A 144,179-nucleotide genomic window follows, 5' to 3' on the forward strand; every position below is an offset into this window, starting at 1 on the left:
AAAGAAAGACACTGTAAATAGAAACTCCAAGACCAAAATACACATGACACACATGTGCCTTGATGCATTCAGTAGTATGTGTATTGGTAACATCTTAACTAACTGGACTTACAGTAACCCTGTATCTATAAACATGACATTGAAATCTTTGTTTCATGCTATTCTTTATTATTTACCTATATGTGTTATTTTTCCTCCACATTTCCTACCATGTGTATGTATAGAAAGATGTCTATTTTGTACTGTTATTTTTGTCTTTTCCTCTTGATTAAAAAAAAATAATTTCCCTTTTTGTCTCGCCTTTTTGTCCAACCATTGTAATATAAAAGCTGGTGTTCGCATACAAGGTGTGTTAATCAAGATAGCTTGTCAGCGATTAGTCTGCTGTGTTTTGTCATACAGTGTCTGTTCACTTAATTGATTAGGAGATGTCAAATAACTTTGTCCGACTCATCTGAGATAAAACTGAGCTTTGACAGAGGTTTACTGGCAAAGAGGCAGAAAAAGCTTCATTGTACTTAAACAATATTTTATTAGGATGTTGGGGAAGGAATGTTTTCATTGACACTTTGGGCCATACAACAACACCTCAGCACAGATCATTTTTAATCACCCTTCCTATTAAAGTAGCAGAGCTACTGAGCCGATACAAACCTGGTGTGGTCGACGGTGATTTTTAGAGCACAGTTTAAGATTCTGTGACTTTTTAAAATAAATTCAAACAGAGCTGTGGTTCATTGTGATTGTGCTTGGTTCGAGCTCTCCTGAGGACTCTTTCACCTCACTATGCTGTTAGCTTTGTGGCACCTGTTAATTGAATCAACTTTCTAATTTGTACAGCTTGGTAACATCATGACATCACGTCATTACCATTCCAACTCTGTGCAGCTTCACCTGAGCAGAGGTCTAATCAGAACAGCTGGAAACACCTGTGTGTGTGTGTGTGTGTGTGTGTGTGTGTGTGTGTGTGTGTGTGTGTGTGTGTGTGTGTGTGTGTGTGTGGGTGGGTGTGTGGGGGTGTGTGTGTGTGTGTGTGTGGGGGGGGGGGGGGGGGGTGCAGGCAAAGCTTTTAACTACCATAGTTTTCAGTGTTTTGCATGTTTTTGCTGATTTACTGAAAACTGAAAAATTTCTCTAAACCATGTTTCCAAACATGCTGCTGTGTTTTAGAGGAAGCGAAGAAGAGAGCGCAAGTTAAAATCAATGTAAAGTTACAGCTAAGCATATTTTTCTGTAAATCCACAGCAAATCTGAATCTGTCAGATACATCTTATCTAATTTGTCTAATTTGCCTTGATAAAAAAAAATACCACAGAGCTTTGTCCGCAGACTATTATTGCATTTCTTCTCATCCTCTGACATCATGAAATAGGGCCAACAGATATACCAAAACTGATCAATGTAGCTATACCAAACTGTATCTGTATTCCTGTTTCAGTGTAACTCGTACTTCATGTGAAAGCTTTAACAATTAAACTGTTGCTAAAGTCTCAGGATACGCAACAGTAAACCTGCAAGCCATGTAGCATAATTGGAAAGATCAAGCTACAACTTAGAATTTAGGTCCAAACAGGCTATAAATACTCCCAGAGCCCTTAATTGCACATTAACGTGTTCTTTCTGGAGGAATTAACTGTTCCTGACTGACCAGGGAAAGGCACAGAGACCTCATTAAAAAAAAAAAAAAAAAGACAGAGGGAAGGAGGAAGTAAAGGAAAACAAGAGAGACAGTTTAACAAGAGAGACAGGAGACAAAGAGGGTGTGGTGCCAGTATAAATCTCTGCACCGTTCATCATCCAGTTCTACCAAAACAACAAGAATCTCATGAATAGTTTGAGGATTGAGGAGTTTTACTTTTCAGACAAATAATGATGCATGTGTTACATGTATCACTACATCTAATTCTAAGTTATTATTTTTCTGCTGCTTGTTGTTGTTTAAATCTCAAAACATGCTGTATCAGTCATTTTTTGTAAAGCACCACATATACTTCAAGTAAATGGTCAAACCAGAGCATCACTCTGTTGGTAGACTGGTGTAAAGCAGACAAATGCAATAATCACTCCCCAAGACTGAAATCTTGCTTTAACTGCAGGAAAAATAGTTTGAAACATAAAAACTGAACACAAGTACTGGTCCAGCCGGACCTGTTTTGTCAGTTTCGTCTTGATAAATGACAGCTCTTTGTTGGTTTAGTTGGTTCAGAGGAAAGTCTTCTTCCCCCATGTCAGACTGTTTCCTGATAAAGATGCCTTTTAATGTTCTCCAGTAGTCCTTTTCTCCCAAAGCGAGGTACCTAAAGAGTTCCATTTGCATCAAGGTCCATGTGAATAGAATCGCAGAAATGTAGCATGGAGCAGAGAAGTACAAGGAACATCACAGTCACTTTATTCAGCAGCTGGAAAGACAAAAAGGCAGACATGTTACTATGGTAACCATCTATATTCATTTTTTGGAGGGGTCACATTTTAACGTATTTGTCTTTGGATGTGGGACAAACTGCTTCCAAATAGCAAGGACAACATGGGGCACTGGCCATCAACAAGATGTCATTTCATATCCAGGGTGCCACAAGAGGAAGATAGAACACATTCTTTTGATTCATTTCATCAGTGGAAAAATAACGTAGAAATAAATATCACATTTTCAATTCAAGACATCCTTACATCAATATATCAAGTCAGAAAACAACCTGATTTAAAGGTAATAATGCAAGGGGATGCATCTGCACTCAATTAAGATTAGTGCTGACAAATATTGGGGTTATCAAATGCAGTTTGGGTCTTTTTTTGTCATTGTTCATTGCCAAATTTCAATTGGTGAAAAGCAGATTGATACCAGTAAGCAGTCATCAAACTGTCTCAGTAATTAGACGAATGCTGTATGAAACAAATGTGCAGTCAAAAGTCATCTCCCTGATTCTCATGTCCAACCGCTCTCATTTTATACACAAAATACACAGGGGCTGCTTTTCTCTTCTGGCCCCAAACTGAATTCTTTTTAAATGTCAAGTGTCTTCTAGCATGTCAGCGAAGGTTAGCCTTCAGAGACCACACTGTGCTGACTGTGAGGCTCAGTAAAAGACTAAAGAAGTCCTCACAGGAGCTGGAAACATTAGCTACCTCCCTGGGACACCCTAATGATAGGCTGCTGGGCTTCATGCATATTGGCAATGAGGGAAGAAGTTGTTTGTCATGGATAAATATCAAATAGAAACAGTGTGTCAAGCCCCATCTATTTGGAGTTTGGTTGTTTAGATGAAATGAAAGCTAAACGTTGCAGGTGATATTCATTTTTCTTCACTTTAGTTCTCATGTAAGACAAAACTCAGTGGTGTAATAACACAAACATGGCTCTTTGTTGCTTCATTGCATGCATATAATTTGGTAATTATGGATGTTGACTGTTAAAGAAAATGGCACTCAGGATCTTTTTAAAGCCCAAGACGTGGGGGAGGTGTGTGTTTCTGTGCATGGATGTGTGTGCACAGCTACTCCTATACATGTGTGTACATCTGTGTATGTATAAATCAGCTCTCACCTCCTCCATCACTTCCAGTGGTTTATGGGAGCCCAGCAGGGAGCCACATCAGCCTCCCCTTTGATGGTGACACAAATGATTCATGGCTTTTAGAGACCGTTTGTTTTCATTACGCCTCCTCGTCAGTTTGCTGTAGCTGCATCACGGTTTCGTGCAGCGCAAGCAAATTTCAGCCAGAATGAGAGGAAAGAATTTCAAGAGGAGAGTTTTTTTGGCACTCGAAGAAACAAAGGGGCTTGGTTTGGGTAGAAAGAGGAGAAACTTAAGTCAGGATGACGGCTGCCCACGGCTACTTTTTCCACCATTGCTTGGGTTCAGAGGTGGTCAGGGATTCATAATATGTCAGAGTCTTGGAAAAGTACGAATTGAAAGGGTACGGAAAAGTCAAAGGGCCAATCTCTCTTGAAACATCCATTTTTGTCTTTCCAGCTCTGACTTTCTTCTAATCCCTCCTCTGCATTCTCTAGTTGTAGCTCTTTATACATTATACAAAAACTGTACACTTGCTTAGCTGAGGCAGAAATAAAGTTAAAATACGAAATGTTCAAATGTGTTCAAGTGTGGCTCAAAGTTTGCATACCTATGATGATGACGATATGAATAATGATGATAGTACTGATGGCAGTTACGGTGACAAAATCAAGGCTGATGAAGAGGATCAAACCAGAGGTCAAGCTTCAGAGCCAATGCGTCAGAGGGCTTCAGCAGAATGAGCCTTGCTGTCACGTGGAGGCAACATTTAGCAAGGGGCGTCCTTCACCATCAAGTTGTTGAATTAAATGAAAATTGAATGATGTCTGGCTGTTTTTGTCTCTCACCTGTCCCAGATCCTTACACAGAGCACAATGTCCCTGTTGTGATATCCTTCACTACTGTTGGCACTCATGAGCAATAATAGCTGCTTTTGGCAAGCAAAGCAAGTGAATCCATAGTTACTTCTGATATGTTTCTTGACAACAATGACAACTACAATATTCAGGAAGGGGTAGTGGCTTAAAAATCAGCTCCGTCCAAATGCTCACATAAAACCCTCTCATCGCAGTCTTTCCCTCATCACTGAGGCAAACAGTTTATCTAAGTTGAGGTCTTAAATAGTGTGAGCACACACAGTTCATCTCCTCAGGCCTCTGAGCCAAGTAACAATATTCCTGTCATGAGGAGTTCATCATACGTTGTTTCAGCGCGACAGTCAAAACACAAACCTTGCAGTCAGGTGGGGCTAGTGTCCGGCAGACATGGTCGACCAGGCCCCCTCCATCCTCCAGACAGAAAAGGCATAACTCAGTCTCTCATGGGCCAGGTAATTACATCCAGCCAGCTTAGTGTCTATGTCATCGCTCTGCAGAACCTGGTACAGAAAGTCAATGTAGCGCGACGCCAGTTTAAGTGTCTGAATCTTGCTCAGTTTGTCAGAGGGGAGCGTTGGGATTATCTTACGCAATGAGGCGAAAGCTTCGTTCAGAGATTGTGTCCTTTGGCGCTCCCGGATGTTGGCGATCACCCGCTGGCCATGTGTATCCTCAAGGGCTGAGAGACCTCCCGGACTAGGACGGGGGACAGGAGACAAGGATGGGCCTGAGGAAGGTGGCGGATGTTGAGGACTTCTCTTGAGTCTTTTGGGTCCAGTCAGGGTGTTGATCTGGATGCCGTCCCCTGACTTGACCTTGCCATCGTCTGCTGATGTGGTTGGAGTAACTACGGTGACCTGATCCTCCGTATGTGAGTTTGTCTGTCGTTTATTCCCGGTGCCCCGCGGTGTTGCTACGACGACGGGACAGGCCTTAGAAGGTGGTCGTCCCGTGTTCTCCTCGCTGGAAAGCACCCCTCCCTCAGGATGGTCATCATTAGACTGCTCCTCCTCTCTCATGCTTGGCCACGTTTTTCTACAGTCTTCACTCTCCTTTACGTGACTCTCTATCATTCACTCCTCTGAATATTTCCTGTGTTTCTCCCTTTCCTTCAGTCTGCCTCTCTCCACTCCCCCTCTGCTTTTTTCGTACAGTTTTCCTCTCTTCTGTTCGTCTTCAGGAACTCCCTCTGTTACGTTGTGCGTTTCTCCGGCCTTCTGCTGTGTTGTTCCTCTTCTCCAACAGTTATCAGCTTTGCACTTTGTCACATCCAAACATGTCCGGCCAAAATGTGTGAGTAATCAGTACTCAGTTTTAGGTTGCCACAGTGCTTCTTCATCCACATATGTGGAGACCTGCCAATGATCTCTTCCCACTCTCTGTGAGTGTGCACTGCATTGGCAAACCAGACTGCTCTCATGTCCCCCTCCTGTAGCTGCATGTGAAACAACAGCAACCAGAATCTGACTTTTTAAAGGGAGGGAACCATGAAACTTTCAGCTGCCCACCCATCCAGCTCACTTATTGGTCCGCAGGACTTTTTCTGGACAGCTGAGCTCAAAACAACAGGAAGAATGAGTCTTAAGCGATTGGTCCGATCAAAGGTACTAGGCGGAGACAAAGGTGTGTCGTAGAGCCAACCAAATCAAACCGTTGTGACGTTTGGTTCTTGTCATAGAAGTTGCCCAAGTTTATAGGTTCCAGATTTTCTCTACAGCAAGTCGCTACCATCCCCCCTCTTGCTGCCTGGTTCTTCTCCCCTCTCCCCCCGCCTCCCCTCTCCACAACTCAGCACCATCATCGGTTGCTTTCAATATAGCTCAGAGAAAAAGAAAAAAAAACAAAACAAAAAGAAGCTTCACAAATGTATTTATTTCTGGTGTGAAAGTTGGATAAAGTTCATCAACATTTTTCTGTGTCTGCTTTATAAACGTGATGATTTTTAAACACATAACATTCCAGGAAGATGCAGTAATGTTTAGAAACTTAGGTTCTCATTCTTTCATTGTTCATTTTTTTTGTTGGGTAAAAAAAATATATATCGTCACAACTAGAGGTTGAACACAAATATGAAAATTTAATAGTGTATCCTTTTACCAGTTAAACTAGACTTCTTCATTTCACAAATACCCAAAACAAAAATCTTTTTGGTGTTCTATGACTGTACAAAATCAAGATCTCTTGAGTAGTTGTTCTTCTGGTTCTTCTTGTTTGTGAAACAACAGAGATGGTGTGTTTTGTTTTACTGCCAGTGACTTGGCTGTAGTTTCTAAGCACAAACCTGGAGGGAGGAAAGAGCTGGCATTCAGTCAGCTCTGCAGCACCAAGGTTCAATCACAGCATTACGGAAACAGTGAGTTCAGTGAATCAACGGCAGTCCTGTGGGACATCTTGTTGCTTTCGAGCAGAGCTATATCTAGAACAAGCCTCCGTCCAGGTCCAACATGGACTTTGCTCTCCAAACTTGTGGATGAGCCTCCAGCATGGCCCACACCCCCACCAGAGAATAGTCTATTGTTAGCGTTTAAGTTTCAGAGATGGGATGCTTCCCACTGACACTAGAGTGAAAATGGATTTGTACAGGCACGGTTAGAACACACAACTGGAAAAGTCTCTTCACTGAGTCAACTCAAAGATGGCTCAGATCCACAACAAATAGAGAAACCTCTATCGTCTGACCACAGATGATACTTTTGCTGTGATGGTGCATGTTTTTGTGGTCACAGCAATGTTTACATTATTATGTGTGTAATGCAAACCCCATGTCTAAAAAGTTGCTGGAGCTTTCTGAGGCTCCTGTAATCCAGAGTTATCTTCTTCTTCTTGGTCATCTTGGTCTTCCTCTTCATCTATAGTCTATATGAATCCAATGGGACAAGCTTCTAACCAGTGCCCAGGTGTGCCCAAAATACAGTGAAGCTGACCTATCCCAATGGCAGGTCAGGCCAATGAACATAACATATGGCTTGCACAGAATAGATGAGCTAATTACTTTAAAACTTTGCTTCAAAGTTTATGTCTGCTCATTGTGGGTAGACTGCACCCATCTATGAAACCACAAGCACACCAATACGAACAGGTAACAAATTAGACAGACATTAACCCATTGCATATCAAACTAGCTTTTTGATTTGAATATGATGCTGATTTTTGGTTGTTTTTGTTAGTTGGAGTTTGCATGCATGGAAGTGTTTTGCGTAAGTATGTGTAATGTATATTTATATATGCCTAACTGGCTAGAGGAGAGTGCAGCTATGTGCATGGAGGAGAGATAAAAAAAAAAAAAAATCTAAATAAATAAAAATGATAATGTTGAGAATTATGTTAATGAAATAAATGTTAAAGAAAATTAAATGAAAATACACAAGTGCACATACACACATATTGATACTAATAATGTCGGCAAGCTGGGCTTGTGGGGGTTCAGTGCAGCCTGGGAAGGAGGTGGCTGGAGACAGTGTGAGTGAGTGAGTGCACACTCTTCTTGTTTTGATATGTTGTTTTTTCCTTTTCTTTAATTAAATTTAGATTTCTTATTGTTCTCTCATGCGTGCAATTGCTTTGAGTCAACAACAGACTTTCAGGAGGGAGCCGGTCTGTTGCAAGTCATTCCCAGCTTGGCATATTGGGCTGACCTCAGACCCTCTGGGAGCCAGCCAGTTCATGGTGAGGGAGTTATTATATTGTTATTTTATTTTCTTTCTAATTCTAGACCACTATAGTAAGGTATGGAGTGTTGAGATGAAATGGTGATTTCCTCCTAAGACCACAGCATTGGTTGTAAGTGCAGATGGTGCCTGGGTTTTACGCTGGGGCTGACCATTGCTTCTTTACAGTTAGGATGTGTAAAATGCACAGTATGAAAATTTCCCCACAGGGAGTCATGTATAAACTTAAAAGCATCCTGTGGAGTTTTTGAGCACTTGTAGCACAATGGAGCAATGCTTGTGAAAGTGTTTCCATGTTTTGGTTGTTCTGCATGCAACACGAGTATTTCAAGATTTGGCTAGCAGATGTGTTATGGGGACAGAAATGCATTAAACAGCTTGACGGACCTTAAGGATACACACAACGAGTCTTGTCTCATTCACTGATGCTTCAGCCACAGAGAATTACACAAAAATTAATGCATCTGCCCGATTGTCGTCTTGCAAAGGTTGTTTATGGTGAACATGTCAGCAAGCAATGGAGTAAACACAGAGCAAAATTAACATTGATGTGGATTCATATCTCTGGCCTGATGGATGTAGTCCAGTTTCCACTTTCCTTTTAGCTCTGTTGTAGTTTCCACAAACTCAAGTGGATAAAGATGAGACCAAAAACAGGACGGAGCAATGTCTTTCACGTTTCACATCATTATTTGTAATGAATATCAATAAGATCAATAATTAATATAAATGATATTATGGAGTGCAGCTGAAAAAAATTTGGAAAATATCAGGTTTGAAGAGAATGTGTGACTTTCATTTTCTCAAGCTTTGTATGACAAGCAAGGCATGAGGTCACACAATGATCACGCCACTATTAACGCAAGCAGTCTGGTGTTGAATGACGAGAAATATTAACATTAGAAAGTAATATTCCTGCTCTCGTACAGTCCATCAAGTCATTGTCAAAATTAGTCTCCATGAATACTCCTGTGCACAGACCTCTGCCAACCTGGCTGACTCCTTTTCATCTTCTTCTCTTTAAACATCATCATCCTCTCTGTGGGCGATGGGACACCTGTGGTGGATCACAAGTATTTACATATCACAGTTCCCTTGAAACTACTCCTTGCAAGCTAAAAATAAATACCTCCAAGCTACAGGAGTGAGTGATGGAAAATGGATATCAGGTCCTGGTATAAACACACGTATACTGGGGCGGGGGAGAGGGGAGCGGCACGCCACGATCACAATGCTTCGTCTTGTATGGGAAGGCCCCCCGGAGGCTTACTGTGTGTGGAAAAAGAGGAAAGAACACCCGACCCTGTCTGTTTGAACTGCATGCTTAAATGAGGACTTAGCATAAATATTTCCACCGAGAGAAATGGGAGAATGTTATCACATGTGGAGCTTATATATAAACACACATGGCACACACGCTTACTTGAAAATTCATGGGTTTACAATGTGGCGTGCCCTTATACAGACACACACAAAAAAGAGGATCCATTATATAAACAAGTCGATTGAAGGATGTTAGGTACATTACCTGGTAAAATGTTTGTTTGTTATTATATAAGAGTGTAGCTCATTTTGTGTATAACAGCTATGATTGTGATGCATTTGAACAATGGTAGATCTAAAATCCAAAATGTAGCCACAGTTCACAGAGTTAGTATTTGTTGCAAGGTTTGGTTTGGATTTGACAGAGCTGGTCGTCAGTATACACAACTCTTTTCTAATGTGGAAAATATATTGCACATTTTGAACATATTCTCATCCCAGGTCAGTAAATACCAGAGCTGTTTTGTCGTGCTCCTCAGCGTTTCATACAGATGCACGATACACTTCAGTATCACTGTTTTCATTGACTCCTTTACCAGGTGCAGCTGTTTTTCAGAGACAAAGCTCTGACAAACAGCACTAAACAGCAGATAAAGTTAGTCACAACGTGTTGAACTTCAGCATTTTCAATATAGAGGCAGAATGTTGCTTAGGAGTTGGAGGAAACCAAATCAGAGCTAAAAGGAGAATTAATATTTATTCATCAGGTGAACAGGAACATGACTCCATGTGAATGCTAATGTTGCTTCATGTTTCCGTCAATCTCAGCGATGAGCATTTGAAATGATAAACCATGTTTATTTGGAAAGCTTGCCCTGATGTACATTGTTTTGTGTGAGCCCTCTTCTTTCCCTGTCTGGGCAACATTAGCTCAACCCATAGAGCCGATGTGGCCACATTTATGGAATGAGCAAAACTGAAATAAACTGGAATTTTCCTTTAGTGAAGACCCAAATCTCAGCAGCATGTTAAGATGTAAAGAAGCTCAGCTGTGTCACATCTGCACATTGTTTGCAACGCAGCTCACAGATGACAGCAAAAGTTAGTATTCAACTGCTTTTCCTCTTGGATCTTCCCACTTTTCATTCAAATTCTGTGATGTTATTCAAATGTGGTCAATGCACATCCTTCCCTTCATACTGTTTTTACTCCTCAGATACGGTATGAAAGCTCAATACTGCAGAAAGATTTTGTATGTGAACCCAAAATAAAACTGGATCTTCATTCTGTAACGGGAACATTCATAAGCTACTGTATGATCAATAAAGGCAACTGTCAGTCATCACTGAACCCTTCATGCTGCACTTTCACCAATTGGTCAATTTCAATTTTGCATAAAGAAAATTTCAAGTTAAAAAGACTTAGTGAACTAAACTAAAAAGCTCAGTGAGTGTCATTTGATAAGTTTTACAGCTGTTAAAAACTGTTATCAAAATCAACATGGGCACATTGCCAGAACATAAATGTGTAGCATTCGAACATCAGTTCTACTTTACAATACGAACAGAAAATGCTTTACAGAACATAACAGGGAGCGCTTACTGAGCTGAAGAGGGCATTTTGTGATTGAAAGTGTGAGAAAGTCTGAGGGGAAAATCCCTTCCAGAGCTATCCTAATGATGAATAACCGAGGGGAGTTTTACAGCATATGTGGAAAAAGTTGTATGAAGCTTTTTGTGTCTCCAGATGGAGCTATGTGATGTCTGATAACTGTCCCAAATACAAGTTGCGATGTGGATAATGCTGTGTTATGGCTATGTGTGTGTTCCCTGTGCTGTTTGTCCCTCTTCCTCTCCTGTCCTCTCTAACTCTGCCCAGGTGTGCTACATCTGATTGCTGAATGACCTGTGACTAAAGTGCTTAAAAGCTGCTGCGTCTGCATCAGAATAGGCTTCTGGTGTGGGGACTGCTGGTCTGCCGACCTCTCAGCCTTGGACTTTGTGTTGGGTTTTGACCTTGTGTCTTTAGTTAGCTTTGATTTATTGTCTTGGTTGTTTGTATTTCTTTGTGTTAATAAATTCCATGGTTTTGGATTAAAAGTGTTGAGTTGGGGCAGTGGTGGGGTGTTGTTTGCCACATAGGGTCGCCTAAGGGTAGGGGGTAAAAGTAACTACCAGGATTTGACAAAGAATAACCTTGCAGGGAATTAAAAAGACAGTATCTCTGGTTCTGCTGCGTTGATGTGAATCATTTTTCCATTGTAAGTCCAGCAGTGCCAAAACTGGTGCAATACTCTATTAAAGGGAAAATAGACAACTTTTCAACCTCCCCAGTGTTTCCACCACTATTATTGTTGGCACCACTGTTGTACACCAGCCCAGAGCCCAGCAACTACCAAAAACACAGGATCCACTTCATTTGTTTCCAAGTTTCCGTGAAGAAACGGTCAACACCACTTAAGAAATGAGAGAGGAGAAAGACGCATGTTCACGAAGACGTAAAGTGAAACTGTCATAATTTTATATGGAGTAAGAACATAGTTTGAGCATTCCTTTGTACAAACAAGTAACTAGAGCAGGGGTTGGCATCAGGATGGAGAGGGGAATGGGAGAAAAAGCACGAGTTCATTCATCATTTAGTTCATAATGGAGACATGAAAGCAGAAAGACACTGTGCCAGGAGGACTGGATCACCATCACCGGGAGACGAAATTGCGAAGCGAAAGCAAAGCTTATAGAGAACCAATCTAAATGCAGATGCTGTCATTATTTTATAGCCATTACACTGAGCAATATTTAGTTCATACCTTGAAGTTGCCACTTAAAATAGTTGCTAGTTGTTCTGCAGAGAACACATAGCACTGCTGGAGTGCTCACTTTTGGCAGAGAGTAAAAAAGAGCTTTGAAATGTTCCTGTTAAAATGAAGCATGGTGAAATAACAAGAGACAGAAATGTCCTTTGGGGTTCTTTATTCTGAACAAGAACATTTTGTTTTCAGTTGAAATAAAGTAAAAGTTCTAAAATCAAAAGTTGCACAAAGTTGTGCTCTGTGAACGATACTTAATTTCTGTGTACACATGTTCGTGTAGACCATGGGGCTCTTGCTCTGTCATTACCTGAGCTGCAGTTTAAGGTTCAGGATGGGTTTCAATCTGTGACATCAGAAAAAAAATCACATGGTCTCTTAAACTCCACTGTGTCCTCACAGGACAAGGTAAAACTATACCTGTACCTGTACTCTTAACTCTAATCCCAGTTGCTGTGTCTTGCAGAAATAACTTAAACGCAACTCAGGACATCGTATCTGAAGTCTAACTTTAGCACATTGCAGATATGCTTTTCTTATATTACCCCTATAGCCAGAGGGTGCTGTGGATGGCCGCCTCAGAGCTGCATTCTCGAGCTACTCTACAGAAAATCATTGGTACCATCCTGTCTGCTGGTCTGGACTTAGACATGTTCAACTCAGAAAACAGGCAGGAAACATCATTAGAGATCCATCACATCCTGGATGCTCCCTGTTCCAACTTCTCCCCTCTGGGAGGCACTACAGAGCTCTGTATGCCAAAACACCCGGACACAAGAGCAGTTTTTTCCTCAGGCCATCACTCTGGTGAACAGTTAAATCAGTCACACAGAGTCAATAACCCTCTCACAACAAAACGTCACTTCTACTACAGATTATATTCTTACAGACGCTTGATTGGTAAGCTTTATTTGTCCTTGGTCTCAGCTGTCATGTCTATTGTTGTGGAAGTACATCAAGAGCAATGAAAAAAACAGGGTCAAATTTCTGCAGTCAAACAGTAAGGTTGATTATGGAAAGGTCTGTATTAATCTGATCTTTAGAGCTGAACCTGTGCTCATTTTGGCAGAGCAATCAGGTCCAGCTAAACCCCTGCAGGGTCTGGTTTAAGCAAACCCTGGTTGACCCAGACTTAAATGCGTGCCTATGTTTTTGTTTTTTTTTTTTTTTTGTACTATAAGGAAAAGTGACACATGAAATGTTTGTCTGTCTATCCATCAGAACAAAAAGCAGAGATAAAACACCACATATATATTAGCTAGACAAAACATGTATAGAACATGAAACAACCAAACAGTGTGGGTAAATGTTATAAGGCCTATAACCATACACATGCACATCCACAAACAGCCAAACAACCTCGATGATGTGGAACATAAAAACAGTTTAAGAAAGGCGGCTGCAGGAATTGTAGCTGCACACAGACCCATGAACACCCCTGACAGCCCGCTGTGGGCACATGAGGATATAAAAGCTCCAGCAGCTGCACCCACTGTCACCCCCAACCTTCCAACAAATCCAGAGCAGTCTACCCCTTGACCATACTGGTCTGTTGCAGCCTCTGCTGCAGAAAGAGATACTCCTATTGCCCCCGCCACCCCTGTCAGAGCTCCTATAGTGGGACCTGGACCCAGCACAGGGAGAGCCAACTTTATGGCACCTAAAACTGCTGTACCAGAACCTGCAGCAGTAACACAGATCTCACGTGCTTCACTCCTTTGCCAAGACACAAATAATGACATTCCTACAGTAATTGTCAACAGCAGAGAAATTAAAACTGCAGGAAAAATGGCCTCCAGTACAACACTGCATGCGTTTGTAGATGTTGGTGACTGTAAGGAAACAATCAGCTGTCCTGAAGAGTTATATACATCATATATGTTCAACATCAATGGCACGGTTACAGTGGTTAGTTTGAGGGAACGTGATTTTTCAAGTTCTCTAGCAGCTATAATCAGAGGGATCAAAACAACTACAAGAATTAACCTAATATTAAACATAAAACCTATCAAAAACATGGCAAATAAAGACTGTGCCCAGTAAAAAACTGAATGAAAAAAATAAAAATGATAAGAATGTGGGTCAAACCAGAAGTGAGAGAGGACTGTAAACGTACAAACTACTACTACTGAAATAAAAAAACGCTGCAACATATTAACATTTAAAGTGATGGATAGAAAACTCTCGAAAGCTACACCCACGATGTATCCGGTTACAGTGACAGCCATGAGACACACTGGCCCAGCGACAGCCAGGGCCTTCCCCATCGCTTCACCAGATTTTTTAATCCCCAGTGAATATGTTGCTAATCCAATATAGATACCTACAGCTAATGACAGGGTTGAGGAAAAAACACCAAACATCTCTGCAAAGATGGACATTTGAATTCCATGCATTTGATTATTATTTCCAACATAATAATAATTGTACCTAATGTGTTTTTCTAACTGGTCCATGAGCAGGCTGTTGTCAGCCAGAAGCTCCAGGGACTGAAGCACGACGACTGCTGTTGCTCCCAGCAGAAGACCAGCTACACCTCCTGACAGCAGTCCAACACAAAAGATGGAGATGACTGATGCCAAACCTGAAGAGAAATTGATTCCTATTAGTAGTATAGAGGACAGGTCACAGTGTGACACAAGTCATGTGAGTTTCAGCTTTGACTGAATCAAAAAACACAACTCCACTTTGACTTTGACTACGAGTGGATGCTGTGAGTCAGGGGTGAGGTTTACATGAATCAAATGAAATACACAGGGAACATCTGAAAGCCTTAACTGTTGCATTCGTTGTCAACTTTTCATGCCAAATGATTGTCTCCTCATTATGTTGATAAATAACATAAGCCATGCAAATCTTAAAAACCACTGTGCTGTTACTGTGTTTGATAAAGTCAATGCTTTAAATTCTGAGAAGAGTGTATATTGGCCAGTTTAGGACTCAGCACACCATGTTTGGGACATGGGCTTGAATTGGGACCTGAATTGGGATTTCATTCACAAAATTTGTGTCTTACTTGTGACCTACAAACAATGACTTTGTCCCAACTTTGAGCACCATTATTTTAATTAAGAATACACACAAAGCTTACCAGAGGTAACACAGGTAGGCAGTGTGATATGTCTGTAATAAACAATGAAATAATAGTATCAAGGTTGAAGCAATGAGGAAGAAAACATGACTTCTTTACATTCAAAGAAATGTCAGACTGTGACCACCATCGATATTGTGTTAACTGTTACTGAAAGATAAAGACCAGTACTGAAGGACTGACTTTCATATAGTAACAATTTAAACTGAGCATCAGGTGTCTTAGGTTCACCTGTTGACCATGGTGTCGTCCTCTGTAACAGGAGCCATCTGAAGGTCCCGCTGATCTGATTCTGAAAAATGAGACATACAGATGAAGAGACATTTACATTTATTTATGTTATGCCATAATCCACATTGTTAATCTCCACAAAATACTTTTAAAATACTGATCAGATGATTTCCAGTTCACTAATGATGGCAGCAGGGAAAATGAAAGTACACTGTGTTATAGCTACATTTCTATCAAACCAGCAGCACTACACACAGTGTCATCAAGTGATCTGCATTGGTATAAAATAGGCTCACAATGTTTCATTTCCATCTTAAAACAATTCTCACATACTCATATGAACATTGCAACACTTTTTGCCAGCTGTAACCATTCCTACTGTTCATATTGGCCAGTTAGAGATCCCTTCCAAATGTGCTGGGGGACAAAATCCACAGGTCACAAGGAGAGGGTCTCTAAAGGATCAGCATGAAAAGGATGAATGTTTACAGCAAGCAAAAACTGCACCTGACTAATCTCAGCAGTGTGTTGAGACTTGAATTCAGCTCACCGCTGTCAGATGGGTCCATTGTTTGTGAAGCAGCTCACAATGACAGCAAAAGTTATTCTTTAGCTCCTTTTCTTCTCAGATCTTCCAGCTGTAGTTCCTTGAAAATCTGTGATATCATTCAGGTGTGATCAATCACAAAGAAATCCCCTCACTTGATATTGTTGCTGACTCCTCAGATACGATATGAAGGAGGCTTGATACTGTAGGAGGATTTGTGATGAGCCTGATGCAAAACTGGAACTTCAGCTTTCTGTAACAGGAACATTCCTCAGCTCTGATCAGCAAAGGTAACAGTCAGTCAAAATCATGAAACACCTCATGCTGCATTTCACAGTTTCATAAGATTCAACTGTCCACAAAGAAGAAGAAAGAGCTAAATTACTGAACTGAAACAGCTCACTGAGGAAAGTTAAGTGTCACTAAATATGTTATTTTAAACTATTCAAAAAGACTGCCTAATAAGGATTTTAATTAGGAATAAAATTCCTAAACTGGGACTTGAAAGAGGCAGAAACATCAAACACGTTGGGGTTCACAATGCAAGGCAGCTTTACACTTATCATATTGACAGTAAATGTTTGTCCGCTGGCCCAGTGAGGAATGTTGATGGTCAGGTTCTGAGTTTGTTGATCTGGGATGTCACAGAAGATATAACTTCCATTGAGCAACACCCAGAGGCTGAACTTCACAGTAAAGACAAAAGAGGGATTTGGGATCACTGTAGAAGAAAAAAAATGAACAAGATCATACCATGAATTATGATGTCATGGTTTTGGGTGTTATTTTTGTTATTTCTTATTTTATGTTGAAAGTTTTCCTCCTGTATCATCTTTGCTTTACTTCCTGTGTTTTCCAGCCTTCAGTGCTCCTCCCTCCTCAGAGTGTTTAAGCCAGTCTTTTCTTTCAGTCTGTGCCAGTTCATCCTTTTACCTTGTTTGTCAAGAGTCCTAGCCCTTCCTAATGTTTCCCAATGTTTCCCCATTATTTTTTAATGTTTCCCAATGTTTTCCTGTGTTTTCTATTGATTTGGCGCTATTGCTTTGTCTTTTCTCTCTTCTTTTTAGATTTTTAGATTTCTGCTGTCTTTTTTCTGCTGCCTGTTTGTTTGGACTCATTTCTTTGGATTCGACCTTTGCCCACCTGACTATTCTGAAAGCCTTTTGTTAATTGCTTTGTTTTGTGTAAACAGTAAAAACTATAGCTCAAACAGAGATCAAGATGTTAGTGAGTGTGACTCTTTCATTGGGAACACCAAAGCAAGGGGTAGGACCCAGTCCTGAAGGCACCTTCTGGGAAGCCCCCCCAGAAAGAAGCATGGCTCCCGCCGACGTCGTGCCTCTTTTAGCTGCAGAGCTCCTCGTCCTCACTGCTGCACAGTACCCTGGCCAACGTCTCTCCAGTTTCTGGGTCAATCACCACCAAGTCTGCTCCTTGTTCTTCTGATAGTTCGTCTGTTCCTGAGTGGCTGACACCCCCAAGTGTGACATATGGAGAACATCACACTTCAAATGTTTTCTAGAAAAACAATATCTTTTTTAGGAATTAACAGCACATTAACTTGACCTCACACAGCTGTCCTATGCTGAAGTGAATGGACGGTCAAAATCAACACAATGTAGAAATATCCTACTAGACAAAGACACTGTATATAGAGACATAGCTGAACACATGAAAGCAAGGACTGGTGTTCCCAATGAATGAGTCACACTCATCAACATCTTGATCTCTGTTCGAACTGCAGTCTATTCAAACACACCGGGGTGCAGTGAGTCACCCTTTGACCAGGAACAAATGAGCATATCCCTCTATCACACTACCAGAATACAAATCACTTTCAAACACTATTCACAGCCTGTGATGAAAAAAGTTTTTTGCAAATGGTTGTGAACTTCACCTGCAAACTGCACAGTATTTTGCTGAAAAACTGACAACAAAAAGTGATGCAGTGGTGGGCCAGTGAGCGTAGTCACTGCTGTGCTTTCTGGGATCCCCCTTTCCTCTGTTTCCAGCAGAAATAATGTTACATAATGCTCGCTCTCTCTCTGTTCCTCTGTCACAGACTCACACCAGTGTTGCGTCCTCACTCTCTCTCTCAGTTTCTTACTCTTCCTCTGCCTCACATGTGATGTCTCCACATCTCTAGTGTCTGTGCAAGTTTGGTCCTCTCCTGTCATCACTCTGTGCAGCTGTCCATCAGACACACTCTCAGCCTCACTACAGTTGACATCTTTAAAAGCCATCTCTTTCTTATTCCAACTATAAGGTGATTTTAACGTCCAGACTCATGCAACTATCAAACACATTTGAGGTTAAATCAATACCGGACAAGTGTCATTGGAGCACTTTTCACTGGGACCTCACTTGGAGGCCCCAGGAGGACATTTTCTGGGATTGTTGCAAGTAGCTGAATGGATTACAGCTTGTTATTTTAAAAGACTGTTGATGATTGTACTGACTGGATAATATGGCAACTTGATAGTCTTAGTGTCATCGGCTGTTTGGATCATTATTTGTCACTTGCCTTATTATTTATCTGAGTCATTACAATTGTCATCTCATATTATTATTCCCCTTGACACAACAAAAAATTGGAGTAACCAGATCTAGCATGCTTCATGCTTCATGACCTGGATGAATGAGAATATTCACAGGCAGATCTAGCATCTATCCATCTGACACACAATGACTTCACTGAAAGGTCCATCCTCTGTGTCTGTGCCTTTAAGTTTCCACATCACACTTGTATAAGTTGCATATTCTTGCTTCCAGACCGTTCTCCTTCCATCCCAGATCCTGCCACACCCATCTGCCCTGCAATTACCTCATCAGACACTCTCTATATGTTCACAGGCGCACATCCTTTGCTCCTCTGTCAGTTCATCCCTTTTGCTTTAGAGCCTGCACCTGGACCTGGATCTGGATCTGGACCTGGACCTGGACCTAGACCTGGACCTGGACCTGGACCTGGACCTGGACCTGGACCTGGACCTGGACCTGGACCTGGACCTGGACCTGGACCTGCCTGTCTGCCTGTCTGCCTACCTGCATCTGCCTACGAGCCTTTTGAATCAATTAATCATTGAAATCACTTAAATCTGCCCTTTCTGTGTTTCGTTCCCATCCTTGAAACTATGAGCAGAACACGTTGTTGAGTGGAGGAGGACTGTGATTAAAAAAATGTAGCAACACCTTTGGTTGACCAAAGAATTTGGTCGGATGCTGTGTTATTCCAGATGATTGAAGAGAAGCTATGAACTGGTACATATCACACCAGCTGTGCATGTAAAACACCTTCACTGTCAACAGTAAGTGTCCTGCTGATGTTTAGACTGGCCAGAAGCTCTGGAAATGTCCCCCATGCTGTATTTGTCACACCATAGTTTAGCACTGCAGTCAAAGTGTGGAGTTGGTGCCATCAGGAGAAGCTCAACCACACAGATTTTTGTCCATTAGGCTCATTTTGAACATGTTTCTAACTGCACAGACACTGTTGTCTCTTTGGTTTCATTAGCTCCACGATGGTGCTCTCATGAACATGCCCTCCACCCACAGATTACACCGACGCATTCCTCTATCAGGTGTGGCCAAGGCTGGCGTGCTGTGGTAAGATCTCCTGGCCTTCGTGTGATGTTATAAAGTTACTGCAAGCGTAAATCAGAAACTTGGACTGATATGACAGCACGCTTTGCTTTGGCTCACCCTTGCCATATTACCATTATGCTGATCATTTGGGTCATATGGAGTATTTAAAGCTTCTGTGTTTATTATACATTTTGGCAGATGGTTGACGTGTGTGAATTTGTTCCTGTCAAATGGGCAATATTATTCTGTGTACAGTCAGTGACAGTTTTATAGCAACCTTCTGGAGGCTGCATAATTGCATTTTCCTCTGTAGTATCTTCTTATCATGTATTTTGTTGCATATCTTATTTCTTCTGTCTTTGTTGTAATATATCTTTAATATTAAATAGATGTACTTTTTGGTATCAGTTTTCTTTTTATTTCTAGAAATGAAGTTCTCTTGGACATTTATCTTGAGGATATAAGTATATTTTTTTAATTAAAAATTGTAATATTAAAAAAAAAGCTCTTTCAAGTGCTGTAACAGCAGAGCAGCATCCTGAGCTAAAGGACAAGCATACCTGAACAGCCAAACAGCATATGAGGCACACATAGTGATTGAGGCTTCGACCATAATGCAGTGGAACATTTAAGCGCCACCTGGTGGTCAATGAGTAAACAACCGAAAGGTTAAAAAACTGAACTATTGTGGAGGAGAGTTTTTTTCTTCTCTTTTTTTTTTTTTTTTTTGGATGAAGAGTGTAAAATGATAAAACCTTATAAAAGTATAATCCAGAAATGTAGCAAACAGTAGACACAGAATAACAATGCAAAACAAAAATCTCATTGTTAGAGTTCAATTTATACATTGTGAGAACTACTAAATATTCCAAACAAAATGTCTTTGACTATGTTTGGTCTGAAATAGATGTTGCTGTCGCTCACGTGTTTGGCCACACAGACCACATGACGCTCAGTCAGAAAATATGAAAATGTTGAGTTGTCCATGGGTGAGAAAAGAATATTGGCTTCTTCAGACAGGAGGGGCGATTTAATTAAACAATATATTGAATAAACAACCTGTCCAATTAAAGAGCAATGGCCTGAATACAGATTTAGAAAAATGTTGATCCTGCACCATCGAGTCAAACTCGAGAGTCCAATAAATGATGAGTGACCCTGTTCTCCTCCTGCTCTCTATGCATCATGTACTCCTTTGTAAGAATACTGTGTTCAGGTTTGATGTTTCCATATATATATACACACACACACACACACACACACACACACACACACAATGATGAGTGCCACAAATACTGTCACTCATATGATTTAATGATGCGCAAAATGTTCTGGGTATTTTTTGAAGTGTTCATAAAGCAAACATAAAGCATAAATTATGACCAGGTGATTTGTGACACCCTTGACCAACTTCATTCCTCCTCATTATTTCAAGATCTGCGCTCATTCTTGGACTTTATGACATGTAGAACCTGATTATCTGAATTGACATGATTTCTGTACACTTACGAAGTACACAGTAGTTAAGATGTATCTAAAAACCACAATCTCTTAAAAGATGAAATTGATCATGAAGTTAAAATTATTTAAACACACAGAGCAGAATGCAGACTCATAGACAACTCGTTTTTCTGTATTTACGTGTTTTTACAGTAACCTTTGTTTTTGATCTGACCACATTAAACAACCCAACATTCATGTTCATCCTCTTGTTTACAGTTGTCCAAACCTGGTTATTATTATTCAACACCTGAAAAACTAATGACATTCCCATCAGCCTCAAATGTAATAATGAGCTCATGTTAGCATGCTAACACACTTAACTGAGATGACCAGCCTGGTGAACATATTAGCTGAGCATCAGCTCACTAAGCTTATCTTTGTGAGCATGCTGACAGTAACGTGCTTCAAAGTACAGCGGTGCCATGTACAGAGCCACTAGCAGAGCCACTAGCTCCAGACTTTTGTTGTCTTTTATTTCTCATTGGTGAATAAATTGTATGTCCCTCTTAGCCAGGATAAGCCTCAGACCTTCCTCCTCAGTAACCAGTTACCAAACATCAGGTTGACTAAAACTGTTGTTTACAGGGATGTCTCCCTTGGACGAAACATGCTGTCAGTCACAAATAACATGTTTTTAAAAGTGTTGAAGAGAACAAGTGGCAGTGACTTGATCTGAAGACGAGAATCACTACAAATCACACACTGTGTGATTTTGAACACTGTCTGACCCAAGCTGGAACAGACCCGGTCCACCTTGGTCCGATCAGTCGTCAGGCCCGAAGTCATATTTGTAATCGGCTCAGCAGTCATGTGTCCCCTCACCATAAAAGAGACATGGTTTACATTTTACAGCCAGCTCTTAAAAGACTGACTACGACTAAAAAGTGTAAAATACAACTATAAATGCAGAAATTACATTTTTTTTCTTCAAATTTATTTTGTGCATTGTATTGAAACTGATGTTTCAGAATCCTTCTTTTCTGATTTGAAGTGGTATTCTTGAATACCAAAAATTGGTCTGTGCGTCTTCACATAGAAGTATCAGTGGATTCTGCCTCCTCCGTGGACTCAAGGGGGACTTGAGCCTCTTTCAGGGGTGTGATGACGGGTGTATTCGAGGGAGGGAATAGGAGCGACCCTTGCATCTTCCATGGCTCACCCTCACACGTTGCTTCATGCCTGGCCTTCTTCCGGGGAGGTCGACCGTCCTCTCTCTCAGCCTCAAGCTCGGTGGAAAGCTGAAGGTTGAGTGAGATCTGATCGTTGAGCTGAGTTTTCAGCTCCTCCAGTTCTCTCCCGGCATATTGCTGCAAGCCACTCATCTCCTCCGCCATCTTTTGACGAAGGGTGTCCTGCTCAGCCCTCAAGGTGTTGATCACGTGCCAGCCTTCTGACACCGTGTCCGCGTGAGACTTTTTTTCCTTGTCAAGCTCACGCTGAAGTGTGTCAGCCTGCTGTCTTGCAGTGATCAGATCAGTCTCATATTTTTGGCTGATCTCCTGGTAGGAATCTCTGGTCCTTTCCAGTTCTTTTTGGAGAAGCTTGTTATTCACTCTCTCCTGTCGGAGAGCAGTTGTCAGCTTCTCCCAGCTGAGGGCAGATGCCTCTTGCAGCTCCTTACTGTGTTTTTGAAGGCGTGTCTTGTGCTGGAGTTCGTTCTCGAGCTCACGCTGAATGGTGTCGACCTGCTGTCTCGCAGTCATGACATCAGCTTCATACCTTTGGCTGACCTCATGGTGTGAAACAGTGATCTTCTCCAGTTCTCCTTGGAGAATCTTGTTCTTCTCCCTTTCCTGCTGGAGCTCAGTCGTGAGCTTCTGCTGGATCGCCACATATGCCTCCTGGATCTCTTGGAAACATTTCAGGAGATTCTTTTGCTCGACTTGTTTGCCAAGCTCACACTGAAGGGTCTCAACCTGCTGTCTGACACTGATGATGTCAGTGTCACAGGTTGGGCTGACCTCTTGGTGTGAAACCATTCTCTCTACTTCTTCTTGGAGAGTCTTGTTCTTCTCCTTCTCCGTCTGAAGCTCAGCAGCGAACTCTTCCTCGCTGATGATCTGAGTCACCTGCTGCTCCTCTTTAACAACTTGAAGATCCCTCTTCTTCTTTCTCATGGCGGTATTTCTCGCCTGAGTGGCCATCTTAGCGGTGTGGAGAGTTTCTGGATTGCTGAATTTTACCAGCCTCTCCTGATCTATCTTTGTTTCTTTCCCCCTGTTTCTATCCAGCTGTTTGGTAACAACGAGTCTTACACGCTGCTTGCTGAAGGACTGGGCCATCTCTGTGCCCAACTGTTCGTTGAGTTCACGAACATCTTTGCGCAGATCGTGGCACTCCTTTAAGATGTCCTTCGGAGACTCGCATGCGACAGGCACTCTCTCGATACCATTAGCTGTCCTGATGAACGTTTTTTTCTTTGGTTCCGCGCCCAGCTGTTTGGGTGAGTGAGTGAGTGAGCGTTTGAGTTTGCGACCATCTTTAAGACGATCGTGACGCTTCTTCAGGATGTTCTTCTGAGACCTGCCAGTCACGGGCACTCTCTCGATACCTCTTGCTGTCTTAGTGAACCTCATTTTCTTTGGCTGGTGGAATCAGTCCCAAAAAAAAAAAAAAATGCTACTGTGTGCAGCTGAAGTTTTCCTCTGATGAACAGATCTGTGTCAGTGGTTTACCTCAGATTTTTTCTTTCCTTTCGATCACAGTGTTACCACGTGCTGAAAGATTAGAAATGATCTATCTGATCAGCTGCAGCCCTATGTATAGGCCTGACAATGTCATAGAACGCATCACAAGGTTCCATTCTATTTGGTCTTTGCTTTGATCAATTTTTTTTTTTTTTTCAAAATTGCAATCTTTTTTTCAAAAGTAAACAAAAGGACTGCCCCACTGACAACATTCTAAACAGGTTTTAAAACCTGTTTTACCTGTTTGATTAGCAGCGTTACAAACACGAGTGTACAAACACATTTTGGAATATATGTGGAACATCGCTGTACCTCCAGCTTTCAGCAACCTTTATGCAAAAGAGGTAACAATGATTAAATGAACACAATAAATACAGCAATGACAATAAATGACTGAATGAGGACCAGTGGATACCAGATAAAGCAGTGAATGATGGTGATGTGCTGAGAAATACAGGAGACTAACAGGAGGAAACTTTAACCCATGAAAAGCTCCATTCAGCATTTGAGAGGTGTGGGAAGCAGAAAGGAAAAATATCTACAGTCATCAGATATCACAAGGGAAATCCTATTTTTGATCCACCTCTTCCTAAAGTAGTCTCAAGCCCTAATTTCACACAGATGACATATCTGCCTCACTGTGACAAAAGCAAGATTGCCAGTAAACGAGACAGTTTTCTCTGTTCCTGTGTAGTTAATGTGTAACGTTTAATTAAATAACCATCAGTTATGAGAGGAGCTGAGGAAAGAGGCCCTGCACTCAGCTTCAGGTTGATTGGAGTTTAGAAAGGAAAGGTGCACAGGACCTGTTGTGTGACTCAGACAGGGCGCCCGCAAAGGACCAGGCTGGGGCAGAAGTCTGTCAGTTCAGCTGGAAAATAAAAGTGTTGATCTCCAACCTAAAAAAAAATGACTGTGCCAAAAATCACAATGTTTTTGTTTTTGTGTATGCGTGCGTGAGAGCTCCTACATTTTAAATGCTGTATAAACATTATACATCATTGTTTGTGAGGCCTCATTTGCTCATAGTGGAAATACAGTAAGGTTCTGATATGATAAGTTTTTGAGCTGAAACAGTGTTTTCACTGTTTAGTTCCACAAATACTGTCACATATGATTTAATGATGCACAAAATGTTCTGGGTATTTTTTGAAGTGTTCATAAAGCAAACATAAAGCATAAATTATCACCAGGTGATTTGTGACACCTTTGACCAACTTCATTCCTCCTCATTATTTCAAGATCTGCGCTCTTTCTTGGAATTCATGACGTGTGGAATTCATCTGAAATAATACGATGAGAAATTTTCTAGTTTGTTTTTTCATCATTTTATTTTTTAAATAAACTTAAGGGTTTCAACTTAAAACTAAAAAACTCAACAGTATTATCAAAGATGGATGAATGCAGAGGAGAAAAGCTGTTGGATCCATCATCATAACTCTCTCTTGTAGCAGCGAGCATGTCTGTTTCTTCAGGACCTTCAGAAGATGTTTGACTGTTGAGGGTTGGTGATGCCAAATTGAACCACTAATAACCATATAACAAGTTAAAATAATACATTTTTCTTGAGTAAAACAGTGATGATTTGTTTGGGGTGGCACAGTGCAGCAGCAGGTACAGTAGTGCGCGTGCCTCACAGCAAGAAGGTCACCAGTTCGATCCCCAGTTCCTGACATATCTGCATGCTGGTGGGCAAAACATAGAAAAAAATCATATAAAATAAGATGGAACTTTATTTACCCTGAGGGAAACTGTTATGCAGCAGTAGCAGAACAAAGTAGGAGCAAGTATTATTATAAGTAGTAGTAAGAAAAATTACAACCACAGAGTAGTATCACACGATACTGCACACGATGAGACATCATGTTCCCCCTGATTGAACAGAGGGATGGATGTGACCACAGCTCCAATCACAGCTGTCATCCAGCATAAAATATCAATAAACCGATTCCCAAATACACACACACACACACACACACACACACACACACACACACACAGATAGATGGATAGCTGGATACATAGACAGATATGAGAAGTGGCAAAGTTATGTAATATATTTCTAATGCCTTTTGATGGAACACGTGAATTGGAGAGTGTCTTCAAAAACATGGATTCATAGAAAATGTATGTAATAAAATTCAAAGGACATCCAGAGCTAAGTGCAGTTGCAATTACTTGTTGTCCAATTATACTTCGAATTTGGTTTTTGGAGAATGAGCTGGAGCAGGACACCGGCAGTCAGCCCTCCATGAGTGAGTGGCTATTTTTCCAATTCTTTTCACTGAGGAAAAAAGATCAGCGAATGATTCTGTGTTCATTTTGATGATCAGATAACTGGTAAACATCAGATACAGTGTACTATTACTGGGTGAAAATACAATTTTAGAAATGCTGTTTTCAGTATAGACTAGAGATTGACCGATATGGATTTTTCAGGGCCGATATATAGATGGACAAGTAGGTCGGTGAAATTTCAACTCTGGGCTTGCATGTTATCACTGAAATTAATCATAAGGTTGTGGTATTTTTAAAACTTCATCACAGAGGGTTTTTATTGCAACTTCGACTGACTCTGTCGCCTTATCTCTGCTAGATCACCGGAGCAGTCACCTGCTTCTCCTTGTCTGTGGCGCTGCATGTAGAGGCTTCAGAGTCGATTGGCTGTCACTGACTCACTTGTATGTAGCCAATCAGTGAAGGCTGTGGGCGGGACACTGTTACACAGCTAAGAGCGGTGACTTCAGGTGGAGAGACGGCTGCATCAGAGCCAAAGGTGCGTGTTTTAAAATACATTAATTAATTTCATCGGTTATCGGTGGAAAAAACGGCCGATGCCGATTATCGAAAAAATGCCGAATATCGGCTGATATTATTGGCCAGGCCGATAATTGGTCGATCCCTATTGTGGACAATGCCCTGGTCTACATTTCAGGGTTTGTTGTCAGAAAAATTCTGAAAAAGCTGTCATGTGAGGTGTGCCGTGCAAGCCTTGTCACAGCTGCTGTACCCTCATCCTTTGACCAGAGCTACCACCTGCTTCAACTTAAAAACAATGGTGGGCTGATGATCCCCTCAGAGGGAACAGTGAAGGTGGTCAGAGCAGCAGAGCGTGTGATTCGCCAAAAGTGTCAGTGAGTCCTTTGTCGACCATTTCGTTCGGGCTGAGATTGGTTCAGAAGATGTGTTTTTACTTGGGGAGCACATTGCAGAAACCCAATTCGGAATTGAGAAGCATCATTTCATGCTTGTGTCATTTGTTGTCTCATTTGCCTGTATTTCACAAAGTAAGGCAAGAAGCTGTGCAAAAGAGTTCTTTTTCAAGGGTTTTAGCTCCCCAGCCCCAGTTGCAAGCTTAACAGGGTAGACATCAGCAGTTTCAGTCCAGGCTATTGTGGAATCTTTGTCATCCTAAAGCTGTGAACAGTTGTTTTAGACATGTCAGGCCAGAAGGTGTGTGTGTTTGTGTATGTGTGTGTGTTTGAAAGCAGCAGTGGACTGTGGGCCGACACACATGATGAGTTGGCCAAAAAGAAAAAAACCTTCCTCGTTTCGACAGTTTGTTTTGGTGAAGTTTTATTCGCATGTCAACAGGTTATATGAGATGTCTGGTTTTTGTGTGTGTGTTGTGTGTGCGCGCACGGTGCATGTGCCTGTGCTTGAAATAGTTAAATATACTCAGCACACAAAAATGATTTTGTGTGTGTGTGTGTGTGAGAGAGAGAGAGAGAGAGAGAGAGAGAGAGAGAGAGAGAGAGAGAAATGAATTCAAATGAACAAACTGTTTCTTTATTAAAATATAATTCATTCATTTATACATTTATTAATATGCCGTACTATATGTCTGTATTGTGCTCTTTAACAAAGACAAATTATTTCAGCATGAAAGCATTTGTTTTTAATGTGTGACAGTGTCCTGTATCATAACTACGTCTCTGCTGTTTGTAACAAACCAAACCGTGTGAAAATCAGGTAAAAATTATGATTATTGTAGCTGGGCATACACCTTCCTCCGTAGAAATAAATGCACTGGGGGCGCATAGGAGACACATCCAAGATGGCAGCCGCGCTGAACGTCTGTTCCAATAGGCAGCGTCAGTCAATGAGGTGTCTACGTATATTATGTCTATGGTTGTATGCATGCAGGTCAAATTGACCCGAACATCCTATGAAGAACATAAATGTGTAGGGGGTATTGTATCATGTCAAGTAAATTTTTTTTTCCTTTCACATGTTCTTCACATAAAATAAGCCAAGGCCATGGAGTTTCAGGTCGAAATGTCATATCTTTGTATCATTTTTCTTTTTGTAAAAATTTGAAACGGGTCAATTTGACCTGACACCACATAAGAGCTAATGATGTTACATTAATCTGATCTCAACAGCTCTGTTTTATCAAATAATTACTGTAAAAAAGAAAAAAAGGACATCAAAGATTTACTGTACAGTAATGTAATAATTCAACAATGGTGGACTGTGGAGACCCTCAAGTTGCATTCGTTCCACATGGTTTGCAAGGTGTGTGGATTATCATGACTAACAGGGACATTCTTTTCCAAATGTAAATTTTCAGTGCTTTGACTAACTTTAATGATAACTTTTTTTTGTTTGTTTTTTGTCCCATTTCTAAAAACTCAGTTGAGGCAGTTACTGTTGCATCTAATATATTCCTGCTAAGGGTGAATGAAAGAAACTAAATCACCATGAAAGACAAGATAAAGACTATTCAGCCATGCCAGCTGCTCCGTGAGGGACTTATTATGAATCCAGCTGCTTTTCTCCTCCTCCTATATTTGTTTTGGGAACTGAATTCTCTGCTTTAATGTTGTCATGAGGTCCTATGTTTTATGTTTTAGTCAAACAGGCACTTAGGACACGGAACCTGCTGCTGACAGTTATTTTGGAAACAAATGCACTACTTGGTATCTTATTTTAGAGAACACTTTTCACAAGAATGTTTGTTTTATTTTTCCCTTGACTTTTGGTAGTACCTTGTTGTTCTTCAAATGAAAAGTTCCTTGAATGCACTGTCCTGATTCTTTATTAAAACACTGAAACAGTGGAGGAGATGGAAGCAATGACCATTTCCCCCTGCGGTGTGTACAGTCAACAGGAGACTTCAGCACATGTGATTTTACTGTATGTATGATATCAGGTTCCTCCATTTACTGTTTGTCCAAGCACATGCAGAAACACACACCTGAAGACTTAGTTGACCTACACCTAAAGAACCAAACAATGTTTCTGTTGGATAAAGCCTGACTCTCTTTTCAGACACATTTCTTATGGTCGGTAAAAACTTTTTTATAACATCTTTTGGGTTAGGTTAATGACAACAAAAGCTGAAACAAGGAAATGAGAAAACTTGGAATAAGATGTGCATGTACAGCTTCAACTTCAACTTCAACTTTATTTATATAGCACAAACAACCACAGTTGAAACAAAGTGCTGTACATATATAGACAAAACAATATAAAAAGAATATATAAACAAAATAAAACAGAAATAAACACTAAAATAATTGCTCTTGCCTAGAGTTAGATCTGTGCTGTGTGGTTTCCAGTAAAGAAGGGTACTGACACTTCCTTTCTAATCTCCAGAATGTGTTCTGAGGGCATGTGTGTAATCAGGTCAGGTGCAGCATATTTTTACTGTCAACAGCAACCCCTACTGCAGTGTAAACTCCAGGTGGCACAGACAACAGAGTCTCCTGGAAAGGAATGCCACCCTGCACACGTTTATGGACACACCTACTGTTAAATACTAAACAGCTGACTTCCTTGTTTGCTCTGTATACCTGCTGTGATTGTAGATTCACCTGTAGTGCGAGGAAGAGACAGAACAAGAGGAGAGGAAGCAAGACATAGTTTTAGGACAAAAGGTCGCGATGAAGTAAGATGGGGTTCTGACAACAAGACTGACGAGAAGAGATTAACCAACAAGTGACAAAAGAACCTACCGACCTCACCTCCTCTCATCATGTCTCTGTCCAAACCAGTGGAGCAGCTTGCCCATGAGCTGAGCTGCCCCATCTGCCTTCAGTTGTATTTTGATCCGGTGGTTCTCCCGTGTGGCCACAACTACTGTCGAGCCTGTATCTGGAAGACTGTCGATACTGCCAGCAAGAATGACAAAACACTTCCACGTTGCCCAGAGTGCCGCGAGGAGTATCGGGGTATGGATTCCCTGCAGAGGAACTTCAAACTCTGCAGCATTGTGGAGGGTTTCCAAGCCACGGCACTGCAGCTGGACAGGCAGCCTGAGACTGAGCCCGAGAGGATGGAGGTTTTCTGTGACCACTGTATAGATGAGCAGTCGCTCGCTGTGAAGACATGCGTGAAGTGTGAGGTGTCGCTGTGTTCCAGGCACTTTCAGAGACACCAAGAGAAGGAGTCATTCAGGGCACACACTATGGTGGAGCCCCTGAATGAGCTGGGGATGAAGGGCTGTGCCACTCACCGCCGTCCCCTTGAGTACTTTTGTTCCAACGACATGGCATTGCTGTGTGCCACATGCTTCATAGAAGGCCATCACCACAAACACGATGTTCTTACCTTCAGCGTAGCTGAAGAAGAGATGAGGCGAGCACTGGAGAGCCGCAGCAAGGTAGTTTTGTTGCAGTTTGATTGAGCACACTTCCACAAATAGTTGTCTAACAGTTATATTGTAGCAAGACAGCTACAGCTAACTGCTACAAAATGGGAAATTGGTGCTTTTTTAAAGCATCGGGTAATGAAGCCAGATTTTTGAATAATTTCGAAGATGTTTCATTGAAAATTTGAAATGTATTATGGGACTAGGGACAATGAACATTCCATTAGGATGCTAGGGAACTAGTAACTCATATGTTAGTCTCCTTGTAGTAACATTTGCAGTAATAGTTAAATAATGAAAGAATGGTTACTTCTGTTTTATCAAACTGTTCTTTTGAGAAAATTCCTTTTTCCCTTTAATTAGCACTAAATTAATTATTGTTCTCAGGAAATATATTCAGAAATGTGAAAAATATTGTTGCCACATAGAGCATTTTAGAGCATGCAGATGGTTGAGCTATAATAATACGGCATTAATGCTCGTGGGAAACAGCAGTGAAAACATTCCCGGTTTGAATAAGAAGCTTGCAGATATTTGGCACACTGCTCTTGTGCTTTGGAACTGCTGAATGATAATGCAAAAATTATCTGACTGATGAGACAAGTGTAATGACTTTGACAGGGTCAAAGAGAGTTCTCTGTTCCAGGTGTATGATTGAAGTACTTGAATTAGCCCACATTTAGTGCCTTTTAAACGGCTTGTTACAAGAAAAGTACATCAAGTCAGATTTTCTGAAACGCATTAAAATCTGTTTGCAGGTGGTTTCCTGTCGGCTGCAGATGACAGAGAGTCTCCTACAGAAGACAGCAGAAGAACAAGGAGCCTCTGAGGCTATAGGAGACAAACTGGTCAACAAGGCAGTCACTCTCATGGACAGTATGGCTGCACTAGTGGACAGGTAATACACTGCATGTGTAGTGATAATGCCTTTAAAAGTAACATGTGGTGCCCTAAAGCAGATACAGGGATGTCTTAAAAGATGCAAAATATTCACTCAATCATGTGTCACAATAAGCAAAGTCACAGGTGGGGGAGAAGGCAGGGCTTAGTTGGACATACTTGCATGCACCAATCAGGATTTAGCTACATGTTAATCAGAACTGTTGTTGTCTGATGAATCCACACCCACAGTCCTGATGAAGCAGATTTTCTGAGTTTGTGACTGTTAAAAATATCTAAGGATGTTTTTTTCTCATCTTGAATTAAATATTTAATGTTTCAAGTTTTTAAGCCATGTTTTCAGTGGTTTTAACAAGACAGTAAATGTATAACTTGACAGCATTCCTAAGAAAAACACAATCTCAGCAATTAGGAAGAAAATGTACTGTGCAAGTTTTAAAAGAAGATGGGTCACCTCTTGTTTATGTGATGGTTTGACTGGCCTTTGGTGGGTACCCTCCCTGTGTTGTAAATCACAGGTTATCTATTAAGTCAGTGATGGTACAATTTATAGTTTGTGCATCAGATTAACAGCAGCACTTCCTCCTCAGGCTTGAAGAGCAGGATCAGGCAGTGACTTCTTCAGATAAAAATGGATGCCAAAAGTGTTCTGATCATTTGATATGATGTCATGTGATAAGCATTTAGACTGCCTGCAAAACCTTCTGGTCAAGGGATTAGTGTTCAGATGTCACAGACTGTTCAGGAATAGCTCTAAAATACTTCTTCTTTTTTTATTTATTTATCTCATTTATTGGATAAATCCATATCCATAAAACTCACAAAAGTTCCACAATGAGCTGTGATGGTACGCCTACAACCAGCCTATGTCTTATAGGAAATGGTGTACGATAAAGCTAAAGTGATATATCTGGATAAATGTATAAGTATGTGAAGCAGATATTAGTCCACATGTTAGTCTATCTCTAATAAGTAGTATAGAAGTAATTCTAGTAATAATAGGGGAAGTAAAATTCTATTTACTGCCTCAGTGGAAGATCATTATGATGATGTTTATTGACTCCTTTTGATGCACTGCTGTTGTGTTACGTTCAGGCACAGGGAGCGCCTGCATCTGCTGTTGGAGGAGGAGAGAGGCCAGCGCAGAAAAAGCTGGCAGCTTGGACTGAATGCACTGGAAGAGCAACAGCACCAGTTACTGGAGGCCCAGCACAGTGCCACACAGGCCCTACAGGAGACCGACACGTGCATGTTTATACACAGGTACCACAGAAATCTATATTGCTTCTACAACTAAAAACATCAAATAACCTGAAACGTCTGACTTAAGTCCAGTGAAAACACCCTTTACAGACTAATGGTAACAGACATATCCTCCTGAGAACCAAGGAGAAAAAAAACATCTTTCAGTTGAATTTTTTTGTGACATCCTGCCTCTTTGGAGCTAAAACAACAACTCACAGTTATTATTATTATTATTATTATTATTATTATTATTATTATTATTATTATTATTATTATTATTATTATTATATTTTTACAGCATGTACACTGTAGTGGACAACAGAATGATTTTTACCATAACACAACAAAATCATAATAGACTGACAAGAAAACAAGAACGTCAATCCAGTTTTTAAATGAAACTGAACATTTGGCCTGTATCTTTTGTTGAACTGCTGAACAAAATTGAGGTTATTAAACATTCATAACATTGCTATTATTTTTCCTAACAAAAGGTTTAACTGAACTCTGACTCCAATTTATGATTCCTGACATGTTCATAAACAAGAAAATAAATGATTACCATAGTTAAAAAAAACAATATCTTAACAATATTTGACTTATCTTTTCTCTTTTCCCGGCATTTGCGTTTTGCTGCAGTCTACATTTTGTCTCAGCATGAAAACAAAGTTCCCCTCATCCCACCCAAACACATGAGATATCAATGGAAAGGCCAGGATGTCCTCTACTGAGCACACCAGGACTTAGTAGGGTAGTTCAAATGAGTCAAAAGATATAGACCAAAGCCAAATGTCCACTACAGAGGACACAAATGAATAGGCTGGGTCTCAGGGGGATATGGTGGTGTATAAAAATTAACACATGTGCTTATTAGCAATTTGCACTTGTACAATATAGAAGGGTTTTTCATATACAGTATGTGCACATTAGCCACATGCACTGATGCCAAAAGCATCATGGTAAAACAATTGAGATCAACTGAGGAAATTCTTCTCTCTCCAGGTTTGTGTTGATTGAACAGAAGCTGAGAGAGGCTGTCACAGGCGCCATTCCCTCCAAGATCCCCTCAAAGGCTCCATTCAACACCAAACGTCTCCAGGAAGGCCTCAAAACGCAAGACTTCCGCTCAGAAATGACCCGCCTCCTGGATTCCCTCCATATCCTCCTCAACCCTCTGGACCTCACCTTCAATGTGTGTACTGCCCACCCCAACCTGATAGTCTCCAATGATCTGCACACTGTCAAGTATACCCCCTCCAAGCAGGCGTATGTGGAGCACCCAGAGCGTTTTACAAGCGCACCCCAAGTTCTGTGCAGCCAGGGGTTCTCTGGTGGTGAGCACGTTTGGGTGGTAGAAGTGGGCCCCAACACCATGTGGTCGCTGGGTGTGTGTTACAAGAGCATCCCTCGTCGTGGTGACCACAGTCGTCTTGGACACAACTCTGTGTCCTGGCGCCTGCAGTGGAAAAACGGCAAGCTGACAGTGTGCCAGTCCTCCTGTAATGTGGCCCTGGGGGAAATTACTTATCAGCCACTGAGGATTGAGATAGCACTGGACTATGAGGGGGGGACATTAATGTTCCACAACACCAGAGGGCGTAGGGAGCACCTCCACACGTTCAGGGCTGTGTTTAGGGAGCCGGTTTACCCAGCGTTCAGTATCCATTCAAACACACCAGAGTCCTGGATCACACTGCAGAGTGGAATGTGAACACAACTTCTATTTCCCATGTATGTACTTATTTAGGTGTTCAAGTAGTATGCTAAGCTAACAGATTTTTCTTTGTATTCTTTGCATTTTCTGCTTTCTTTCAACAGTCAACATGGAAATACAGTAAAAAATGGCACAATTCTGCCATAGTGATTCATCTGTGATTCCACTGTGGTGGAAAATTGACTTCCTCAATGAAAAATTAGCTTTGTTTTGCAGTTGTCAAGTCCCGCAATTCAGAACTTTGGCTACCACAAATAGTCTCGGGACACTGGGAAACGCTAAAAAACTTTATATTATATACAAAGGTGTTTATTTGCTATCTGGTATGACTACATAATGAACTGGAGCATTTTAATCACGAGATAATTTGTTTACAAAAACTTAATTTTTATTCATGATTAGGATGATTTTTGTGGAGTATGTAGATCAATACAGGTGTATCAATGCATATGAAATTTGGGGGATTTTTTAATTCTTTTTTTATATTTAGCATTGCCTGTTTATTGAGAGTTAATTGAATCTTTGTTCAATGTTTTGTGTTTGTCTTTTATTTTCTTTATGTACAGTAAACATTAATGTACGTGAACACTGATATGGGACATGCTTGTGTTTATGATTCAAATAAACCATGATGATAAGGAGTGTGTGTCTCTGCTGGTAAAATGTCTCTGTGTCTGTCTAGTTGTATACACAGTGTGTATGGTTCCTGACAGTTCATTCAAGCATGGTTTTATTTATGATGGTTGCCAAGTTGTGCTCTAAAAACGGAACTAACGGCGATTCAACCGTTTTGTTTACCCTAAATCAACAGATGATGACACACAAAAATGGTTTAGGTTATTCGCTCCATTTCATCATTACATTTATAGGAAACTATGCTCCGGTTTTACACAGATCTGGGAGAGAGGGATGGTGTAAGAAGAGTCTGGCAACCCAGATCCCATCTGTCACTTACTCTGTCATTGGGCAGGACATTACCAACATTATTTCATGTTCGTAACGTTATTCTATGTCAGGCCATTAGCAAAACTGTCACTGAACACCAGAAGCCATGGGTTCGGGAGGGAGTACGACCAGAAAAGTGTCTTTCGGGGTCGATGATGAAGACAGAGTCAGGATTCTCCGTGGAGTCAAGGTAATGCTAATCTAGCTAGCGTTTCATAAGCCATGCGAACCTTACTTCAATGTTACGCCCGGCGCTAACTAGCCGTTAGCATGCTGCTGCACCGCAAAATCGCGTATCAGTTTATTCTGAGTTGAGCTAACGTGAAGTCTTCAACCTGTGAAGCGACTGCTGAGGTGAGGAGGATGTAAAGGGAGGCAAGGGTTGGGTCATGTTGTACGACCTGGAGCATGCCCATGTTTGTTACGCCAAACTTCAGTCTTAATAATTGACAGGCAGAATTATGTCTTGCTTATCGGCACAGGAATTAAATGTGGCAGATAACCAACGTAGATTATAAACTCTCAGGATCGTCTTGTAAATTCGGCATACACATTATCCACATAGCATCACTGAATTCATTAAAAATCCCACAGTTTTCACAAGTCACCAGCTACTGTCAGCGTTTGCTAACATCGTTAAAGATAACTCGCTAGCATATAACGGAGACACGAACCGGTCGTGAACATTCGCAGTTTTTTTTTTTTTTTTTTTTTTTTAACATGTCAGTTGCACGGTGGATGCATGCTAAATGAAGGAGAGATTCCCACTGATATTTTAATGGTCTCAAATATTGTTGTAGCTATTGTATATAGATATTTTTACACAATCATGGCAAAATTGGCGTATTTCGAATGAAGTTTGGCTTGCTGTCCTCTGCCTCTTGACTGTTGCCTTCTAGGGCCATTCTAAATGTCAGGATTTTGCGTTTTGCAGGTCATAACCAATGAATTGGTAACACAACTGTACATGTAGCCAAAAACACGAAAATACTATGTGTCAAAACATTTTACATGCAGTTAGGGGCGATGCCTGAAATCATGGCTTGTATGCACCGGCATGCACAGTGTATGCACGGTTCATCATAATTCAATTCAATTCAATTCAATTCAATACAATTCAATTCAATTCAATTCAGTTCAGTGATTCTGTTGCTTGTGCATTAGCAGAGAATTGTTGCATAAAAGCAAGTGCTCCTAATCTTAAACTGCATTAACAAAAGGCAAGACTTCATGTCAGCGCGTGAAGACCTTTGCACAGGCAGGTACAGTCAAAACAAGGAGACTGTGTGTAACACTGAAAGAAAAAGATTAGCAGGAGCAACGAAAATGATACAGTAAACTGTTTTGAACAGTGTATATGAATATGCCTACTTCCCAGAATGCACATGCACAGCCTTTGAGCCTTTGTCAGCTTTGCATCATCAGCCCCATCAGATGGCCCTCACAACATGATTAGATAATGGAATGGAATTTCAACGATTTCCCGTGCACGCTGTCAAGACATGATATGTTTCATAGCCAAAATCCTCAACAGTTTAGTAATACAGGTTTGTTTCGAGTGTTGCTTTCTTTTCTTTTTGCTGGCCTCTAGTGGTTTAGGGTCTCACCTTGTGGTTCAGATGTAGAAGTGTACTCTGACTTTCACAGCCCATTGAGCGTGGTTACATTTAGATGTAGTTTAAGTCAGATGCAAGCACACAGAAAAAATGTATGAATGCCTGTAGCGTGCCTGCAGCTGGAACACATCTCTACTTTGTGACATGCATTGGAACTTGTTGGATATAGAATATCTAAATTTCCCAGAGGATTTGAATGCACCTTCTGGTGGAGCTATCCTCAAGTTAAGTCATGTACAACAGCCAGTGGAATATAAGATCTCAGAGAAAGTATCCAGTTCAAGCAAGTGAGGAGTTCATAGTTCTGGTACGTCCATGCATCATAATGATAATAATGTTTCTAAAAATGTCTATGAAAATGGAAAATGACCAGTCTTACAGATAATCCTATTTACCAGCCCTGCCTGTACATTCAAATGGTGTGAGTCATAGAAACAGTGAGTCAGCGAGTCTTGCCTAACTGTGGTTTTTGGTGCGACTACGTTTAACCATTTCCTTGGACACACACACATACACACACACACCCACTGTTTTCTGGCACTCTTTGCAGGTTCATGTGTTTTGCCTTCGGCCAGTGTTAGTCTGTCCCTCCCAAAGCATTAAAAAAGATAAAAGGATATTTGAATAAAGATGATACCACATGGTGTGCAAGGTGTGCTTTACACTCCAGTGAAGTGTTGTTAAGTTTGTATTAACTTGCAGAGAGGCTTCTCATTGTTTCTGCTGTAAAGAAGGCCAACATGAAAAACATTAAAGCAATCCTAGATTCTCAGCTCTGTGTTGATCCTGTGTCTCTAGCATACCGGTCTTTGTTTTTTTGTGTCTGGCCAGCTGTCAGAAGATGTTCTCCAGAGGATGAGAGGCGTAGCCAACATCGCTCCAGAACGCGCATCATCAACCTCAGTCCCTCAGAAAGTCTCAGGTATCATGCACCTTGCAGTATTTCCATCACAACAGGATTCCCTCAGAAACCTTAAACACCAAAAGTTGCTGGCAGATCAGGTTCATGTGCTGTTTTCATAGTGTACTGCCAAGAGCACATACAGGTACTGCACATGTGTACGCAGTGTGTGACCTGAAAATAGATTATTTAGACTTGTAGTGTCTCTTGAATGAAGTGTGTTGACGGTTGTTTTTAATGTTTTAAAAAACAGATCTTACTCTTTAACAAAGTGTATATCTATAAGGATGCTTTCCATTATGTTGTCAGACACTTAGCATGACAACCTGAGCCTGTCAGTGGCACAAACAAACCCTTTAAGCAGACGCACACTGATGGCGTGGAAACACCAGGAGGGATTCAATTGCACTGCATTCATGGCTGCTGTCCTCTCGCTAGATACTGAAAGAACTTCACAAGTTGTCCATAATCAGATATTATGTGACCAGAATTCCTCCTGTCTCTCCTTGACATTGAAATTTTTCAGGTCTCAGGTGGACCAGTGGAAATTTTTCTTGTCTTCTGATAAATCAAACATTCAACAGTGGCTCACTGTCTATAATTCTTGCTTTAACAGTTAAGGCACTCGGATACACACATATTGTCCATAAGAAAACATGAATGTCACTGAGGCTTAGTGCTAAGACTCTGACCTGTAGATTATTCCTGACCAGCTGCAGCTCCTGCTCGTTTGTTCAGGCAGCACAATGGCGGACTGAAATGCAAATGTGAGGGGACATTGTAGTGGGGATCAAGCACTTTGACCATGTGCTTAAATCCTGAATTCTCTCTGACTGAGTATGGTCCACAAAGACAAACAGTATTGCAATAGCTCTTTGCTTGTTTTCTCCCGACCTCAGTTGAACAATGTCAGCACACAGTCTGACTCTGAGTCGTCCACTTTGGTTGTAACTAACCAGGAAACCATATTGCTCGCATACAGAGGGTCTAAATATCATGCGCGGATCCTCTAACCCTGGAGTCTCATTTGTGTTTGCTGTTAGGATGACAGTGACACTGCATGAGCTGGACTGACCTGGCTAACCAGTCTAAGCCAATACAGCTGACAGACAGCAACTCATGCACTGCCAAAACATTCCGGTAAAACTGCTGCTCAAGAATTTTTATGCGTGTGAGTATTCCTCCGATTCCAAAAAAGTTGGGGCGCTGCGTAAAAAACATAAATATAAACAGAATGCAATGAGGCGTTCTGAGCTAATGTAGTAATCTCCTTTGCACAATCATGTGTTCACAAAGAGGTGAACCTCTCTCCATCCTTGCTTGTGAACACTGAGCCTTTCCAGGATGCCCCTCTCATCCCCAATCATGATACTATCACCTGTTAAAATGAACCTGTTTACCTGTGGAAGGTTCCAAACAGGTGTTTTTGGAGCATTCCACAACTTTCCCAGTCTTTAGTTGCTCCTGTCCAAGATTGTTTGAAACGAAACACATGACCTGCAGATATCAGGGAAGCCAGCTCACTTAATGCTTTTAAAAGAAAACTAAAAACTTCTCTCTTCACTTTAGCCTCTAACTAACCGTGACTTCCTGATACAGACCTGAATCTTAAACTTAAGCCTTGCTGTGCTTCTTTTGAACTGGTCATCTCATGTTATGCATTGTCTTTATTTTTATTTTCATCCTAATTCGATCTTACTTTTACTCTCATTGTCAACTGGGTTTTATTCTCCATCTTATTTTGTAGGAACTTTTTATCCCTGTTTTTATGAAGCGCTCACTTGGTGCGTGGGATTTCTTTTTGTAAAGGACTTCGAGCGGCAATTCCTGTATGAAAGGTGCTACACAAGTAAAGTTGATAAAAATCTTGTTATTTATTATAATGAATTCACAATAAGCATATGTTTTCAAAAATCAATAAAGTTGATGAGGTAAAAAGCTGAAGGTATTGTCTTTGTATTGTTTTCAGTTGAGTATTAGTCAGAAAGGATCAGAAAGTTATCACATTCTGTTATTTATCCCGTACACAGCATCCCAACTCTGGGAATCGGGGTTGTATTCAACACGAATGCCTTTTGACAGTAAGTGTTTGGGTGACGGCGCATCGACCCAAGGAAGTGTGATACCGAGCTGAATGTTCAGCACTGAGCGGCGTGGAGCAGATACACCTTATACAAGTTAAACTGGGCTAACTAAACACTTCTAGGGCTGACAAACTTAAACAGACACACAATATACAGATGTGAGACACTCACCTGTCTCACAACATCAATGCTACAATCAGCTGATAGAGTGAGATTCTCTGCAGGAGCCAGTATTACACTCTCATCCTAAAGAGTGCCTGCTGTTGTGAATATGCTGGTCCTATTGCCTGGTCCTCAAACATACATCAACCCACATTTTTTTTTCAGAAAACAGCAAAGAAAAACGGCGTCAGGTGAAATAATCAGGTGCCAGTTTTTGGACAGCAGTTATTTGATTACACTTTTTCTGATTAGATCTATATTAAGGCTTATTTTACTGTAAGTCACCAACGTGCCAGAATCATAACAGCTTGCCTTCTGCCGGAGTATCGCTCTTTGATATCCACTCTGTCTTCGTCCAGGTCCCTCTGGCAGCAGCAGATCCCAGCAGAGTCCTCAGCACCAGGCCAACAGGAGCAAACCAGCCTCCTACGCTAAGGAAGAACAGAGAAGGTGGGTTAGAGAAAACGTGGTATGGAAGTACAGATTATGACTGGTCGATGAACGTTAAATAGCGACATGATGCGATAAGTGTTGAGAATTCACTTTTTTTTATAGTAACTTACAGGGCCTCTTTTCTGCTCTAGAACATCATTGTCACCATTTATATATATGTACACACAGAATCTAGACCAGTTTATTAGCTAAATCCCAGGAAATGCCAGTTTACCAGCAGCATGTGCTGCAGAACAGGTGTTGTAACATTCTGGAGTTCCCTACTGGTTTACAGCTTAAGAACCAACGTTTGCCGATACATTTTGAGAGTCAGGTATTTTGGGTCAAACACTGGGGGAGCACAGGTTGACATTTGAGAGATGGAGGTGAAACTGGGAAGCAGTATGGAGGGAATGTGTATGTTGTCTTCACTCAGATATGTCTCCTTTCACTAAGGTCTAGATCAGACTGATCAGTGATCAGTGCAGCCATCAGCACAAAAGACCTTCTTGACTTGAAAATGTAGAACTTTGGTCAAACTGACCAAGAAAACGTGTTTTTTTGAAAGTTTTTCAAACACTACAAGAGCTCAACTTCAAGTACTTCATATCATGGATGTGTCTGATGAAATTTGATATATGCTGCCCCCTTGTGGACATATATGTTGAAAGCATTTTGACTGTCATCAGAGGACTTTGAGAAAACAGACACTGAGTGTGTGTGTATATGTGCTTCAGGTATGAACACCAGCAGAAAATACTGAAGGAGGAATTGGCCAAGATGGCACAGAGAGAGCGCGATGCAGCGAGGGAGGAGATGACCAAAGCCATGAGCCGGGAACGACTACACACGCGGCAGGAAGCCGAGAAGACCAAGCAACTGGTACACACACACACACACACACGCACGCACACACAGAGACCCATGTACGCATGGTTAGTCAGTTAGTCAGTTTGAACTCTTGACTGTATTTTCTGCCATATTCATATGATGTGAAATTGCATGTTGACATCGCACAGTTATGTCTACAAACCAGCAGCAAATTCAAAATGCAGCACCTGTTCAAAGGTTTTTTTATTTGCATTACTATCTTCAGTTTGTGATGTTTGAGGCTGTTGTGTTCCTGTAGCAGCTATAAGATGGTCGTTCACAGGTCAAAGAAGGTGAATCTTACCAGAATTCAGGGTCTGCACATTTATTCTCCTCAAAAGACTAGTTGTAATTGTTGTATTCAATAATGAAAATGAAATCTGTAGTCCCGTCATTTGTCCTTCTGCTCTGCCAGGAGACAGAATTGTATGAATTGTGTTCCCACTGTAACACCACTCGTGACCTGTCGGCGGCGCTGTTGTCGTCTGTGTGTAATGACACTGTACCTTTTTGAAGACCTTTTTGTTTTTACATGCAGTGAGTTCAGTGAAAAAGCTGGAAAAGTGGATTAATTTGAGTGTCTCTCAGTAGCTGGAGATAAGTTCGCGTAGGGTCAAGTCATGATTCAGTCCGATGAGGTTCCCTCTGGTTCAATCACACGTTGGAACATTTCACGCTGACACAAAGTGGGTCTTGGGATTGCATTTGTAATTTCCATGGCGATACTCCCTCTTCCTCCTCCCACTCTGTCTCCCCCTCTCTTTGCCATTTTCCCTCTCCCTCTTTGCTGTCTGTCTGTCTGTCTGTCTGTCTGTCTGTCTGTCTGTCTGTCTGTCTGTCTGTCTGTCTGTCTGTCTGTCTGTCTGTCTGTCTGTCCTCTCCCCCACCCCCACCCTCTGTCTTCCTCTCTTTTCTATCCCAGCCCATCACTCTCTCCTTTCTGCCCTGGAGACAGTATTATCAGTGCAGTGCAAGCGGTAAATTGCACCCTGAGAGTTTCCTGGAGCTGGAGATAGGAGAGGTACAGGGTTTGAGGTTTAGTCGTTGGAAGGGGAGAGCTTGTTTTACACACCAGCCGGCGCCTGTTTCACGTGACTTTTCCTCTCCGTCCCCCCCCCCCCCCATGTTGAGACTTGCTTTCTTATCTCCACTCCAACACACTCCCACACCGCTAATAGAAAGCTGCTGGATGGACGTCGTGAGCAGAATGGCTGGTCGAGCGGGACCGGACCTCCTGATGCTGAGGGCTCCTTGTAATTACAGCTTCTTGTGCTATGAATACATATACGCACATACACATGGAAAGTGGGCAGATTTGCTCACATTCTTAAGTTTCCCTGTTGTGGAATCACAGGGCATTATCAGCCATCAGCTACACCTCTTTGTCCAATGCAAAATCACCATGTAGTCAAACAAGTAGAACGGTTCTACACCCTTAGTGCCTCAGCGGACAGTGTGCCGCTCCTTAGTGTCGTTTAGTCTATTCATACTGTAGCTTGCAGATAAAGGTCCATGAAATGACCAAAGTATGTTGTGGAGTGTTGTGCTGGCCTCTCATCATCTTCAGCTTCTCATCGTTAAAGTTGGGATGCTGCTGAGTTAGTAATTTTTTTGAAACTCATTTCACCCGAAAATTAATTATTAGTGTATTATCTAGAAATAAAAGCGTTTGAATTTCAGTGTCGACAATAGTTCTGTTAAACAAAAGAGGAAATTCAAGATGGAGATTTATTGTTACCCTCTTACCTTCTAAAGCAGCGGTCCCCAACCACACTTGGTGCCGGGCCGCACAGAGACTGAACAAAAAATATTTTATTGATCATCAGAGTCTGAAAGAAGTTTTATTTTGAAAACCAGGTGCATCCGCCTGTTCCTCTGTACACATGTCAAACTGCTCATCTCGGTCACGTGATGCGGTCGTAAAAAAGTAAGCCCACAAGCAAAAATGAGTAAAAAACAAACGTGTTTGGAGAGCTTCTTTGGAAGCGGAAAGGGCCAAATGATGAGACAGAAGAAGAAGAGCCTACAACTGCCAAGAGAAAGAAAGCTGCATTTAAGAGACAATATCAGCAGTCCTACTTAAAATACGGGTTTATCGCTTCAGGTGATCCTCACACACCGAGCCTCGCAAATGAGGCAGTGAAGCCTTCTCGTTGAAGAGAAACAAGTGCAGGGCTCCCACTAATTCCAACTACATTCAGGGTAATACTGAGTTGTATTTTTGATAATTAGTTTTTATTCGTTCCTATGTTAGTCCGGCAAATTATTGCTTTATGTGAAACCGGTCCGTGGCGTAAAAAAGGTTGGGGACCGCTGCTCTAAAGTATTACCCCATCTTAAAAGGATTATTATTCATGCATTATTCACGTTATTATTGAGTTCATCTGTGTTATTTCCTTGCTGTTCAGCCCATTATTACCTTAATACAGCAATTAAACCCTAATATTACTAAGATGTTATTACCTCTGTCATTGTCATGGTATTTCCAGTATCTTATTGCCAAGATATTACAGATCATGTTACATGTTGTTCTTTATGAGCTGTAATATCAGGTGCTACTAAAATGCTATAAGTGCTGTAAAAAGCCCATGCGATTTGTACTGAAGCTGACAGTTAACGACTAGCCAAAGTGGGGAAATGCTAAATGCAACATGCTCACTCATCAGGTCTATAAGGGAAAAAAACTGTTTAAAACATAGTGTAACAATACACAAGTAGAGAAGAGTTACAAGTGTGCAAATTGACTCAGTAATGTCAGCGATAAAGCAATATTTATCGAACGTTTGCTAACATTGTTGAACTGTACACCAAACAATGCTGTATCAGCAAAAACTGAATTGAGCAGCAGTGCATTTAATTGCTAATTCAACTTTACATTTATCAGAAGAGGAATTTCTTTCTTTCTTCAATTACTTTGCTTTAAAGCAGCGCTTATCGTTTTTGGCGCACTGACAAATGCAAAAATCAGAACATGGTGCGGTTTTGGTATGACTCACCTTTTTAGTTGACGTTGGTGAACAGTCGTCCATTTAAACATCCAGCAGACATGGAACAACGTTAACATTCATTTAGAGAAATGTTTTGGACCACCTGTCGAATGTAGATCGAATATCAAGTCTCCATTTTACTCTGTTTTGGTGTAAATAACTGTTGGGTGATAGCTCTCTGTGGGTCCATCACTACAAGCCAGTCATTCCACATTCAACATAGTAATGTGCATTTGGATTTTCAGAATAGAGCCCTCAAAATAGAGCGTGTGTCAGCATGGCTGGTGGTATCACCACAAAATTAGTGGGGTGCCATGGTCAGAACTAACTCACATTTGGCAGATGGCCCATGTTAATTTAACTCCCTTTGAAGTTTGAAGTTATGCAATATTGCCTGGAGAAAATAGATGAGAACGGCTCAACGTATGAGAAGATGAGAAGTAAGAGGTGACAGCTGATTAAGCATTGACTAAGTAATTGGGAGGAGGATGTGAGGATGGAAAAGAAGTGACTGAACATTTTGTGAAGGGGTTGGGATGAAGAATGACGAGGAGATGAGAATGAATGGGAGTGAAAGAGCAGATGACACGCGTTTCCTGTAGAATTAAGCCGAAGAGGAGGGAATGAAGTAGAGGGTGAAAAGGAAGCCTTCACATGAGATTTAACATTTCCTGGAGGATCATGAGGAGGTGGAAGAGTCGAGCAACAGTGGGAGAACGAGAAGGAGTGACTATTACTAACATTTCTTTGATGCTTTTCGGAGGATGAATTAGAGACGAAGGAGGGAAATCTGATTTAAAAGAAGTTTACAAAATGACTAGACATTTTGCACAATTAAGAGGACTAAGGAAAGGGGGAGAGGTGGGATGGGGGTGAAAAAGTGTGGTTGGTAGAAACGATCAATTATGGTGGTTAAGACGGAAAGGAAAGAAGGAAAGGATAGAAGGAAAGAGAAAAATGAAGGCAGATACTTCTGCATTCCTATAGATAGGAGACAAAAGAGTGATGTACGTGTCTCAGCTTTACCTTGAAATAAGAGCAAAAGGATGAGAGGGAGAGCGAGATGATTGACAGAGTTCCTGTGGTGGCAAACAGGGAAAGTGACTTATGATGATAAACAGGTGGCACAGGATGACCTGCAGAATTATGATAAAGGGGAAGAGAAGCGGGAGATGCAGGAGAGCGTTTGCAGCCCATCACTTTGTAAAGAATGAGTGTTGGGTGAGGAGCAGACAGGGACATGGTGCAGAGTTTAGCCCTGAGTGTGGAACAAAGGCATGAGGAGAAGGCAGACAGGTGACTAAGTGCCTCCTGACCTGTGTGCGCGTGGGCGCAGCACTGAGTCACAAGTCAGAGAGCGTCAGACAATGATGTCCGGCATCTGCTTTTTAGTTGCGTCTTTCTTTTCTCTGCCTTTCACTCCCTCACTCATTTCCTCCTGTCTATTGTCCTCTTCCCAGTGAACTGCCTGATCCCGCTGGCTCTTTCTTCATCTTTCAGCCGAGGCCCTCACCCACTGTGCCACGCTCGCTGAATGGTCTTTGTTAATAGCAAATCTTCCACAGATTAATTTCAGAATGAGAGAGGGGAACGGGAGAATGGGAAGAAAAGAAGTCCAACTAAAGAGCTAAAAGGGATTTTCTCTTTTTAAAATGTATTAATGGCCTTTTGGTTCCTGTTGAAAGCAAAAAAAAAAAAAAGATTATAAGTCACATTAGCATATGGTACATTTCTCTCTCTCTGTCTGTTCTTGCAGAACAATTAGGAATCCTATTTTATTAGCTGCCCTTTAACTTCCTCTGATGGAGCTTCGGCTAATACGAAATACCATCCGTGCTTTCTTGATTCTTTGAACACACCAGTTGTTTTTTAGAGTCTTTTGCTGAAATCAGCTGCGCACTGCAGCTGAAAACGACGCGATGAGACCACTTAGAGTGAGCTAAAACAGTAAAGTCGCAAGCTGAATACCGAGACAACAAGCTGAATGTTGCTATAATGCTCCTCAATGCCGAGGCAGACTGCAGATTTGGGTGGTAGTTCTTTGTCGGTCCAACACTTACTCATCCTGAGGTGTAGGATTCAGCCTACGAAAACAATTGTAGAATGTCTTCTGTGACTCTGCAGGAGCTTAAGGTAGTTGCATTTTAAGTGTTGAATCTCTGCCGGGTGCACAATTTACAAGCTTCTAAGCGAGTGATATTCTCCTGGGTACTGAAATTAGAGTTGTCATGTCAACCACAGGGGCATTGTGTTGATTTACAAGAACAAAGGTTCAGTTCAGTGTCAGTAAAAATGATTTGTTTCTGCATGTGTTCATGTTTACTCACTGACACATCAGTTGAAAATGACAGATTAGCAGTTCCTCCAAGTGACACCAGATGGCAACAAAAGCCTATTCAGTGTTTCAGTGATGTTGCATGAAGGTGGAAGCATGTCTTTTTTAATTTCTCTCTCATTCTATCTGTTGCTTTGTCTCTGCCCATCATGCAGAATATTAAGTTAAAATTCGAGTATGAACTTCTCTCATTGGAAAGCAGAGGTTCCCTGTATTAATCTAATCTGCCTGATCTTTGTCTGTACAAAGACCTTTCGTCTCTTCTGTTGTTTTTATTACTTCAGAATTGAATGTAGAGTGGCACAGTGATAGGGGACATTTTATTATGATGTTAAAATTATTTTAATTTTGAGGGAAGTTGCCATCATGGTATTGCTCCTCAGGAAGTAGTCAGCTTCAGACTGAGTTTTTCAGTCACTGCGGTCCCTACCTGTGACTGTCCTCACCTTTGTGCGTAATAACTCTTTCTGTAGCTGCTGGAAAGACCCGAAAGGCCACAAACATAAATCTGTTTGTTCATTCAGGTACTGCAGTGAGTGTAGGTGACCTGAGTTTTGGCAGCGGTTGTAGCCTGAGTTTAAGGTGAGCCGTTAAGCAGCTTGTGTAGACAGATGAATTTATTAAAATAGAAGTGTAGCTCTTCCGTTACACGCACATGAGACAGAAGCTGAAAAACGCCAAAACCATTTCTAAAAACCCACTCAAATGCAGCCCGTCCTACAGTGTGTCTAGAGTTAAACCTTAGTCTCACAGTGAACCCATCTCTTGCAATCAATCAGTGAAGGAAATACTGCACACCTACACTTTTTCAGGTCAGTAGCTGAATATCATTTTACAACTCTGATTCTAAATCCCAACAGAATGCAGTTATTTGCAGACAAGTCGTGTTTACAGACAACAGTTTTATGAAGTGTTCCTGAGCCCATGTAGTAATATCCTTTATATTTTATACAGCCATGTGCTCACAATGTGGTGAACCTCGCTCCATCCTTACTTGAGAACGACTGAGCCTTTCGCAGGTGAAACAAGTCCAGTTCAAAATGAACTGTAGACTAACTTCATCTCTATTGGGCCCCTGATTGTGTGTGACTGGCTTGTTCAGCTCTACATTTCCCATCTTGTAAAATCCTTTGCCACATGTTGCTCTGATTCATGACCTTGATCAATCACCTTCTGAGCTGGATCAGGCAGATCCTGACACGTCTTCACTTGTTGAATATAAAGTAACTAGAAGATGGTTTGAACAATTGTAAGTTGAAGTCAAGATATCTCTGATGAGCACTGTGAGTTATCAGGGCTATTTTATCATGTTCATTTCATTTTCTTCCTGTCCAATTGAGGTTACTTGAGATTACCGCTGTAATTTAGAATTCACTCATGCTGATGAGCAGGGCTCAGCGGGCAGACATGCCACCACCAGATACATCTAAATGCACAGCGGAGTCTCCATTCTAGAGATTATTTTTGAACAGTGCAGGAAAAACCAGTCATTGATCATCCCATCAATCATCAATACATGGTCCGAGTGACACAAGTCCGGTCCAGTGACTTAACATATAATATTTCCCCCCAATGGATCTTTCAGGGTTTAAGAGGTTAAAAAATGAACATTTTCACATAACCTGATCATATTGTTAAAAATGTGTTATGGGAGTGTACACAGTCTTGTTTTCTCTGATAACTGCCGTATTGATGTAATTGTCACTGAAGTACTACATAACAACACCGCCACTATTTTACAGCAAGGGCCAAACGTCATGTGAAATTCCACGCGTTTCATTCCCAGGTGCTTTTGTTAGGCGGCAGCACCACTCCAGAGCAAGAGAGTGCTGGGATCCCTCTAGTCTGTCGTTCCGTTTGTCAAGCAGCCCTGCTGGAATGAGCCAGATGTTGCCACTGATTTGACAAACCTGCCTCTCTTGTTTATACCTAAACCCATGTAATCAGCTGGAGATTCTCTGCTGATGGAGCGACAGTGTTGTCTCTCTCCTGCACACTCAGGAAACTCATTCAGACTTTAGACTTTTTATGGGTGTGAGAGAAGCAGCTGTGTTCATGCACACTCAGACAGAGGCAGATGGGGACATGCTTCATTATAGCAGTACATATGAGCTGGTGAGTAGCTTGATGTTTTATCATGTACTCCTCTGACTGCTTATTTAGTCAGACATATGGTAATATGCAGCTATTATGCTATTTAGATGAGTGAAAAACAGGTTAAATGAGTTGCTTTGTTCTGCACAGGTTTTGTCTTGAATCTCAGTATATTTACATGCTTCAAGATATTTGCTTTAGTTTTGTGTGGATACATGTGCCGCACAAGCGCTTTTATTCACGTAGACATATGAAGTCGCACACAGTTAATCACAGAGCTTGTCCCAGCGTTTGGGAAGGAAACAGTGAGAAGGAAGAAAGCCTAAGAACAGTAAATGGGAAGGAAGTAAGAGTGAAGGGGAAAAGAGAAGATGTGATGCAGGAGAGGGGTGAAAAGGAAAGGAAGACCGGAAAGGAGAAAGAAGGAGAGAGAATACGGGGAAATGAGAGTGCAGACGAGATGGGGAGATGGCAGGAGTGGCATTGAGGGAAATGGAAGGAAAGAGGTGAGTGAAGGTGGGGTACAGATAAGCCCATAGTTGTATCAGTAATTGTAATCTGCAGGAACTGACATGGTTCTGCATGTAAAGCTATTAGGCTGACTGTGGGCTCAGAGGCCAGCCTCCCTCACTGCACTGTTAGATAGTCAGGTAAGATGAGCCGAGTGAGCGGGCAGACAGACCCGTCCAGGTAATCTCTGTACTCTGAAAAGCAGGGCACGCTGAGAGAAGAACGGGCATCAGAGTAGATGGCTTTTTATCTACATTTATTGGTGACAGTGTTGCTGCAAAATGGGCTAGTCTCTGGCAGACTGACAGTGGGCTGTAATTGACAAAAAGTCACTTTTTCATTTAACAGATGAGTACGCTGTAGTTCACTGAAGCAGTTAATGGGTAATACTGTGTCATCATGCTAAATATAGCTCTTAAACTGTAATAATGTAGTATAGCTTTGAGAATTTAAAGGTGTCACAGTGTTCCCCACTGGACCAGTACGCACGTTATCATTGCAAAATCAATGTTCTTAACACTTCCTGGCTAACTTGAACTTGATGCATTCCCCAAGTCTCTAATTCTCACTGACAAAGATGATTATCTGATTGCGCCTTGAAACTCTCCCCCAAAACTAACAGCGACTTGGCCTGATCTTGAACATCAGTCATAAGCAGACAAGAAGAAGAGGAGGAAGGGCAGATTTACAGCTCGGTGTAGCGATAATTCACCTCTATGTATGGTTCTTTACCCGCAGTGTTCCTCATAAAACTGCAGGTCAGTGCCTGACCACAAAAAAATAAAAAAACGCACACTTTCACTTTTAAAAAGTTTGTTTTCATTGAGATCAAAGACCTGTCCAACACAGGGTCTTAACAATACATCTGCTGGCAGAGAGCGATGTAGCTACACATGGCGTAACATCTTATTTTGAGAGTGAACATCATGAATCAGGAGGAGGTAAAAATCTCAAATCCTGTCAGATTGATTATGTTAAATAGCATTGTATTAAACTGCAGCTGAATATAGAAGACATTATTGGCGTCACAGTCGGAAAAACAGGTATGAATAATCAAATGAATGATGGCTGAATTCCAGTCCACTTTCAGGATCCTGGTATTGTGCATGCTGACTCACTGTCACACTGTCATGGCCTACTGTGGCACTTGAAAAGAACAGAGTGATCCTTAATGATATTAGAAACACCTGTGTTTTTGCTACTATGACAAGTCAAGATGTCAAATCCTGTCATCATCACGGCTGGATTTCCAAACATTGTTCATGCAGTACAATTTTAGATCACATCTCTTATTTGGTGAGTCACAAAAATGTGTTTTTAGTGCGTTTCACAGTTCAGTCAATCGTGGGTTTGGATTAGCAATTCAAATTAAGCCACACAAAATCTTAACTAGGACAAGTTAAATCATTCTCGCAACTTCCGGTGCAGACACAGTGTCCTTACGCACTGCGTAAAATGCTGGAATCTGACAAAGTTACCAAGCATATGCGATGCAAACAGGCCAAATGTGAAGATGAGGTGGGGGGTCATGATTCCAGAACGTTATACCAGTATCACAGAAACATTAAGACACCTCAAACCAAAGAGGAGTGGTCTGATCGCTCTGGAGATCGACCTGTATCTCTTCCAAAACCAGCAGCTGTAATGGTTAAGAACTCTTCCTGGCATAGTTAAAAAAAAAAAAAAAAAAAGCATAAACACAAATTACATGTTGTGCATTCTTTTGGCAGATACTCGCTTTGGTAGAACATTTAAAATACAGAACGTTTCCACTCAGAATAACCTCCATCTTTTTAATATTACTGATTTGCTTGACTCCACTTAACTACAGTTGACCAAATCTCATAATTATGTAACAAATACTGTTTAGCATCAAATTAAAACATTAAAGTGACGTGAAAGGGAGCAGCCAGGCTAAAAGGAATAACGCTGTTGATGGAGGAGAGGAGGATGAGCAGGAAAGAGGAGGAGAAGGGCCAGTGGCCCATATTGTCCCACTCCTTCCTCTGCATAGCTGCCTGCCCGTAATTATCAGTCGGATTATTATTGAGTGCTAATTTATTACCTCGCTGGGAGCTATGTGTTAAATAAACGCAGCGGAGTAAATAAAGAGAGGAGGAGAAAGGGGGAGAACAGACTGCTGCTGCTATCAGATGGCAACACAGCACACACGCTGCCCACAGGGAAAGAGTGAGATGCATGAGTGTATATTTATACGTGTCTGTCCCAGGCACGCTTGCAAGCCCAAACACTCATGTTCCATGCCCATGTGTTGTGTTGATGATCCATTGGACTGTTAACATTGGTGCGCTGCCCTCAGATGCTCTCTTCATGTGTTCCTTCTGTACTGGATCAGTGAGTTGGCCCTCCATAACTGATATCACTGTGATGTCTACCCAGCAGACACACTGACTAACAGCTCAGCCAGCCGCCATCTGTTGTCCCTACAGCTTAGCCTCAAACCTACAGTACAGTATGGCTGTTGCAGAGCAGAGCAGAAGCACTGTAAAAAAATGAATAAATAAATAAAAAACATGGTCTTCTGTAATTGAGTTTGACGAGGATTTGAGTTTGGAGGATTTTGATGTGTGATATTTGTATTTTTGGTTTGGCTCTGTTTATGAGGGTTTCAGAAGTTTGTCAGCACTAGCACGGATACAATACAAAAGAAGCTTCTCAAATGTCACATGTTGAGCAGCCATGCAAGAGCTTTGCCTGAATAAAATGTCTTAAGATGATCAAATTTCTAATTGAAATGAGATTTGATCAAAGAAGAAGTATGCAAAATTATGAAACTGACCAGACATTTGACATTTGCCACCAGTGCCCCGCAGGCCAAAATGCATGATCCCCATAGACCACCATTACAAACAAAAGGTCTTTAAAACTTTTGACGAGACACCTCCAACCGAGAACAAGGTGTGCAATTTTAATTCAGGTGAATGGGCGCATTTCTGGTGTCCAGTTCTTTTCATACATTCATACTTAGACCAGACCATTTGACCTGTGGCATCAGTGCTACACAGACAAATCAGGGAAAGTCGAAACAAGGTTTATTCATCGGGCTGCAGGACAGCAGGTTATGCTGCACTCAACTATTATCAAAGGCTCTATGTTTTGTCTCTGGTGGTCAGATCAGCAGAGTTTACGAAGAAATAGTTTGGATATGAACAGGAGTGTTGACTCCAACTAGACTCCCTCTAGTTATAAATGATGACAGGCCTCTAGAAACAGGAGCCAGGCGGCATGTCCTACCAGAACATGATGGAGGACATCGGCAAATTTGATTAGCTTTTGAGTTCCCACAAGTGCAACATGGCTTTTTCACATAATCCTGTGGACAGTGTGGGGTGTCTTCTTACCACTAGTGAACCACATCAGAGTTCTCTTGGAGGCGGACCGACTGAAGCAGAAGTATGGCTGCTTGGTCCATGCCAAGATACGATTGGCAGTGGGACAGATGCAACAAGTAATGGCCAAGGCAGCATTGAAACATTATGACACTTCTCACTGACTTCTCTCACATCATTTTAATAACATATTTCAATGCAGAGTGAGTCATCAGTGTCTTAAAATAGCCGTGCCTTACTTTAGGCGGAAGCTTGGGATCTATTTTTACGATGGAACGAGAATTTACATGTGCTGTAATACAGTACAGCTGGAACATTTGAATCAGCAGAGAGATGGTGTGCTGACAGTGTTGAGAATTGATCCTGATGCTGCTCCACTGACAGTGTTACGGTCCCTCGGCATTCACGACGCATAGGCTGGAGCTCAACTGATGCATAACCTTTTATTTTACCTTTAGCACCGTGAAACTAAAACACACAAAAAAATTTGATTACATGATTGCAAATATTAAACCATACTAAACAATAAATTCAATACACACTCCCGCCCCTCGTCCATATTCGTACAGTTTAACAACATTTCATTCATAAAACCAATTCATCATAGCCATCAACCCATAGAAACAAATAAACAAACATTACCTCACTTCGCCTACCAAGGGCGTAAACTCTTTCATCCCAACCATATCTTCTTCTGGCAGTGGCATGTCCTTTATTTCTTTGATCTTCCCAACCCCGGCAGCTACTCTGATAAAACTTTGCGCACGTGTGACAAAGAAGCGTGTGACGACAAAAAAAAGCATTAAATCAAACCAAATGCTGGCCGCTTACAGACAGAGAAAGACCATGAAAAAATGATTTCACTGTGAATTGGGAACATTTCCTGATGCATGAATGCGTGATGGCAAATAAGGCAAATGAGCTCAAACACATCATAGTCATACACACACGTCATACCAGACGCTGCATGTGTCTGGTGAAATTTCCGATATTTTTTCATATTCGGCAGCGACAGCAGGGTCTGCTGGTCAGTGTTTTGCCAGCGTTTCTCAGACCCATTTGATCCATTTGGTGTGCATGTTAAACTCCATGGCTGTGCTAATGGAGAACAAAAAAATTTCACTCCAGTTAACAAGCAAAACTTCCTTGCACACAATAGGAACTCTCCAAACCTCTCTGCAGTGTCTCCACAACAGTGCCTGTCATCTCTTGTTCTTGCTCGCTCAGTCATTCTCGCTGTCGTTTGGTTTTGTCTGACTTGGTCGTGTTTTGTTTCATAGATGCTAACTCTTCATCCTGTCTCTCCTTTTTTCTTCTCCTTTTCAGCTCATCTTTCCTTCTCTTGCTTCCACTTGTTTTCTCTCTCTCACACACATTTACACATTTTGCTCTCTGTCTGGAGCTTCTAAATAGATGCTTCACACCTCTAGCTGTGTATGGAATTGATTCATATGCAGAGGGTGCCTGGAGCAGGAAGAGCGTACGATAATGCGTTTGTAAGCTAATCTCCTGTTTAGCTCGTGGCTAGCAGCTGCCTTATTCAATTATGCACCCTCTTAATAACTGAAGTTATTTTTGTTTACATTTGTTATGTATTTGGTCTTCCTCTTGCCTCTCTCGTTTCTTCTCTTTTCGCCTTCTCAACCAGATCATTTTTAGAAGTGCCAGAGAAGAATTAATTTGATAACCTGTACGGCAAACAGCAGTTGTAAAGTAAATAAAATAAATGTTATGAGTCTTCTTAAATGCAAGCAGCCTATTACAGAAGGTTGTGCAAAGTATGGACGTGAGCCCCGAACCCTTTTATATTCTAGTATGTCTGTTGTGATCTTAATGCTGCTTTTAAAGCTGCGTTATACCCATCTAAACTCAAGTGCGGAGTAAAACCTTTTTTAGTGACAGCAAGGCTATTTTTTATGGTGTGTCTAAAAGTGCTTAATATCTCTGAAATTTCACACTGCTTTGTGATTGAGCATCACATCAAATTGAATTTCTTTTGTGTGCAGGCTCATTTGGTAATAATAATAAGCCGATGGTGACTGATACCGTGCAGGATTTAACAAAAAAAAAAAAAAAAGGCATTACAAAATGAACAAATGCACAGCTCTCACACTCAGTGTAGGTGTTAGATTGATAATGACCTAATGATGATAGTCCTGAGAGGAATACGGTGTGTTTGCGAGGCTTGTTCATCATTCTTCAGTCTGACCCCACTGAAACTGTGCTTCTGCTGCACCATTAGTAGATGGAAATTTTTTAACATAATTCTTGAGAGTGTGCTCTTGGCTACAAGTCACCTTAGGTATTGAACATTAGTGCTATTCTGGTACCAACCTGCTGCGAATTTGATTATCAAAAACAGGCAAGAACCAAAAGCTGGCAATGAATGCTTGCTGAGATTTGTTCTGTTCTTTCCTTATTCTTTAATCAGTTTAGATTTTCTGATTCATGCCATAATCTATTGTAGACTGAATGTTTTTACTTCGTATGTTTAGACATTTAAAATGTGAGAATTTTGGCTTCTGTTCTGCAGCCATGCCGTGAGGCTGCACTTTGGCAGGCACTTATTTGAGCTACATGCGAACATCAGCATGCATACATACTAACAATGACAAAGCTGATGTGCTGATGCTAAGCACATAACATCTTAGTTTAGCATGTTTGCATGCTAACATTAGCTAAGTAGTACTAAACACAATGCATGGGTGAGGCTGAAGGATCACTGAAGTTAGAAGGCTTCATGTCTGGACAAAATCCTGTGGCAGTCCATCCAGTAAATGTTGAGATGTTTCCGTGTGGACCAAAGAGGTGGACTGACCGACATTGCCATCCCTGGGGACATGTCTGTAGAATGGCTAAAAAGAGTTTTGTAGAAAATCTTTATATTCCTTAAAATACAGTTTTAATCAATGCAGCATTGGTCGTGTAAGGGAGGTCAACATGCATATGCCATTACCTTACTTGTGCTTGTGATTCAGCTGCAGGCATTGTTGAGGTTACCCAATGGCAAGTTTTGATATGTCAGAGCAGTTTTCAAGAAGTTAAGCCTTATTAAAGACTGATATTAAGAAGAATTACTTTACAGCTCTGTAAGGTTACGAAGACATTGGTTCTGTCTTAACAAGGTGAGTGTTAAGACAGAAGGACCATATATTCATGCGACAAAGTGATCTACTGAGTTTCCTGGCATGTGTTTGAGTGGCCAGCACAGCGTGCAGGATGCTGTTGCTGTTGCTAATGTCGATCTAAAGATGGTTTAAATCAGCAAAGCAGAATTACAGATGGACTCACCGGAGAGACAAAATAGGACTAAACGAAACAATTAAAGACGTACACAAGCAGACAATGCCAGGTGTCCCGACAGAGACGCAGACTAAACAAACATTAGCATGTAAGCCTCAGCCATCCACTGTGCGTGCGTGCGTGCGTGCGTGCGTGAGTGTGTCTGGTGTGGTATGTCGTGCGTAAAGTCACGCCTGGCTGGCTGTTATCTACCATAGACTCACAGGTCCCTGGAGGGACACCAGAGGAGTCATCTGATTCACTCGCAGTTTCTTCTCTGACTGCAAATTAAAACAGGACCAACACAGAGGGAGACACAGATAGGAAGGAGAGCTGTGTTTTTTAATTAAATCCATTCTGTTTCCGCTTAATCCCCGCCAAACAGTTTCTGGTCTAACATATAAAATTAGGACATGAACAGTTTCATCCCCTCTTTTCACCTGCAGTAACGTGCACAGCTGCACCTTTCAGCCGACAGTGGAACCATCTCTCTCATCAGAAGCCCTCTCGCTTTTGTCTCTGCTCAGTAAAGGTCTGTTTATGAAACACAGATGATCTGCTCTGATTTGATTTGGCGTTCAGCAGCCCTGATAACTATGATGAATCTTCCGCCCTCTGTGTGTGCGTGCATGTGTGCGTGTAGACTCTCTTCACCTTCCTGCACTGATGCTGCTTTTTAGTGCCACGGTGTTATTCACGCCTGGGACAATAGTGCTTTAAAAATGCTGATTGGCATTAATTTGCTGGGTGTAGCAGATGTGTAAAATGTTGCATGGTGGAGTCAAAAGGTCTGACTGGCTGCCAGTCTCAGAGATACTTACAGTTATTATTTCAGCTTTCTACACGGTGACTTTTCCAATGAAACATCAGATGTTGTCATTATAACGATACATTTTGATGCCATGAGTTTTGGCATAGTTTAAGATCCTAATCTGTGGAATCATCTCTTGATGTGACAGTGCCAAAATGCTCATCTTTGTATTTACTGGCAAGCAACAAGAGGAGCCTTGTTTATACAGGCCGAATGCTGCTCTGTTAGCACGCACAACTGCTGCACTTTGATTGTTTAACTCTTTCCAAATGAGCTGTTTCTGAGAGTCTTTCAACAGCCGTGTCTGACCAATGAGGATTGAGTCAAAAAAATCTATTAACCCGTCGCTTTGATTGCATCTGGACGGCGCAAACGTAAGAGAAGTGTGGGTACATTTGAGAAGAAGAAAATGAAAGCGATCGATGCGGTTGTTTGTGTCATCATGGTTTTTTTTTTTAGTGTCGGCCAAAGTTGAATGCATTTTTTCTTTGTGCTGGCAAATTCATATTTCACTTCTGTGAAATATGAAGTCTTTAGCTTACCAAGATTTTATATTGAGTGGAAAAATGAGAATAGAACTTGTTATAAGTGTTCGTCTGTTCAGGTCCATTCTGCGGTGGTGTGGTTGTTGCTCCGTGAGTTCGCTTTGGGTTTGGAACCTGAGGTGGGCTCATGGAGTCACTCATTAGACACTCTGGTAATGTTGAAGTGCGTTTTGCTTATTGCTTCATTCGTATGTCTGAGCTTCACTGTGCAGACAGAAGCATGTGCAGATCTTGACACCGGAAGGCTGTTTTCGCATTCATCTCCTGAAGGGGGGAACGTTCCTCTGTACTCACTCTAAACCTGAATATAAGACATACATGTATGAGCCAGGATGTGGGATATCACAACCAGTGTGGAAGCCAACCTTGGTCTAGTATATGCAATTTACACCAGTGTGATGCAGAAACATTGAAATCTCCAGGGCACATGCACGGAGAATGGACTGTTCAGTGGAGAAGGAGTCATCTTATTCAGCAGTTCAACTTCTGAAATGAAAAATATTTGCATATTCATAGATTCTGAATTTTTCAACAAGGTAGCAGAGGAAGATGTAATTCTGAGAATTTCTAACAAGGTAATTTAACTTTTTGGGTGGAAAGAAATTGTCAGATGCTTATTATTATTCAAAGCAGAGTATTTTGCCGTCTGGAGGGAATCTTTAACATTCTACACAATACTGTCCAACACTTCCAACGTACTTTACACTATTTCACACTATAACATATTATTTGCTCTGTCACACACCTTTATTGAAGCTCTGTGATGCTGACAATAAGTGGAATATCCAAACCAAACATTCCGTGTATATAAATATCATGCACCACTTTATACACGCTCCCTGAAGATGCTGCATATTTGGCTTCTTTGCAAACTTGTGGATCGCTGCTGGAATTGAAACGCCATTTCTCTAAGTTTCACAAACTTCATGAATATGGAGATGTGTTCTGCCACTGGGTGTGTGGTTGAAGAAGTTCATCTGAAATAAGTTTTCAATGCAACATCATTTCCATATAATCTGTTTGGACATAGACCTCTCAATGGTCTTGTAGATAAAATACATACATATGTTCTCTAATTGTTAGTGTGAGCTGAAGCAGGTTCATCTGATCAATAAGGTGATTAATTGGAATTGATGGCTGTAAAGTTAAGTAAATTATGAATCATTTAACAGCCCTAAGCCAAGCACTGTGTCTGGTGTTGAGCTGTATTTCCTCACCGTTTATGCTTCTCTCCCTCCTCCTCCTCTCTTTCTTGTCTTTGTCTGTCTATTCTTTTCTTTTTCTTTCTACTTTCTATTTCCTGACTTCTCTAGTCAGCAGATGAGATGCAAGTAATGGTAAGCTTCATCATAACCCTCAAACCCTCCCTCCCTCCCTCCCTCCCTCCCTCCATCCATCCATCCATCCATCCATCCATCCATCCATCCATCCATCCATCCATCCATCCATCCATCCCACTCCTCACAGTGTTTTATTTCATCGCTGTCCTCTTGTTGAATGTCACCTAAAAAGGGTGAAACTACAATCACCGCGCTGATTACTCCCAATAATTTCTGTTTAAATGAAATCCTTTACAAGGGAAACAAGGAAATGTGTGCGGAGGAAAAAAATCCTCTTTGATTTGATTGAATTGAAAGCAAAGTAAACCCGTCCCTGCTCCCTTCCTCTTCACATTTATTTCCACTCTCAGTCCTCAGCGTCTCCTGCTTCCATGCTCTTTTCTCCCCATCCGTCCAAATAGCTGCATCCCTTTCTCCCACTTGTTTACCCATTCCTCATCCTTCCATCAGTCCATCTTACTCTCTCTCTTCATCTCTCTCTATCCTACATATTTCCATACATCTGTCTGAATTGTCTGTGGAGCCAGTATTTATAAATCACTAAAAATAAAACTTTCCTTTTTTGCAAGAAGAAGAAGGAGAAGAAGGTTGCAAGAAAATGGTGTGAATAGTGCAGCATAAGACAGGAAGGATTGACACAAAGGCAGTACAAAATACACATTTTATAATAAAAAAATGTGTAGAAGCTTTGTGCATTACTTGCAGGACTAGAGGGCTAACTGCTAACGCGCTAGCTGGCTGGGAACGTATTGCACCAGCCATAGTCACTCACAGTAACTCTCCAAGCTTTTTCTATTCTTCTTTGCACTGTGCCATTAACTCTGCCCGGGCATTATGTTGTAGAGGCTGTAGATCATTTCATTCAATAAAAAGTCAGTGAAAAGGGGAAAAAAGCTCTCCAAGCTGGGGAGCTCGCTAACTGGTTGTTAGCAAGCTCGATAGCTCAGTCACTTATGGGACATTAAGTTCACATTGTTTATTCAGAAGTATTTGTACCATCAACTCCTCTTGTGTGGAGCAGTTTGTACTTCAACAGAGGAGGCTACATCAAAGTGGGTGGTGCAGCACAGCCAATAAGCTGTCATCGCCTCCTCCGTTTTCGACTTTCTGACTCTTTGTTCCCCCAGAGTTCAGCGCTGTAGAGATGGCTTGCGATTAGTCATTTTTGTGCGAATTGCCACTGATCACACTTTTTTAATTGAAATTTTATTTTGCCACAAGCAGTCTCCAGCTGTGGACTGTGTTTAACAAAGAACTGATGACCTTTTTGAGTGAGCTTACTGAATGAAAATGCTAACTAAAAAAAAAAAAATTAGAGCTGATGACAAAGTTTAAATGTTCAATTTCTGCATCTATGATTCCCCTTTGTCTCTTTCTCTTCATTTCTTTCTGCTTTCTTCTGTTTTGTTTCCTCTCCTCTTTTTAATTTCTTTCTTCTGTGTAGTTCCCTCAGTTTTCAGTTTTTTCTCCTGTCAGTCAGTGTGAAGATGTGCTTGCATGTTTGTGTACGAGTCTGTCAGTCTGCTCTCTCACGCCTGTGACTTCGCTTGTTTTTGTGAACATGTGTATGCTCGTCACCTTCAGTGCTTCATAACTACTTGAAAATCACATGATCTGTGGTGACACGGTGTGTGTGGCATGATTCTCTGCACCAGCACAAACTCTGGCACAATGGGTGGATGGAGAGGGACGGGTAGATGGGTGGGTGCGTAGTGAGAGGCAGATGGAAAGGGAAGATTTTCAAAGAGGTGTAATTTGAGGGTTGTGGCTCGCTGTTTGGGGACTTTTTTTTTTTTACACTGTAAGGTGTCTTCCTGCTGGAGTTAACACAGCACAGTCATAAAAGGGTTTGTGTGTTCTGGCCCACTTGTTTGGATGTCTTTGGGTATCATGGTGGTATGTGTATGTATATAAATGTGCAGGAGCCTCCAGGCCCTAAAAACAGTCTGACCACTGACATCTTTCACTTTGCTGTACTACTCTAGCACATATCTGTACAGGGTGCATTTCCCAATGGTGTGTGTGTGTGTGTGTGTGTGTGTGTGTGTGTGTGTGTGTGTGTGTGTGTGTGTGTGTGTGTGTGTGTGTGTGTGTGTGTGTGTGTGTGTGTGTGTGTGTGTGTGTGTGTGTGTGTGTGTGTGTGTCTGTCTGTCTGTCTGTCTGTATCTTTTCTATGCAGTCTGCCAGAAATCAATTAGCTTTTCTCCTGATCCACACCGGCTTCATTCATTTCCACCTACTGTATACCATGTTAATGTCAAGGTAATGTAGATGGCAGGAAGTCAAATTAATCATAACACATGTTCACACGTGTGTTATGATTACAGGGATTAAAAGGGACTACGACGCAGATCAGCCCCTTCACTTTTTCCATGGTATGAAACCACACGTTTTGAAGGTCAAAGGCAGCTTATTTTACATTTCCTTGGACAGAAACAAGTATCAGAATTACTCTGTGTGTGTGTGTGTGTGTGTGTGTGTGTGTGTGTGTGTGTGTGTAAGAATAATGTGTCTGATATGGAGTCATCTCTCATTTGTTCAGTTCCTGCCATCCGAAATTACTCCTGCGGGAGATAAACCTTTCTGTCAGAGCTGTTCTCCTTAGTTAAAATTAAACAAAAAGAGCCAAAAAGGATATGTTTTGCCATTAGGCCAGCCAGCTCCGACAAATGACACGAAAATATATTTGTTCAAATTACCAGGGTTGCTGACATCCTTCGGCTGGATTAAATCAAAGCAGTAGAGGAGTGATGGTGTGTATGGTACTGCAGCGGTTCCTGATTATTTCCTGGCTCTCTTTTTTTAAAATACATACTGATCCAGTAAGAAAAAAAGTAAAGATTAGCAGAGAGGCTGAACACATTTTTTATTTGAAGACATTATTTTGTGTAGCAGAAACAGAGTTTTGAGGAACCCCTGGTTCTGGAAGTAAAAATGAAATTAATTATTTCCCAACTGACAGTGTTACGTGACTCACAGTCAGAGTGTTTCTACAGCGTGGATGGGCGTGAAACAGCCGTATTAGACAACATGTTTTTTGATTTAAAAAGTTGAAGGTACGTCCCTGCCCCTGAGAACACTGATATAACGATCGATCGGAGGTTAAATCAATTCACTTGTGGATTCTGGGTTGATTTTAGATTCATGTGGCAACCATGGCGCCACATTTTGTTCAACGAGGATCTGGCTTCTTCTCAGCAGCAACGGTGGTCAAGGCTCATGGATGCTGCAGTATTTAGAGTTGTCTGCCATGCCAAGCTTGGCAAAACATGCTTTCTCAGAAAGTTGAAATAACTAAAACTTGGTAAAAACATCATAACATAAAATATCACTAGAACATAAACTGAGAATAGAATTATTACGTGATGTGGGGGAGAATCTCGTGTTTCTGTTTTTCAGTAACTTTGAGGCTATCGATGAAAGAAAAAATTGAAATTGAAATGGAAATGCAGAAGGATAAACGCTTCCAGAACCAGTCACCTGTCACAATTTGTGACCACTTACAAGGGTCTTGAGCAGATAGGAACCACCGTCATACTACATCATCCTGTAGAACCAAAGCAGAATACTGTCATCGAAATTTAAAGGAATCTAATTACAAATCACTGAAGAAAACAACTGCAATCGGCTGGCGACCGGTCCAGGGTATACCCCGCCTCTCGCCCGTTGACGGCTGGGATAGGCTCCAGCACCCCCCGAAAGGGATATGCGGTATAGAAAATGGATGGATGGATGGATGGATGGATGGATGGATGGATGGATGGATGGATGGATGGATGAAGAAAACAAAACTGAACCAAAAGTTGGCTTTACAACTTCACAACACAGCTTTACTCTGTGTTTAATCCCTTCTGTGTGTGTGTGTGTGTGTGTGTGTGTGTGTGTGTGTGTGTGTGTGTGTGTGCGTGTGTGTGTGTGTGTGTGCCCTCTTGCAGGCACAGCAGCTACAGAAGAAAGATTCACAGCTGAAAGCATTGGATGCCTTCTACAAGGAGCAGCTGGCACAACTGGAGGAGAGGGTACAACATTTACACAAACACTCACGTACACAGGCGTTTAGAGAGACTTCATTAGAGGCTTTCACAGGCTCAAAGTTACACACACTGCACGCATAAAACTATAGAGCACCCACACACATGCACTTACTTTGTGGCACACATACCCAATAACATTCAAAAGTTTAGAATTGCCAGTAACTGTATATTGATGCTTTTCTTCTTTCCTTCACTGAAGGTTATCATATTGATAAAAACTACGATTCCGACACCAAATGTATCATTTACATTTGAAATAAATAAATAATTCAATCTTAGAATTTAGTCTATGTTCCCACAGTGTTGCATGATGGGAGAATAATGTTTTTTACTCTCAAATCCTCTTTGATTTAGAATTTGTCACTCAGTCACTCAGCTGCTGTGCAATGGCAGAAAGTGAATGGACATAAATGGTCTGTGTTGTAACTCTCATAATGGAAATTTTGCAACAAGAATGGCACAAGCTGACTCTGTGTGGTCCAATACACCTGCCGTAAAAACAAAGCTCTGACACTCATAGGTGGTATGACAGAGACAATCACACTTCACACTGAAACCGTTTCAAATGGGACACTGTTTTGGTCTTAATACCCTTGCATTACAACAATACTACCCTTGAGGATTTTTTTTTAATGTTGTGTACAGTGCCAATGCAGTGGGGACAATGTACCACCATATTCTTTTACATTTGAATTTGAATTTGTAAGTCCAGCACCAGGCCTGGAATTAAGTGGTCACCAACACCACAGTCAGTAACAATGAGTGAAAATTAAGTATTATGAAGACAAAACGCTCAGTATATTGCATAACTGTTCTTAGTTTATTAAGACTGTACCCTGAATGTTTTACTTTTCCACAAAATGCTGTGAACAGCTCATGTTAATTGTAATATTTCAGTTATGGAATATGTCTTTAAATGGGCTAACTACCCTGGTGATCAAGATTAATCTGAACAGCTTCAACACATGTGCATTTCAGCATTTGAGTCAGAGATCATAAATTACAGAAAACTGACTTGAAACACTTTTTTACTCGTTAAACATTAAACACACTAATGAGAAACTTCTCAAGGTGAGACTACTAGATTCTTCTCGTTTCTAGAAACACTGCAGAAGCAGCAGTTTACACAGAGAAGGTCATGTCATACAGAGAAATATCAGCTGTTTTTAGGTAAAAATAATAGTAACTTATAAAACGGAAGCTAAAAAAAGGGCAATAGCAATGCTCAGCTTTTAAGTTTCATCAAGCAGCAGCATAATAACCCCGTCACGCACACAATGTTTTGGAAAATACTTGTACACAAAGGGCATTCTGCCGTTACAAACTGAGTACAATTAGCTGACAATTCGCCTGATCAGCCACCATCAGTAATCAAAAACTCACATTATTAGACAGTAAAACATTAAACAAACCAACAACTAACCACAGTCAATGAATGTCAGACAACCTTACTGTACTTTAGCAGTTACCTCGTGTTTCTGTGGCAGTGATAAAACGTTGAAAATATACATACTAGTGCTGTCAAAAATATCGCGTTAACGTGTTAACACAAATCAGTTTTAATAGCGTCATTTTTTAAATCGCAAGATTAATGCTCTTTTTGACCTAGTGACCTTGTAGTTTTTTATAAGCTGTGGCCACTGCTGTAGTTAGAAAAACTACAGGATCCAGTTGTAAACTGGAAACAAAACAATAGGCACGTCCCACACACGTTTGGTCTTGTCTGCTCTTTAGCTGTAAAAGAGTAGGCTACCAGTTTGTGTGGTTGTCAAGCGCGAAACGCCGAAATTGATGCGGACAAGATTCTGAATTGAAAGTTTAGTTTCAAAAAGTTGCCAGATGGGTCGACTGACAAGACCAAAGTTATCTGTGTGTATTGTCGGTGTGAACTGAAATATCACCGCAGCATATCCAGTCTGAAATGTCACTTGATAGCCAAACACACGGCTAATGCGAATTCTCCGCTGCCTCCTTGTCAAAACCAGGCAACAATGGATGGCTTTCGACAGAGGCGTATGGATGCTATTATGTTCAAAGGAAACTTAAGAAAGGAAAGTTTAAGCTATGGTTTAACTGCACTATAGCCTGAGTCCTAGTTTACGATGATGTGCACTTTGTAACTTTATCTTGTATCACTCTGTTTTGATCCCTTAGAAAGGGTTGTTGAAGGGGCTTTTTTGTAAGTTTTTTTTTTGTCATCTGTTTATTGACAGTGTTAAATTGTGTGAGATTTGATTCATTCAAATGTGAATGACTGCTCAAAGTGAGAATGTTAGTGTGAAATAAAACACCACACGTTGTTTTCAATAAAAAACATTTGCACAAAGCAAGCCTATCCACTTTTCCATGTTGATAACAGCATTCAAATGATAATTCAAGGGACATTTAGAATAGATAAAAATGTGTGATTAATTTGCGATTAATCGCGAGTTAACTATGACATTCATGAGATTAATCGCGATTAAATATTTTAATCGATTGACAGCACTAATATATACATGTTTTTGAATTAAGCGGAAGCTCCCTGCGCTCGCAGCAGAACATATCATGCCAAACTCCCTTAAAGAATTATGACATAAAAATTCTTTACGTGCCCGCAGAAACACATTGTTGTTGTATGTTAGCTAACACCATCCAGCAATATGCTTACAAACTGTAAAACACGCCTGTATTAATGCTTATACTGTGTAGTGTTTAGCTGCTTTTGCTTATCACATAATGTTGATTGTTAGCTAGCAAGTTAGCTGTTAATGCTTATGGAGTGGGAGAAATCTTGCACTGCTGTTAATGTCCAGCCTGATGACAGAGACAGTGGGACACATGAGTTTGTTGATGTGCTACGTATTTGCTGCATGTAGTTTTAAATGAGGAAATCCTTGACTTGCACTGCAGTACACATAAAATCTGAGGTATTAGCAGTGCTCAAGGCTTGTCTGTAAATGTGATTCAAGGGGATTTTAGCCAGCCTGAGCATCTCCAGAGAGCCCTTACAAGCTTTTTCCTTCCCTTTCATCTGTCTGACATTTACCAGGCAGAAAAGGTAGGGAAGCTGTTGGTCTTGAGTTAAGTCTCAGTCTCAGCAAACGCCACACAGAAGGACCTTTACACAGGCTCTCTGGGGGGAGCAGTTATCTAGCTCTTAGATGGGGAAGACCTTTACAGGAAATTATGTGTGAAATCTAAGCATTATATTCTGTTTACTGTGGATAATTCAAGCCTGTTCAGCAATAAGAGAGCGGTGGGAGCAGTTGGAGTCTCATGGGGAAACGGTAACTTTGGAGTGCCACCACTACAGTGTTCCAGTTGTTTACACTCAGTTGGACTTAAATATATTCGCTTTTGTATTCATTTACATGTTGTCAGTCTTTTGCTTATTTGTGACTGCTGTTGGAAAACATAAAGGAGGAAAAAAGCTCAATCCAAGTTTGGAATAAATCTCTGATGGGTGACACAGTGGGTGAAAGAAATGTGTGTATGAGTGAGTGTGTGCATGTGAGTAGAGGTTATGTTTAGTGTCTGCCATAAGCTACCATAAGCGGATAGAGTTCTTGGTGGCCACTGACTCGAGCAATAGGCTTTTTTTCTGTTTGGTTAAATCTGAAGTTTGGGCTTTTTAGGCATGGTGTGTCCAATCCTGTCTGCTGAAGAGAAGAGAAGCAAGAAGTCTTTCTTTACACTCTCCCTTCCCTCCTCCCTTCCTTCCTTCCTTCCTTCCATCCATGATTCTTAGCTGTCCAGTTTAAATGACAGACAGACGAGCACAAACGGGCTGACATCGCTATAACACAAAATCTGTATTCTAATTACCATGCAGTCAGCCTAAATAAACATTTATTACCTCGATGAGCAGTCTCTCCACTCATTGGAAACACAACACACACACACACACACACACACACACACACACACACACACACACACACACACACACACACACACACACACACACACACACACACAGGTCTTGGTGTCAGATGCCTGGCTATTTGTGTTAGTCTCATTAGGAACAGGTTGGGTTTGCAGAGGGAGTCGAAGACTGGCAGGCTGACATACGGGTGGCACAAGCTGTGTTTGCTGCTGGGCTTAGGATGTTTGTAGACAGACCTCTGTGTGGGTATGTGTGTGTGTGTGCAAAGAGAGACAGACAGACACAGAGAGAAAGATGAGTTTTGCATGCATACAGTATACTCAGGTGCATGTGTACTGTATGTGTAGACGCAGGAATTTATATGCGTGTTTGCACCAGAAGCCACATAATGCCTTGGTTTTGGTCTGTTTGACTGCTCAAAATGTTCTCAGTGCTTGAGGTTTAGTTTTGTCTAATGGCTCTGCTGAACTGAACCAAGATGAGTCCAGTAGAAGTGAGCTAGGCTGATGTTCATGTTCTCTCACTCTTTGCATTGACATGAGTGGGATGGCACAAAAACTTCTGACATTAGGTATTTGACAAACAAATTAAAAGAAAGGTTTGCAATTAACCAGATTTAAGAGGGTGAGATGCTGAGTTTTGTGATATAAATAAATATGTATGGAAATGCATTTGATAAGTGCAGCATGAGGATATTCCTGAGTGTTTTTGTATCAAGAAAACATGAAATATGTGGTTCGGCTGATGCAGAGGACCTGAAACACTATCCGGCTCTATTCAGTTACCATTTTCTATTGTTTTGACCATCCAGAAGTCTACATGTTGGATAATCTCCGTCTTTCCACTACTTGCAAAATGTCAACATAAGGAAAGCAGTAGTAATATTTATTTTATGTGGGTAAATAGCTTTTGTTCATTTCCCATGCACCTTTTACCCAATTCTTCCTTTGTCTTTTTCTGCTCTCCCTCTCAAACACTCTTGTCATAGTATAGTTTGAAGCTGGTGGAAATAAAGCGTACAGAAGGAGATAATAATCCTCTTCCAAGTCTGACAGGTTGCTTGACATGCTGTCAGCAGGGGCCTTGACGTTGTGCACCTGAAATATCTGCACACTGAACACACACATGCCCACAGAGGCACACACACACACACACACACACACACACACACACACTGCTTTACTCCAAATAATGCCAATGGCACTACCTTTTTTCCTTGGTCAAACAGAGACACAGAGGACTTATTTAAGACAGCATGCAAGCAAACTCACAGACACACACACACACACACACACACACACACACACACACACACACACACACACACACACACACACACAGACAGACACTACACTCGAGTGTGAGGTTTTTATTTTTTTTTTAAATGCTGTATTAAAAACTTCACTTTTCTGCTGTGTTGCACTTTCTTATGGAAATGCATGCACTCTGGGCCCTATGTAGACCGAGTCAAAGTTTAACGCTTTCATCCTGTGGAAAGTTATGTGCTCAATATGCTGCAGCGAGGGCTTCGAATCTGCTTATTAGTTTAGCTTGTTAGCAATATTTCCACTGAGGCTGCACCCATCTGGAGATGAAGATATGAATTTCATAATAAGTTAACATTACCAAACATTGCAGAGTTGTGGCTTACATTCCAGTTGCCTCATTATTTTGTCTGAGCAAAAAAAAGTGCTTGTCTATATTCTTCAACAGTGGTAAACACTCAGCAAGATCCAAACCAGCTACATTTATTGTAATTTAAGTACAAAGTGTCCATCGGAAAGCACTGTGAAACAGAAAAATGTGATGATTAGCTGTGACACAAAATTTCTAAAGGTGTCGGCATACATGTTGCTGAATTGCTTTTATTTTGACTCAAACACGTATCACAATGCATGTTTTATACTGAATTTTACATGTCCTGTAAGTTTTAAGCTTTGAGACGTTTCAGGTCATTGTGCTTAATCACATTTGAGCAGTTGAGAAACCAGTCAGCTCCCACATGTTAAAGGAACATTTTCTCTTTCAAATTCTTGAAACTGAACTAAAACCAAAAAAAGTCATCCCTTTTCGCAGTCAGAAATCATTGTTACAAAAACAACATGAGTACAAAATAATCTATAGCTTAGCATTAGTCTTGATGTCAGCATGATATTGTCTTATGTAGCCATCAAGTACTCCTGTCAAAACAAGTTTCTAAAATTACTCAGCTGGAAACAGGGTTTTCGTCCAACTCATAAAATTAATTTTATCAATCTGCAGTGATTTTGAAATTTATCATTAACATTTTAAAAAAGGGGCAGAAAGGGGCAAAAATGTCATCAGAAATGCTTCTTAAGCCCTCAAAGCTTCTGAGTGGGTGGGCTGGTGTATGCGGTTGAGTATGTGTAGTGAGCCAGTAGTAGAGAGTGTGTAGTGAGCTGGCAGGGCCACCAAGACCCAATAACAAAGTGATAATGCTAACTTTAGCTTACAAGCTAAGCACTGAAAGTGTTTTGTTAGCTGTGATGTCGACTAATGACTACTGTTCCATGTTCTTTTGTTAAGTTTTACATTTTGGAAAACATACTTAATTGCTTTCTTACCCTGTCATATATAAAAACATCAGAAATGTCAAACCTTGGAACAGTAACTGAAGTCCTGTTGTCACTGTGCAGAGATTCCAGAACATCACTAGACCCAGACAAGAGATATTCTACGATATAATGCCCAGGAACACTACAAGTGTCATTTTTAGGTTTTTGTACAAGTGAAAGCTAACATATTAGTGAGCTTTCAAGGCAGGCAGATGCTAACCAGGCTAGCTGGTTAGCTTATGCTAAATGTATGCTAGTTTTTGCTTATGCTAGCATATGCTAAGTAACCAGCTGCTAGCCGCAGCTTCATATTTAACAGATACATACGAGAGTGGTTTCATTCTCACCTAACTCAGCAAGAAAGTAAATAAACTAGTGCTGTCAATCGATTAAAATATTTAATTGCGATTAATCTCATGAATGTCATAGTTAATATATAATAATATAATATATAGAATTCGCATTAGCCATGTGTTTGGCCATCAAGTGGTATTTCAGACTGGATGTGCTACAGTGATAACTCAGTTCACACTGACAATACACACAGATAACTTTGGCCTTGTCAGTCGACCCATCTGGCAACTTTTTGAAACTTTCCATTCAGAATCTTGTTCGCATCCATTCCAACGTTTCGCGCTTGACATCCACACAAACCAGTAGCCTACTCTTTTACAACTAGCGAGTAGACAAAACCAAACGTGCGTGGGGTGTGCCTATTGTTTTGTTTCCAGTTTACAACCGAATCCTGTAGCCTTTCTGACGTTACTAGTAGTTGCCACAACTTATAAAAAAACTACAAGTTCACTCGGTCACAAAGAATGTTAATCTTGCGATAAAAAACATGACACCATTAAAATTGATTTGCCTTAACGCGTTAGTAACACAATATTTTTGACAGCACTAAAATAAACATATTTCCATAAAAAAAATTCAATTTATTGTCTCAGAATGTAGTTTTACATTGTAATTCCTCTGTCATTCCTCTGTCTGCTGAAAAAAACAACAACATTCTGTCCAATCCTTCCTCTTTCACATCTAAACAAGCTAAGTTCTGCTGGAATTTGATGCAGGTCTGTGCTAGCATAAAATTGTGGATTTCAGCATGGATAAGGCTGTCGTCTATGTGCGCTGTAGGGTCCCAGCTAATGTTAACACTTATTAGTTAGAACGATTAGCTGACTAGGCGTTCCATTAGTGACTTCTGTGACCCCTCAGTGGCGACAGTGCAGCAGAATATAAGATATTCAGACAAAAGAATGATGCATAAGTTGATGGAAGTCCGTACATACATACATGCACACAGCATATGGGACATAGAATATGACACACAGACAGATCTCTCTCAGCTCACACAGAGTGTATACACACACAAGTCTACACAGTCCAGGGTCAATAGTGTTACCCCATCTTTTGTGTTGTTCAGTGAATGCCACTGCCACCATCAGGTCAGACCAAAACGTTAGATGAAGTGGGAGTGTGTGTGGGTTAAAAGACTTCTCCTTTTACAGTTGGATCAAAGAGCTCCGTGTGTGTGTGTGTGTGTGTGTGTGTGTGTGTGTGTGTGTGTGTGTGTGTGTGTGTGTGTGTGTGTGTGTGTGTGTGTGTGTGTGTTTTCTGCCACCCACATGTGGACCAATGTTTGTGATGTCTGTAAAAATTAGGCCTTTTGCTGCTTTGACAAGTGTGTATATCCTTCCAGTGAATAACTTTTAGCCACAAGAGGTCAACCTTATCAATGCTCCTCTCTGACCAATTGTAGCCTGGCTGAGAGGCTGTTTAACCTGATATGATAGCTTGCAAATTATGTTTTTTTCCAGTTCAGCAGTCCCTTTGCATTGCAAAGTTGCATTGCTGTAATGAGCCAACAGCAGCGGAAATAAACAGTCAAAATAAATCTACCTAATTACTTTTGAGCTTGACATCAGGTCTAACTTTCTCCAAGCACTGAGTTTAAGAACTATATTCCCATTGTTGCAGGGTAGCTGTAAACGTGTAGATAGGTGGGGAGAATGGCTGCAGTCATCTACAGGGAAGCAGAAATCTGTTTGACTATTGATGGCTGTGATGACTGTAAAGTACAGGTGTTGCCACCTTTTCACAGCTAAGCTTGATGACACTCTGAAGATTGGCTATTTTTTTCTGGTCTGTGTAATTCCGTTGATGTTTTGCAAGGTCTAATGGCTGTCTTTAAAAGTAATGAACAATTGTTTTCCGTCTTAGACATCATTATTTATTTTTAGTTTTCTCCTCGCTTTTATTTCTAGCCCTGGTCCAGTATTCATTGCCCACGTATTTAGATGGAAAGCATGAGGAAATACAGAGCCAGGCATGTTGGGAACACCTAGTCTGGCTCAAGGCTAGAGAGACCAAGCAGGAGGTTGACAAAAAGGGCTGAAACTCCAACTCCACCCTCTCTATTTGTGGACCCACCATCAAACTGCTGACCATTCCCTGGAGCTGACAGCAGGGCACTGGCCAGACGCGTGAGGTAAATCCAGAGCCATCAGAGAATCACAAAGCTTGTCTATTCGAAACAAAAGGCGTCACTTGGGTTAATTTTTGTTGGCAAACTTTTGTATTGAGCCTCAAACCGAGAAGTTTGTTTGTTCCTGGGATCCTGAAGAGGAGATTTTGTTGAGATAAGGACTCATTCATTGGTAGTTGGTCCTCTTTCCTTCTCCTGCCATGAGTTGGTAGTTTTTGATGTCCAGATTAATGCAAATATGGTTCTTACTGCACAGCTGTTGATTTAATGTAATGGAACCTGTATCCTTTTAAACAGCATTACCATTTGATGTATTATACCAAACTTAGTCACATAGTCAAAGGTAGGTTTTACATCCAGTCCCATGACACTTTAGTCCATCACACACAACACACACCATGACAGCAACAAATGCAGGTTAGATAAATTAAAATGCAGTCAGTGGTGAGGTAGTTGAGTTGCTTTTAGCAGACTTTTTAATTTGGTTTGAAAGCTAGTGATAGACCTTTCAACTCGACGTCATCTGGTTGGGTGTTCCACTGAGTTGTGGCTTTCACAGAGAATGCTGACTCTCCACATGCACTGAAATGAAAGGATGCAGTGCAGCCTCTTATAGTCGATATTCTTAATGATTTTATAGAGTTTTCCAAACAAAAGAAAACAAAGTCACATCATGGAGAAAGGGCCAAGCCATTTAGAATGTGATAGGCAAGACACACAATGTCACATAAAATGCTTAAAGTTCAGAAGATGGTGTTTCTTTAGTGATGTTACTTAACTGGCTTTTTATTCAGAATATTTAAGGTTTGTGTCCAAGGACTGTTTCTGTAGCCTGTCCCAAACATTTAAGGAAATTGGATACATGGAAAAGGATCAGAGAGTGCATAAAAATCTTGACTGCACTCATACAGACAATTTCTAATTTGTCTAAAATTTTCAAGAATTCAAAAAATTTTGAGCCATTATTATGACAGGATATTGAAATTCAGTAATTAAGTCAGTCTTTTCACCCTCGATGAGAATGTCATTTGGGGGCTGGACACTGATTTTAGATAAGAACATGCGTTTTATCTGCCAACTGCTTTCTTTGCTCTGTTACGTGTAAGGTAGCTGTTTTGGTGGAATGATTTGTTGTAAAGCTAAACTTCATGTGATGTAAGCCAAAATTGCTTGTGTTGAGTCAGCTGTTCAGTGACAGCTTTCTCAGCAACCGTTGACAGTACTGGCAGGATGATGGGTCTAGAGTTACTGACTTTTTAGTGGTTTGTGGGAGTGACAATGCCATGTTTCCTGTCTTTAGGTCCTACTGTAGTATATATATGTCATTGGCCGTAACCAGATCAGAAACCTGACCTTCTGCATCTATAAGAACAACATCCAGTTCCCATTTTAAAGTTTTAATTAACTCAAGAACAAAATCAAGAAAACAAAAGTATTGTCTTCAATTCATTTTTCTATGCCTTGAGCTGAAGATGTATTGAAAATGTGGGTCCCTCGTTGTCAGATTATTAATATTTATCCAGATTAATTTACTATTACCTTTTGCCTCTTACATTACCTGTAGATAAAAAGGAGCTGTAGAGACTTTATCTCACTTCTTGTTCCTCAGGCCTTTACAAATCAGCATATCTTTGTCTCTTCTACATCTCCTTAATGCTGAATCTCTAATCTTCATCAGTTTCTACAGGTTTTCATTAAACCCGTGTAGATTCCTTTTATTCTCCCATTTTTTCAGAACCTCACAGTAAATCTTTCCGCTTATAGATTTAGTTCTGCAGGTAAATGTGTTACAGCCACACTCCATATCATCAGAAGATGTACTGAGTATGCATTAAAAAACCTCTTTATTTTTGATTCTGGTTTTAATCAGTTTACTTGCAATCAGAGAAAATTTAAGACCTGATGAGCCAGTAATCAATTAGTAAATATTAGGTCTAATTATGTATAATTTTTTTGTGTGAAAAGCACACCATGAATCCAGCACAATCTTCTTAGAATTGTGCAGTTGTGCAGAATGGTTCAAATGTTGTTGATTTATGGTCTCCTTGGTGTAATAGGATATGTAGATCCACAGCAACTGCCAAACTGCAGCTCCACGTTGCCGCTATCTTTCTTTATTGTGAAATACCCAAAATACATAATTAATATGTAACCGAGAAATAAACCTAAGCACTATCACAACCTTAACCTGTGCCTTGTGTCATAGAATTACATAAAAATAATAATCTCTCTGGCTATGTAAGAGTACAGATCTTCGTTTTTCCAATTTACAACTGAAAATGCAGCTCCTGAGATTTTAAATTCTGTCAGTTCTTCCAAATCGCAGTTTCAACTTTAAATGGTTAATTGTCAGCCCTAATACAAGTGAATCCTGCCAGCCAATTAGAATTAAGAATTCTCAAAGGCCATTGCAGGTATGGACTGGAAGAATGGGCTACTGAGATGGCAGAGATTAAGGACTTAAACAAAATGATGGGAGTCGTGGCAAATAACAGTATTTTTGCTGATATCTTTTAATTTTATTCTGAACAGATTTTATTGTAGAGCAAATTTTTTTTTTTCTTATTTCACAGCAAATCAGTGTAATCTTCATTCTGTGGCAAATATAATTCCAATATAATATGAGTATGTTTGATTACAGAGGATAACAAAGGAGCAGTGACTTATGGAAAATGACTGCAGATGAGGGCACAGTGTATATTCTGCATATTGAGGTAAAGACGCTTTAAATGAGCAGAAATGAAGGAGGGGAGGAAACATGTTGAGCAGTAGTGAGAGGGGGATGGTAATAGTTGTGAAAAATGATGCCAGCTGCTGGATCAGAAACCAAGCAAACACCCCTTAAGTATCACCATGGCAACCAGTGATGCCGCACATCTTCCTTTGTCCCTTTGAATAAGGTAAAAGGAAAATTCATTCTTCAGTGAAAATGACATTTGACATTGACATTTCTGGGCTTCACATTTTTCTATTTAAGACTCTTAGCTAAATACTTAGCTGCTTAAAATGTGCATACTAGAATTGAGTGTGCCAGATTTACAAAAACTTGCTCATATCCAGAAAAATAAATAACACAGCCAACACTGATGCCAGTAATGTTCTAGTATGACAGTAGTAGAATGTGTCCATAAAATCACGGTATGTTACTGCATGGTCTCAGCGAGCAACATGTGCTCTCCTTGTTCACTGTCGTTCACTCTCCATGATGTATCTCCTTCTGGCCTTTTTGGCAACAATATTCATGATTAATCCTGAGGCTAGATGTCCTGTATAAACAATGTGGAGGAACAACAACACGCATTCCACCACACACTAAACTGGTATTTATTAAAATAAGATGTGCAGTGCACCTCAGACCAAACTCATGCCCTGCAGATGGAGCTCAGGGTGATATGTTAAGGTGAGGTGCAATCTGAATAATAAAACATTTTTTGTGTGACCTGTGTGATCAAAGGCAAAAACACATTTAATTTGGATTAATTACTGCTATTAGTATCTATTTTTATTTCTTTATATCTTATCGTTTAGTTGTCAGAGTGTGTGTTAATGATGGCTTTGATCGTTTTTGACACACTATGACGTCAATTATTCATTACCTCCCTGACGTTTAATGGTGGTGATTGAGAAACTGCAGGTACAGGAAGAGGAGATGAATGAACAATATGGTTGTTTTAAATAGCCACAGATGTGCATAAGTGTGGCCTATAATTACAAAACAAACGTCGAAATTGCGCTACGTCTTTGCCCTTCTTTTCACTGACAGGTCTAATGAGTCGGCAGAGCAGCCAGACGTATTCATTTGCAGATGTGTGATTAAAGGCATGTCTGTGTTCATTTATGGTAAACTGTGTATGTATATACTTAAGGAATTTCTGCCTCTGCACATGAGGAGTTGTCGCCGTGCACCTGCACAGATTTTTTTCATTTCATATGGGCACTAAAGGTAAAGTTTTTACACTGAAGAAGCACTAATGAGGGTACACTGAGGCACTGTTTCAAAAGTCTGATGCTTTATTTCCTCAGTCAGTTCTTCCACCCTCCTTCCCTATGGCTTAGGAAGAGTTGATAAGGCTAAGGCTGTTTTCATGGTGTCACAATGACCAGCCAAGCAGCACTCAGACCTCGTATTTTCTTCACCTTGGACTTGTCTTTGCCCGTGCCACGGGTGGGAGGTTCCTTCAGACAAGGCAGCTCTTTCTTTTCATTCTTATTTTCATGGAAATATGATGTGCTGTCAGTCTGTCAAACAACATCAGACTGAATAAATCAGCATTGCAATGAACCTTTTATGTGGTTAAAGCAGGAACACTTTATGTGTAAGAATCACACGTAAAGCAGAAATATGAGATTCTTGCTGTTGTCTACAGCTGCTCTAGTCTGTATGAAAAGCTTCTCCTTCAGTTCGTTAATTCCCTGCAGCCATCTGAAGACAGCAGGCCAGATAAGTTGATCAGTCTCCAGCCTCTGATTGGAGATGTGCTGCTCTCCACACACAGACGGTTGTAGCTCGGTTGTCTGCCTGTTTATGCAGAACACAATACCTCGCGCTTTGTGATAGCCAAATTAAAATGGAGCCCTTAGTGTCAGTGCTCTTTAGAAATGTTCATTAATTTGTTCTTATTGAAGTGCAACTCTTTTCTTCATGCGCACTTTCAGTATTTGGACTGAATGGCTTAAAGCCCCATCTGTCGAAATGAATTCATTTTTATTATTAGCCGCACAGTTGCAAACAATATCGTGGTTCAGTGTTGGTCGTGGCATCTAACACAACTGTGTGTGTCAGACTGTCACTTGGCATGACCAAGACCGCTGCTGTGGCCTGTCACTTGCCAGTCTTGGCCCCTCGCTCAGCACCCACTGCTCTGCCCCTGAGAGGAACATTTTGTAAAATTTAAATGTTCTTCCAGCCATCATAAGCCATTCATGGCTTGTGTGTAGTCCCTTTAACAGCCCCTGTATGAGTGACAGCGTACATCAGTCACAGGCAGGACTCCTTTTGTACCTTGCACACCTTCTTATATGGACACATCCGCAGACTTATTATATACAGAGCCCAGTCCAACCCTAAATAGTCAGGGCAAATTGCTTTACCCAAAAAATCCCAGTTCACAAATCTCTCTCTCTCTTCCTTCTCTTTCCACTCTCTATTCTTTCGCCTCTCACCTTCATGCCTTCTGCTGCTACTCTTTCTTTATTCTTCTCTCATGTGCCCTCCAGCTTTTTCTCTTTTTTTCTTCCCCCGACATCCGTCCATCCCCAGCTGGTACAGTTTGCTGGTTAAATATTTGGGAGGGATGCTTGGCGCTGGAAGGCCTAAGGAGGATCAGCAGAGGAAAGACTGCAGTTGTTGTGGATTAGCTGCTTGTTTTATCATAATACCGCTGCCTGCTCGGTTTGCGTTTGGCGCTCACCGGGCAAGCTGCAAAGTCAGAAATCACGATTTCTTAAAAAATGTATGAGTAACACAAGTCATTACTGCTGAGCTTTGGTTTCACTGGAGGAGTCTGGAATGGCAAAGCCTTCCTATAGACTTTTCCTCCACACTCTTAAGTTTTGTGTTTAAAGAATGTGAGTGAGTTTGGGCCTGGGGTTTCCTTTGTGGCTCCAGTAAAGTAATGCGCTGGTTACAAAAAAAAAAACACAGGTGAAAGTCAGAGTTAATAAATCACAAAGGGGCTTATACTGTAAAGTCTGGAAGGCATGAAATGGGAAGTCAAGGGAGAAAAGGAAGACGCTACAAATGATGAGTTACTATGCTGCATGTGTGTTCATGGTGTGCAATAAAGGGTCCATTAAAGATATGCTGTCAAAGATGAATGAATGAGTATAAAAAAGGCAAGTTGTGCTTTAACTGGGGCTGGGCAGCATTTTATCACCTGTCTACAGAGCCATGCTACCTGTTTCCAAGTGAAGAAGGGAAATTCCTAAATTGGCAAAGTGTTCCTTTAAATAGTTCTTTTAATGATGTTAAATTCTTAAAATATTTGTCTACATGAGGTGCTCAACTAATGATTTTTGTTTATGTCTTCTTGTGTGTCTTTAGAATTTGGAAAGATACAAAGAGAGCAAGGAGCAATTCCACCAAGCTGCCGCCATGACAGAAGGAAATGTGAGGTGAGACACACACACACACAGACACACACACACACACACACACACACACACACACACACACACACACACACACACACACACACGTTAGGTTTCATCACTTTTGGGGACATTACATGCACTTGCATAGCCATAACGACTGCATGGCTAACCCTAAACCTTAGCCTAACTTTAACCTTAACCTGATCTTACCCTAAACTTAACCAAGTCTTCACCCTACAATTTAATTATTTACATTATGGGGACTTGAGTTTTGTTTCCATAAGGATGATGAGCCCCTGCAATGTGACTGTGTTAACAGATTCATGTCCCCATAATGTGAGTAATACATGAGCACCCATATATGCGAACACACACACGCACACACACACACACACACACACACACACACACACACACACAGTCACAAACTAATTTGCAGTTGCAAAAGTGAGGAGATATTATTCCCTGGAGCCTCTGACACACACCCACCAACTCACACATGAACATGCACACACAGCACACTAATAAGCAGCTATAGATAGTGATCTGCTCTTTTCCTCATTTTTTTAACCAGTTACATGCATACATTCTCTAGAGCATACCTGACTAATGTGATAAGTGTTTTAATTGGCTGCTTTAATTAAGCCGAATTTAACAATACCCGATTTCGCCGTCCTTGCGTCTCACTGTGGACTTGTGATGAGCCACAGCCAGGGAAAAGGTAGCTAATTATTGCCACTGCAGTTTGTAAAACACCCAGCTGAAATTTATATTAGAGTCCAAGCTTTGACTTGCTGTTAGATTTTATGTCACACTGGTAAGAGTGCTTTCCAGTGACGAGTCATCAGTACAGCTAACTGAAAGTATTCTCGGGTGCAGACAAAATAACATAAACACTCATGTCCTTCAGTGTGTCCTTAGTGTTAACGACAGCCTTTAGCTTGTGACCAGCTTTTTGTGGTGCACTTTGTCTTATATTAACACATTTCAGTTTTTTAATTCTAACTCTTATTACTGAAGCTGTCCACTGTGAGGGGCCATCACACTATCAAGACCCACTTCATAGTTAAGCTTTGACCGACCGGCGCTCCTGCAGTTGTTTGCTATGAGGGATTACTACAGATGTGTAGCAGGTAGTGTGAGGTAGTGTGAGGTAGCCTTCAGGCCCTTCTCCCCATCTGCGTCCTCCCTCTCCTCCTGAGGGATCCTGAGACAGTCACAGGTCAAACAGGATGTTCCAGTGTGTTCTGTGTCCACCCCTGGATTGTCTTCCTGTTGGACATCCCCCGAAAACCTTTAAGGCTTCACAAACCAGTTTTTTGCAATAAAATAAAAGGATCATATGACTGCATATGTAATGTGAAAGGTATCACTTATAGTGATGAACCCACAAAGAACAAGGCACTGAAGTCTGCAGAGTATTTTAGCAGCTTTAAACTCACTGTTTTGGTTTTACACCCCCCAGTTTTCCTGGTTTGGTTAACTCTCAGCACTCTGCACATCCAACTTCTTTCAGTGTGAAGGAGCAGTGTTTAACCTCTGAGCTCCTTCCGGATGCATCTTCACCCTGTCTCCCAGACACCCTGTGAAGGAAACTCATTTGTGCCACTTGTAGCTGCGATCTCATTGACCACTTGAAGATGTTGGTGAGGGTTTGAACTAAGACAGACTGCAAAATTAAGCGCAACTGTTACTGCTGATACTGTGCCAATCTGTCTGTTTCTCCTTTGGCTCATTAATCTCTAACTCTTGAAGAAAACCAAAAACATTCTTGAACTCATTTTTCTCAAGTAAAATAAAGGGGTTCAGACAACCTGCCCAAAACTGTTGGCTTGTGTACAACCTGTCATACTGTTTGACAGTTTGTCATTCTTGGCTCATCAGACTTCTTTCCAGCGTCATATTCCCACATCTCAGTAATTACTTTGGCGAGTACATTGTTTTTATAACCATATTCAAATGATGGGCAAAATTGCAAAATACCAGCCAATTTGTGAATAACTAAAATTAAAAAATGCCATTATGTATACTAAATTGAGTGTCAGGAGGTTGGATAAGATGAGCAAATGAGAAAGGCAATGAATGAATGAACTTTTGTAGTACCTTCCTCAGTCTATAACTCATTAGTTCTAACCGCTCCATTTAAGAAGAGCAGGTGCCACAAGCACAGTACTGTTAGGGTACAGGGATGCTCCCAATGGCTACCAGCAGACTGTAGGAAGCAAATATGAGAAAGCATTACACAGCATTACTGCTTAAGAAGATGAATGGGCACTCAATTCTACCAGGATGACTCAAAAAAAAAAAAAAAAAGATAAACTAATAGAAAATGATACATATGTGGTACATAGATCATTAATTGGCATCAGTCCTGCAGGATATTAAATGCACTCATCTAACGTTACTCACCAGGATGAGAGTGACTGTCAATTAGCTTGCTATCACCTTGCAACAAGCCAAAAAGTCTATTATTCATAGTTCACCCATTTAACGAAAACCTTAAATGAAAATACAAACCAGATGTGGACCTTTTGAGTAATAAGTTTGAGAACCCCTCGGATAGAGGATCACCTGCTGACTGCACATACACACCAAGGCTTTGCACATCAATTTTAAGGCTGATGATAACAGTTTTGGGCCCCCCACACTCATTGTGTGCCATCCCTGTAGTTAATACACCCTTCACATGGTAATCTGGAGTGACTGAACGCTGTTATCAGCAGCTTAGAAATATGAGACCCCATTACAGGTGGGATTTAAAGCAGTGCCAACATGTGTTTGATCTTCGCTGATGCCGAAGACCAGGTGATCTTACCTCAGGGGAATAGTGTACAGTAATACCACTAATCCTCTGTTCGTTGGGATGTTGTGTGTATGTGTGTGTGTGTGTGTGTGTGTGTGTGTGTGTGTGTGTGTGTGTGTGTGTGTGTGTGTGTGTGTGTGTGTGTGTGTGTGTGTTGAGGGGGAAGTGAGGGTCTTCTAAATCCATCAGTGTTTTATCAGACAAGATAAAACGATCCAAGCTTCCTGTATAGCACTACCTTTATGGTCAATTATATACGGTTTTTACAGGAAAGTGGATTAGACTCTCATTCATTCTGTAATCTAGTCTATCCCTAACCTCCGGGGAATTCACTAGTGTCACTTTAATGAGTGGATTAAGGTTTGAGGATAAGTGTGCCTGTGTGTAAGGTGTCAAAATGGGATCTATTTGATATGGACATTAATAACAGGTGTGCATTTCCGACTATGATGAGCCAAAATGTCTGCTGTGAAAAAGGTCTACACTCAGGGTGCACATTACTGGTGCACAGGTACGCATGTGTGACAGAGCTGCATAACGTCCAGTTCCAGAACACACCTTCACACTTTCTGTTAGCTGCACAGGTTAGAATTCAAATTTTTAGAATTCAGACTAATAGACTACCGTGTTTGTAGTGGGTGTGTGAATTTTAGTCCTTGAATTTCATTTATTTTGACAAATTGTAACAGATTTGAACATCCTGTCCTTAGATAGTTGAACTGAATGCATCTCTGTCTCTGTTGTGTGGCCCCTGCACTGTTCAGCAAACTGGCCCAAGGCTTGTTGACCCACTCTAGGTCACGTACTTTTTAGATAAGTGAGATTTTGATTTTATTGGCAGTTAATAGCCTTTAGCCATCTGTCCTCTTCTACCCAAGGCTGTGTGAGAAATGTCTACGGTCCTATGCTTTACAGGATTTGTCCCAGGAAACTTAAGGCCCCAGATCTTGACGCATCTCATCTCATGATCAATTTAAACATGGCATTTGCTGTCTGAATTGAGCTTATGTTATTTATTTCTTTGTGCTATCCCAGCAGCTGGGAAAGCAGCATTCCAAAAGCACAAAACATTTCTCTCCAATCAATCCCCAGGTCACTATTTTTATTTCTTAGTAAATACAATACAGTGGAAAACATCTGGACAAAAACATCTGTCCAATGAGTAAATGTAACCAGCTATGACTTAGCTGATGAAGGATGTTGCGTGACCACTGGGACTATAATTTCGTGAAATAACTTGAAATAAGACATTCAAGGTACTTGTAGCCAGTGAACCAGGCTAAATAGTTGGTTGTAGCAGATATCCTACTGCATTGGAAATACTCCTAAATCTTAGTTTGCCTTGAATGAGTGAAAATGTGTGCAGATTGGATGGGCTTCAGCTGTATCCATTGCAGTGTGAATAGTCTTCAATTAATACAATTCAGTGTGCAGAGAGCCTGATGTAGTGTTATTAATCAAGAGGCAGAGTCTGGACATTGACATACACTTTGAATCATTCATGTGTTTGAAAAATGAACAGTGACATGTTCGACATTTTCAGATGCCAGAACTGTTGAGTCATCTATAGGAAACTTCTGACAGACTCTGGTTTTATCAGCTGTTAGAGTGAAGTTTCTCTCGGTGCAGAGCAGTAGAACAAAGCCACTGTAAAATATGATGTGGGTGACTCCAACCCCCCCCTGGCTCCACTGTCTGTTTCTTTCTGTGGTCTGTTTAAGTATGCATGTGTACATGCCTATATGTGTGTACGTGTGTGATGTGTGTAATCCACAGTTTAATCCTTGAAGCAAAAAGGGAGCTTTAGTTGCCTGCACTCTGAGGTTGTGCGTATGGCCAATGTGTCACTGCCCTGTGTGTGTGTGTGTGTGTGTGTGTGTGTGTGTGTGTGTGTGTGTGTGTGTGTGTGTGTGTGTGTGTGTGTGTGTGTGTGTGTGTGTGTGTGTGCAAAAGAAAGATGGAAAGAGCAAGAAAGACTGAAACCTGTAGCACTGTGAAATGCCAAACTCAATGGAGCATGATAAAACAAGCCTCAATAACTCTCTCTCTCTCTCTCTCTCTCTCTCTCTCTCTCTCTCTCTCTCTCTCTCTCTCTCTCTCTCTCTCTCTCTCTCTGTTTTCTTTGTCCAAACCTTCAAAATTGTGATCACAGATTTATTTTTCCCCCACACTGTAAAAGTTCCCTGCTCCAAAACTTCTTTCTTTGTTTTGTAGTGGATCACACTGCCAACATTATTACAGGTGCCATTACAAATACATCTCAGACACATGACAAACAAATGACACAAACTCACAATGATTACAATGGCACATCAGTTGAAGATGCACCAAAAGACAGAAGAGGAAAGGAAAATAATCAATGTTAAAAAAGACTAAAAGTAATGAAACTATCAATTAAAATGCACAAAGATCAGTGAATTCTCTCGTAAGCTGTACAGATTGAAAACGTACCTTCATTGTGATTTGTGATATCAGTCTTCATAAATCCAATTGAATCCAAAAAAAACGAACAAGGAACACATCCCCTTTTGATCCACATATATTGTAAACACAATATTGCACTTTTGATCCCACTGCATTTTTATGTAGGTACCCATTACCTACATACCCATTACCCATTACTTTGAAGCATGGCTTTTAATTCGGTGGACCAATTTTATTTTATTAGGTATGATAGGCCATCCACTGTGTGGATCACTGGAGATAAAACGATCATGGTGAACTACTCCTGACACAGCTTTCACTCGTATTGGAGTGATATTTTGACACATAATGGAGTTGCGTACTTGGTCCACCAAAGCAAGAAAACAATAAGCAAATCAAACAAAAACTTCTGGCTGATCCTGCACCCCATTCCAGCACCCTCCTATCTACATGCCCACTCCAGTTGTCCCACCTCGATCAATACCATTGCACAGTCTGGTAGTCCTCTCTCAAGCATCGTGGGTCAGGAAGCGAGAGTCAGTCATTAGCTCTGGAACAAACTAAAGCAGGATTTCTGCAAACGCTCATTACAGCTACTCGGCTTAATGACTGTTGGAGAACCACATGTGTTCCACAAGGAGGATGGCTGTGGGAGCAGGCCGTTGTGAAACTGGCCTGCATTGAAGCAGAGATTGCCAAGCTTGAGTCGTGACTACTTAACAGAAGCACAATGCATATGCAAACTCAAGAGGCAAGTATGGGTCCACATACAAAGAATTTGACTCCTGTTTACACACTGACATCAATGTACTTCCACTGGAAATAAGACATACAGCTCAACAAGGGCAAAACGGCAAAAATACAAAATAAACAAATATATACAAAGAATGATGAGGCAATAAACAATATATACAATGAAAGAGGATGGAAACAGTTGTCTTTTTAGTCTAGATATGTTTTTTGTGTGAGAGAGTGAGGTAGACAGCCTCGTCTTTGAGAGATGAAAGTAATAGAATGAGAGCGAGACAGAGACAGACAAGACTAGATACCCACGTCAAACTGCTCAGGTCAGTATCCGAGGCGTTTTAACAAGGCCCACTGTCTGTTACAGTAGTGGTCGAACTGGCCTTAATAGCCAACCTGTCAGATCTTCCCATCCTGTGTCAGAGGATACCAGCCTACGGAGATCACTCTTACAATAAGGCTGGAAACATTGACAAGGCCAGAGTCCAAGTAAAAGAGCAGACTATGTGGCAATTATTATTGTGCTGTAAGAGAAAAGCCAACCAGAATCATGTTGTGAGTTCCATTCACCCCAGAAATTTCAAATGGGTTCAATTCATGGCACTGAATGTTCAAATGGCTGTTTGAGGAGAGCAGTTTTATAGCAACCTGTCTTGGATGTTAAGGAAAAAAAATGTTAAAACAGCTATTTCAGTGAGGTTATCAAGTGGACTCAAGTGGTGAAGTTCCACAGCACCTCCAAATGGGCCCGCAGAACTTGTCCAGTGCCATGTTTTGAGTCTTTGAAACATTTCCTGAATCTGATATGGCAAATTTGTTCTAGCCTCTCTCATGAAATAGATATTGGAGGAAGTTAATTTACCAAAATGAGTATTGCTACATTGGGGCAACAGGATACAAACACTGTAAGAATTAGCACTATCGAATACAACATAAAAGCATGTATTGTCATTACCACTGGGTAATTTGCAGTCAGATAAATTTCAAACTAGATATACAGTCCATTGCAGTCACTCAGTCAATTTGTCACTAAACTATGTTTACAAAACTCATTTGTTTCTACTTACATTGGGCACGAGTAGTGCACAAGCCTGTCCCTTTAACCTTTATGCAGCTCCCTCTGTAGATTATGTAAGAACATGAATGAACATCTCTCACTTCACTGCATGGAGTCTTGTTGCAATAGCGCAAATGAAATTCGATCCCTGGCCCTTGCAGTCAGCTGAATCTCAAACTGCTCCTGAATGTGCTGAATGGGAGTTTGAATGGTTATCGCTCCTGATGAGCAGGTGGCACCTTGTATTGGACCTTCTGCCACCCATGTAGAAATGGGTGTATTCACAGGTGAATGCTGACTTGTGTTGAAAAGTACTTTATTTGGTCAGACTGGAAGACTAGACAAACATAAATGCAATCCATTTACCAAAGGGGGGTCATGGGAGTCATAATTTTTCAAATTCTGGGACATAAAGTTTAATGACGCCATAGCTCAACAAGCCAAAGTATAGGCAGTGTTTTTTTTAAGAGGGTCACAGTCCCATCCAAGGGGGATGTAAATAATACAATGAAAACTGTACACCCTTGCTTCAAAATAATATTACAAGTTTCATTAAGAGTTTCATTTTGTAGTTTGGCTAATCGATGAATTGAATGATGACACAGCTTCTAAAGTCTATAAGTGTGAAGGAATGATGGCATGTTTTCATGCTCAAACTCTGGAAAGGTTAAAGACCAAAAAGAGGTATCAATGGTGGCATGCAGACATGGATGTAGAGATGGATTCCCTTTATGGAGTAAAGAACAGGAGCAATTTACAGTATCATGCATACGTGGTTTGTTGAGTAAAAGGTGGAAATACAGTTTGAGAATGAAAAGCATGCACGAAATGAAGAAAAATGAGTGTATTTCTAATGCATCTATGTAATATTGAAAACTAGAAGATAGGTGGACGTAAAATCATGGACATCAAATGAAATGTGGTAATGTGAAGTATTTAAGATCTGATTTGCAGTATATGAATATTTCATGTACGGGAATGCCAGGGAGTATCATACTTGCAGTATTTTAGTGTTACACTGGGGTGGAAATCAGGCTGTTTACCACTTAACAACATTTCTAAGCAGCAAAACAACATAAACGAACAAAAAAACTTTTTAAGGTCATGGAAGTGTTTCGACTTGCGGAATCCATACATATTCATTGGAACCACTGCAGAAACCTAAAAGAATATATATTCACCAATACAGCATTGACAGAGGAGTGGCAAATGTGAGAAGCGTTGAGAGACATGAAGTTCTCTTCCTCCACTTAAGTGTTTTATGAGAGACTAAGTGAAGTCTGAATACCAGTATGGAGAGGACCCTCTCTCCCTGGTTGCTGTTGTGATAGGAATGGCAAGATGGGAGAGGACAAGTGAAGAAGTGTGGAGATACAAGATAGGGGAGAAGAGGGTGTGTGCCCTCAGTCAATTGAAAAGCTGTCAGGGTGCAGGTGCATACAAGCTACAAGCAAGAGATAAGAGGCAACTCTGTCTCTCTAGCTGTTTTCCTCTTCACCTCTCTTGCCCTCTTTTTCCCTTGTTATCATCTCTTTTTTTCTCTTCACTTCACCACTGCACCAGTATTAATCAAGCTGGTAATGGTAAAGCAGTCTGTTCAGGAATTCTGACCCTCTGACACATCAGATGCCATCTCCTGCCTCAGTAGATAACGATGGACCTGTTTACCTCACACTGTTTATTTCTTTCTACTGAGCGTCAAAGTTCTTCAGGAAGAGTGAGAGTCGTTCTTGTTTTTCTCTACTCTCGGGATTAAACATCAAAGGTCCGATATAATTTCAAGCAAATTATTGAAATACTGCAGAACAATTCTGGAAATGTACAATTCTATGAGTGGGATTCAAGCTAATGGGAAGACTTTAAAGGAGTTGTTTGAAATTTGGTGAAATACATTCACATTCTTGTAGAGAGTTAGATGAAAAGACTGATACTGCTCTCATGTCGGTACACTAAACATGAAGCTATAGCCAGGCAATTATACTTATTCGGTGATTAGCTTAGCTTGGTGTAAAGACTGGAAACAGGAGTAAACAGGTAGCTAGGATACAGCATGACAATTAGAGAGATTTAGAGATGCTAGTAGGCAGATTCTTGCAAGCTTTGAATAGAACCAGGCTAGCTGTTTCCCCCCACTTGCAGTCTTCTGCTAAGTTAGAGTTAGAAAGTTAGTTAGAAAAGAAAGAAAGTTAGAAAAAAAGACATTAGAGTGATATCGATCGTCTCATCTTACTGTCAGCAAGAATGCAAATAAGCCTTTTTCCTTAAATGTTGAACAAGTTAACTGCCTCCTTTGATCTTGGGGTCATCAAATACAGTTGTCTGTTAGATCTTTTCACCTGGACATATAAATATAAACACAAGTATTTCTATTGTCAAAGTCACCTGTGACTTGGCACTCGTATGCCGTAGATTACATGTACCAGGTAGCTAGAAGTGTAGCAGCAACAACAAGAGCAGCCTCTTTGACAGGAGGGTTCAGCCAAGAATCCATAAGAGTTGCAGGGGGAGAGGTAGAGGAGTGTTAAACAGAATATCAAACATGATGTTAATCCTGACAGTGTAGGCGAGAACGATTAGAGTCCAGGAACAGACGGTAGACAAAGTTCCTACATTTGATGGTTGGTGATTTGAGCATGGTGCCTGGCCTGAGAAAGATGGAGTACCTGGATATTAAGACATTTCTTGCAGGACTTTTCACTTTTTTTTTTATTGCTCTCAGATTTGTGATGCACCCATAAACTTGATATTCAGTGTGAATGCTGAAACTAGCTGCACTCAACAGAACCACCTGGGGTTCATCTTGGCAGACAAATGTGGTTCAATCAGAGTTTAAAATTTTGCATAAATTGCTAGGTCTGACCCAGATATGACTTTGGTTACCAACAAATTGCACAATAAGACATTCCAAGAGCTCAGTCTGATAGTAAAGATTTTGGTTTTGGATCTTGGGTCGCAGTGTTACAAATGTTGTAAATTTATCATGATAACGTTGTAGTGTTACTTACAATCTGAGACTGCAAGTTAGGAGAATAAACATGTGTGTTTGGTAGAATGCATAGCCTATTACTCAATATTGGTTAATTGAACTGGTTTACATTAAGGAACAGTTGTTAATCCAATTGTGAGAACAAAAAACAACAAAAGGTAAAAGCTGAGTCAATAACCTTGTTTCTTTGTTTGAATCACCTCCTCTCCCCTCAAAATGTGACTTTACCACTTTATAGTTGGCTGCTAGAATGATGCTGGGAGTCAGCTATTTGGCTGCCACTTGGGGAGCTATTTGAATTGCGAATAGGGAGTTTTGTGCAACAACAATTTTTTAGCACCCCCGATGTTCAAACAGTCTGACATTGAAACGTTGTTTCAAGTTGACATTGGAATACACAGCCAGCCATGCATTATAAAAAATGACATTGTATTCATAACATGTCAAAACCTATAATACCAACATGCCCAGTGTGTCTGCACACAAGCAAGATGTTGCCGACTTGCAGGGAAACTGTGTTGTAGCCCTCAAGTCAGTCACAATATTGGATTCTCATTTCTCCTCCTTGGGCACTCCTTCTTGTGAGATGTTAACAAGATTTTCTAATTAGTTGCCTGAAACACAGTAGAGATACCAATACTTTGTAGTTGACAGGATAAAAATAAAATGGCATGTAGGACAAACAATGCTTCATATGCACAGCCAAGACCATTAAAGAGGACACAAAAACATCACTTTAACTCTGAGAGAAGCATGGTTTAGAGGCGATAAAAGCATCTTCCTTATCAGTCTCGTAGCTTTGCCAGAGGCTTTTGTAGTTGGTGGTGTGTTTTGTGTCTTTTCCATTTTCCAATTTCTCCCCTTTCATTTCTCTCCCTCTCTTTGTCTCGGTAAGCTGGTTTGCGTGGTCCAGAAGTCTGAGGCCTCTGTGTTCCGTCCGCCTCCGCCTTCGCTGCTGGAGATTAAAAATAATGGGCAGCACCATTAATTAAGCAACTAATCTAACTGTTTATGTTTTCTCATATTTACCGCTCACAGATGCGTAGAAGCTCCCCCAAAAATGACTGCACCCACACATATTAAAATGGCTTCGCAGCACGCACACTCACACACACACGAACAATAACAACAACAACCCCATACATGGCTCGATGGGCTGTCAGGGACGCTGCTTTACCTCGTAGCAGCTAAAAAACCAAGGCCTCCCCCTCCCTCTCTTTTTTCATTTATTTATTTTTGTAAGCGGCTCAGTTAATATTGTTGATTTAATACCTCACCTTCAATTTGGTGTAGCATGTGGACAGAGCTTTAGCTTTTGCTGCAGCTGAACCAATTTTCTGCTTCAAGCGCCTTTAATAAACCACGCAGCGCTATCAGGAGGCTTTGGCTTCCCTGATGAAGGCCATTTATTTCAAATTAAAGGAGAGTTCCTTATCTTCAGCAGCCTCAAACGGAGAAAGAGATAAAGATGGCGCGCCTTGGTGTCATCCTCGCTATGTTGTTAATGTGATGAGAGAAAAGGAGGGGGTGAGGGAGGGAGACGTTAGAAAGGAGAGAGAGAGAGAGACAAAAAAGTGGATGAAGACAGATTAAACAGACAAGATAAAGCATTGGAGGTGTTGTGGGGGAATCTGATAGGCTGCCATCTTTTTAAAATGGCCTTGTGAGAGGACACCAATGCATGCTTCATTCCTTCCCTTTCATCTTTTTATCTCACTTCCGTCCTTTATATGTTTTTCTCTCCATCTCTGTTCATTTTCCTCTTTAACCTCTATCACCCATGCTCAGATAGACTCAGTCATGGCGTCCATGATACTGTTGATAAAGTGTCTGTGTGCCTGTGTGGATATGGATACGCTGTAATTGAAACGCTGGGGTCAGCTCTCCTGCGTGAATCAAAGCCAAAAAGAGCCTTTAATTTGCCTTTCAATTAATTCTGGTGTTAAATGCTCCTCACAGAGAAAGTGTGTATGCAGGGGCACAGCGTAGAGGAGATCGACGCATTGGGAGGAAGTGTGTGTGTGCACGCGCACATGTTCGTCATGCTTTCATGTTTACGGTGTACTACAAAGTGTGTGTGGGTGTGTACATTTGTGCATGTGCCTTTCTATACCTGCGTGGGTGTACATAACTTGCTTGTCTCTGCTTCAATCAGTCAGAATCCATTACAGTGAGGCGCCCAGGCAGCAAGCCTGTCATAGTTAACAATCGCACAGATAGACAGGCAAAGACCAATTATAATACAGCCCACATATCAAATTAAGCACGGCTGATTCAATCTCTCAAAGCACACTTTTCTGCTGTATTTGATCAAAATGATCCAACCCACTCAATTAAATGTGATTTAGCATTAATTGCATGATTTGCAATGAGGCACGTACTGTACTCACCATAGGTTGTTGAACAGGTTGCAGAGGGTGAGGTTGTTAATTGTTTTTCATTTTTGTCTTGCCTCGTTTCATCAGACCACTTCTTCTCATGAATCTTTTCTTTCTTCTTATGTTATTCTTTTGTTCTGTTGTGGCTAAGGCATGCATGAAGTGAACTGTACCAGCAAGACAAACCTTTTACATACATATTTCAGTGGCTGTTGTCAAATTTCCTGCAAGAGAAACAAGAGAAAAGACACTCCTATTTTATTAGGACTGGGTGATATATACCATATATACGCTAGCAGCAAAGTGAAGCTCCAATATGCTGTGGATTGTGTGGCGTCTGAATCTAAGTCTAGTATTCATCCACATTTCAGCTCAGTCTCTGGTCTCCACTATCTCTAAAGGGCAATATCTGGCTGTTTAGCTCCACTCTGTTCAGCTTGTCGCTAACCTTGTCTGTTTGGTGCTGAGCAGGTAGCACGCAGTTGGTTTTTAAAGCTGTGAAAGACTCTATGAGGGCAGTTAACCAAAAAGTCAACCAAAAGAGTAAAATTGAAGAAAAGAATGACCTGAAAGCTGAGGAGGAACTGCGGAGTTGCAGATAATTCTCTGTTGGTTCACTTCTTGCGACTTTCTTGCAGCTTCTCACAAGTATGTTGCTCTGTGTTTATATAAAAACAGATTAAACTACTTTAAATAGACATCTGACTTTCCACTGTGAGCAAAGTTTAAGTTTATGCAAATTTTTAGGCCAAGCATAAATATTGATTGATTATGCATTAATATATATGTATGAATATATGGATCTAGATACCGACTCACTGGCTGCATTATTTTTCTACAGGTAAAAATGTACATTGTCATAATTTCATATTCAGAATTCCATCTCTCTGTCTTTTGCAGGTCCCGCAATACAGACCCAGTGTGTTCTGGACTGCAGGCTCAGATTTTATCCTGTTACAGGGAAAACAGGGACCAGACCCTAAGATGTTCAGACCTGGCCAAAGAATACATGCAGTGTATCAATGCTGCAAAGAAGGTGAGGCCTTTTTTCAAATCTGGAAAAGATGGGTTTTTGAATATCGGGGAAGAGCTGAAGAGTTGATATATCTGGAACAAAAGCATTATCACAAATTGTAACTATTGTGTCCACACAGCCATGAAGTAGATCATATATATATACACACACACACACACACACACACACACACATTATATTAAAGACCCCTTTCTAAAGCCATGTAAATACAGATTTTCTGCCAAAAACAACAAAATATGTTAATAGTGACATTAATGTCATATTGTGCTTCACATGGCCCTCAAAGAAGCAAGGATGTGGTGGAGTTAGTGACACAACACTCCAGTCTGAGTGGTGGCTTTTGAAGTTTTCCATGGAGAGATGTGTTGTTATTTTCAGAGCGGCACTCTGTCTGATGTAAAAGAAAGAAATTCGTTTTTTTTTTTCCTTTTGTTTTTTTTCATGTCCTCCAGATTATTCTCTGGTAGTTAAGGACCAGAAAAATGTGATTGATAGGATTTTGAGTGCTGTCACTTTAGGTTTTTACACAGAGGAAAGTCTTGTCATTAGAGGCAGCTTTCCGAGTGAACGTCTGATGTAAAAGTATGAAATCCAACTTCTCCAGCGCTACCAAACTTGTTTTCCTACCAATACTGAAAATGACACATTTTCAAAGGCAAACACTATGAAATAATTCTTCAGTGGCAGTTCAGCTTGTCAGTGCAGCCTTCACCGTTTTTGGCTCTAATTTTAGGTAGTTTACTAGCGCAAAATCATTTAAAGTAAGCAGGAAAGAAAATAACGCAGGTTGTCATGAAAACAAGCAGTGAGACATTTTCTGACTATGAGCGTGCACAGAAGCACATACACATTTCCACTGGTATATGTGGGTTTTATGAACTTTTGAATTGAATAAAAGTGAAGTGAACACGACTGGGCCGTCCAGTGAGAGGCAGCAATAATGTTTGCAGTCTCATCATGAGAAGTCTAGGATAGTGTGAGCAGAATTCTTGTACTGTCGGCTGTAAATAGGATTATACAATCTTCTTTTCCTGTTTATGTGCATTAGACTTCAGCATTTTTTTAAGTTTGAAATCCTTTAACCAAGTCCCTCATCACAGAGAGGAGAGAGAGGAGGACGCACTGTGTATGATGCTGATATAAAGCATATTTTTTGATTTAGACACTGACCAGACACTGGTGTTATTTTTGCTGTGAAGTGTGTCACCTTGTAAGTGAAGTGACACTGAAAACTAATTATCTATTACTCTATGCTGTGCTGTTTGCATTTACCTGTGTGAATTAGCTAAGACTGATAAATCTAAACTAATGCTGGCAAATATGGAGCCCCGGAACTGACAAAAGGCAGTAAAAGCTTGTCAGAAAATATAGCTAAATGTAATTAAAAGTAATATATTTAAACTGGCAAAAGACAAGTTTTTTTCTTTCATATATCATTATGAAGTAAATGTCGTAATGGCTATAGAATAATGACATCATTGACGTATAGATTGATTCACTATAAGCCTTGCTTTCTCGCTTTGACACCGACTGCGATCTCCCGGGAAAATGAAGGCTGACTCGCGATCGACTCCGGTCAAGTCGTGTCTCCATTATAGATTGAATGAATGAATTCAAGCTGTCTCTCAAACTATGTTATTACTCCATATAAAGTTAAGACAGTTTCACTTGATGTTGATCGTTTCTTGATGAAATGTGCAGGAAACACTGAATCATTGAATCTTGTGTTTTTGGTAGTTGCTGGGCTCAGTGGAAAACGAATAGCGATTCTTCCTCTTTGCCAGCAATAGTACCAAAGCTGAGGGATTTAAAAGTTGTGAAAAGAAATATAAAGCTTTATACTTTTAATTTATCCTCCAATAACTTTGTAAAATCAATTAAAATGAAATGTTTAAATGTTTTATTTTCTAATCCCTTCCAAATAAAAATAAAATAAGTATAATTTAATGTAATAAAATGAAACTTTTGTGAAGTCAAGGTAAAGCAAAATAAAAACTTTTCTTTTTTTAACCATCTGATTCAAAGTTCAACAAACCAGCTAATTGCATGTAATTTTATGAAGGTGTTTGTGTTTTTGTGTATTTTTCTGAAGTTAATTTAGCTGCTGTAGTTTCACACTCCATTGGAGCTGTCTTTGATCCGTCAAGTCAGGCTATAAACTGTGCATTCACTCAATCAAGAGAGCTTGTCTTTTGCTCTTATTCATTTTTTTGTCACACATTTGCTCTCCCTCAGTGTATGTCCACTGAAAGAGGAGGGGTGAACCTGGGTCGACCAGACTCCATTCACATGAACAGTAATTTAATCATCAAAACACGCTTCATTCAAACTCAACAGAAAAAATAACCAAATCCTTCTCTGTTGGTCTTTCACTGTTCCACCAACAGTCATCAACCCTGGTTTGGTTGAAATAAGCCTCTAATTCACGAGTTAATTGTGAAAATATTGGAAGGGGAGCGAGAGAGAGGGCGGACATCAGAGAAGCAGCGGGGGAAAACAGCGTGTCGAGTCAAAATATTTTCACATGAAACTCTGGAATTATTTTCACTTATGACCGGAGAGATTTACATTATGTCGCATTTAACAGATAAAAAAATAATAATTACTGGATAACGGAAACCCTGGCATGCACTAGGTGAAATTTAGCCTGTGTAATTTTGTGTCAGGCTTTCCACATTCCTCACCTGGATCCACAGCTGTATTATTCAAAAGCAAAGACACGTTCCTCTCCTCAAGTCTGCATCACTGCAGCAGCTTTAAGTTACAAATTCATAGAAAGTTAGAGAGAAAATATGAGGAGGAGGAGGAGGAGGAGGAGGAGGGGAAGTTGGAGGACAGAATACTGGAAGCTTGCCCTTCCAAAGTTTGTACAGTAGAGGAATTTGAAGGTGTAGCTGCTCATCATGCACCCGAACAACGTGCCTCATACTGCTCTCTGCTCACATCTCCTCCGTGTTGCTCAGGGCCACTGAGGCTTCCCCTGGCATACAGTAATACAGCATGTGATAATCAGCTCACTGCAACTTGATTCCTCTGCTCCTGTACTGATGCAGTGCGTGTACATGCGTGTGTGCGTGTGCCTGCCTGAACATGTGTGTGCTTTCAATAGCATCTGCAGCTTTGTATCTATCTTGCATGAAACCCATGCAGACACAAACTCTTTTATATACACACAGCTAAAGCTATGTCTGTGTTCTTGCATTTCCACACTTATGAGATCCAGATCTCCTCATGAGGATTAGTGTGGCATGGTGTGTTTGTGCATGTGTGTGTGTGTGTGCTGGTGTGCATGTAAAAAGTTTCTTCCTCATATTAGCCGGTGTGAGATAACAAGGAGTGAAGTGAAGGCTCTTTGAAGACTGTCTTTAAAAGAGCACAGCAGATCATACACAATATGGGTGTGCGTGTGCGTGTGTGCGTGTGCGTGTGCGTGTGTGTGTGTGTGTGTGTGTGTATGTATATGTGTGTGGTGCATGAATAGCTTGCTACATTGCAGTCTGCTTTAACTTACACATCAAGGTCTTGCCTCTTGATTAGCCCCTGAGGCATCTCCCTGACTTTCACCCTGTCAATTTGAAAGTTTATAAAGTTCTTCCTCCGTTTTGTGTCTTTTAAAGCTGTCACTGTTAGTTTGGTTAGCACTGCTAACTTTTTTCTTGTGGAGTAGACACTGCGTAGGCTGCAAATGCACTAAATGTACTAACACGCTGTAGGAAAAAAACAAACAAAAAACCATTGCAGTTGATCGTGTTGAACATACCACCAGGCTTCCAGAGAAAATAACCTTTTCACATAGAATTAGTCTTGAGTGATCAATGCTAATTAATACTGTAGTGTTATGTCTATGTTTCCTGGGCCCACTCACCCCTGCAGACTTTCCACAATCAGAAGATTTTCAGACTACGTTGGCATCAGGAAAATCAGTTTGGACACAATGATGTATACTTTTTAAACATTAATGTGTCGGAACACAATTAGAAACAATTATAGTTTTCTAATTATGGTAGCATTGACAACCTGCAATTAAATCATATCTAACAGGGCCAATGCTAAAGATATCTTAGTGTGGATAGCTCAGTTTCCATTTCGGTTCCTAAGGTAGCTAATGCTAAGGTAGCTAATGTTGTAGACTGACAAGTCAAACTACAGCAAGTCCCACTCTGCTCTAGAGGTTGTGATTCAGGGTTATCGAGATGACAAATTTAAGATAATCATGTGACGTGCTCAGCTAAAGATTTAATAAATCACTAACTCGCTGCTAGCGGTGTAAGGTCCCACGCAGAGCAGACACTCAGAGTGCCAGTTTTTATTCTAGGAAACTGTCTGTGACCAAGCGCAACATTTCAGACACCAAGCAGCAGAGCTAGTTTAATACTGACAGATAACAGCCAAAATGTCAAGTCTAATAACATCAGTGTCACTCTCCTCAGTGTTGATTTGCTGTTTAAACAGATATTGATTCCATGGAAAAGAAGACATCTTGACATTAGTGTGAAGATTAACTTAACATTTAGGTAAAATGTTGGCTCTGGCTTTTTCTTCTGTTGAGTTTACAGCATCAGACCAATGCGATAGATCTTTCATTTGCAGTATCACAATTATTGACAGGCTTTTGAAGAATGGCCAGAAGTACTTTCACGACACCTCATAATCTGTCGTTTGAACAGGCTGAAAGTTGTTCATTTCGAAAATTGTTTAGGCTGTTCAGTGAGCTAAATCATGTAACGTGTGCTTCAGCGTGACTCCAGCTCACGACTTAAGGTTTACAACCTGTCCTTACAACAAAGAAATGCAGCAAAATATTTTTTATTCATTTTTTTTCATTCCAACAGTGATAATTCTACTGTGTGTGTTGAATATAAGCCCAACACTGTTTCCGCCTCGTCTTTGTAATGCGTGTTAAATGACTGCATCCTCAGGAGAGTCAGTGTGCTGTGAGCCTGGAGAAAGTTCGTTTTCATCTTATTTTTAAGCACAGCTGATGATTGCTGTCTTCTATAAGTTTTAATCCTTTCAAACTTTCTGGAGTGGACTAGAAGAGAGACGACAGCTTATTCAGTTAATCAAAGCTAAGAATGAAATGATGTAAGAAAGCATGTGAGGGGAGACGCCAAGCAGACGACGTCTTTCCGTTCCTGATCTTTTAAATGAGTGAAAGAGGACTTCACTGGGACTGAATTTCTTCCAGTTTTTGTTTTGTGTTTTTCAGACTCACAGAAGCAACTGTGATGTGTTTTGATCAGTGTCACAGCGGGTCAGCGGACAGGCCTCCATAACACAGACATCTTCCTGCTGGGTTATGCTGCCGTCCTTATGTGTGCGTGTGTGCATGTGTGTGCGTCTGGTGGCAAATAAGGGGAGGATCCCACAGAGCCCGCAGAGAGCAGAGACGGAGCAGACAACCTCGAGTCATTATCCTCTGGGAGGCTGAGCCTGACGTGGGCACTGCTACATGTGCCACATGCACGCTGTCCAGACACTCGGTGGGATTCTCGAGTCATTTATCTGTGCCCTCAGATGCAAATACATACACAACACACATACACACACGCATGCACTATCTATATTCCCGGTGGGATTCTGAAGTCATTTAGTGGCAGTCTCAAAGAGAGCCTGGCTCTGATGCTGATCAATGTCAGAGGCTCGGCGCACAGTGGAGGGAGCTGAGAAAGAGAAGACTGAGAAACGAGGGACATTGTGAAAGAGGCACAAAAGACATTTGGAAAAGCGTGAAGGGTGGAAATACCTGAATAAAGAGGAAAAAGCAGGCGAAGGATAAAGATAGAATTGAAACAGCAAAAGAGACTTTGGAAACGCATGGCATGAAGGCAGCTGTAGCAGCACGTCCAGTCACTGATGCACAGGGAGATACAACGAGGTTCTGATGTGGCCGGCTTCAAGTTGAGACCTCTGAAACTTTAAATGCTGTTATTTTCCCCTTCAGCAAGGCCAGCTACTGAGGCGCACACACACTCACACGTATGTATCCGGGGCCCTCCTGTGGCGTACAGACATCGCAGGCTTTGGGTCTAATACCCAGGGAGTCCCTCCTAAAGTTAAAAGCTGCCTGTCAGACTGGAGAGAGAGAGTCAAACAGAACCAGAGGTGGAATCAGAGAGTGCAGCAAAACCGAAAGCAAAAAGCTTTAAAGAGTGCTGAGACGCAGCGCAGTGATTTGGAAAGAGATTTGGAAACACTTCTGTGTACCAGGACGTTCTCCTCTGTCTTGATAGATACCGTCTCTCCATGCCCATGTTTTCCATTTCATGCTATCATCATCTTCGTCGTGATTCGATTTGAAACGCAATATGAAATGAACTCACGAAGGATCGGCTCTGATTGATGCATTACGTTCAATCAAAGCTAATCTTCCACAGTCTCAGTTAGCCAAATGATTCTTTGTAGTACAAAATGTTCTTTGTGTTTCTCTGGACTGTGTTTCCTTGCTGCCATGCTGGAAGAATATCTCTTTTCTGCCACATACAGGTTGTTGCCACCTGTTTGCACTCTCTGATTCACATATACAGTAACTGCAGGAACTATATTACATTACAGAGACCAATAAGTCTTTAAACATACATATGAATTGTGAATATTGTGCTCAGTGGGTGGTCATGCTGTGCATTACAGTGAAAGCCACTCCAACCATAGGCAGCAAGGTTAAGCGTTCACAGTACAGGAGAGAAAAACATGACTGTTGGCACAATAGCCTGAATAGCTTTACAGCAATTGGATTGGACAATTATCAAGACAAAAGAAGACTGAATATCCCTGTCCTTCCCACATAGCGCACCAATAAATTGCACAGAAATGATCTGTCCTACCAATTCTAACTACATGTAAATTTTGTAATCCTGTTGTTCAGATGTTCTTGGTTAGCTGTTCAGGTGTTGAACTCCTCAGTCCTGGGAAGCCAAGGGAGGGATTGAAGGGTAGGAGGACTTGCTGATGAGATGTCAGATTTGTCATTCACCAAAATTACCCAGTGCATTAAGATTGACTGTCCGTCTCCTGTGCGAGGGACATTCATTTGCGCTCTTAATTCCCTTTCTTGTGCCTGGCTAATGATTTGGCTTGTTGTGCCATTCAGCCGTTGACAGTTGTGCCATCCAGGCCTACAGGTCGGTACAGTCGTGGGCAGGAGGTTGGACTGACGACATGTCTCTGCTGTCCATCATAGGCCACTTACAGGTTAGTAAGTGCTGTGCTGAGACGACGCTTTTCTTAGAGTGACAGAATTTGCACATGAATCCCTCACATTAAAAATTTACCCAGCTTGAATTTTTTAAGTGCTCATGTAACCAATAGCAGGGTTCATTTGATTGATTGACTGATGCAGGGCCCAATTTTTTTTATTTAATTTTAATGTTTTTACAGATTTTAAAACATTTACCTCTGTATTCTGTAACTTTGTGTGTGTGTGTGTGTGTGTGTGTGAGATATATGTAATACTGCTTTACACAGCAGTGTTTGCAATATTCTGCCCCTTCATTCATGTTGGATGGGGGAGCCTTCGATAGACCCACAGAGGGATGGTATAGGATTTTTAGGAACACTGTTCTGGTTCAAAATGGCCCTGCTTCATAATGCCAGAGTCTGTTTGCTGTTCCTGAGGCATGCTTAGTGTGCAAGTCTGACTCCCGGTGGATGGTACACCAGAAGATAAGGAGACAGAGAAAATAGTTTCATCAAGTTTTGATAAGTCCATTCTCAAAGAAAAGCCCTGTTGACAATACTGATATGCTGATAATAAATCGGTATCTGTTGCCAATCTGAATGCGCACTGACTTCGCAAAGCCAGTGACTCACAGCGGAATAAAACCTAATATTGATTTCTTTTTTCTTTTACCTTCAGTTTTATTGTTGATTGAACAGGACTCATGCCGGTACAAAGATCACAGCAGCTCAGGTACTCTGCTGGCAGATAACAATACAGACAAACAAACTGAGGAAAAACACAAAGAGAAGGCTGAGGACAAAGAGTTGTGTTGAAGAATGAAGAACACACGCTGTGATCTGCAGACTGTTTGATAGGGGGGTGAAAGGCCAATTAGAAGTAAACGGAAAGGCCCCCCAAAACACTGGACACAGAAAAAGAAAAGTAGCAAGAGAAAAGAGGAGGAGAGTGCTGAAGAGTGACAAGAGAGCACAGTGGAAGAAGAAACAAGTGGGCCTATAGTGAAAGCTGAGGTTTAATGTGACAGGTAGAAGCTGGAGAATGCTTCAAGTGAAACAAATATATACTTAAGGCAGCATGAAAGAGGAAAAATGAGGAAGAGTTTAGAAAAAGAGAAGCTGTGATGAGGACTCATAGAAAGACTTTACAAGAAAATAAACCACAGAAAGGAATGAGGACTAAAAGAGAATACGAATCTGGAGAAAGTAAAAGTAGCCAGGGGAAGAAAAAGAGTGAGCAAATGGGGAAAGACACGAGTGAGGAGAAAATGACGAAGAGGAGGAGGTGTACAGCCGAAGAACAGAGGCAGACGGCGGATGATGGGAGACGGGTTAGGAGCGCTGGTGAGAGAGAAAGATGGAGGAGGAAGGCTCGGGCAGATGGCGGCGAGGAGAAAAAGAGGCAAGGGTGGAGGAGGCGGGGGCGGGGAGAACGGAGAGATGGGTGTATACCATGAGGAGATAAGTGGTTATGGAGGAAGGGTTAGAGATGAACACTGAATGAAAAGATGCAGAGCGAGAAAGAGATGGCAGGCCCCTCAGCAGTCAACACTAATGAAGAAGAATGAGGGGCTTCTGCTGCTTCCTGGACCTGCTACTGACCCTCCCACGCACACAAAGTTTCACACACACTCTCACTTCACTATGCACTCCTCCATTTTTGACACAGAATTTATGAAGCGAACAAGAAGCCGAACTCCACATTCACCTCATTGCTATGCGTGAATAAATATTACAAAGTGTCTGGTAGCTTTCTTTTAACTAGGCCTAATTAAGGAACAGAGTTTCTCTCATTTTTTATATTTGTTCTCAGAGAAAATGTCTCAAATTAAAAACTTAGGCGCTGGAGTTTCACACCAAGCCTCTAAATAAGTGTAGCTTGCTTTAATTGGGGCTAAAGTCTTGCAGTGTCTTTATATCCTCTTTCAAAGTGCAGAACTTTTCTACAAAGTTGATGTACCATGGAGCAGATAGCACTTTTTATCCTTTGACACTCTATTTGTGACTGTGCTTTAACCAATGTGATTTCCTGCCCACTGAAGGAAAAAGGCAATAAAACTTAAGTAAAACAGTCTTAAATCTTAACAAATTGTTCAGTAGTACTTTTCCACCGCTTTCGCACAGGTGTTGAATGGCTTTAAAAAGGTGACAATCATTTGGAGCACATTTTTGTCAGGTTCTTGTTTCCCTCCTGCTCTCAGTGGAAGGTATGTTTGTGCCTCATTAGCTTTGACTGCCTCCAGACAAGGAGATAAAAAAAAACAGCTTTAAGGAATCCCTGAGCTTTTTTCCTCCCCAGCTCACAGCGTCGAAGAAAAGTTGATTATGAGTCGCCAGAACACAGCGGTAGAACGCGCAGTGCAGTGATGAAGGTCCAAAAGTTTGATTTTCCGTGGGAATTTCTAGACCCTTTGTGTTCGCATCAGCATTTCCAGCTCTCTTTTACACACTGATGACCAGCCAAGATTCCCCAAAAATCAAAATAATTAGCGCGTTTGATGCAGTGCACACCCTTCAGCAAAGGTGGTTCAGGTGACGTCAAACAACAAGAGTTTAAGGTGGATTGTGTCGCTCGTGTGGGGCACTTGCCGCGGAGGGTGTGCGCAGGTGATGCAGTCATGCGGGTTCAGGGTGGTAGTACGATCGAGTCAGAGCCGCGATGCTTTATTTCAACCGTGCTTGATTCTTAAAAGCTGAGTGTTGTCTCAAAACATAATGAAGGCTGCTGGTAGCCGGCGGGCGTTTAGCACAAGAGAAAGCAGAAGAACAGAGACAGAGGAGAGCAAAGTACTCAGCGTTTCATTGGCTTTGTGACAGTAATGTGAGCGTTTGTTTTCCTTTGATTGGGGTGTTGTTCGACAAGGTTCAGTGGATCTAACCAAAAAAGACAATGCAAGTGAAGTTTGTGTGTGTGTGTGTGTGTGTGTGTGTGTGTGTGTGTGTGTGTGTGTGTGTGTGTGTGTGTGTGTGTGTGTGTGTGAAGTCAAATTTACCTTGAAGCTTAAATACTATGAGATGTGTCAAATATTTCAATGTGAATACTTTTACGTCTTAAGTAATCGCTGTCTTTAGCAGGACACGTTGTTTCCGTGTGCTCCTGGTGATGGAGGTTTGTTCTACGCTTGCTTACGTTACACTTACTTACATCAGCGCTGAGGGTCTGTTGAAAAGTTTTTGTCAGTGGGTTTATCTGATTGTTCGTCAGTTTGTTTTTGCTGTAGCTTCTTTTTTATCTATCTTTAATGAATCTTCCTTCATCTGTCAATTTTGTTTTTCTGCCGCTGCTTTCTTTAAACCAACACCTTTCATCTAGCTTCTACGTCTGTCTGCAACTCGTTTTTTCTCTTCCTCTCTGTCTGCTCCACTCTCTTTGTCTCTTTTCTTTCATTCCGCCTTCTCTTATCTGTTCCTCTCTTTCTAAGCCCTCCTCTTCTTTTTCCCAGCCGCTTCCTTCATTTCTCACTCGCTGCTCCGCAGTTGACTTATTGATTTCATTTTCATACTGTTGGCAGTTGTTCCCGCCGTCATAAACCATCAGCGCTGCCTCCTTTCAAGCCAGCATTGATCATTGTACTGCCGATCACAACCAATCACCACGGAGCGTCATTATCTGCTCTCGCTCGTTCTCTTTTGTTGTTTGTCTGTCTTGTATTGTGTGCTCTGTGGGTTATATTTTTTAATCTAGCAATTCAGCACACCGGTGAAATAACAGTAAAATGTACCAGTACATTTAGGCATTTAGGTAGAGAATTCTCCTTTTCTTTTTTCCCCCTCAGACTCTTCACTATTGTGAAAAATAGCTCACTCACATGGAAAGCTGAGGGCTTGTAACACTTTCACTGCTGCAGTATTATTTTTAAGATGCTTGCCACTGGCAACATTTTTGATCAAATTCATTAATCTTTCAGGACCCCAAGAACATTTTCTTAAAAAATATATAACCAGTGAATATGTTAAAATAAAAGAAGAACAGAGCTTCTGTTTTTCTACACAAAAAACATTGTATTCTGGCTTCATTCTGTCTTTTTTTCATTAATAACACTTGAATGGTTTTCATCAAATAAAATGTTCATTTTTAAGCAGAAAATTGATTTTATGTTCACATATTTAGTCACACTTCCATGTGGGAACTTGAATTGTACAAAAACACAGGTACAATAATAATGATAATAATAAAAATAAAAAATCTGCAGTAGTGTAGGGGGTACCACAACCTTTGCAATACTGAGACATGTCCCAAAGCAGCAGCTTTCTTACAAACTTTCTGTTGCTGTGCTTGTTTGGAGTTGGCAGGACTTGTGCATTCAGATATGCATTCATTATTTTTTTTACAAACGCTTGAATATTGCTTATTTTCAACCAAAAAAAAAAAAAATAATAATAAAACATATGTTGGACAAAAGACGGATAAAATTTGAAAAACTTTTTTTGTCAGCCATTCTTAAGCACAATGCTGACCTCACATTTCCATTTCTTTTTTCCTCTTTCTTTGCCCTCTTCTTCCTCTTTGTCCACGGGTTATCTGTCTACATCTAACCCTGGCACGTCTGTGGTATGGATGGGAAATTTCCCTGTCAACACTGTTGTCTCCCTCACCTCTGTGATTGTCGTGTCTGTGTGTGTCACTGTCATTGTGTCGCTGCTTCAGCTAAATCAGATTCAGCAGGCTTGGGCAGCTGTACACCTTTTCATGGGCGCCGGCATTAATGCGTCTGGGTCTTTTGGCACCAAAGTTACTTGTGCGTAAAAACACTATTCTGTCTTTCCAGTTCCTAGCGGATCGTCCTCATGGCTTGTTTTTGGACCTGGAAGTGCTGTATTAATTTACAATATCCATAACAGCACCCCCCTACTGCTCAACAGTGAAAACATGCATAGCTGGAATACCTCATCAGTGGTGTAAAATGTGTTATGGAAAACTGCATCAGAAAACTTTCAGAAATTATCAGTCTTACTTCTCTCATTGCAAAATAAAAGAACGTAACTTTTACTTTCCATGCATGTGCGTGTGTTTCTCAGCAACTTTGAATGTACGGAACTCCACCACTCTTCACCACCGGTGTGTTACGCTTGGAACTTTCTCCTACTTTCTCTTGGAGATACATAACGCTTGCTCGATCTCTGCCTGTGCCCATCCTTACTTTCTCTCGCTCCCTCTCCCATATTTCCCTTTCATTGTCTTTTGTTGCACTGCAGTGTTCGATCGAAACAGCACATCAAGCCAAATCTAGAGCCTCTCTTTCCTCTTTCATCTGCCTCATGGCCCCCGGTGGCACTCAGACGCCTCAAAGCTTTCAAACGAGTTGAGAGTCGGGGGGTGTGGAGACATGGAGGGAGGGGGTAGGGTTGAGGGTACTCACAATTGCCTCCTGAGGGAGGCATTTTCACCAGCTTTTGTACCCCTCGCTCTCTGTACCCTGACCTTTCTGAGCGCCACCACGCCTGTCGGCTCGTGCCACTAGACCCCCTACTCTCTCTGTCTTTCTGCGTTCTCTGATGGGGGTCCCGATAATAATTCAACACAGCCTTGTATTGTGTTCCTTTGAAAGCCACCTCGACTGCATAAGAAATTGACATGCTCAGTTGTTTTTCTGGGTGCATTTCACACCAATATTCTGGTCAGCATTTTATCGCCCCCTCTCTAGCACACTTAGCGAGAGGTTTTGTGGAACCAAGACCACCAGCTGGGATAAGAGAGGACAACAGCAGGACTTTTAGGTGGGTTTTTCACTGGCTTTTGTTGCTTCGAAACAGCCGCAACATTATCGGAACAGTCCACTTTGTACCAGCCTCTCTTTTGTGTCCCGTTGTCACTCAATCCGCCTGTCTCTCCACCTCCTCTTTCTCTTTATGAGTTGAGGCCTGCCTCTCCTTTGTGATTGCGCTCCAATTCACACCCTGTACTCCCAAAGAGATTGATTTTTTTTCTTCTCTGGCCTTTTTGTAAATAAATAAATACCATTGTGTTATTGTTCGCTCCCAGAGCTGTGTTGACAAGTTCACTTTCATGTGAAACTTTGAAATTGCGTTTTTATGAGTTGTACTGCAGTTATTCACAATTATTTGCCTAGCAAGTGTTCCAAAGGCAGCTGCTTATTTGTATTGGACTAAAATTATTACTGATGAACTACTCGCCTATGGTGCCAGTAAAATCTTATATCTTCATCTGTGCTTCCAATTATTGTAATTAAAAGTGTTGCCCTACAATTAGCCTGAGGTCAGTATTAGCTGTATTTTTTTCCCCTTATCTGTTTACACTAACTTCCCCTACTGCTGTATAGTGTATTTGTTGGCCAGAGGCTAAGGTTACACTTCTTCTCAGTGCTTGAAGCAAGAGGATAAATATCTGTCTGTCAAAACTCTCCTGTTCTCCGAGAGGTGTGAAATTCTTAGTAATATAACAAGAGTCAGAACTTCACTAAAAACCACATGTAGGTGCTAGAGGAAAAGTCAGGTGATCACTAAGTACAAAATTTCATGCCATCCAGTAGATTTTGAGATATTTCACTGGGTAAGTGAAATTTTTTGTTAAATGAAAACGCAAGGGATCACTAAAGTCTGTGCAGTTCACCCTCTTGGAACCATGGATGTTTGCACAAAATTCAATCAATCTGGTGTTGAGATATTTCAGTCTGGAAAAAAATGGTTGACCAACCAACCTACGTTGCCACCCGAGCCACGTCAGTATCATGGCTAGGAGTGCTCTAATACACTGTATGTCAGTTCAGTTGGTGCTTCTGTTCTGCATCACCTGGTGGCTCAATCCATTACACAACACGCAGGGGCTCATGTAATCTTTAAGTTCTAGTAAGAAGTTGTGGGAGTTCTGTTTTGTTTTTGCAGTGCTAAATAAATCAAAATCAAGGCAGTAAGATACTTTGCCATTTTGTTTCGCTTTAGCGTTCAGTCTTGTATTGTGTTCAGGTTTGCCAATTTCATTTTGGAAGGGGGGGTATTCTAACCTGACACGCCAGATGGTTTGTTACACAGAACCATCTGGGAAGTCGTGTTGAAAAGGGCAGGCGCTTTCAAAAAATACTTGGCAGGTGATTGGATGAGCCATCTGTCTATCACTGTCTATCACAGGCTAACTTCAACCAATTAGATCAACGAACCATATGATGTTGTAGAGGGACTCAAAGCTAAAGCCAGTCGGGAAGAGCGGAAACATCATTTCCATCAATAAAAGCCTTCAGTGCTGTTCTTTTCTCATCTTTCAACAGACAAGTACTCCCCACTTCTGATATAACTGATTATAGCAGCATCAGCAGTCCATGGTCTGTGTATGATGGCGGGCTTTGCACTCCGCCTTTGAGTGTTTGCATTTGGAACAACAGTAAAGGGGCAGCTGTGGCTCAGGAGGTAGAGCAGTCGGCCACTTGTCAGATGGTCGGTGGTTCAAGTCCCTGGCCTCAGCAGTCTATATGTCGAAGTATTCTTGGGCAAGATACTGAATCCCAAATTGCTCCTGATGCTGAGCATCTGTGTGTGAGTGTGTTGATGCTTGTAATGAGCAGGTGGCCTAGTGACCATTGTGTGGATGGGTGAATGCAGGTTTGTGTTGTAAAAGCACTTTGAGTGGTCGTCAGACTGGAAATGCACGATATAAGTAAAGTCAATGTAAGACTTTTGATTTCTGATTGATTACCATGTCTTTTAAACTAGTTCTCTTCAAGCACAACCTGACCCTTTTTATTGATTCCAACATACAAAGCTCTGATTTAGTGATTATTTTTCCAACTGGGGAGGTGACTTAAAGGGCTGGAAAAAGGTCAATACTTGCCCTTCTCAAGTAACAATCATCACATCATCACAATCCACTAATAGACTACAGTCAGATGTTCAGGGGGAAAGGAGGTGACTGACCACTGATTTCACTGTGAGATGGTTAATCTCAAAAAAATCTCAAATGGGACCATCTGCTTTCCACACTTTTATCTCATTGTAAATAGTTGGTTTGGGACTAATGTATTTGAAAAACTAATTAAATGGTTAATTGGTAATAAAATAATCATTAGCTGCCCACATAAATTCTGTATTTTTGATAGAATTGTCTAGGTAGCTTGAAATAAACTTTGTTAGTGGAGGCGATCTTATGTGTTCTACTCCACATTCTCATCCATCTCCATCCCTCCATCCCTCAGCAGTGGAGTGGTCAGGCCTATCAACCACAGCACCTCAGCCTATCACCTGGGAGCCCCAATTGCCTGCCAGTCATCAGATAAAATGGATTTCCAATTGAGTCAAGGCTCCCAGGCTAGGTCAGGCAGAATGGTGAACAGGCAGACTTCTCTGCGCTGCTCTTCTACCTCTCCTGACTTTCTGTTTGTTATTTGTTTTTCTCTTTCGATCTCCTGCTGTGTTCGGCCCCAGTCCCTCTCCTTCTCTCTCCACTTCCCTCGCTCTGTCTCTGATCTGCTGGCCGGAGCCACACGAATTGAAAATAGGCTTATTATAAAAGCCCACATACCAATGCGTTGTTTGGGAGGCAATGTGATGTAACCCCAGCAAGTCTTCCTAGTCAGTGACTACTTAAACTCAGGATGGATCTTCCATTAGAGCAACGGGTGAGAAATCCATTTGTTTGTTAGTGGGTGAGTTGTGATGTGTTAATAATTTTTTTATAATTGAGTAGGAGTTCACAGATACCATTTTCAGAATACTAATTACTGTAGCTGTTCATGCCATGGTCAGTGGTACTGTATTAAACAGTATTACTGTATCTGCTCGTTACTTTTAGTCATACAGTAGTCATTCTGAAACATAATGCACAGCTTGTGGTAGAAAAGCTTTTTTCATTTCATGTATCTCATTAATTAGGATGCCCATTGGTTTCATAAAAACAGAAGCTATTCTTCTTGGGGTGAAATTGACCGCTCTTTGGATAATTAATTAATTAATTGTTCAAGTCATTTTTCAAGCACACATTCGAAACAGGTTTCCTGCTTCAGAAATGTGAAGATTCGCTACTTTTTTTAGTTCTATATTATTAGAAATTCATAATCTTTGGGATTTGGAGAAATTGACTAATTAAAAAAATAATGAACAGATTATTTGATAATGAAAATTTTGTTCATTGCCCTCCTAGTTCTGTATTTTTGGTGGAAGTGGAAGAAGCTGATTGTCAAGGTAGCCTGAAATGAACTTGTGTAGCCTGAAATGAATCTTTGCGGTACATGTTCTCCTCATTGCCATCATTTTACCATCTTCTTCATTAAATGGCATTGATATATACAAAATAGTGTATAGTACATATATGTGTGTGTGTGTGTGTGTGTGTGTGTGTGTGTGTGTGTGTGTGTGTGTGTGTGTGTGTGTGTGTGTCATATATGACTGATATTTGTGAGCAGTAACAGGATTTGAATGGCAGTAGTCAGGAAGAGAAGGCAGGAGAGTTAAAAGAGACAGTCAGTTCCCAGCAGTCCAACAGGGCTGTCTATGTGAAACAGAAAATCATCCCTCGCTCTCTCGCTGCCTGGTTGATCACAGCCTCCCTTCAAACAAGGCAAACAATGAAGTTATTATGTTTTATCTGACTCACACTTAATCCCTGCTGTGAGATTTTAACAACAGAGTTTTCTTGTTGTGTCCAAGATGCTCAGTCCCAGCAGCAGCACAGCCCTAAGTTGTAACTTATGCCAGTGACTCTTGTTTTATGAATGACAAACTGGAGGTAAAAATCAGTACAGCAATGTAAGGGTGTATAAAACTCTGTATTTATTGTCAGGAACACACATTTAGTTACTCTTTTAGCCACAACTAAACTAGGGGGAATACAGTTATGGTTTGAGCCTATGGGTTATCATCAAACAGTCCCCACAATCAAGAAGCACCAGAATAGTGTTTCCAAAATCTTTATTAGTGCATGCACCACTTGTCCAGCATGTTTCTTTCAATCTAACTAATCTAGACTAGTGCAGGTGGCTGTTTCTTGACATAATCCAACAGGTTAGGTTGTGTAGAAATGGAGGAAAGTTGTATTAAATTCCTATATTTTTTTTCCTGGTGTAGGACCCCCAGACCCCCACAAATCAGGTGTCTTTCCAAGTTCGCTCCGCAATTTTGAAACATAACCAGGCGTAGGAAGTGTACTTGGTGTGCAGTGGGAATTTAAAAATAAATGCCTATCTTGAAAATGATGTGATCAATGTTTTCATTTTGCATCAATGATACAGGATCATTGATTGTTGATCGTGGAATCGATGGATTGTTACACCCCTGTTAAATACACTATATTGCCTTGTGGATACATACATAATGACGTATGGTCATTAAAGGTATGTCTGGTGATATTCTGTATTTTCCAACAAATCCAATAACCAGAACTAGAAGGATGAATACTGTAACAATCCTTCGAACTGAGGAGGTGTCTGTTTCCAATGCCTGATATAGTTTATTTATCTGTCTTAGAGCGCCATTGTTGTTGAAAAACTATTTGAAACACATCAGCGAGCTATACTGTAGCACTGGGTGACATGTAACTTCATCACCATGAATGTACCCACTGTTGTGTATTTTGAGTGAAGCCCTTTTGTCATAAATATTCTTTAGAGGAGACAGATTGTGCTTTAATCCACATATAATGGAAAAAAAAGTCCCCAAGGAATGCACTATATTGTCTCGTTTGAATTTCACCTGATGTGCCCAGCTGTTTTTAGAAATTACTTTCCAAAAAAAGAAGGAAGATCTTCGTTACATCTTCACTAGGAACCAGTTGGTGTGAGCTGAGTGCAACAAACAGGGAAGGGAAGTCAGAAAGTATTGAGAAATGTCCCAACATGTTGTAGGTTTTGGTGTTTTCACAAGATTTATTGACTGCAGTAAAAATATAGACAACCACCTGCCCTATACTGTACTTTAACTTGACGAATTCAACACATAGCACCGGTGGAGCTACTTTTGTATTGCTCTGCTTTGTCATTAACAGAGATAAGCTTACAGTATCACCGATTTGAATATCACGGAGAACTGTGAATGTTCAAATTTCCATTTTCCTTTAAGGACTTCTTGTCCATGCTGGCTTCAGAGCTGAGATTCAGAGTTTATTCTTGACCGTGGAAATAACATATTAGCACATTTTGCCGCAACGGCCATTTTTATGTCAGGCATGCTTTTGAAATGGAGGTTTCTTTCTCACTTCACATCACACTTCACTCACTGACACATTTAGGTCTACATTGGCTTATCAGAGATATTGTTTTGATGTGGCAAATTGTGATTGTAAAGGTCAAAGATCACCAACTCCTGTCCTTCAGTGTTTGTGATTGTGTATGCACGAAACTCATGTTCCCTCTTTCCCTTTTCCTTGAGCGATCAAGAGCAGGCTTACTCAAGAACATGCACACCTACTTTATAAGATACAGCATAGTTGAATAAATGAGAGGAGAGGAGATGACCAAGTGGAGCAGATAGGAGAAGGGAGCAGAAGAATGGAAAGAGAATGGAAGGTGAGGAGAGGAAAACAGAAGGATGCGATCACAGGTGGGCAGCCATATTGATCACAGTACTCTGTGAGTCTCTTTGTGGTTTTAATAGTGTGAGTTTCACAGCTGGAGCAAACTCTGCGGTGCTTAGAGCAGATACCATGCCCTGTCTACAAACATACATGCACATACAACCCATCTCTCTACCAGCTGGCTTCAGATCAATGCACCCCTAGCCTTCAGTCACTGTTGCTCATTGCACCATTCCACATGGGCTACTGAAGCAACACGGCTTCAGAGGGACCAGTAGCCATTCTGAAACAACCGTCCTCTCAGCTGATGCCCAGCCTCTGAGGCCAAGCAGGGCTGAGCCTGATCTGTGTCTGGCTGGGAAACCAAAATACATTTACAACAGATGCTGATGTGAGCCAGTTCCTTATGATAAGGAACCTTGGATTAATAATGCATGTAGCTCTTTTATTTATCAGTGAATAAGCAATAATTAGAAAAATATAATTCATCCTCAATACACAATACGGTACAATACAGGGACCATGAATGTCTACAGACTGTGATGGTGATCCATCCAGTATTTTTTAGATATATCAGTCTGTTCCAAAGTGGTCAACCACCTGACATTGGTACCCCTAGAGCCCAGTTGCTAGCCCTTTATGTTCAGTATTGGGTTTTGTCTGACATCACCACGCTCAGAAAAGAGATAACATATTGATCTTGATTCCAAAACTTACTAACATTTATTACTGCTACACTTCAACTCTGCTTGATAAAAACTTTCACTGATAAAATGACAACATTACAATCTTACAGTATAATGCAATAAGAGTCAAGCAAATTTTATGGGAAATGAAAAAGAGATGGAGTGACATTGCAGGACACACAAAATGTACAAAAGCCACTGAAACTTGTGAAGGGAGAGCGATTGGAAAGGAGCAGCAGGTCCAGCTGCTCAGACTGCAGCAGGTGAAGATGCTGTTGATAGAGCTGATGTCTCACTAGAAAAGTGAGGAAGATGCACTCACTGTTAATCTCTAAAGAAAGGAGAGTGCAGTTGCAGCCTCTAGTGATTTCAGTTTCTTCAATGTCAAGTTCAGATTCAAGTTCATGAGCTGCAAGACTCTCCCTGTTAATTTTTTTAATGCAGAGCAATCAGACATTGTTTCCATTGATCATCTTTTTTTAGTTATGTATAGACCATTATTTCTCTAACTTTATGTACTGCTGGGTACATGTGGTTTAGCTCTAAAGGTGGCAATGTCAGTCACTGGATGCCGGATTTTTTTCTTTTTAGTGAAATGTTTGAACAACTGGTCAGTGCATATATTCATGGTACTCAGAGGATAAATTTTAATGACTTTCATGATGCCCTGACTTTTCATCCAGCAGCACCAGCAAGTTAAGCGTTTGCACTTATCCTGTGAGGTTGGTTTTGTGCAGAAATTCATGGCTACAAGATGATATAACTAAATGACTTTAGTGATCCCCTGACCTTTCCTCTAGTGACACCACAAGGTGACATTTGTGGTTTTGAGTGAAATGTCTTAACAACTTGGATGGATTGCCTTGAACTTTGGCATTTGTAGCAATTGTAATAATTTGATACCTTGACTCAATCTCTAGTGCCATCATTAGGTGAAATTTGATTTTGTCCAATATGACAGTTTCTGATTAAATACTCGCAAAACTAATGACATCCCTATCAGCCTCGGCTGTTCTTTTTGTTCAACACTAATTAGCAATAGCATCTCCAGCCTTGTGCAGCTCTAAATACACAGTCTGGAGTTGAATACGTCACCAGAAAAGCAGTAGCGAAAGCCTTGCTGTACCTGAATCTCCCTTTATTGTGGTTCTGTGTGGGAGATTAAGTAGTCAGGGTCAATCTTTCCTGTGATAATCAGTGTATATAATCATAGCTAGGAGCCATCTTGTTGTATATTGTCTCTCTTGGAAAGCATAAGTAATAACTAATAAGGTTTCAAAGAGTTTATTGACCCTCAGATAGAAGGCCAATCACCTACTATTAGGCACCTTGAGCACCCCGTTCATACTCTATAATTCAATATGTTCTGTTGCGACCATCTCACTAACAAGGTTATTGATCTTTTTGATAGGTTGTACGCCATGGTTAAAGGAATAAGTGTCCATGGTGGCAAAGCTCAATTCAAACTCACTAGTTATCGCCTTTGCTTGATAGGATTTGACTCTCTCAGGGTCCTTTTTCCACAATTTCAAGGTTTTAACTGATGATAGATGGTGTGCCAACAGGGAGAGCACACAATCTGAGCGACGCCGTCTCACAGTGTTTAAGACAAGGTCTTACATTGTACTGTGGAATCATAATGTCAGACCTGTTGTGTTCTCTCAGGGTTTCAAGTACCTCAATGGAGCATCCGACTGTATTTCATCCTCACAAATGTGCACTTTCCTGCATGCAGTTGTTTGTAAAATAGCATGAAATGGCTAACAGATGGCTACCAGCCCTGTAAAATCTGGACAACGAATGGCAAACACTGCATCAGGTTGAGAGTAACCAAGAGGGAAATTCTCATCTTGTCTGCCTCCTGTAGTTGCAATCCGCTGCAACATGAAAGAGCCTCTGGAGTAGCAATGTTGTGTTTAGTAACATCTATCAACAGGTGCATTTCTCTCCATTTCCAGGATAATCTCTGTCATTACAAGATCTGACCTTTCAGTTGTGGTGAATTAAAGCTGTGGCAGTATGCTAAAAACATAGACAGTCCTTACAGCTAAGAGCATCTTGTCAAAGGTCAGAGGGCGTAGCAGGAGTGAAAATGGACTAATTCTTCGTTATTTTTTTCTCTTTTTCTTTTAGAACCTGCTGGTCAACCATGGATGAAGAGAGGAAAGAAAAGTGTAAAGCAGTTATCTAATGAAGGCTTTTATTTTGGCACTAAAGGCGGGGTCAGTCGCCCTCCTGTTTTGAAACATGAGTTGATTTGCTGTTAGCATGCCTTGTTTTTAAAACTTTGTTATTATGCTATTTATCCTTGGTATCATCCAGCTTTTTTATTCTGCACAGCTACAGAGAGGCTTTTGAAAAAACTAGTGTGTGTATTAGATTCATGGTCCGAGTCAGTACACTTTGAATTCAGTCATTTACAACATCAGAAAGTATTTCTAAGATTGAGTTGTAAAGATCCATTCAGGGTCATTCCTCCTCCATCTGAATGTGAGATTCACTTTACGTCCAAACCGCTGCAGCTTTTGTGAGGATAGAAAAAAAAAAGAGAAAAGCATTTCAGGTCTGAGATAAATGGAGTGCATGGGCACCGTCCTTGTTTCGAAGTCTGACTGAAAGAAGAACTGATTGACTTTTATGGTTTTTCATTTTTTTTAACAATGCAGGAATAAGCTCAGGTAATCCTGGCCATGACTTTAATTCATCAACCTGTGATATATGATTTTATTAAAGCATTCATATCCTATGACAATCTCCTTTGTGTTTTTTCTTTCTGTCTTGTCCTTCTGGACCGCTTTATATGTGCATTTAATTCATTCTTTTAATTTTAAAGCTAAGCACATTCCACTTGAAATGAGTGATGTATTGATTCCTTATAGAAATGCATAATTTCTTTCAATAATAAAATCAGAGGAAACCTTGGTTAGTTACTTAGACACTGACATTGAATCCTCATGTGTGTTCCACAGCTAGCCACTTCAGACTGAACTTAAAATGTTTGATACCAGCTCTTCTGGCTCTTCAGGCTCATAGAGCATATGAATGACGTCCTTTCTGACTTCGTCAGCTGACTCTCCCCAAAAAATAATATACTGACACAGCTTTTTTTTTTTTCTTTAATAAAATCAAACAAACTTTTTGATACAACTTAAGGTCAGCATTTTTCTGCAAAACTCATTCAGCATTTTTACATTCTCTCTTTGTAGGTGTTTTCGTTGTTAATGGCAGACTCTGCCGTTCTGGATTCAGATCGCCTTCACACACAAGGGATTTGCAGGGAACGATGCACGCATGTAATCCAGCACTATTGTTTGTAATTTCATTTTGATATCAACCGGAGGAAAGTTACTGCTCATGCAAACCAAAATCACATTACTGCTAGTTCACATTAAAAGCATTCAACGGGTGAAACAGAGTGACTTTCATCGTGAAACAGTCAAAGGAACTGCAATTAGTGCTGTCAGCTGTTGTTGACTGGAAAAGCATCTACAAAACAACATTTCAGCATTTTCTGTCAGTGGACCAGTTTTAATTATTGCAGGGGTAATGGAACAAGAAGGAGTGGCCATAGAGAGCTGTTCGTTAAGCTGGAAGGCAACGTTCTGCACACCCCCGGCTCCTCAGCAAGCTAACTAACTCCTTTTACTGTGGAAAACTACGGCCCCCTGTTCAGTATAAAATCCAATTATTGACCAGCTTCTGTATGAAAACATGAGTTTGTTTGGCTGCACGATAAACAGATACACTAGTTGCTGTTCTGTTCTATTTCTGATAAAGTAGCTGCTCAAGGCAGGTCTGCTGCCGCATAAACAGACTGACAGATCCCAGAATTCTGACACCAGTTGCATAAAACCACAAATACTTTTACCACCAGCTGCCATGGTTGTCTCCAAATCAACCAGCACTGAGCTCTGAAGTATAATTTTAAATTGCAGTTGTATAAATACATCGTTTGGAATACTGGTCTTTATGGTTTGTAATGGTTATCCGAGGTTAGGTTTGATTGGGCAGCACACAACAGTGCAACTCATAGCTGACCTGCACTCTTTAAAGGACCAGTGTGTAGGATTTAGCAGGGCTCTATTGGCAGAAATGGAATCAAGTTCTCAGGAGGATGTTTTGTTTTCTTAGAATGAGTTATTTATATATTTAGGGAGTGGGTCCAGAATGGACAATCGTAACACTGGCTGTAGAGAGGACCTCCTGCATTTTTAGTGGCCACTATTGGTTCTTCTACACATTTGGAAGAGGAGGATGAGGCGAGGAGTGTTCATTTGGTTGTAATCTGCGACCTCACGGCTACATTCCAGTAAGTCCTGCACACTGGACCTTTAAAAGTCCCGACTTTGTATTAAAATTCATATTCAAATAAATGCTTCCATTTTAGAAACAGCTGTCCTCTCCCTCAGCCTGTGGGAACTAAAATAACTGAAATAGCATTAATTAGAAGGAAAGAGAAGACTTCTGCCCTAAGGCATGAACTGGAATTACATAAAAAATAAAGATTTTAGTGAGACTGAAGAGAGAACAATAAAGGATTGTTTCAACATATTGTAATTCACCTTCTTTTAAAGGGTCGCTGTGTAGGATTTAGGCTGATCTCTTGGCAGAAATGGAGAATAATATTGATATTCATATTTTCCTTTGAGTATAATCACCTACAAATAAAAAATGTGTTTTCATTACTTAGATTGAGCTCTTTCTATCTGCAGAGGGAGCGGGTCCTCTTCCACAGAGTCCGCCATGTTTCTACAGTAGCCCAGAATGGACAAACCATACACTGACTCCAGGAAGCCTGTCTCGTTTTTTTGGGAACTTTGCATTGTGGGTTCATCTACTGGCTTGGAAAGGAAAGGTGAGGCGTGGGGTATTCAGCTGGTTGTAATCTGCAGCCTCACCACTAGATACCACTAAATCCTGCACATTGCACCTGTAAAAAATGTTTTGGTTTTTTTTCTTTTGAAAGGGAAAGAAGAAATATGAGGAAGGGTTGTTTTTTCCAAGGCTGTGCAGACTTTATCCTGGCAGTTGTGTGACAGCACAGCATGCGACATCCTCTTTGAGGAACACTGAGGTGTACCCAGGTGTGCAGTAATGTACCTGATTGACTTAATGTAACAAGTTTGACTCAAGTGGCTACATTTTATCGGCTTGAGGTAATTCTTCCTGAGTTGTAGCTTTCAATTCTGTAGTGAGGCTGAGGTAATTGGCTTGGAGCACGGAGTGAGGCTGACAACGCTCTGCTGCTATTCACCTCACACACACGACACACACGCACACATGCGCAAACACACACACATACATGCATTGCACTAGGGGCCAATCTTAATAAAAGAAATGACACGGGGGTGGACAAGGGAGGGTGGAGGATGTGGTCACACAGATGTTGCTACGGTAACAGCACTGAGAGAGGGCTGGGAGCTGGAAGGCAGCAGGTTAGAAAAGGAAGACGACATTCAGCGCATTCAAATGCTTCCTCGCTCTCTCCTTGTTGATCCCGTGTCATACCCAATTACCACTGCAGCGAGGAGAAGGAGGGAGCATGGAGCGAGGGGATGCAGGGGGCTGGGGGTGGGGGTTGTACAGAGAATACAGAAAGCCAAAGCGGAGTATTCTGGTGTCTGCTTGAACCCTTCAGAGAGATGCAGCACGTGCATTTGCCGAGGTAAACACCCACGCCTGTCATCACACGTTTAGAAGGGGAAGGTTGTGGCAAAAATCTTTCTTATCTGCAGCTTCAAGAGAAACGTGTGCGAGACAGGTGAAGATTCCAGCTCTGTGTGAAATGTAAGAGTATGTGGGATGTGTGTGGACTACAGATTCTGCTCTACATACATTAGACCCTGTACTATTTAATGTTAGGACAAGTATCATCTGTGTGTGTGCATTATACAGTTATAATGTATAAGAGTTTTTTGCCCCATTGGATTCCTTTTTAATGTCACCATGTTCCCAGATCTCAACCAGGATGAAGAGTAGGAAATAATGCAGGCGTTGTTTTAGGACCCCATCACTGCAGGACGACAAACAACCTGAGGCTCAGCAGATGGAGCAGGCCAGTGGTTCAATCCGAGGCTCTGTCTATAGCTGAGTATCCTTGAGCGAGACACTGAACCCCAAACTGCTCCAGTGCCTCGCATGGTAGCTTGCTGCCATTGGTAGGGTTGGGGTTGTTTAACATTACGTTAAAGACCCGCCTGTAATCAGACAATGCTGATCATGTTACAAGGACCAGTTACAGAGAGCTCTGGCAAGCCATCATCAGAACTGGAAGAAGGAAAAAAAACAGCAAAACAAAATGAGCCGCGGCAGCACATGGGAAGAGACCCGATGTTGGTCTGACAAATTCTTAAAGAGTGAAAACATTACAAACATTTCAACACTTTTCCATTATTTTCCTTGGGACTTATTTTGGTTTGGCGTGAAAAGGCCCATAATTAACTCCGAGGAAACACAGTAAACCAGTTTTATCCTTTGAATATACACGACTGCCTTACACTCAAAGCATCTTTCACACTTCACCATAAGTAGTAGTTTATTTCATTAATATGATTTATTATTTATTCTTTTATATAATTTTGGTTTTGTGAGCAGCATAAATGGACTACATCTTACATTCCTTGTGCAGCCCTGTGTTGCAGAGTAAATAAATGAAGCTTGTACATCCCACGTAACACATTCTGTACTACCCGACCATCGTGCACATACATCCACACACACTTTAACACACATGCCACAAGGGAAATCTATGACTCTTTCTGTTATCTCTCCCCTCCATCAGATTATCAGAAACACTGACATCTATTAGCCAAACACTCCATCTCCTCAGCACTCATGTCTGACTGTGTGTGTGTGTGTGTGTATGTGTGTGTGTCTGCAGAGTCCTTCCTCGCTGCATTGCTGCACCGATTAAAGACTTCCACCTCTCTAATGCCATTAGAGGGATAAGAAAAGGACAGGAGGTGGTCGAGGGAATGAGCGAAAAGAGAAAAACAGGGCACGGCAAGAACAGTCTGCTTAACCTCTGCTGTCTGATGGAGCAGGCAAACATGCAGCGAGAGAACGATTTAATCCTCCTGTAGTAGCCTGGATTAGTCCTCTGATTTATCACTGCCTCGCTCTTTTTTCTGGCTCTCGCTGCCATTTTCTCTCCCCTCTCATCCCTTTCTTCAGTCCCTGTTTCTCTCTTGGTAATGTGTCTGGTACTGAGTGGCTTAATGCTGTTTAATGTGGCGATTTCCCTTTATCTGCCTATTGTCATTACTCATTCTCCTATATTGAAGCTTCTGTGGGCCAAAACTGGTACTGACAAAATGAGTAATAACTAACTCCATGAGCGGAGAGCACAAAAAAAAGAAAAAGGAATAAAAAAAGACTGACACTTTAAAAGGATACCTCAGCATTTTGTGAAATGTGCTTATCCGCTTGATTTGTCAGTGGGATGAGGAGATACGTATTTATCAATGCCATGTCTGTGCATGTCTGAGCTGGAGTCAGGATGTGTTTTGCCTAGTTTAGCATGAAGACCTGACCCTGTCCAAAGCTGACCCTTTGCCAAAGTGTATGTAATTTACAGGGTCAGGCTAGAACTTTCCCCCTGCTTTGCTTTGCTCACCACATCCGAAACAGAAATGCGTATTAACAATTTGTGTTTCTGAGCAGCGTCTTCAGTTAGAGCCAGGATGGTGAACAGATGGATTCATCAAGCACAGGTTTGGGTGAAGGTTTCTGTGCAGCCACAATGCAAAACCTGGCGATCTGAAGTCTGGAAGCTGCACAGTGTCACTGCACATGGCTACATCGCAAAATTGACATTTTAACATTTCTGTTTATTTAACAGCTTAAAAATAACAACACTGGATGTATGAATAATTCAGCTTTCTAAGAGTTGGAGGCATATTCTTGAGCTGTGGACAGAAGCAGGTCACTATGTTTAAGCTAGGCCAAATACATCCTGACTGCAGCTCCATTTTATTTAGCCAGTGAGGCTCTAGGGATGGTAATGTCGATTCTTCTGTCTACCATACTGAAATATGTCAACAACTGTTGGATGAATTGCCACAATCCAGACATTCATGGTCCCTTGACAATGATTGCAGACTTTGGTGATCTATTTACTTTCCCTTAAGCATATCGATGAAGTTCATTTTTGTGATTTTAACTGAACTCTCTCAACAGCTATGGGATGGATTGCCCTGAAATTTGGTACAGGCACTCATTTTCTCCTCAGGGTGACTTGGAATAACTTTGGTGAGCCACTGACTTTTCATGTAGCACAACCATCAGGTCAAAGTTTTTATTTCCCTCATACTAGACATTCCTATCAGCCTCAGCTGTACTTTGTGTTTAGTGCTAATTAGCAAATGTTAGCATGCAAAGGTGAACATGGGAAACATGTTGCTAAACATGAGCGCAGTTAGCCTTGTTATTGTGAACACTTTAGCATGCTGAAAGCAGTATTTAGCTCTAAGCACAGCTGTGCCTTAGTCGAGCTTCACAGAGCCTTGAGAGCATGACTTTTAGTCTTAACACACAGACATGAAGTTGCTATAAATTATCTCATCTCATTGTTAGGAAACAAGTGAGTATGTATTTTTCAGAATGGGGCCATCACGGACAAATATGCCAATTTGGTTTGACCTGTAATTGTAGCTCACCTCCTGGGCGGTGTAATTTTAGGAATTCCTGGATACCAGTGACATGCATCCTCCCCTCAAGGCTGTCAGAATTTGATCAACAGAGAGATGACGTGTGACAGACAAGCGAACGAAGGAACGGAGACCGATCCTCAGTCCACCATCCTTGTTAAATTTGAACAAACTGACTACCACTCACCTGCTGTCAAAATGTTTGCACTCAGAGCCACTGTCAGGTGGCTCACATTAAATGGCATCCACCTTGTTAGGCAAAAAAATTTTTGACTTGCTGCCTGCTTATTAAATGTATTTTTTTAGGAAGGAAGGGAAGGGGAAAATGACAAATGTACTGTCCACCGGCCTTGTTAAAACTGGACAAATCCCTCTCTGCTGAGGATTTCTGGGTGAAGGGATGATTCCCACTGGGGCTCCGTGTAGCATAACAGGGTCTTTTATATAGTGGATGCAGCTCAGCCAACTCTATAACTAAAGTTCATTAACAGGAGCACAGATTTTGTGGGGCAAAGAAGTGCAAGGAATAGAAATACAGTTTATGATTTCTGTTCCTTTTTTATTGATTTACTCATTAGTAGCAAAGGAAAGTGTTGCAATAGATAATGAGATCTACTAGGAGACAGTGGACAGTGCTTCGGACGGAGGATATTTGCTACAATTTTCACATTGAAGTAATAAATATATGAATAGGATATTCTCCAAAAATATGGTCCATTTAGTGGAGCTTTTAGCCACAACTTGACATTTGTTAAGGCAGCCAAACTAAGAGCAGTCCCAGACAGACGCTTTAAACTTGCCTTATTTTATAACATACTAATGACTTTTCAGTGTTGCTCTAAATTATACTGCACAGTCTTTTATTAAGGCTCATAAACGCTCAGTGAATCAGGTTTTGTGCTGCATTTCCGCCACATCAGGAAAGCCAAGTAGAAACCTAACCTACTAACATTAGCAGCCCTTGCAACAAATGAGCAATCATTATTATTACCTGGCTGTATTTTACCAACTTAGCAAGTGCCAATAGGGTCCATGCTACACCTTTCGCTGAGTTTAACGAATATGGGGACAAAAGCTTTTCTGTAACTGTGCTGACAAACACATAAACAAACTGAACCAAAAATGCAACCTTCTTGGCAGAGGTAATAATTTTGATTGTTTCAGCTTTTGAAATAGAGACACCTATATGCTGTTGCTGAGTTTGTCAAAGGTGCTGTGTGTTTTCGTGTGTGTGTGTGTGTGTGTGTGTGTGTGAGACTTGAACAAGCTCCTACAAAAGGCATTTTTCTAAAAGGTTAACCGAAACCACTATGATGTTCTTCAGATAACATGGGGATAATCTCAGAGGAGCACTGAGGGAAGGTGATAATGCTTGTGGGAAATGATTTTGGGTTCATGTCTGCTATGATGACCCATACAAACCTCATTATAGAACAAGCTCTTTCTTTGCGTTTCATCATGTAATTATATGTGTGTGCATGTGGGTGTAACGGTGGACATGTGTGAAAGAGAGATTCAACGCCTTGTCACTAAAGAAAAGAAAGAATAGGTCAAGTTGAAATACAGTCTGTTATACATGCTCATTAACAGTACATCCTTTATTTGAAGGCTGACCCAGGTCACCCAGTGGGGCTGGTTTCATGCATAAGTGCTGATGTTGGCCTGAAGATTAAAGACTATAAATGCACTCAGGAATATGATATGATCATAGCCATGAACAAAGGGGACACCACAGGGGAAATACTGTTGTGCGTAACCAGCTAAACCTAACCGTTTGATCGATCAGCATTGATCAAAATCTTCTTTTGGACATTTTTTTCCAGCAGAAATCAGCTCCTCCATCACACCTTTAACCATGTGGAAACCAAAGTTGGCCAATAGTAAATTCCTTGTTGTTCACCCACACAGGTATTCTTACTTCCTGAGCCTGATTAGTTGTGATGCCACACTGTGGTCGGAGTCATCATCATGGCGAGATTGTGACACTTTAACATCCAAGGATTCTGTGGGAGCTGAGGGGCACGAATCTGTTGCAGACAAGTACTGTAGCCTGCAGTTTGCATGTACCAGCGCCATGATGGAGGATTCGCAGCAGATTCATAACTGTCAGCCAAAGCCTCACCAATTTTCTTCAGGTGTTCCAAGCTGCTTTTGGTAATTTACTGATGGCACTGATGTCACTGTAGCATTATGAACACAGATATAATAACTTCTGGAAGATCCATTTTAGTCTCAGCTGTATCTGTTGATTGCGTCTCAAGGTCAACACAGTTAAAATCTCCAAGAATTGTATAGTTTTTTTTCCTGAAAAAGGAGTGTTTGTGGACCATGGAGTGGATATTTTGTCACACAACAAATGTAGACAGTTACGCCTCGCTGAGCTGGTGATGCCAGAAAAGTGGTCTTGAGCGTACTGTGTCCTCCCACTCTTGGGAGTTTGGACTGCCTGAGTTCTGGACTGTGCGGATGTGTGCAGACTGTGCTTGATTGGCAGCTCCCTCACTTTTCTGTTGTGCTTGTTCAGGCAGGACAACCCATGCCTTTATCTTTACTGGTACATTGAATGTGTTGACCTCACGTAAGTCCAGCCTTGGTCTAATCAGAGAAACTTAAACCAGTGGTGTGGGTATGCAACATAAAACAATTTAAAATTAATAATCATATACATTATTTAACCAATGCTTTGTGGAAGGATTCAATCAATTATTAAAACTCAACTTTATCAATCATGCTAAATCTAGTCTATTAAAAGTTGGTGTAATTTCACTGCTGTCATTCTTAAAGCTCCCTTTTCAGCAGGATTTTTCAGAAAACTGGGAAGCAGTGCATGCAGGATGGAGATCAGGAAAAGGTGAGATGAGAGAAAATTAACAAAAGGTGCATGTGCATTTAAGCAATCACAGAGACACAGTATGCTTGGCTGGGAAGGACTTGGAATCAGATGTAATAATTGAAAGATTCAGCACACCTTTGCTCGTGCACTGTGACACATGGATTGCTGGCAGATCAATAGAAGACGGGTCTTGTCTCGACATAAATGAATGTGTTAAAACGCTGGCATTCTCCTGATAGAGGCCTGATCAGATTGGACCAAAGATGCGGCGCTGCTGTTTTTGTGCCCTGCAGATATGCCTCAGGAGTTCCTGTTATTTGTTCTGATGCTTTATGACGCTTGCTGCAGATATCATATTTTTCAAGGTAATGCGGACAACACAATCCATATGTCTGATCCCCATTATGGACACTAACAAATGCTCAATGTCAAATGCCCTTAGAAATTTTCATCATTGTATGTCTCGCCCCGCTAAGCACAGCAAAATCCTTGACTTGTGCAATTTTTCTGTCAGAGCGGCTCATGCTGTGAATCTGTGACCCTGCATCCACTGAGGACAGCTGATCACGACTGTATGCACTTCATCCTTGTGAGCCGCTCTCTCCTAAAGATGTTCAGACATGGTCTGATGATTCGGCAACAACTCTCCAGGGCTGTTTGGACCGTCTAAACTGAAACATGTTTAGAAAAACAAAATCTTGCAGTGATATTGATGACCTCAGAGATGTTGTAAGCTCTTGGGTGTCACTTGTATTTCTATGGGTATTTCAATACAAGCAACACTGTGAAAGTATTTCCAAATGGCAGAAGATCACTAAGTCTTGTCTTGAATGAGGATTTAAAAAAAAAGCCTTTGAGGAAGGTGACATCTTTAAAAAAGAACAGAAGGTGAAAGAAAGGTGAGAAGAGAAGTGAGAAGAGGGGATGAAGTGAAAAGCAGGTGTAACATGAAAAGACTGAGAATGAATATGGGTTTGATAATGAAGACTGTGTAGGATACACTGAAAAACTATATTATTGCTTTAGAAATAAATCCAAGTAGAAAATGAGGGTAGATGCAACTCTCATTATGAATGCGGGATCTGAAGTTTGATGCCTTCATTAATGATTTTACCTTTGATCTTAAAGCATGTCTTATCTTCTCCTGCCCTTCTTTTTAATGAGAGCACTGATAAATGTGTTAATGTTTAAAACCTATAACTAACTGTGGCCAAGATGTTGCATATTACCTGTGCAGAGCTATTAGGGACTAATTTAATACATTTCCTGATGTTTTTCACACAGCAGAAGGTGCCAAGCAAGTGAAAAAAAAAGTGTGATGTCATACCTGTTGCTAACAGCAACCACATGGATGTATTAAGTTGCGACCATAACTCTTGACATTTCCAATCATGAATTCTTTCGAAAAAGTGCTGAAGGTTGGAGGATGAACCGTTTAGGATAGCTGAAACAGACGTGGTATATTCCATCTCCCCAGTATTTGACTGTACTTTTTTTATATCATGTGTATTTGGTTGTACTAATGGAAGGTGCTTAAATGTCATTAATTCATCTTTATTTAATGGTGCTCCGACAGTTACTGCATTAGAGGTTTTGTGTCTGGTGTGATTCACTGTTAAATAGATGATCAGCGTTAGAGAAATACTCTTGAAGCCCTCCTGAAATCTCAGTGATGTAATGTTAATGAAAGTCAAAGCATGTCTTTACGATCAGGAGTTGCTAACATGTCCATAGTAAACAGAAGGTTACACTTATTCTTAGATGCATCAAAGTTAATTGGAAAGGGGATTTATAGTTTATAGTCAGGGTGGGAAAGCTCCAGCCTCCAGCCTGATACAGCCCACGAGCCTGTCTGATGCGGGTGGTGGGGCAATTCATAAACACAAAAAACAAACAAATAAAAAAAAATGATGCTTTAATTATTTTTTTTCTTCAGCAATGAGGAAAATAACATAAAATTGTAGAATAAACATTTTTCATGAACGCAACACACACGGAATGGCCAACGTCACTGCCAACTGTCAACAAAACCTAAGTAGATGCAGAGTGTCGTGCTTTTCAAAAGAAATGGTAAAACGATTGTTTTTTGTTGAAGTAAAAGGCAGGTCAGTTAGTTTGTAGGGAGGAGCTTGCAGTGAAGACAAAGGCCAATCTCATGAGTCATTACAGCTACACACAAGCTACCCGGGATGAGCTGCGAGGACAAATGTGCTTGGATAAAGCTCAGTGGAGTTTGGATGCTCAACAAGCAGCTTTGAGGCCACAATCTGACAGAGACTGTGTTATGTCTCTGTCTGAATGTGAGGGCAAGTTTTGTGGTGGGCGAGCTATTGGCTAACAAGCTGAAACCTCATTCAGAAGGAGAATTTGTGAAGGAGAGCCTTGTTGCTGCTGTGGAGCTGTGAGAACAGACAACTGCTCTAAAGTGTCAGTTTGTTAGGAATAATTCATACAGATGAAGAGAAAACCTGATGTGGAAACTCAGTGATAGCAAGTGTGTGATTTGGCCTTCATGGTGGACATCACCAAGAAGCTCTCAGAACTGAGCCTCAAGCTCCAGCAGCTTCTCAGCTCTCTGCTTTCAAATGTTTAATGTGGAACCAGCTGATGTGCCTGACAACCTGCATCAAGAAATCATCCATCCATCCATCCATCCATCCATCCATCCATCCATCCATCCATCCATCCATCCATCCATCCATCCATCCATTGTCTATACCTGACCATCCCTTTCGGGGTTGGAGGGGGGCTGGAGCCTATCCCAGCTGTCATTGGGCGGAAGGCGGGGTACACCCTGGACCAGTCGCCAGCCGATTGCAGGGCAACATACAAAGACAAACAACCATTCACACTCACACTCACACCTAGGGGCAATTTAGAGTCACCAATCAACCTAATGAGCATGTTTTTGGTCTGTGTGAGGAAGCCGGAGTGCCCGGAGAGAACCCACGCATGCACGGGAAGAACATGCAAACATCACACAGAAAGGCCCCGTCCGACCTGGAGATCGAACTGGCGACCCTCTTTCTGTGAGGCACGCGCACTACCTGCTGCTCCACCGTGCCGCCCATCAAAAAATCATTAAGCTGCAAAACAAAGACCTTCTGCGGTGAGCAGCTCTTTTCAAAACTTGCAAAGAGTCAATCCTGATCAACACTGACTGACCCAAAACCTGGAAAACAAGCTGTGAGTAGCATCATCACATCATCATTACCATCTGACATCTGACGCTGACAGAGAAGCAATTCCAGCTTTTGCACAGGTTAGTGTGATTATGTGTTCAATAATTTAGTATGGCTGGAGGCGCTGCCAAGGGGGGGCAGGGGGGCCAAGGCCACCCTGATATAATTGCTGCCCACCAAGTGAGTCCCCTCCATCACATATGCATAATAATCCCAATCACCAATCCCAGACACTGTAAAAACATTAGCTGTGTTCAGAATGACATGCTGATGAACTGCCTACCACATGCTCAATCAGTCTGCTGTGTAGTGCAGACTGAGTGAACACTTCAGGGTTTCAACAGACTGTTCACACTGAAGCAATATATATTCTATGTGTTATCTGCAGTGCTCTGTGTGACTGTGTGCTAAGAGGGCTCTGTGAATGTGACTGGCCGGCTGCAGCTACCTCCACAGCTGCTTATGGAGCTTCCCAACAATGACAGTGTGGGAGCTCATTTTTCAACAGTTGATCTGTAGCCTCAAAAGTCCTCTTTTTTGTAATATTTCTGAATTTGCGGTGGGTTTGTTCTTATTGTATTTCTTTTGGCTTTCTGCAGCACTTTTTTCATTTGCAGCATGTTTTCATTGTGGTGTTTGTTTTGCATTTTAATATGTGTTTTCAAATGACATTGTTTCTGTGGCAGCATGTTTCTCCTAATGGAAATGGTTTGGGCTGCTGTGGCACATTTGCTCTTGTGAGCCACCATACATACGTTTAACACACATACACAGCACAGGAATACAACACTAATATTAAAAATGAGTAACAATAATGACATGAATTCACGATAAGAATACTCAGACACTTAAAGATATATTATCACCTTTTACAGAGCTGAAGTAGTTCTGGACCTGGAAGAAAGAAAATCACTCTTTAAAGCTGAAACTTCGGCCGGTGATGCCAGACTTTCTCAACAGTAAAAGATGAAGACAATCATTTAAATACTACTACTACTACTACTGCTACTACTACTACTACTACTACTACTACTACTACTACTACTACTAATAATAATAATAATAATAATAATAATAATCAAGCATGGTTGTTTACCAGAGAGGCTGGAAAATAAGAGGAGAGTGTATATTGTGGCTATGGATGACATTAATAACATTACCTACATTGTCATGCTGATGTTATTTCAGTCTCCAGCAGCAGGTGCTGTAGTGGACAGTAAACATAGTGCACATACTGATTTGCCAATATAAATCAAATTAGTTATTTACAAAATATAACGTATAATAACTTTATGCTACATGATTGATTGGTGAAGCTTTAAAGTATATAGATCCTTTCAATTTTTCCTATGTGCAACATGTAACACTAAATGTAATGACATCTCACAATTGTACATGTATATATGTAAATGATTTTAATGTTATTAAACTGCTGCATGCAGCCTCATTAACTTGAGAAGTCCTGTATAGAACTTTTATTATCACAGCAACCCTCCTTATTATTATATATGATAAATTGAACAGCTGGGTCAAATTTAACAAGAGGATAGTGGAATATAGTCTTAGCTTACCTGAACCCTGAAAAATCCATTATTAACAAGGAACCATGAGCCAAAACATCTATTTATTTGCTACCAGCCAGTCTCATGTTCCCTCCAACTGCCCCCTGGACATGTCATTATTTACCCAATTATAGCAATACTGCATTTTTTATATTGCTATATCCACAGCTTTCGAACCAAGCCCTATTTAATGGTGTATGACAGTGTCTGGTTTGCCTCTGATTGGCAGACAAGCACTTGACACAACACAGAGGAAAAACACTCCTGCTCATCTTTTTCAGTCCATTCCTAGTTTTTTTCTTTTCTTGGTAGTTTTATGTTTTGTTTTCCCACGGTTTTTCTCTGTATATGTGTGTTTGTGGGTTGAAAGAAGGTTTGCCTGTGATAGCCTGTGTAAGTTGTCGGGAGAGTATGAGTGTGTGTGTTTAACATTTATATGTTCTCTCTTGCTGTAGGTGTTTGCGCTGATGAAAGGCTTACAACATACACAGACAAACACACTCACAATGCTCTAGGTATGGATAAATATTTCAGATTTTGCCTTGATCTAGTCAAACAGCTAATCATGTAGGGCTTTACTTTGTTAAAGTCCCATTTCAGACAAATATGCAAAATTAGATTTGTGGAATAAAAAGCCCTCTGGGAAGAATGGCCCTGCGATTTCCACTCTGGCCTTCTAAATTTGTGTGGGCTGCCTTAATTGGGGCTAAGTCTTATCAGAACCTCGTAGTATTTTTCTAGCCTAACTAGAGGTTGCTATGGCAACGTGCCAGTAGATAACAGAGGTCTAAAACACTATTGGAGAAATAATAAAATATCTTACAAAGTGGAGACACCAGACTTCCAAAACCAGTTAACAAGCATCCAAGTTTTTCTTGTTTACATGTGAAAAGCATATTATAGAAATCATAACCCAGACGGTTTGTATGAAAAATGTCAATGCTCTAAAGCACATTAATTATGATATATTAATCCGTTCATCTCATCTTTAGTAATGAGAGTGCCCTTCAGTAAAACAACACTCACGCTGCATAATGTGTAAGTTTATGTCACCTTTATTGTGAAATGGCATGTGGACATCCTGTTCAAACATCAAAACCAATGTTTAAACACAGAGCGACGTCAACCACAATGACTGTGATGATAAGAAAACTGTATGTCGACAGAATAATTGCCTCCACGCTGGTAGATTTTCACTTTAAAGCTGAAAACATATATTTCCAAAGAACTCTTCCGCTCGTCTGCTGTAACTTCTCACAACTAAGCCCATCACATAATCCAGCAAAATTGAGGCAAAACTAACCAGATAATTTTTTAGCTTCAACACACGTTGGAGGAATGCAATTTTCTCCTGGAGAACTTTATTGAGTCAGAAGTAAAGAAATATATTGGTTTTTGACTCAGAGGCTCAGACTTGCCAAACATCATATTGCACTTTGTGGTTAGATCTTGCAGCACATATCGGATCTTTAGGCAAACAACTTCGCTGCAGAGCTTTAAAGAAAATCTTAGCAATAACAGTACAAACTTTTGCTGCATGTATTTGTACACAGTGGATTGGCCCATAGCCAAAAAGTAACTGGTATTAATTGTGCATGAACGTCCTTTGTCCGGTTCTCTATTGAATTATCGAACATTTCTTGAGGTATGCAGTATATTCAGGCATATTCAGTTTGTGAGGTGCATCCATTGAAATCTCTGATATCTGCTGTTTTCACCCATTAGATCCACTGCTGTCATGAAGGTATGAAGGCAGCCTAGAGAGGGATTTGTAAATAGTGGAAAATAGTGGAAATCGATGTCAAAGCATTTGCTATAATTTGTATCCCTGAAGCCGTTTAAAAATGAAACAAAAAAGTAACAAAACATGGGAAAGAAAATGTTTTAACAGTGTAAAAACATCAAGAGCAAAAGTCAAGTTTAAGTGTAAATAGCTCGGAATCAAAAGTGAAGGCGCTGTTGGAACCACACACACTGTACCTGACCTAAACATCAGTCACAGAGGATCTGATGGGAGACATTTTTAAGGGAAAATTGAATAACATGAATGAATCCCTGTGTGGCTCCACACTGGAAAGCACCTTGATGCATGCATACATGGTGACATAATGTAGGGACGATAGATGGCAGCCTTGCTTTCAGTTTACACACAGACCTCATGCCATGTCTTCTGGTATAATGCTCACTGAGCAGCTATGTTTCTTTTATAAACTATGATTTTATTTTATTTTATTTAATACCTGAAACATTCACATTCATAACATGTCCAAATAAACAGTCAGAGACAGAGAGACAGAAAGAGAGAGAGAGAGGAGAATATTTGAAAAGGAAATAAAGAATTTAACCCCTCAAGACATTAATGAGGATTCATTCAAAGCTGATTAACAGAAGTTATTATCCAATCCAAACTACTGAGACATGCACTGGCAGCAACTAAGAGGCAACCTGGAGGCACCAGGCAGATGATTAATCACACCAGGCTGAATTCATGAAGAAATGGCTTAGAATTAAACATTGACTTCAACATGAATCAATCTGTTTTAAATTTTTATTTTTGACCAAGCAGGCGTGCTTGTTTGTTTTTGTTTTGCAGGATTTTGCTTTGAGCTTGATTGACCATCTTTGGTTGTTCTGCTTTTCGTCCTGCATCATCTCTGTGTTACGGCATCTGATTACATCAATTATTAGCAACCTGCCATTGTGCCACACATCATTCAATTGGCCTTACAGGCACTGGTATGGTGCCGTAGGCTGCCAAAGGAGGTGAGGAAGGAGGGGAAGAAGTAATGGAAGAGATAGAGAAAGAAAGAAAGAAAGAAAGAAAGAAAGAAAGAAAGAAAGAAAGAAAGAAAGAAAGAAAGAAAGAAAGAAATAGTGGTTGAGGCAGAAAGGGGGACAGCAGAAAGATGTGGAAGTGAGGAGCAGGGACATTTTCAATAAGTGAGAAGAAGAAGGAGAGGCTAAAGGAGAGGAAATGAAGTGCAGAAGAAAATGGAAGTGCATCAAATGCATCAAATATAGGAAAGCAGGGTCAAAAATCGAAGAATGGCAGGAAAGGTAGTAAGAAGGGAATGAAGGAGGAGCAACTGACATTGTGGAGGAGGTTTTAAAAAGAGAGAAGGAGGTGCAGAGTAAGGGATGGAAGTGCAAAAGAGAGAGCAGGAGATGCAGAACAAAAAGGAAGTGCGGAGGAGAAGGAAGAAGGTGTAGAATAGACAAAAGCAAAGCAGGAAATATGGACAAAAAGAGAGAAGGGGAGAAAACAGGAAAACAGGGCAGAGAGGAAAGGAGGAACAAAAGAAAATAATGCAGGTGTATACAAAGGAGGAGGTGCAGAGGAAAGTGAGGGACGTGCAGAAGGAGGGGAAGGAGGTGCAAAAATGAGACGCGAGAAGGAAGAATGTGTAAATGTAAATGTGGAAAGAGGAGGTGCAGAGGAGAGCAGAGAAGATGCAAGCTACAGCAGTCCTCCACTCATCTGTGTCTGTCATGCTCCGCATATGAAACACCTAGTGATGACCGCTGTGATTCACTGCTGCTGGATACAAACCAACCACTGGCCACCACGCATGTGTGTGTGTGTGTGTGTGTGTGTGTGTGTGTGTGTGTGTGTGTGTGTGTGTGTGTGTGTCCATTCAGTACAGAGGGCTCCTTTAAACAGCAGATTTGCTCTGACATGATTCATGACGACCTGCCTCCAGGGGGGGCACAAGGGACACACACGCGCTCACAAACACTTTAATGCTTAGAGTCCACAAAATGAGATGAGAATTTTACATAAAATTGAAATCCTGCAGAAATCCAACATCGCTCGGGGTAACGTTACATGCCCATGCACACCTGCACACACACACGACTGATGAGGAAAAGGTCTCATTCTTGCTTTCCTTGTGTAAATCAAATATCATCACACATGCCAGGTGTGTTTGAGGCTTCAGTGTCTTTGTTGCTTTGTGTCTTTGAGTGTGTACCATTAGCTTGGCTATGGCAAGGTCTAATACACACACACACACACACACACACACACACACACACACACACACACACACACACACACACACACACACACGCACACGCACACACAACACTACACACATGGATGGAACATGTGTATATTGAGGAGGAAACGCAATGCTGTCATCTCCCATCCACATCTACAGCAGTGGACCCCGAGCCACCCTGCCAAGTAGCTACTAATGGAGGCTTGATTGACAGGTAGGGACACACAGACAATCGCTGTGGCACACTCCTCCACAGATGTTTGTGTGAGTGTGGATGTGGATGTGTATGTCTGACACTGTGTGAACATAAATCTATTTACACTTTGTGGGGATTCACCCTCCTTGTGGGGACAAAATGCAAGTCCCCATAATTAATGTATATAATCATTAAATTTGGGGGTTTTTAGGGAAGTTAGGCAAATAGTGGTTATGGTTATGGCGAAGGTAATTCTCCAAGAAATGAATGTAGGTCTATGTGTGAGTGTGTGTGCGTGCTTGTGTGCATGCGTGCGTGCGTGTGTGTGTGTGTGTGTGTGTGTGTGTGTGTGTGTGTGTGTGTGTGTGTGTGTGTGTGTGTGTGTGTGTGTGTGCGTGCGTGTATATTCAGCCCTTTACCTAATGGACTCAGTGGAAGCAGGTGGAGCAGAGAACACATGGGAACATCAGCTGAGGAATAATGGAGGGGGTTGTGTAGGGTGCTCTATATATTTCACACGGCAGTCTCATGCACTTTGTTGTAAATTCACACAGATTTTAAACAGGCACACTGTCACTCTGGACAGCAATATTTTCCAGTATTATTTTAAGGCAAAATGAATTACCCAATATCAAACATTTTTCCTTTCCTTTCTTAACTATACCTTAACTTCCTCATCCTGAGTTGCACGGTTTGTGTCCTTCATTTTCATGAACCCTTTCAACAATCGAAGCTGCCAATAATAGCCTCGACCCTGATCTCCTCTGAAACAAATCCTTTGCCTTTCAGAGACTTCGGTCCTATCATGTTAGTGTTCTCCATCTGGTGCTGTGAAACCCTCTCATTCAAGGTTGCAGTTTGCCTTAATTGCACCAGGTGGTGTGAGGAGCAGCTTAACTCATCACATAAATATTCACATGGTAGCCTAATAATTCTATTGCTATTAATTGTATTGCTTTCAACATGGCATGGAGCTATCTTCATAACTTCTAGTGATTAAAATGAGTATGGGGGTTGATGTGTTCTCAGTGCAAGCATCAGACCACATCACCTATTGGTGTCATGTTTACACATGTACATCTCCTCATTTTATTTCACTATTGTGTCATTACTAGGAATAAACACTACCTAATCATTACAGAAGAAACACACTCAAAATGTATTTCCTTTATTTTTTTTCTCCCCTGCATGGCTCGACCGTCCCTCTCTCTTTGTCGTTGTTTCTCCTTGGCCCTGTTGTCCATCCACTCTCTCTCTCTCACTCTCTGTTCCTCCTCTCATTGTGCATTCTCTTCCTCTCTCCTTTCTCTCTCTCCTCCTTCTCGTCTCTATCGAGTGCCTCTTTCTGTCTCTCTCCTCTCCTCCCTTTCTTCCTCTCAGTGCTCTCTCTCTCATCTCTCTCCTGGAACTCTCTAAGAAATGTGAGCCAGTCCGACTCACGTTTCCTCTTGGAGCTATTGGGAGTGCCCACTTCCTGCTGTGGAGGAGAGGCCACCGCTGCAGGGCTTGGTGTCATGGATGAGGAGATGAGGTTTGGTGTGAGAGTTGTTGCTCCATCACCTCCATGGTATCAAACTATAATCTCGTTTTCTTCATTTACTACTTCTCTGACGTCATACTTAGTATGAAAAGTACATTAGTATGCAATTTCGAACGCAGGGACTGTCTGTGGCTACGTTTACACATAGCAGGGTATTTTGGAAAACGGATATTTTGGCCCCTCTGTTTTAAAAAATAACATTGTGCACACAACATCGTTTTCAAAAATGTTGTCGTTTACATGAACCTGGATAAATACGCCGTTGAGCACCATCATAACTAGAATCAGGGATGTATTACTGCAACTATGAGTGTAAACATAGGTCGCTCACATGACGTTAAGTATTTTCAGCGGCATGTTGTGACATTTCAGAACCTAAAACACTGTTTAACCCAGTTTACACGCCAACACATAACTGGTGTTTTCAGAAATCTCCACTTTGGCCGGAGTTTTTAAAAATGATCGTGAAAAAAACTCTGTTTGCGTGTAAGCGAGAGGCCAAACCGCATAAAAACATATGTGTGTTCCCTAAGTGTAAACGTAGCCTGTGAGTCTGTGATGTGGGCGTGGCAGTCCCTCTCTGTCCTGCCTCCTGGACCTCTGCTGATGAGGTGCACCTGCTGAACCTGCCCACCTGCTGTCCATCAGCTCATCAGCCTGACTGGATGTCAACCCCGGCTCCACTCCCACTCCTTGTGGGATCATGGCTGCAACCACAGTGTGTTGCCTCTCATCTGCCTGCATGCCTGGCTGCTATCCCTGCACCTCTCCAGCCAGCTACACTCCACTTCACCCACATTCCCCCTGGATTGGATAATGACCAGCTTTACTTCATCTTACCTCTGTGTCTATGTCCTGCATTTGGGTGAACCCTGCAACCACAAGCAGGCTGGATTGGTTTTCTTGTGTCCATCTCTTTCAGGATGTGTAAATTAAGTGAGGTTCAGCAGTTGTTAGATAACATAAGAGATATAACTATTAATCTCCCACTGGGGAAATTAAGGCGTTACAAACAACGAGCAATAGCAGGAATTAAAAATAGGACGGAGAAGAGAATGCAAAATAAAAAATGAAAAGTTAACTAATTATGTGGATTTTATACAAAAGGGGTATAAAAAAAATATTGCTGATGGAAATGTTTTAAATTGCACATGGTAAGGTATGAAGGCTCCAGTCCCCCGCAACCCCGAAAGGGATAGGCGGTATAGATAATGGATGGATGGATGGTAAGGTATGGATAATAGGTTGTTTGCAGTCACGTTTGAAGGTGGGTAGAATGGAAGACAGAGAAGCATAATTGACGTCTCCAGACATGAGGAGGAGGGCCTGGGTGTGCGATGTCTGCAGCTGTAGACACTACAGTGTGTAGGAGCTTGCATGCTATTGTAGCATCGCCCGACTGGGGGGATATATACCGTTATCGCGATGATGTGCGAGAACTCCCTTGGGAGATAAAATGGCTGAATGCTAACAGCTAGCAGCTTAATGGCTCTCATGTAGCGCTGCTCCTTTACACTGATGTGCCCTGGGTTACACCATCTGTTGTTCACAAACATCGCTCCCCCCACCCTTCCTCTTACAGCTCTATGTCGCTCTCCTGTCCGCTCTTAGCAGTCAAAATCTATTCAAAGCAACATGTGAGTCCAGCATGAGTTCATTTAGCCACGTCTCTGTGAAGCACAAGATGCTACTTCCGGCACTCTCTGCTGTCTGGTTAGCACCGTTAGCTCTCCCATCTTATTAGGGAGAGATCTCACATTATAATAATCAGAGATGGTATGGATATGGTTTGTACCGTCTTTTCTTATCACAGCACTTAGCTCCAGCTCTGCATCCCCTCCTCCTTCTCCTTTATTTACCACTGGGAGTACCTTTGTGTTGCACAGTGCTAACAGCTTTTCACAAGTGTAAGTGGCTGAAAGAATCTCCCAATGTTGTTTTGAATAGCCCATAAAAGAGTAAGAAAAATCAAATCCCTAGTCTCACCAGCTGTGCATAAGTGCACACGATTGACTGTGATGGAAGAAACACGCCATTCTTGTTGCACCATCTTGTTCTTCGCTGAAAGAATAAGTAAAAATATGAGTATTGGTTCACCACTAATCATTTTAATTCAGATGCTGCCTGCAAACTGAACTCAACTATTATTTACAAAGAAGTAAATGATTTCCTGTTTTTCCCACTTGTTGCAAGCTAATGATTATCTGTGCTTCATCACAGCTGTAAGGACACACATGGTCGTGGTGAAAGGTCTAATCCAAAAAAACTCTTGACCAATGGAATTGGTCACATGTTGAAGTTCCAATCCATGAGTACTCAGTAGTGATTACAACATTACATGAGTACTCAGTACATCCCCACTTTTAAACTTGGCCTTTGACCTCCATTTTGATCTCAACCACAGATCTGTGAAGTTTCGTGACTGCATTTTTAGCAGTTGTGACATAACTGCATTGACATCTGTCCATTGACAGACAGACAGACAGGCAGGCAGGCAGACAGACAGGCAGGCAGGCAGACAGACAGGCAGGCAGGCAGGCAGACAGACAGGCAGGCAGGCAGGCAGGCAGACAGACAGACAGGCAGGCAGGCAGGCAGGCAGGCAGACATATAAACACCTGCCAAAGTACTGAAAATCACCTAAGTGGTAGTTCCTGCTACAGTCGGTGTCTCCAGGCTCCCATTTTGCCACGATGACACACACAAACAGACAGGCAGACTCAGAAAAAGAAAACAATGTCAGCTCATAATCAAGCAAACTAAGCATGCAGCATATCCTGTAATTTGATCTCATCGGAAATTAAGTTTTACTTGCTTGACATTGGCCTCAGTCTTTACAAACTTCATTGCGCTTTCATATGTTCATATGTTATACAAATTCTCCATGGTACATATTTGTTGTATTGCTCTGCAGGTTGCAACAACAGCAACAGTTTTTGCATATTATATTTAAGATTTTTTTTCACATCTTCTATCTTTAATCCAACATGCTGCCTAGTTAGTTTAGTTGAGTTCTTGTGTGTGATAGCCATTCATCTCATCTTCCCTCACTAAACTGGCCTTCTCAGCAGTACTGATTTACTCCCAGATCCCATACCCGGTCATTTTCTCTCTGTTTTGTTCCTCTAATTTGTTGTCACACCACACACACATCTATTCCTAGTACATTGCACAGAGCTCCATTCATTGTGAACAGTCTCACTATAACCCTAATCCTAACTTTGTCACCCTCTTCAATATGGTTTCAAGTTTTACCCAATGCCTTGGAGTGGATGGGAATGATTGAAACTAGGTACACTGATCATTTAAAACAGATGTGAGCTAAGGCTTCTTATAATGCCCCACAGTCATCTTTGAACTCTACCTTTATTTTCAAATCAACCACACACCTGTGAAGTTTCGTGATTGCATCTTACATGGTTGTGATGCCATTATGGTGATGAAATATTTCCACAGATAGACATACAGTACAAACCCCTGGTGATGTACTCAGAGCTGCTACAATACTACAATAGGCATCTCCTATTAAGTAAGTAAAGAAAAATGTTGACGTCACACACAAGAAAAGTAGCTTAATTAGGCTTTTTAAATGGTGTGACTACAAGGCTAGCAGTGGGATGAACCATGTTGGAATAATGACTGAATCCTTCTAAGTAAGAGCAACATGTTATTCCTGTGAATGTGAATGCAGCATGTATAAATTAACATACGTTGACATGTTCCTGCTGTTTAGAGTAGATATTAGTCACTTAATGTGACTAATAAACAATACAGAGTAAATCAACTCTGAATTACATATAAGAAAGTAGGCTGCATGTTTCCCTTCTGGCCACGCCCTAATCAGTGATGTCACAGCAGGTGTTTCCAAATCAACTATCAAGTGAAAACACTCCCAGGGCTAAAAGTTTGAACCCATAGACAACAGTGCAGCAGCAGTTGTGTGGTCTGTGTGGTTCAGTATTCATGTACCCTTTAATAATCCACATTCTGCCAGGATAAAGACCAGAGTTACAGCTCGTAATGCAATGAACTGATACATTACTGAAGCCATCTGGGATCAAAATTTGAGGAAGGGGTCACAGCAGAACAGCAACAGTGCGAGTAAACTCATTTCTTTCATGCTGCCTTCCAGAGGCAGTGGAAGCACAGCAGCCATCTTTTATTTACCAGACAACAGCTCTGATAGCAGGTTTGGATTGAAGTGGAGAGAGAAAATCCTTCACCTGACTCAGAGGAGGATCTCTTCAGGCTGAGACAGAAGGTGAGAATCCACCAAAACAGCAGTGTGAAATGGGTAGAAACTGTAAAAATAAATGAGCACAGGGACGGTTCTGCTTGCAGCTGAGAATGTTTACTTATTTTTGAGTATTTATCGATCCGTTTAATGTGCACAGTATATGCCTAGCTGTCCTACCTGAAATAATATGAAGCGTGATTTATTGGCACATAGTGCATAGAGCAAAAGTCAAGTAAGTACAGGTGACTCAGTGGTCCATGTCTCACTCATTGTCTGTGCCCTATGTGTGTGTGTGTGTGTGTGTGTGTGTGTGTGTGTGTGTGTGTGTGTGTGTGTGTGAGTGTGTGTGTTCCCTGGGGCTTCCTAACCCAGCTGATGGTTACAGCTTTGAAGAACACTCTAATAATGCATCCTCTTGTTTGGGCCTCACAGCTGCTGTTGTGTTTTCGTTGGCTGTCATCAGGTTGAAGGGCGAGGTTTCCAGTGTCCCTGCATCACGTGGTTGGTGATGGGGTTGGCACAAGAGTATGGCAGCTATGTTAAGGCTTAGAATTGGCCTTTCTTTGTTGTTTTAAAGCATTGAGGAACATGCCAGTATTTATGACCCAAAAAAGTCAAACTTTTTTTTTTGTTGTCATTTTCTCAGACTTAATTTTTAGCGCTGAACTTCCTGCAGTCTGTCTGTATGTCTTTCTTTCCATCGTTCCCTCCTTTCAGCCTTTTCCTGCATCAATTTGAGGGTCACTCTGCTGTAAATGAGAGCATTGTTCCAGAAGGGGAAGGCTGGCTTTGCAGAGAGGATTATCTGTTGGTGTTGAGCTGTGGGATTCAGTTCCTTCTGGAGTATGAGCTGGTCAGCGAGCTGCATCACTAAGCTTGTTATTATTGTTTTGGGAGAAGGAGAGTTCTGAGAGGAAAAGTAGAGAAAAGAAGGAAATGAGGAGGATATAAAGTGGGAATGACAGAGAGAAAAAGCAAAGAGGGAAGGAAAATAGAAAATGTGTGTGAGTGTGAAAAGTGTGAAAGTCCAGGCAAATCTTTAATGATTTGGAGGGAAGGACAAAGATGAGTAACAGTAGAAGGATAGAAAATCACTGCATCTGCAGAAACTGCCATTGGACGCAGGTTTTAATGGGGAGGAGGAAAAAGTGCTTAGATGTGCTTTTTCCAAAAGCAAAACTGGGATGAGAAACCTGAGGAAAAAGCTCAGTTATCTCCTCTTGAGCAGCAGACGGCCGTAGACAGACACACAGTCAGACAGACAAGAACATGAAGTCTACTCAGAGACACTGGATCCTGCCATCATTCTTTTGAGAAACAATAGTCCTGTGTGCCTGCTCAAAAAATAGCCTGATGGACCAGGCAATTGCACCACACTACACTGATACAACTCTGCGAACTATAGCAGTACCTTATATATCACATATTCTAGATGGCAGTAGTAAAGTAAAATTGTCTTTTCATTCATTTTTTGACAGTGAATAGTGTCCCCCTCCCCTGAGTATGACGATGAGTACTGGTTCTAAAGCACTGACTTGAAAGAGGTGAGGTTAAAGTGCACAGGATATGGGCAGAGGGTATAACCACACATTTTCCAAAAATGTATATATGCCCCTAAGAAAACTGCTAGATTCATACAAACAGAATTGTGCACTACTTTGCTGCATTTTAATCCAGAAGCCAATGATTTCACTCACTCTGAGGGTATAAAATAAAAAAATCTGTAAGAATGTAGAGATATGTAAAGTTATAATAGAAGCCTTAGTTCACATGCAATGAATGACTTCTCAGTGTGCAGTCGACAACTAAAGCCTCCATCCAGTTCAAATGTCGTCAGCGAAACTATGAAGACTTTCTCAACATTTTCATTGAACGACCTGCATTCTGGAATCATACATTGCATGCACCATATCTGTAAGACGGTGTCATGTGCTGCCAAAAATCTCATTCTTGATAGAAAAATGATTTAGCTGTTTGATCTGTTGCACTAAAAAGCAGCATCTTCCATATCAGAAAAAGTAGGTGTCTGCCAGTAATGTTAGCTAACGTTAGTGGTTCACTGGAAAAGAACAGCAACATATTGATAGACTAAATGCATCCAGAATCCCACTGAAAATGGAGAAGCAGCAGCAATAAAACAGCGGGGCAAACCACAAAAACATGCAGGTCAGCACGCAGACATTTGTAAGAGGTAACAATATGAAAAGTTATAGATTTAACCTTACTTTTAGTTGGCGAACTCTAATGTTTCTAGGTTATCGGAAGGAATTTTTTCAAGTTTGATGTAGTCTAAACCCTAGCCTAGCCCTCAACCCTAAATCTTCCCCTACATGTTTACTGACGAATATTATTGGTTTGATATTGTTTGATGTTGTAGCAGTTCGTCTCCAGCAATAGGATAGCAAATGGTTTTGAATGTTTCCGACAGCTTTTGCTGCTCTGTGGTGGAGAGCCAGCTCATTCTAAGGTAATGAACACACGATTCTTATTTTCAGGTGATTGTACACTAATGAAAATATAAATATGAATATTATACTCCAATTCTACCAATAAATCCCCCTAAATCCTGTACATTGGTCCTTTAAGATGATGAGGTAAAACATTAAATATATTGTCAGTAGAATATGTGTCAAGGAGGATTGGCAAATGATCACATTCTGTAAATATATTTATGTTTTACACAGCATCCAAACTTTTTTGGAATCAGGGATGTATTACTGCAGAGCAAAGTGGGCACTGTGTGTGTATGTATGTGAACTAACTAAATCTCCACTCCCTAAATTCAGCTGCCAAAATTAGCTCTGTTTGTTGAGATCTGCTCAACAAACAGAGCTACAATAAAATTACATTTTAGTCCCTGGTCAAAAAACAAAGCTTAGCTGATATCCTCGCTCACATCTCCCAATCAAACAACTGATGGAAATAAATATTGAAAAAAACGTCATCACAAAAATGTTTTAATGTAATTTATGTGCACTTACTGTCCGCTGACTGACTGACTGACTGGCCGGCTAGACTACAGGTTGATTCCTCTTCTCATCTCCCATCTCTCCAGCCTGTCAGCGATTTGACTGGGGCTGCTCCAGGTACTGTACTCTGCTGACACTGATGGTTGCACCGTGCACATCCCATGCACTCAGGCTGAAAACTCAACCTGGCATTTTCCTGGAGCTGGATTGGAGGCAGGGGAGACAGAGCACTCTCGCACTGACAGGCAGGTCCAGAGCCTCACTTATGACACAGTCATATCAAGGAAACCAGTGGCCGTAAAAATCCTGTGGATCTAATGCTGCTTGGAAACAATTATAGCAAAATTCAGTCTTCTCTCGAACCAACTGGTGTCCAGAATTTGCCTAGTGTCAGAGATGCTGATTTTCATTCACACTAGGCCAAATTGTTGAAGTTGTGTGAAATCATCTAAGGAAATAAAAGGAAAGCCTGCAGGCTGGTTGATGGCATGGGGCTGGACACCGCTGACTAGGAGAAAACATTCTTGCAGATAACAAAAGTATAAACTACAACTGTCTCTTCATCTAAAGATTGACTAAACTGGGGAAGTAACTTGCTTGACAGTATGAAGCCAAAACTCTTTTTGATTGTTCTGAATTTTGCAGTTGAGCTGTCTCAGGTCTTGAAATTCCACCCGTTTTTCTGTACAAACCATCACCATAGAAGAGACTTGAGAAGCAGTTCCTCTCAATGCTACATGCTGGATTAAAGTCTATAGCTACACTACAAGTACCGTAAGGCTGTGGTGGTTTTTTAAGATAAATGCATGCTAACATGCTGATGTTTAGCACGTACTGTTGACTGCATTCACCATCTCAGTTTGCTGTCTTAGCATGCTAACATTTGCCTATTAGCACTCAACACAAAGTACAGTCAGAGAAGCTGAAAAGGCTCTGTTTTTGAGTGATTTCTCAAAGAATCTGGGCAGCAATGAGAATTCTGCCAAGATATTTAATCCCTTCAATAAACATATTTAAACACTAATCTTAGTTAAATCAGCAATACAAAGTACCAAACAAGGAGGCAGTTGTGGTTGTGGAGGGAGTTGTGTGAGCATTGGCAAGAGCTTGATCAGCAGAGCAAGAAGTAGTAAGTGTCAGGCTAAAATGTTCGTGCTGTACAAAGACATAAATATGATTGGATGTTACTTGCCACAGGGCTGTGAATGAGCCAATCACTGCGAGGCATAGAAACAGGTGATGACAATCAACCAATATAAGCACAGCTTTAGTCTGTGTGAAATAAGACAACGTTCGATGAATTCATCCTGTGGGGAACATAGAATATCTGTAAAATATTTCCATGCAGTAATTAAGGTATTTCACAGGATAAGTGAAAACTCTGACTGCCTGGATTCATTCTTTGGGGATCATCGATGTCTGGACATGGGAATCCACCTTATGGTAACTGAGATATTTTAGTCTAGAGACCAAAGTGGTGAACTGAGTGACCCAACAGTTAGCATGGCAAGTCTAAAAACAAGTCTCACTTGGAGAGTCCTCACAGTCTTTCTTTTTTCCCCTCACGAAATGAGCGTCTCAATAGTTAATTGATCTTTTTCTTATATGTGTTTCAGTGCTAATTTTGAAAAGTATTGTTCCATTGAGAAGGTTAAATGGCAGTTTTCCACCTTTTTTATTCAAAAACCCACGTCATCTCCTCTATACCTTCCATGTTCACCAACTCACCTTACATCTTCTCTCTTCTCATGTAGTCCCCCCCCTTCATCTCTGACTTCACTGCTCTATTTCCAGCCCATCCTCCTCTCTTGTGTTCTTCCTCTTTCCAGCCCACCGTCTCTGGTGTTAATCACAGCATCTCCTTCTCGCCATGGGGGAAATCTCCATCACTACTCCTCACTTCATCTGGAATTAATGCAGGATGTCAGAGAAGGATAAGAGATTCTGAGTTGCCATGAATGGACAGTCAGGTCACTTGGAGAGGATACAGAGAGGAAGAAGTAAATAAATTATCTACATTCCATATTTACATCCGGGCTGCACGGTGGCGCAGCAGGTAGTGTGCGTGCCTCACAGCAAGAAGGTTGCTGGTTCGATCCCCGGGTCAGACGGGGCCTTTCTGTGTGAAGTTTGCATGTTCTTTCCGTGCATGCGTGGGTTCTCTCCGGGTACTCCGGCTTCCTCCCACAGACCAAAAACATGCTCATTAGGTTAATTGATGACTCTAAATTGTCCGTAGGTGTGAGTGTGAATGTTTGTTTGTCCTTGTATGTGGCCCTGCAATCGGCTGGCAACCGGTTCAGGGTGTACCCCGCCTCTCGCCCATTGTAGCTGGGATAGGCTCCAGCCCCCCGCAACCCCAAAAGGGATAAGCGGTATAGATAATGGATGGATGGATATTTACATCCAGATTTAATAGTGATCAGTGAAAAAAATTACTGAGGACACTGAGAAAATATTGTATTATCTAATCACATACGACAGTAATCATCAACTCACACCTATGGGTGAGATATTAACAAATTCAGGAAATGTGCTCATGTAACGCTAAACTCAAAGACATCTCAACTTCAAAGACGAAGTTGAGAGCAGTCATCCATTAGCTTTGCAATGAGCTGAAAAGTTGGAGTTGATGGAGAATCTCAAAGCTTGTCTATTAGATAGGTGCAAGACCACTTGGGTTTGTTTTCATTGGCAACTGTTGTACTGTCTCAAATTGAATATTTTTGTTTGCTCCCTGAGATGCCAAAGAGTTTTTGTTGAAGTAAGGACTCATTAATTGGTTGTTGAACTATGAGTTCTGAATTGACTGCTTACTTTGCAGAGGTCTGAGAGCAGTTTCTTGTTAAGTATGTGGTTGTCATTATTGTTTTTTGTTTTTTTTTTGGCAATGTGTTCACACTGATATATGCTAATAAACATGAGAATAAGATTGTAAAGAAGGGCAAATAGTAAACAATAATAGGTTAATTACGCCTACATAAATGTAATTTTTATTTTTAATTTCATTGTCAATTAAGAAGAATTTAGGCTCTTGGACAAATGTTGTTCGAGACCTGTGACATATGGTGTGTAAAGGAAGCCCTTTATTTCTTGTATTTTGGTGTGAGGGAAGGGCTAAATAAGTGAAAAACAGGAAGAGAAAAATAGTAAGCAGAAGAAAGGCAGATAAATGTAGTAAAAAGGATGGTTGAGGTAGATCAGGATCGAAAAGGAGTATTTCTGAGGGTTACAGCCTGGACCCAGCCAAGAGAATAGCTCAGTTTTCTCTGAGGAGTTCTCTCATTGAACCTTTTGCTTTTGTGAAATTATCTCGGTTATTTATGCATCATCACCACAGGCAATGACGACTACAGGAGAATAGACCGAAAAGATGGCCATGAATAACTAAATTCAAAAACTCACAAGGTGAAGAGAATATGAGTGAAAACCATATCAGTGAGGTGGGGTTGCAGTTATACTGCAGCTGTTACACTGGTCTGATGGTATACTGCAGCATGAGATTCGACATTATCATACCAAGTATATATGCTTATCCACAGTATTGAATTCTAGTGTGTTGGTGTTATTAAGAAAATATTTCAAGTTTATATTAAGTTTTCATCTCTTTAAGCATTATTGTAACTGATAACAATAATAGTAATTGTGTAATACGTAAACCATGATACCGCGATCCTGTGATATTTCCTGAGTTCCACAGTTATCATACTGTGAAAATCACACCATTGCAACTCTACAGTAAGGCTCTACCCTGGAAAGTATATTCAATTGTAGATAACATCCTTAAATAAGAAAAATTCATTTATCCAAATTTCCATGCTCCATGTCCATTTCACATGAGATAAAAATAGTAAATGGATGGAGCTTTTCAATTTTGCCTCTCATTTGGTCATTCACACACCACAGGCAAGGTACTGACCTGGACGTCAGTGTCATAACGAAGGACACATCGACATGTGCACAGGAGGAGCATGGAGTCCAACCAACCTTGCAATCAATGGACAAGACACTCTACCTCCTGAGCCTCAGTATAATTTTCCTCTCCATATGGCTGTGTAGCTGCCTTGTGCTTGACTTTTAAAAGATTTTTTTCAGTGGGGAACAAGTCCAGTCGCCATCTTGTTTGCAAAGCCTGTGTTAGCTGCAGTGGTGTCTCTCTGAGAAGTACATTTGTCTTACCTTGGTGACAATTACAATGCTCCCTTCAAAAGAGCCATATTTGGTTGAAAATAAGTGGCTGTGGTGTAGACTCTAAATCCTTGTGTTTCGGGCTGGCAACTACACACAGACACCTTCCCTGAAATGTATTGTAAGAAGACACAGACAAATAGAGCTTTCAGTTGTGAAGTTATCAGTTTTCTGAAGCTACTTGTTCTCTTTGGGGGTGTCTTCATTTGTTCCTTCATTACTGTCTCTTTACTCTGCCTTGCAGCTTATTGTTGGCTGGTCTGCATTGCTGTGTGAGTGTCCTATGGGGCCCATATTGTGGCAATGGTGACATCTGTGAATGAATTCAATGTGTAGTTATGGAATCAGCCAGTCATATTGTGTCAGCTACATGGGAAGTCATTTGAGTAACCAAAATGCAGTTGTCAAATATCAGGTTCCGCAAGTAGTAAGAAACTCCCTGTAGATTGGAGAAAATGAAATGGACTCTGTATCTCCTCGTCTTTTACCACCACTGATATCTATATCAGAATGTAGCTGAAAATGGGTTTGCAG

At 41.1% G+C, this 144,179-nt stretch overlaps 3 protein-coding genes across 5 annotated transcripts; 2 read left to right on the forward strand and 1 right to left on the reverse strand.

Annotated features, from left to right (window-relative positions):
* Window positions 1–549: 549 nt before the first annotated feature.
* Window positions 550–5,775, reverse strand: LOC139335773 (twist-related protein 2-like). 2 transcript variants are annotated; one of them, XM_070969562.1, is made up of 2 exons: window positions 4,122–5,775; window positions 550–2,399 (listed from the first exon to the last, which is right to left on the reverse strand). In XM_070969562.1, exon 1 carries the CDS (start codon window positions 5,460–5,462, stop codon window positions 4,761–4,763), a length of 702 nt encoding a protein of 233 aa, XP_070825663.1. In that variant the 5' UTR covers window positions 5,463–5,775; the 3' UTR covers window positions 550–2,399; window positions 4,122–4,760. The 2 variants fall into 2 exon arrangements, with proteins under 2 accessions (XP_070825663.1, XP_070825662.1); XM_070969561.1 differs by having other exon boundaries at window positions 1,389–2,399; window positions 4,360–5,775.
* Window positions 5,776–29,585: 23,810 nt separating this feature from the next.
* Window positions 29,586–34,239, forward strand: LOC139335465 (E3 ubiquitin-protein ligase TRIM39-like). The gene is made up of 4 exons (XM_070969082.1): window positions 29,586–30,377; window positions 31,124–31,263; window positions 32,361–32,528; window positions 33,513–34,239. The coding sequence occupies exons 1-4, from the start codon at window positions 29,751–29,753 to the stop codon at window positions 34,219–34,221; spliced, it is 1,644 nt and encodes a 547-aa protein (XP_070825183.1). The 5' UTR covers window positions 29,586–29,750; the 3' UTR covers window positions 34,222–34,239.
* An 875-nt stretch (window positions 34,240–35,114) lies between these two features.
* On the forward strand, window positions 35,115–113,035 carry chchd6a (coiled-coil-helix-coiled-coil-helix domain containing 6a). Of its 2 annotated transcripts, XM_070968279.1 has the most exons (9): window positions 35,115–35,359; window positions 37,617–37,707; window positions 40,292–40,382; window positions 41,102–41,246; window positions 58,462–58,485; window positions 62,424–62,507; window positions 77,495–77,565; window positions 90,837–90,972; window positions 112,423–113,035. In XM_070968279.1, the coding sequence occupies exons 1-9, from the start codon at window positions 35,276–35,278 to the stop codon at window positions 112,444–112,446; spliced, it is 750 nt and encodes a 249-aa protein (XP_070824380.1). In that variant the 5' UTR covers window positions 35,115–35,275; the 3' UTR covers window positions 112,447–113,035. The 2 variants fall into 2 exon arrangements, with proteins under 2 accessions (XP_070824380.1, XP_070824381.1); XM_070968280.1 differs by lacking the exon at window positions 58,462–58,485.
* Window positions 113,036–144,179: the final 31,144 nt, after the last annotated feature.

The sequence above is a fragment of the Chaetodon trifascialis genome, chromosome 8 (assembly GCF_039877785.1).
Source record: "Chaetodon trifascialis isolate fChaTrf1 chromosome 8, fChaTrf1.hap1, whole genome shotgun sequence".
In the NCBI taxonomy this organism is placed as follows: Eukaryota; Metazoa; Chordata; class Actinopteri; order Chaetodontiformes; family Chaetodontidae; genus Chaetodon; species Chaetodon trifascialis.

Excerpts from the sequence above, each read along its gene's own strand:
- LOC139335773 (XM_070969562.1), bottom strand. The coding sequence starts at position 5,462 with ATGATAGAGAGTCACGTAAAGGAGAGTGAAGACTGTAGAAAAACGTGG.
- chchd6a (XM_070968279.1), top strand. The coding sequence starts at position 35,276 with ATGGGTTCGGGAGGGAGTACGACCAGAAAAGTGTCTTTCGGGGTCGAT. Across the intron at positions 40,383-41,101 it reads GCTAAGGAAGAACAGAGAAG|GTATGAACACCAGCAGAAAA; the intron begins GTGGGTTAGAGA and ends TATGTGCTTCAG. Across the intron at positions 41,247-58,461 it reads CCGAGAAGACCAAGCAACTG|TCAGCAGATGAGATGCAAGT; the intron begins GTACACACACAC and ends TGACTTCTCTAG.
- LOC139335465 (XM_070969082.1), top strand. The coding sequence starts at position 29,751 with ATGTCTCTGTCCAAACCAGTGGAGCAGCTTGCCCATGAGCTGAGCTGC. Across the intron at positions 31,264-32,360 it reads ATGGCTGCACTAGTGGACAG|GCACAGGGAGCGCCTGCATC; the intron begins GTAATACACTGC and ends TGTTACGTTCAG. Across the intron at positions 32,529-33,512 it reads ACGTGCATGTTTATACACAG|GTTTGTGTTGATTGAACAGA; the intron begins GTACCACAGAAA and ends TTCTCTCTCCAG.